Below are 135,922 nucleotides of genomic sequence, written 5' to 3'. Positions count from 1 at the left end.
GACCCTGCATAGTTATCTCCGAGAGATGACCGTATGGGAACACCGTCCCCTCCTTGTACGCGAGTTCATTGCAGACAAACGTTGGCGTTTGATCGCTCGTATCTGCGAAGAATATTACGCCTTTACCATCCGGATGATCTGGCCTTCGCTTATGGAGAAGAAAAGTATACATACTTGTAGCTGTTGGATCATACGCAAGATCGTGGCACTTGCGGTTCATGCCCGAAAAGATAGGACTCTTATCAGTAAGATGAGCGATGTTGGATGGTGGCGGAACATACTATTAAGAACAACGGCGCTCGCGCATGTAGACCCAAAAATAGTCATACAAGGAGACTGGAAGTGGTCTGGAAGTATCAGAATGTTCCCTTCACACGAGCCATTTCCGGAGCATCGGTTCAGGCTGTGCTTGGGCCTTCACCCGTTACAAGAGCAGGAGTTGGAAAAGTGTATCGCAACGATGAAGAGAGTCTTTGAAGATGGGATATAGATACAAAGACGATACCATGCCGAATACATGGAGAACTGAAATGGCGGAAAGGGAAGAAGACAACACATGTATACGACATGTGGTCAGGATTCGCGAGCGAACAGCGCAAACATGGACAGAATACAGGATCGAGTAGAGGCAACTATGGCTATGCACACAATGTCCAGCTTCGCCTGTTAGTCTCAGTATCATACACACTGATTCTCTCAACTTCCGTTGGAATGATCTGCCAACACATCGTATACGTCTACAAACCACTCGCATACGAGAACTGCACACATCCAACCACCTCGCAGCGCCACTTTCCTCTCTCAATTCCCTATCATCACCAAAACCCTCCTAAGAAAGACACCCCCAACAAACAAAATGTGCACATCATTCCACACCTACTACCTTATCCGTAGACGAGAAGCCTACGGCCCTGGCCCCAACAAAGACATACCCTGCGTAGACGAAGACTTCCATCAATGCCAAAAAGCCAAAGATAGCGGTCAGAACTGCACCGAGCCTGTCGTGATACCTGTGGTACGCGGGATACCGAGGCATATAGTGATGAAGAAGGGGGATAGGCCTACTGTGTGGAGCAGTGCGGGTTGTAATGTTATGTGAGAGGTGCGATGTCATGCATTCAGGGGGTCGTTCGTATGAAATATTTGATATGAGGCCACCTTCTAAAATACCAACAACACATAGGTCTACTCATTGCTTGCCTTCATAGTCCCTCTTCCACACCTCCCTAAAGCTCTCCTTATTCACAGCGAACTCCTCGAGGAAGTCCCTCTCGAGATCGTGCGTCCGACGACCCAGCAGCACCAGACTGTGCAGCGGCTTCCCCAGATCCGCCTCACACAGCTGTGCCAATGTGCCAGCAACAATCCTCTCATCCTCAGCACCAACCCGCGCAACACCCACAGCCAGACTCTCCTTGGTGTAAGCACCCTCCTGCTTGACATCCTCCTCAATCTCCAGCATCTGCTGCGCGCACTGCGCAACAGTCATGTACCGCGGCGGCTCGTAGATCTTGCGTCCGCGCGCCATGTTCTCCAGACTCTGCTCCTTGACCTTGATGTCGAGGAGGACGAGCGTGTGTAGGCCGATGGAGACGTTCTCCTTGATGCGGTCGTAGAAGGAGGCGGGCTTCCAGTTGTCAAGGAAGAAGACCATAGAGACTGTTTGCCCAAAGTTGTAGAGTTGCAGACCGGTCGTACCAATCGAGGTCAGGATGCTGGCGTTGGGGATGGAGCGGGTGGGGATAGAGAGTTCGCGAGCGCGGAGGACGAGGTCGGTATGTGTGGTCGCTCTGTTCGGTATTAGATGGTTGAAATATATACTTATAGCGGAGCATACCCGAATGGATCGCCTACGACGAGGAATGCGACGTCGACTTTATCAGCATCTTTGAGGATATCGTCGCTGGACGACTCGACCATTTCGCGGTCGGCTACGATGACTTCGCGGCCATAGAAAGCTTCCTACTGCCGTGATAATTAGTTTCCCAGTGCCTCTCCCATCAATCGCATCTTCGACTCACAAGCACATCCTTCTCCACCAGCAGCACCGCCGTGTACGCCTCGAGGTAGACGCGCTCCGCCTTCTTCACGATATCCAAGCCCTTGACAGTGATGTCCTTTTCGTCCGCCAAGCCGAGACCCACGAGATACAGCATGATGGGCAGTTGTGACGCGTGGGGTGAGAGTCGTGGTGGGGTTGTTCGCCAAATTGACAAAAAGTTAGGCGGGGCTGATGATTTGCATGTGGTAGGGCTGAGCGTGCCCGGGCCAACCCGTGCTGTCGCATCAGGCATCGCCTGAAATCGCGCTAGTAGACCGCAAACCGCGTCCCATCCCCGGACTCCATTCACATTCCTCGCCGCGCCCCACGCCTCTTGTGTTCGACTTTCTGTTTTGTATAGCTGTAAGAAGTTGGCGACGCGCTTTGTATGATTATAGGAGCCTTTGGGCGACCGAGTAAGACACCATGTCGGACAAGGATAAGATGGCCAAGTATCGGACGGAGATCCAACAGGTTAGTCAATTGCATCTTCTTCTTGCGCTCTTTTCACGATATCTCTTTGACACTCCAAATAAGAAAGAGATGGACTTCTGAAAGTTAGGGTTGAACTACGCTGCTTCAACATCGTCGGCCGTAACATCCTTCCCGGTACATGAAGGACGCTGTCATGCGCGCCTACCCAAGCATCAACACAATTTCACCTTTCGATCAAGTCATTTGAAACCCTTGGAAATTCCTTCCTACATCACGCCAACGTTTACACATCGTATATGGGTTGTGGTTCTTTTTCATTCGCAGTCACATCACAGACGGACAGCCAACATGGCCCCAACTCTACTTCACCTACAATCATCTCATCTCCCACCCCATCCCGTCTTGCAAAGATCCAAGCGAGCCTCCAAAAAAGCTCACCCACAAGATGCCCCCAGCACTTGTACCACCCACACATTTCCTTGACTCACATCCCTCCCCCCAACTGTACCGCAGGAGGCCACCACCATGGCCTCCTCCATATCTTCCCCTGCACTTTCTTCGCCCCCAATGTCTCTGCCCGCATCTCCAGAAGCTCTGGTCTCATTCGACGTTAACTTCGACATCGGCCTGAATCTAACGATCCCACAGATGATGTTCGTCTCCGGCGAAACCGGCGAACCATCACCCGAAACAACCACGTTGATCGAATCAATCGTCCAAGACCAAGTCCAGCACATGCTACGAGAATGCACAGCCCTAGCCACACGCCGCGGCAGCAAATCCATATCCACAGACGACCTCTTCATGCTAATCCGGCACGACCGGGCCAAAATCTCTCGCCTTCGGCACTTCCTGCAATGGAAAGACGTGCGCCGCTCCGTCAAAGACTCAGACGACAAAGGCGGCGACGGCGGCGCAGACGTCGGAGCCGGAGATGCAGACATAGCTGCCGGCGTGGTAGGAGCAGGAGGCCCCGGCGCCGCCCCCGTCGACGCCTCGAAGAAAGCCAAGCGCGCGAAAGTTGATTTAGTCTGGGATGTGCATTCCTTCTTCACTGAATTCCCACCGCAAAAAGACGATGTCGAAGACGAGGAAGAAGAGGAAATGAACTACGCTACCCTCCAACGCCTCAAGAACGCAGACGAACGTACCAAGGACATGACGAGGGAGGAATATGTCCATTGGTCTGACTGCCGCCAAGCATCCTTCACCTACCGCAAAGGCAAGCGTTTCAAAGAATGGGCTGGGTTCGGCCTCATTACTGATTCCAAGCCTTCTGACGATATCATCGATATCCTTGGTTTCTTGACTTTTGAGATTGTGCAGACGCTTACGGAAGAGGCGCTCAAGGTCAAGGATGCGGAAGATCTCTATAAGAAGAATCATGGCGGTGAGCAGAATAGGCTTAAGAGGAAGAGGGAGCGTGGTCTGTTTGATCCGCCGGAGGAGGCGAGAGAGCCTGTGCAGCCGAGTCATGTGCAGGAGGGTTATAGGAGGCTGCAGAGGGGGAACAACAAGGCGAAGGCTATGCTCAACTTTACGAGGAACGTGCATAGGGCTGCACTCAAGCTGGTGAGTAATAACATGCGATGGGTGAGAACATGTACTGATGACACCTAGATCTAAAGGCATGGTCATGCGACCAAGGTTGGCTCAGCACGAGGTGTTTGGATAAGGCGCTTTGGTTGTTTGATACCCTAAGCAGGTAACAGGGTGTATGGCGTCCGTGTCATGGGAATTGGGTAAACCGGGGTACTTTCAGGAATGCGAATAAGAACCATTCGAGCAAGCATCACGCAATCATATCCACAGACAATGCATGAAAGCAGACCAACTCCAAGTTTGACTACTGGTTTCTAATTCCGATGCGCATATCCTTTTTGGTACACTCATAGCATCGGTGATCAGAGTGAGGGCAGCCTTGTCGGTCGAGTATGCATGGAGAGAAGAGTCCTTCACAGACGTAACATGAAACATGACCGCATATGCCCAGATAAAAAGGAGATTGACGCCCTCCTTTAACCTTGAAAAGACCCACGCCAGGTGTTCATCATGATATCCCGTGTTTACTCCGCATCGTCGCCAAACTGAGCTTGACGCTTCTGCTGGACACGCTCCTGCCTCCTCTCCCTCGCCGCCTTGGTCTTCGCGCGCTTGGCGTCCATCTCTTCCTGGATAGCCCTCTCGCGGGCCTTCTCAGCCTTGGCCTTGTGGATCTACGATGCATGTCAGTAGCCGAGCATGGAGCGGGGGTTGACATAGTCATGATGTCATGGCGGACGTACGTGTTCAACGAGAGCACGCTTGTGCTTGAAGGTGTTACCCTTGGACAGGTGGTAGAGCTCGTGGTAGAGGTGCTTGTCGATCTTTCCGGCGGCACGGTACTTGACGAGGAGACGGCGGAGGACACGGAGACGGCGCATCCAGACGATTTGGCTATAGACATCCGCATCAGCAAACAGTCTCCTTCATCCTTCACTCCCTGCAATGAAGCTCCCTCGAGTCCATTGCTGGGAGCGGCATCGTGATTGCGTACCTTGGCATACGAGCGTCCTTGGTACCCTTCCTCTTACCGAAACCACGGTGTCGGCCAATTCGTCGAGCGGCGGTCAGCTCCCGGGCGCGGGCACGCGAGTGCATGGTGACGGGCTTGCGGATGATGAGGCCATCCTGGACGAGCTTGCGGACGGTCTGGCGGGAGTTGGCGTTGGCGATTTCGCTGGTCTCGTTGGGGTCGAGCCAGATCTTGCGCTTTCCGCAACCGACCACGGAGGCCGCGAGGCGCTTCTGAGTGCGGAGGTTGACCCTGCGAAACACACTCCGTCAGTATTTTGATCAATTGTACGGTCGTGGACGATGGAAAGTGCTATCGTGAAAAGAGGGGTTCGCCACGTCTCGGGCGCCTGCTGAGCAGCACTGCGAGTCGGCGACGTGGTTGCGGGTGCGGAAGTGCTCTTCGAAGCAATGCTGAGGGTATGCAATCGGTATTCCTTACATTTTGACGGGTTGGTTGTCCTGGAGGTTAGTATCGAGAGTCGCGGCAAGACGTTCGCAGAATATTGAGGATCCGACCTGGGCAGGTGCGCGTGATCGCTTAGAACGCCAAGCTCGTCACGTGCCTGCCACTAGTCGTTTTACGATCCCAACCCCAGACACCAACAACACCATCAATGCACCCGCCAAAACAAACACTACCGCTAATGCGTTACGATAGTCCTAAAGTATCGCGTATGAGCTTTCTGTCTGATCACAGAGTGCGACCGTGGCCTTCGTATCGCGAACTTCACCGCCAAAGTTCGAAGTCCCATGATCAGCTGTGTGGCAACGTTTCGCGACCACTAGATGCGTAAATTAGGCACAATTACTGCGTGAGTCAACGCCAGATGGCCCCAAAGCTTATTCGTATGAGTAAATCGACGGTGTCGCAGCTCATTGCTGGACACTTCTTGCCGATGTGGTAACCTTGAGAAGCCCATCACGCGACAACACGCATACAACGACATTGGCATCGACGATGGATGACGCATCGAGATCATCGACGCCTAGGCCATCGTGCAACGAGGTGTGCCGCATCTATCATGGTGACTCATTTAGGATCATCACAAGCGACCTACTGCACCTACGTTATTACCGCGGAGACTAAGGGTGGCAATCACCACACCCATCACACACGTCAAGGAGCGTATGCTGTTTCAAACAGAGAACATAAACAGATCGCGAGGAGCAGCGTTTATGTGCATTGCATATCTACTGTAACTTCAAGTCCTCCTCACTCAACACACCATACAGCTTCTCAATCTCCTGTCCAATGATGTTGAGATCATGCGCGAGCTGCCCAGTCACCAACGCGTACGCGTACAGCAACTCGTAATCTTCATCATTGGCAATGACCTTTCCCAGTCCACTCTGTCGGAACTCAAAGACCTTTGCTAGTAGACGATCTCGCGTGTGTTCGATATTAGGCAAGACGTCGTTGAGCGGGTATGCCAACTTCATTGAGGAGGCCATGACTGTGTACTGTTAGCCGGTGCTCTTAAGAAAGCTTGTTAGGTGTGACTCACCAGAGAAGAGATGACTGATGCGCCAACTCAGGTCCGTCCACTCTTTCTTGGTATACCTCAAGACCTCCTTCTCGCCTTCTGAGGCCTTCACATCTTTGAGTATGACGACGTTCATAGCATGGAAACTATCCAAGATACGGCTGGTCGCGCCTAGAATGACTTTGAAGCTCTTGTCTGGGAACGGGCCCTTGAGCTCGAACTCTGCGGCAGCTGATGCTCGCAGCGTGTCCAGATGAGACAGATATCGACGAAGTTCTAGTTCTTCGCGTTCGGACATGTACGTGTACGTCCGGCTTGTGCGTTCGTTGGCTTCGAGTAGGGTCTTCAGAGGCCCACGTTTCCAGATCAACCCCATCTTGAGCCATAATAGAGACGTGCCCTTCTTGACTTTGCGGCGCGCAGAGATAGGCCAGATGACTCTCGTCACTATGATACCCCATATGCATCCAACCATCACCGCAACCACACGGTGGAGTACAATCTCCCAGATCTCGGGTGAGATACCACCCTCATCGTCATCGTCGTCATCGTCTTTGACGGAGAGCGAGTATGCGTAAAGTGCAGAGAGATTGTAGGTCAGCAGGATGAAGCGACCCATAGGCCCCTTGCCCTTTCCAACGATGATGTAGAAGCAGAACAGGGAGATGATCCAGCCGAAGAAACCCAAGACGAAGGCATGCTCGTCAGCGGCTATCCATGCGGCGATTGCCAGTATTGCTCCGAGACATGTACCAGCAAAACGTTGGAAACCAGTAGTATTGGAGGCACCGATGGTCATCGAGCACACCAACATGTATGACAACAAGCCCCACTCGCCACGCCAGTGACCGTAGAACCCTCGAGTCGACTGGATGAAGGACCACATGGCGTAGAGGACTGCGCCAATGCCAACCTTGACAGCGTATTTGAGGTCGTCTCTTCTAAATACGGCCAATGATGTCCAGATACGGTATGAAAGTGGCTGCTCATTTTCTGGCTTGTAAGGGTCTCCACGGGTCGACTTCCGGTAGATGGGGTTGTGGATCTCACGCGAGCCTCCTGGTGTGTGGGCCTCTGTCTCATCAATAAGATAGGCATCCTCAGGACTGTCTCCCGCCTTATCCTTCTTGCGCCCACGTTGCCAGAATTTCAGCCAGCTGTAGGTTCTTTGCCGCGGGTAGCGATTGACATTAGCTTTCAGCTCTTCGAGGATGTCAAGGAACGACACCATGTCTTCAGCGAAGTCTAGAAGCGACGAACTAAAGTATCCACAGCTTGCGGCCACCTCCTCAAAGTCTGCTGCAATCGCTGCAGAGCTGGTCCTCGTTGGTATCTTGTTCTTGTAGACAGCCGAGAGGGCTTCCCGACGTGCATCTGAGAAGAGGGCCTTGGCATCGACTAGACTGTGGCGAAAATGCTCGTTGATAGCCATGTTGTACTCGGGCCCAGGTCCAAAAGGCAGTTCAGAAAGAACCTCGCGTAGTGTGTATGCTAAAGATTTCTACTGGTGTTAGCACAGTTCGCAGACCGCGACTCTTAGACGTACCATTGGTGGTCCCAAGCTAGCAATGAACACCGAGAACATGTCAGCAGGCGTAAGATCTGACTTCAGAAGGGTCGCAACTTGGTCAGACTTCTTCTTGGCCGGAGTGGACTCATCATCGGATCCAGCTGCTGAGGGATATGCAGATGCTTGAGAACTTTCTGGCAACTCGTCGATAGACGCAAGAATGCTGGTTCGCCTCTCCGTATGGCTGAGACTGGGAGACATTTGCGGAGGACTGAAGGACATTGTATGGTCGGAAAATATCGACGAGTTCACCGTTCCATTAGCGGGTATAGATTGCTGGGACGTTCCGCTGGCGCTGGGCTCGGTCTCCGATTGTGCCAACAGTGTAAATTGGGTTTCAGCAGCGCTTCGCAGCCCACCACAGCTCTGCATGAGCTTTTCTAGACATTTGACCAATTTTGCGTGAATCCTGTACTCTTCCTCGGTACCCAACGCGTAATGCTCAAACTTGGCTTCTCCCAGGTTCTTTACAAGTGTTTTGTATGTTGACTGGCTCTTTTTGGATGCTTCAACATATGATTCGCTCTTGAGGTCTGATTCGGCACCGGAAAGGAAGCTAAGGGTGATGTTGTTGAGCATCTCTGCCATGGCATCGGTAGACTGGATGAAAGTATCGCGGAATTCGTTGCGCGCCGACTTTGGTTGTACGAGGAGCGATACGAGTGCTGAGGCGGAACAGCCCATGATGATCATCTTCAGAACCTGCCAGACTTTGACGTAGGAAAACTTGGCTGCCTGAACAGCTCCCTCCTTGGTCAAGATTGTGATGAGAGCGAGCGATGTCAGTGAGCAAGCCACGTTGACTAGTGGATTTCCAAGCTTCTGTTTTGTCCATCCAACAAGCCCTAAACCTCCTCCACAGAATACAATGAGCACTATCACATGCCCAAGGACTAGTAGATCGTGGTTTCCAAAGTAAGCGGACACGGCCATGCTGGAGAAGGATACGAAAGCGGCGTATAGAAAGGCGGCGAAAGCCAAGATGACAGCCTCCAGCATGCTACCGGCCGAGCGAGCTGGGTGGAAGTACACAGTGATAGTCGCGACTATGTGTTTTCCATCGTTCTTGCCCAGTAATCCTGCGATTGCTGGTACGAACGTCGCCAACGATCCGAGGACATAGGCTAATGAGCACTTCATAATGCCAATCCCAATAGGACTCGTCGCGTAGGCGTAGCCTTGTCGACATTTGTTCGTAAGCACAACCTTCGCAAACTCGACTCTTCCCATCTCCCGGTGTCTCTCAGCATCGTATTGGCCGGGCGCAAGGAGGAATTCGGAGGATTCGGTCGGTCGGTGTTGGGATCTTCGTAGGGTGAAGGATCTCTTGATGCGCTCGCCGGTTTTGGGCTGCACCATAGTCGCGCTGCGTAGCTATAGGGCATGGTCAGCGCATTGTCTACATGGTCTCTGGAGACGCGACTTACGCTGGGCCGCAGGAAGCGGCGCTCAGCCGGTGTTTGCGGAGCATCGTTAGCCATCGGGGAGGTCGTAGACCGTATACTCTAATCGGGTTCTAGGACATGGCGACTGAAGTAGCTGTGAGAGGTGCGCCGTCCAAGCGCGTCTTGGTGATTGTTGGTCGTGAACCCTGCAGATGCCCAGATCGATGGCACTGGCGCTAACGCCACAGCCACCCACGTAGCACCATCGGTGCTTACATGTTGTACTACCTGCGCACCATGAGGAATGAGGCTGGTAGCTTCAGTGCTCGCAATCACCGCGTCGAGATGACATAGAAGCGTGACGGAGAATGCGCGTGACGATGTTGAGGTGCAGTTGCCGAGGTGAAGACTAGCGGCATGCTCCACGCGATTTGGTTATCAAGAGCGATACGATGAACTCGACACAACACTCGAAGCCCTTCTTCAAACGACCTACACGCCAACAATTTGACTCATTACATATCCACATCCTCATGTTAACCTAGGAAGGACTGAACAAGTCTGCAGCCTACATCAACATGGTCATATGCTAAGTAGGCGACCCGACGTTGATGTACGATGCGCACTCGACAGAAGACACTTTAAACAACAAAATTTGTCAACACGATATTGTATGCTGAGAACAGAAACACGTGGTAGTGTTACGCTCGCGAAAAGGTCAGATTTGCGAAGATGGTTGTTATACATCGTACCATCTAACTGCTACCCTCTTGCCTCTTCAACCTCTCAAATAACTGGACAAAAGCCTCCGGTTCCTGCGCACCTCCGATCTCAAACTGACCGTTAATGGTAAAGTTGGGAACGCCTGTAATCTGTTGTCGGCGCGCCTGCTGGACTTCCTTGTCAACTTCAGGTCCTCCTTTGCCTGACTCCAGCCAATCCTTGATCTCTTTCTCATCAAGTCCAGCCTTGATTCCTGCCTCGGTAAGGATCTCTTGAGTGGTAATGTCCTTCTCGTTTTCAAAGTAAGCAGCGAAGAGCTCCTCGATCACGCGAGTCTGCATCTGTGGGCCCTTGGTTTTTCCAAGTTGCACAAGTCGGTGCGAATCGCGTGTGTTTCCAGTCTTGCCGCCGTACTTAAAGTTGATTCCCTCGTCTTTGCCGATCTGTGAGAGTCGCTCTTGCATCATTGCTGTGCGTTCTTTGCCGAATTTGGATTCGTACAATTGTTGCTTGTCGGCACTCTTTGGCGCATCCGGGTTCAAATAGAATGGGTACCAGCTGGTTTGAAAGGTATCACTGGAGTCCGGGTGTTTCTGCTGATAGGCAGCGATACCCTTTTCCAAGCGCTTCTTTCCCACATAGCACCATGCTGTGACTTGGTCAGCGCCGGATACATAGAATGAGATGCGTTATTCATGAACACTTACGGCATACGGTGTCGCTGACAATGTCAACCTTGAAGTTGGTCATTTTGCGTAGACTTGCTCTGAACGCCACGATGAAGTCTTGCGAGATCGTTTTGCTGTTGAAGTGATGTCATCGCTGCGAGACTGCTTGCTCTTATACCTACATGGATGGCGAGTGCTGCTGACAAATTGGTGGTGGATGTCGCAGTCGCGATGATCGGCCAAACTCGCCCTTCCAGCCGCTTCCGAGGTTATTCTAGAACATCGATCTCCTCCATCGCATCTACATTCGCCTTCTTACAACGCACGCGTTGTCACTGCCTCTTGCCTCGATATGGATTCAATTGCGCAACCCACATTTCCATGCTAATATACAGCGTAAAATGTTCACTAACGCCGCGCTATGCTTGACGAGAAGTAGTCGCTCATAGCTGTCAATTCAGGCAGCATGAGCCTGTATCCGGTTCACGCGAGATCTGCCACCCAGCCACTTATTTCTTGGGCTGCTGCTGCCCACGTTCCAACTCCTGTCGAAACTTTGGACCACGGAAAATGATCAGGATGATTCCTGGTATGCAGAGGAGGTCTATAATCCCCAGACCGGTGAACGCCCAACCCCAACCCATTGCATCCAAAATGCTGGCCATGATCAGTGAGGAGATCGCGGCAGCCATGTTGCGCATGAATCCTGCCAAAGCCACTAGACTAGCCGCCTGGCCAGGGTCGCACTCAGTCTGGAAGGATGTGCTGGTGACGAAGATGATAGACATGCCGATTGCAGCCAGAGCCGTACAGAAGAGGACCGCTGCGGGGTGAAAGTGAGCGAGTGCAAACCAGCCGAACATGATCTTTCCAGCCGCGGCGATGACGAAGCCGAAAATCTGGATGGTAATTCTTCGCTCAGGTGCAACCTTGCCAGTGGAGCTCTTCGCAAGAGCCCTCTTTCGCATCCAATCGGAAAGTCGACCGACTACCATCGAAGCGACGAACATCGCAATACCGGGACATATATAGGCATACCCAGTCTCTGCTGCCGTCCAACCGTAGCCCTCCTGCCAAATGGTGGCAAAAGAGATGAAAATGGCATACAGTCCAGCAAACTGGAATGCTCCGTTGAAGGAAACGATCAAATGTGGAGGGTATTTAAGAAGATGCAGGAACTTTCGAGGCGTTGGACGGGGAGCTTTCGGAGCTCTCGAGTCCGTACAAGGCTGTGTCCGGAAGTTGGGTATCGAAAACCAAGGCTGATTTGCGACAGGTGCGCCGTTGCCTACCAGCGATCGCAGTGTCTCTGGCGTACAGAAGACGATGAGGATATATACCGGAAAACTTGCGATCGAGAGGAAGCCGAATATCCATCGCCATCTACTCTCGTCCGCGAGTGCACCACCAATAAGCGGACCAAGTACAGGGCCAAGCTGAGGTCCCATCAAGAACCATGCTAAAGCGGTTCCACGTTTAGCAGGCTCGGTGATATCAGCAACAGTACCGGCTCCGACGGAGAAGACGATACATGATCCGAATGCCTGGAAGACACGGAGAATGTACAGCTCCGCGATATGTGGTGGCAGCACAGCAAGTAGGGTGTTCGCGACGAGAAAACTGCCGAGTCCGACCATGTACACTGTTTTCCTTCCGCCTAGATCTGAGGCAGCAGCACCGAAGAGAGGCTACGCAATCTTAGTTTTGCAATTCGAGCTACCGGTACGGATGACTTACGGCAATGGCGAATACCATCATATACATTGAGACTGTACCGTTTACCGCAGTCTCTGATGCACTGAAGATCTTCTCGAATATTTTCAGGGAAGGCAAGTAAACCGCTCCGCATAGTGGTCCAAAGAAGCCCGCCGCTGTAACGACACCCAATATGAATCTTCTGCGATTCACCGAGAAAGCCGAGTATGGTTCTGGCAGCGATGGAAGAGCAGTAGGTCCATTCGTTGATGGTTGCTCGGTTTCATTCCGGGGTTGCGCTAAAGGGTAGTCATCGCTGTCGATGCTCTCACGGTACCGGCCATTATGGCGATCCTTCACGAAGTCGATTGGGGAACGCATGGCGAAAGAAGGAGAGAAGTATACAATACGATGCGGATAAACGCTCGACGAGGAGCGTTCTTGGAACCCAAGAATACAGACAAGACGGATATGTACGGCGACGTCAAACCTAGATTGCCTAATCTTCGGAGCGTTCTATGTGCCGATGACGAGCAGCGCTGAACTGCAAGATATGAGACCTAATCCCAGGCGCCATTGTGTTGCGTTTGACAGGTCGCAGCATAGCCCTGGTTTCTGCACTGCCTGTAGGAAGGCGCCCTGGCTTAAGAGCAGTATTTTCGTCTCCGCTGCGGTCAGGTTCCCACCAGAGGGGTACTGAGCCGCATCCTACGCCACATCCGCATAGTCATGCGCCCCGCTGCTCTAGCCTCAGGGCTTGCCAGTCGCGGAATGAACTAGGTGCGCGTCATTGTTGGTATCGGAAAACGTCCGACACAATGACCCGAACAAATCAACCCGACACCACGACTGGTGGCAATAACCCGACATAAAATCCAGCGATACACACGTTATTACTTATACGTGTGATCATGTATGCAACGGCTAAGGCTTGCTAGAAGTTTTATGTGAAGCCATCTTCATTACGTCTGCATCCAGCTCACGCGTTCCGTGGTGTGCGAAGATGTGGCGGCTACCCTATTCTACACATGAAGGCGCTTGATATTGCCGGCGATGGCAAAGGGTGGGATGAAACAGTCACAGCCTCCACCAACGATTTGAATCTTCTCGGGCGCCAGGGCACGTATACAGGTCAGTAGGCTCAGAACAACAGGTTGCGAAAGCTGTTGCCATTTGTCTCCCCGTCTCGCTCGATTTGGTCGTAACTTTAGGGCGCATGTGTTCATAAATCGACAGGTCCGGCTCTTACTTCCTATTCATGCATATCCTCAGCAAATTCATGTGGTCTATGAGGCACAGTGAGGGCGAGCGAATCCGCTTGGACGACGACCGTGGCAGCGAATACGGACACGATATGGATGCCATGAGTGTGGGCTGACGGCTACTCAAGGTTACTACGGATCTGGACCACATCGGGAGTCACTGCTGGCTTTGATATGACATTGCATCGGGTTGAGCATATATGTCGTGCGGAAAACGCAACAAACATGCGATACGTCTGAGACCACCTGGGTGGTATCAACAAATAGCAGCAAGAGTATACCTGTAAACGTCATCGGCTGATATACTGTTGTACCAACACCGTCAGCGCATGTTTACCCAGCCAACACTTCAACGCCGCGCGATGCACATAAGCCCATTGGCCCAAATTCATGGTCGCCCTCCAACCGATGTCCCAAAGACAAGCATCTCGCAATGTTGGGAAGCTCAAAACATTGTTACAACGACACGTATACCCACGCTCTGTTCAACGATCGATCTGTCGTTGCATCCAACATGCAGCATCGCATGTTCATCCAGCCTACCTAGACCCTGATCTCATTCGCCTTTCGAGTCCCGTAACCAAAACCCCGGGACACAACTGCACGGCTTCCCACTGCGCTTGCAATAACAATTCATCTATCGCACGTTGGCTAAAGAGCGCTCTGCCTGTAAGCTGCACTCCCAACACATGCAACATAAGCGGCCCGTTCCCCTCGCATCACCAACAAACAACCACGACCTGCATGCCATCCAACACTATTCCGCGCCTCAACACCTGCCGCGCAGTATCGTCTTGTCATGATTGCGCAGGATGCGGATGAAGGCGCGAAATCTGCTCAAAACCTTGGAAACCTTCTCACCTCGCTTACCTGTCTATACCTATCCCGGCATAGCGCTCTGCGGGCCGCCCTCTCCTGGAGTCTCGTCGATTATCACAACATGGGCCAGCAGGTCTATCCAATGTTACCGATCTGCCTGGTGGCATGGTAGGCTGAGATAACAATCGGCTGTCTTTGACCAATACTCGCATGCCGTGGCGCCGTCTGCAGAACTTCGGGTACCGCGTGGGAACGGGTGCGAAAAGGGTGCCGGGCCTGGTATTCCCTGGGTGGGAGCTTGCACCACAAGAAGAACGATATAAACGTCGTGATTCCACGTTCACTCTCCCGAAAATATCTTTAGTGGCAGACTTCACTCCAGTTTCAAACTTCTTTGTTCGTCAAAGTCTCCGCGTTTGAAGTGTGAATCATTTGGGTGGCTGCCGCTTTCCATTCAAGGTCACGCAGGGGAAAATCTGCTCATAACTTGCTCAACCCTACTTCTCACACCACTCATATTCATTCACTTGCGCTGTTTCGTTTCCAACAAATTTCTGGTAGGCCGTGCTTTGATTGCAGTCGCTGCGATATAACTTTGGACTTGTTTCTCACTACGTTTCTATGCAGGTACAAGCAATCATGTCTATGGATATGGAAATGTCGATGGCTCCGACGAGCACCGGTATGGCTATGTCGGGCATGTCTATGGCATCGACTGCTACCGGTATGGCGCCAATGGCTACTTCGTCAGGCGGAATGGGTGGCATGGATGACATGGCCGATATGATGGGTGGATGCAAGATTAGCGTAAGTTCTATCTCGTGTGCTCTCGAAGTGAGGAGACGAGAGCCTTTAGCTGACAACCCATCTCACAGATGCTGTGGAACTGGAATGTAATCGACACATGTTTCATCGCAGAGTCCTGGCACGTACGCACGAAAGCCATGTTCGCCGGCTCCTGCATCGGAGTCATCCTCCTCGTTATCCTCCTCGAGTTTCTGCGGCGCGCAGCTAAAGAATACGATCGCTATATCGTCCAGCAGCACTCCAAGACACTCGCATCCTCGGGGGTCGGCTCGTTTTCCTCCTCCTCATCGAACGCCAACGACAGCACGACTAAGCATCCTGCTGCTACAACATCGCCAGCTGCTTGCGGCGCCATAGCTGTGACGACGACCAAGTTCCGACCGAGCATTCTACAACAGGCGGTACGGGCGGCATTGCACATGGGCGCATTTGCTGTGGCTTATTTCGTTATGCTGCTGGCGATGTATTACAACGGGTACTTTATCATCTGCATCTTCATCGGTGCGTATCTGGGATACTTCATCTTTGGGTGGGAGAGCTTCAATGTGAGCAGCGGGGGCGATGATCGTATGCAGGAAAATGCCACGGTTTGCTGTGGATAGGAAGGAACGTCAATGTTTGACTGGATTAATTACATGACACGGAAATACTCGCGACATGAGCGACAATGACAAGATGTTCATCAAGAGTAGTATCATATGGTACACGTGCATTGTAGTGAAGTGATAGATTGTCACATGTGGTATCTCTTGAGCCGCCGAACTCCCCTCATCCCCTAATCATCGCACGTCTCTCAAAATCCACCCGTGACGCATATCTTCGTTGGCTCCATATAGTACACAAGTTGTAAGATTATCTGCAGAGTATCAGCATGACGGTCGTAAGTGAAAATGATGCGATGGCACCCACTGTATCGTGTCCATCGCACGCCATCAATCTGAAGATTGAATGACTTATTTGCCCTGAAGAAAGGTCAGCATTGTGTTCACGACAAGGACATGGTATGACGTACGGGGCAGCCATCGCAAGTGCAGGTGGTGCCGCAGTTGCAGCTACCAGAAGCACAGCCGCAGTTACCCTTCATTGTTGATGGTTGAAGATGGGTTGTTGGTTTGTGGGAAAAGGGTTGGTATGGTTGAAGAGTGAGTTGGCTTGATGAGGTTGACTTGATTGTTGTGATGTAGGAGTAAGCAGCATAGTAGGACCAGCAACCAACTTCTTATATACCCTCAGCATGCGCGACTTGTGCGGTAAAGCGGCCAAACGCAGGGCTCTTGATGCCACCTCTTCCCTGCGGCAACGCCGTCAGCGGCGGCTCCCGTTCATGTGCTTCACGAGCTGTGCCCCGCATCCCACTGCGTTTGTGGCATTGTTGACTGTAAGCTTTGGTCTCAGTGGTCGATTAGCTCCGTTGGTAAGTTTAGCCGCGTGCACGCGTTTTGTGCTATTGGCTCCCACTTATCTTGCGTACATTGTGCGGTTGGTCGGCTGGTCGCGCGGGGGCATGAGAGACTTGTGCGGTTGGTCTAGCCTGGCTTCTAGAAAGTGCCAGGGCTTGCCTCGGGAGAAAAGTGGAGTTGCGTAGTTTGTGCGGATGGGTGCCAAGGCATCCGGACCGTGGGTACAGGTCGGATTCGGGCCTTATGTCTGTTTCCGTCCCGCGATAAGAGACATCAGCGTCTTCAACGTTTCCAGGTTACAGAACCATGAGATGCTTAGTTGGACTGTAATGTCATATTTGGCCCAATGATGGAAGCGAATAAAGGGCACTTGTGTAAAAGAAAGAGAGCCTGGCAGGCGATTCTTCTAGACTACGAACGTAGGTACAGGACACCTTTGAGTCGGATTATGAACTTTATCCTGTGTTGGTCAACCAATAAACTTGCCACCGCAGTATATGCAGGCATCGCAAGCAAGAAACAGTACCCGTGCCAGCGTGACAGGGATTTCCTTTCGTTCGTACACATCGCCTTCATCGTCGGAATCGTTGCTCTCTTGATCACCTCCTTCTTGGTCGGTAGAACCCTCTTCATTCATCTTGTTCAACGGATCGCTGCTCTCCTCTCTTTCCTCTGATACCATGCCGTTTCTGGTCACGCCAGTCATGACCGTGTTATCCTCAGCGTCGGAGCTGTTATGGCGTTCCACGTCTTCTTGGGCCATGATGAACTCGTCGCTTAGAAATGGTGTGCTACATATACCACAGTACTTCGTGATGCCGGGCGCCTGGATAGCCAGAAAAGTGAGGCCACATCTAGGGAACACATGTCCGTTGGTGCAAGTTGCTGACCGGGGGTCTGCGAACGGTATAAATGCGGAGCAGAAATCGCAAGTATCCGCTACTGGGACTGCTGGGCCTTGATTCGTCGAAATGCTGTTGCCATGCGTACCGGTGCCGACTGTTGATGTGCTTTCCTGCTCCGAACTTCTGTCTGCGGGCAACGATTTGGATGTATCGTCATAGCCCATGACCATGTTGATGAGTGTGACGAGTTGTTTGTGATGCGTGCGAATTTCTGCGCTGAAAGGCGTATACGATAGCGACGAAGGAAGTTGTTGCAAGGCCACAGCGAGACGATACGCAATCAGAGTCGCCGGTAGCTCCTTATTGATCTGCGTCTTGTAGGCTTCAGACACGAGGATGGTGTAGCGATCTTTCAGTGTAGGTGATTCAAGGAAAGCATTCGACTTGAATGCCTTGATCAACGAATCGAGATCGTTGACATTGGAGTACGCTACTGATGTGGTCGCGCTCATCTCACTGATAGGAAGAGGCGTGTACGTCTCGACTAGCTTTCCAACCATCTCATCCGCGAATGCAGGTATGTCGTCAGGGTCCTCGACAACTTCTTCTGCCAACTTCTTGAGACTGTACATTATTCCTTCTGCGGTTACGTTCTCTTTTGGAAAGATGTCCCGTGAGCGGCTGCCAGGTCGCAAAGAGCTGATAGCCACGGCGCCACTACGGTCAGCCGGAATACCGTATTCGATCATATCGGAAGGATGTACGCTGTTGCATGCCGCAATGAAGTCGCCCAGCGGAGATCTCGCGAGACCCCATACCTTGGCCCTGCTATTGCCTTTGAGTCCATTCTTCACACTAAACAGTGCCAGGTTATTCCCGATTCTCTCCCGCCATTCTGGGGCATCAAGACCTTTGAGTCCCTCAGGAGTCTGCTCGAGGATAGCAGTCGGACTGTGGAGGGTCGATAACAGAGAGCTTATATGGAGACGAGGAGTTGTGGCGCCAGTCGTATCCCAAACAAGGCCTGAGACCGGATCCCATCGCCCGTCCAGATCATGCGTACACCTTTCGATGATGGAAGCGTCAAGAGCGGATATCGTTAGATATACTAGTCCCGTATTTGTGAAGAGGGCAAGCTTCAGTCTGTCTCCATCTTCAACTCGGTGGAACCATTTCATCGGGCCGTCATACCTCATTTCGTAGCTTGCGTAGACAACTTCGTGCTCCAGGTTCATTTGCCCGTGGTTATACGTGATGATCCGCGCCCGTACGTCTTCATTCGTAGCGTATACCAGTACGGACCGATAAGTTCCGTTGCAGATGATCCAAGAACTCCAGGCGATATGCGAAATATACCTTTGTTGCTTGATCATGTCTTCGAAAACGTCAGGATGTGGGAAGACCGTCTCCGGGGACAGTGCGAAAGACTGATGTGTTAGTACCTCAGCCCTCCAGTCCGGCTCAGCTCCCAGTGAGGACGTCGGTGATTCGATCTTCAGAAAGACGAGGTGGTTGTCATCATCAGAGACGACTAGCATGTGCGGGCCGTATACCAAGTGAGTACCGATAACACCGGGCGGACCTGGGCAAGGCAGAGCGGGTGCCCAGGCGAATGCTCGAATGCGACCTCTCGACCGCAGTCGCTCCTTGGAATCGTGCACCACATGGCTAGGTTCGTCGTCCCAGTCCCCGAAGTGGTCAACGAGCGCATCGTTGATGATCAATCGCCGGGTCCAAATTGTCTCTTCTTCTGGCTTGCCTCCTGCTGCTGACCAGAGGGAAAGCGTCAGGTTTGCGGTAAGAGCAGCAAGCGCGCATTTTCGATGTTTAGCAATACCGGGCGGCGACCACGCGATGCTGATGGGAGCGCTGTTAGAGATCTCTTCGCCGACGGAGTAGTTAGATGTTGGCGCAGGTTCTTTGAGTGGGAGCTCATCGGTCGAGAACAAGGGTACCTTGAGAGGCACATGCTGCCATTGCGGCAAGACTTGGTCCCGTTCGAAGTCGACGGTGTTCGGAAACTACGCAATCATTAACAAAAAGGTCTCGTGTAAGTATCTGCACAGAAAGGTACTCACAAGCAGCTCTACGCGCTCATCCGACGCTAATGCAATGATGCCGTCGGAAGACCAATCAATTGCATCGACGCAGGCTGGCCAGCATCTCAGCACTGTCACGTCCGCCATGATCGCGCATCAAGTCTCAGAATAAGTGGTCCCAGTTGTTTAATGGTTCTGGTCATGGCTCACTGTGGTGAGGGAGAACATGAAAAGGTTCCGACTAGCGCGAAAACGCGAAAAGCCTTTACATAGGTAGGAACCGCAAAAGGTCTCGAATTAACGACTTTTGCATACAGTGACTAAAACCTTCACATAGCACTTCGTTGACGCGCAGGGACGTGAGAAGCATCGAACACGCGAGATTTGCTGGCGCAAGGTCGCGTTGAGCGCTTTGGGACTAGTTCCGGACTTATCGATAGTGCTGGTACCGACCGCCGACGAAAAAGTGATTTTTCCGCCATCCTTCTCAACTTCTCCACACGAAGCATTGCCAACCAACAAGATGGGGAAAAGACCGATCTCTGACGTCGTCGCTGAAGACGGCGCGACCACTACGCCCGAACTTTCAAGGAAGAAGAGCAAAAAGGACAAGAGCAAGAAGCTCAGCAAGACCGCTGAAGTGGATGCGACCGAGACGAATGGCGATGCGCAGGCTGTAGAGGATTCGGAAGACGAATCGAAACTGTCAAAGGCCGAGCGCAAGGCGGCGAAGAAAGCAAAGAAGGCGGCTAAGGAAGCGAAAAAAGCGCTGAAGGCTGCCGCGGGTGCCGATTCAGACGAGCCTGCGGAAGAGAACGAGGAAGCCATCAAGGCGGCAGAGAAGGCTGCGCGGAAAGCAGAGAAGAAGCGCGCGAAGGCATTGACCAAGGGCGAAGCTGCCGAACCCGTACCCTCCTCCAAGTCTGCACCGGTCGAAACCACAACGAGCGCAGCCACCGTCGAATCGGGCGACTATGTAGAGAGCAAAGAGCTGACCCAGCTCCCCCAGTCGGAGGTCGATGCCTTCCTCGCCAAGAACACGATGGCCATCCAAGACCCCAAACCTGCCGCTCGCAAGCTCCGTCCCATCCTGAACTTCAAGTACCTCCCGGTCGACGATGCGCAGCGCGCCTTCTTCGCCAAGTTCAGCGCCCCTACACCTATACAAGCAGCCGTCTGGCCATACTTGCTCTCAGGCAGAGACATGGTCGGTGTTGCGGAGACAGGTTCCGGCAAGACGCTGGCGTTTGGTGTACCATGTGTGCGCTATATCGCTGCGTTGCCCAAGAATGAACGGAAGGGTGTCAAGGCTGTCATTGTCTCACCTACGCGTGAGCTGGCTGTTCAGATCTACGACCAGCTGGTAGCTTTGGCGACACCGGCTGGACTGTCTGTAGTCTGCGTTTACGGCGGTGTGCCAAAGGACCCTCAGGTTGCTGCTTGCAAGAAGGCGCACATTGTGGTCGCTACACCCGGTCGCCTAAACGACCTTATTGGCGATGGCTCCGCAGATCTCAGCAAAGCCGAGTACGTAGTACTTGACGAAGCCGACCGCATGCTTGATAAGGGTTTCGAAGAAGCAATTCGGCAAATCATTTCGCAGACGCCCAAAAAGCGCCAGACCCTCATGTTTACTGCTACGTGGCCGCCCTCCGTCCGGGATCTTGCGTCCACCTTCATGAACTCGCCGGTCAGAATCACAATCGGTGACAACCAGTCTGGCGAGCTCCGCGCCAATGTGCGCATTAAGCAGCTTGTCGAGGTTGTCGATCCCCGCGGCAAAGAGCAGCGTCTGCTGCAGCTACTTAGACAGTATCAATCTGGCAAGAACAAGGACGATCGTATCCTCGTCTTCTGTTTGTACAAGAAGGAAGCAATGCGCATCGAGGATTTCATCCGCAGACAGGGCTTCCGCGTGGGTGGCATTCACGGCGACCTGAGCCAAGAAAGGCGCAGCGCCTCACTGGCGGCGTTCAAGGAAGGCCATGTGCCCCTTCTCGTGGCGACGGATGTTGCTGCACGAGGTCTCGACATTCCCGCGGTGAAACTCGTCATTAATGTCACGTTCCCTTTGACGGCGGAGGACTACGTTCACAGGATTGGTAGAACGGGTCGTGCCGGAAAGGAGGGTTTGGCGATCACGCTCTTCACGGAACACGACAAAGCACTCTCCGGATCGTGAGTACTCCTTGCATTTGCCCACATTGTTCCAGTCCACTAACTCTATTATTAGGTTGATCAACGTTCTCAAGGCAGCAAACCAGCCAGTACCTGAAGAGCTGATGAAGTTCGGTACAACTGTCAAGAAGAAGGAGCACGGTGCATACGGCGCCTTCTACAAAGACACTGGAGACTCCAAGGCAGCTACTAAGATTACTTTTGATTAAGTCCCAAGAGTCTAGCTGTGTGTTGTCAAAGGCGGACTTCGGCATCTCGTAACGAAGCTGGTCGGCGAAGTAGATGCCGCCGGCTACAGCTGCAGCGCGAAGATCGACTTGTAGACCTAGAAGCATTTGTCTAGCGGAGGCGTTTCGGATCATGCAAAGCAAAAGTTCCGGTAGTGTACACTGTTGTAGATCGCGATTTTGTTTAGTAATTACGAGTCTGCACAACATTTCAATTCTTCGTAACGAATATCCCATCTTATGCATGAGCTGAAGAGAATCCCCCTGTCCTATGGCGTCCGACTGTACCGTGCCTCTGGACAATCGTACGATTTCTCGAGCTCGCGTGTCTTCAGGTCCACACGAGAAGAAGGCTTCAGCCACCTCATCATACCGAATGCACTTGTTCCTAGCTACCATCGTGAATCTCAAATACGCATGTATCCACATGCGCCAACCGACCGCCGTACCATCAAGACACGACGCCTACCCAATGCACTACGCTTCCTACCACCAAAAGCCCACACTGACCCTCTACATGCCCACTCCACGGGGACACCTAATTCCGGCACACCGACCCCAAAAACTCCTCTCCGATCCTCACCATCTGCATGGCTCGGCAACGGACCCGTACTATAGGTTCTAACACACGCCGCTCCCGTGCACTAAACCCGCGTGCGCAGCGAAAAAAGGCGTCTGGCGTTAAAGTGGTACTTCGCCGAATGTGGTCGCCGACTATGGTTCGGACAAATCACTAAGCAGCCAATCACATCGCGGGAAGGTGAGGCAGAGACCCAGTCTGCTGGGGTGGGATTGGTGAGCTAGAGCCCGAGGGGATCTATCATGCCTCACCGCAGTGAGGTAGTGTGTTCGCCGTGTGTAGGGGGATTCGGCGAGGAGGGTATGCGGGATTGCGGAGGAAGGTAGGTGTATATAAGGGTCTCGGTGGGTTGCTGAGCGGACGGAGTGCATTCCAGATCTCTGTCAACCAAGATACGCATTTCGAGACTACTGTTATACCACGCTATACGCTACCGGACTCTACGAAAAGGCTTCGGCATACTTCCTCTTGTGTTCGGCATACCTTCATCGGCACATCGTCGGCATCGCCACATCCACTCGATATCCATAACAAACTACACATTCACAATGTGCAAGAAGGCTTCCTGCGACTCGTGCAGTAGGTCACCTACCACGATTCTGTTGTACGAGCACGGCTAACATCGCCTCAGACAAGACCACATGGTGGGGCTGTGGTAAACACGTCGCCGGCGTCATGGACAACACCCCCAAAGAGCAATGGTGCACATGCGCACCCCGAGTCGAACAACAAGGGACACAATATCCTCCCATGGGCTCACTATCTTCGGCATGACTACCGGCTTGGATGAGGGGCTCGACGGCCTAGCGACAGGACGGTACACGATGATACTGGACAGCACGAGATGATGGGTTGCTCTTTACGGAGTTTGGGAACATATGGAGTACTGGCGTGATGAATTACGATACGAACGACGCATGGATACGATTTCTGATAGCGTTAGCGATGTGCAATACATACCCAATTCTACGCTTTGAACACTGCTTTGTCGCTCGTGATCATCATGCTGTAGTGCTGTGTAGATCGCCTTGTCTAGGCCTTGTGCCTGTTGCACATGTCAGCACAAGCGTTTGAATGATCACCAGCACGTTTGTCAATGACGGGGATACAAGCTGCGCCTTGCACGACGAGGCCTCCATCACGGCCTGACGGGACCTGGCATCTTTGTCTGTCGCCCCTTCCAGAAGCGTGGTGTTGGGAGCTACGGCATGCCACCACCAGCTTTGTAGCACGGTGACCACAGTGACCACAACGGATAGCGGAAACATCTGGACCGTGATGATGACAGAAGCTGTCATTTTAGACCCTGAAGCGGGTAAGGTTAGGATTCAATCCTGTTAGTAAGGCTCGGCGGCCATTTGAAACAGCTTCTGGAAGTCTCAGATGCTTCGAAGTCAAACAGCTATGATGTCGACGGGTGCCGGGCCAGTGAGGCATCTCCCTTCCAATCGGACCCCAAGAAAATGCCGGCGCAGATGCGTGGCGCGTACAGCGCAATGATAAGACAGTCAAAAGTCTTGTGCTAGACCATTGGAAAGGTAAGAATAGGACGGTTGGTGGTGGTTGAGTTGGAGAGAACGCGCGCGAACCAATGGGTTCGGAGAGGGCACACCCGCCATGGTGAGGCTGGTCTCATAATGGGTCTGCTAAGTATAGCCGTTGCAGATGTGGAACTAGGCCCCTGCAACTAGCCAGTTTCAGCCATGGCCCTACAGGATCCGAGCCATGAGCTTCAGCGACGAGGTGAATGACAGGCAGCCACCCTGCAGCAAGAGGCGCATGTGGTGATGGAAAAGGCAGCGACCGAGAACTGGCATTGGGCAGATGCGGGGAAAGCAGAAAAAGCAACTCTCCAGGACCCCGTTGGGATGTCCTGCACGCGGTCATGAAGTAGTGGTAGATGCTGCTAGCGAAACGATTCTCGAATGTTTGAGATGGCTCTCGTGCATATCGCAGTAATCACAGGATGTGACTCGCGCAGCTCACACAATGGCTGGATCACGTCGGCGGTTAGCCCAAAGTATCCATGAATGGCGGCGGCCGTCGCGGACACCAAACGGAGACAGCCACCTGGGGGAGGTATATCTGCAGTCCATAAGCGGTGCATGCTGCTGTTATTGTTAAGTTGTGAATCTCACGCGCATTCGTCCTTGCTGCTTCGTATTGTCGTGTATTGTATTGTCGCAATAGAGCGTACCTGAGAGCATTTGGCGCTGAGCAGCTTGACCCCGCCATCCATCCCACTTGGAAAGCGCGCCCGCCGCAGCAACAAACACACGCCATCGCACCTTCCCTGTGCTCTCCGCAACATCTTCTTCTGTGAAGACACGTCCTTCACAACCTTGGAACGCCGACGGAAGAAGCCACGGGCTACGGTACGTCGCCACGTTCCCTCCCGCTTCCACGTTGAGATCGCGCATCTGGGACTGACTTGGCGGTACAACAGACCCTGCCCCCACCTTATCCGTCTCCTTTCTGTCACCGCCTCATTCCCTCTCCACCTTGCGCGGGCATCACCCCAGCATCCTCGAGAAGCTCCGAAGCGCAGCCGCTCCAGCTCCAATCGGTTGGTCGACGACATCTCTCGGTAGCCAGCGTCATTAAACGGCTAAAGACGAGCGCCTCCATCAGGCACGACCAAGTACACGCCTCGTTGAACCAGGCACTGCACAGGCCTCGACTCCAACAAACACACTTCTGTGGTAAGTCAAACGATACGGGCGGATGCATAGGTGGCGGCGAATAGCACATGTCGTTCTTTGTATCCTGACGTGCGCGTTGCCGCCATGAACACCTTTTGCGGCTCAAAGGGCACAGCACGTGGGGCTGGTTCAGTGTCTGACACAGTGCCGTTTCACCAACGCGCGCAAGACACGCCTGCTGTTCTGCGAACAATGCTTGCCATATAGCCTTCCAGGACCCAAAGCTGACCAGCGCATTTGTAGATTCTACTTGAACCACCGCAGACGCATCCTCATCGCGCCTCTTCAGCTCTTCACCTGCCGACTATCCAGCAATCGCGACCCCGCAATCACTGAGCCCAGCTCAATTGACCCAATTCACTGCGCATCAGCGCGTACCAACCACAACAACCGCCAACATGCCTCCAGCGGGGAGTGGCAGCTCTAGAAAGATCTCTTTCAATGTCTCAGAGCAGTACGATATCCAAGATGTCGTCGGAGAGGGCGCATACGGTGTTGTTTGGTAGGCTTCACCTGTCAGTACCAGCCAGACTGCTGCTAACCACGCGACAGCTCCGCATTACACAAACCGTCAGGCCAGAAGGTCGCCATCAAGAAGATCACGCCCTTTGACCACTCCATGTTCTGTCTGAGAACACTGCGAGAGATGAAGCTACTCCGATACTTCAACCACGAGAACATCATCTCCATTCTCGACATTCAGAAGCCTCGGAACTACGAGACCTTCACCGAAGTGTACCTGATCCAGGTGTGTAGCTCTAACATTCAGTGACATCCGTGGTTGCTAATCGTACCAGGAACTCATGGAGACCGACATGCACCGCGTCATTCGCACACAGGAGCTTTCGGACGACCATTGCCAGTACTTCATCTACCAGACCCTACGTGCGCTGAAGGCCATGCACTCCGCAAACGTGCTCCATCGCGATCTCAAACCCTCCAACTTGCTCCTCAACGCCAACTGCGATCTCAAGGTCTGCGATTTCGGTCTGGCTCGATCAGCCGCCTCGACCGAAGACAACTCGGGTTTCATGACGGAATACGTTGCAACGCGATGGTACCGTGCGCCCGAGATTATGCTTACCTTCAAGGAGTACACAAAGGCCATTGATGTATGGAGTGTAGGATGCATTCTGGCAGAGATGCTTAGCGGAAAACCTCTATTCCCCGGAAAGGACTGTAAGTGTTGCGCCAGTAGTCTACACCAGAGTTATTACTAACGATCACCAGACCACCACCAGCTTACGCTGATTCTCGATGTGCTCGGCACACCCACTATGGAAGACTACTACGGCATCAAGTCCCGCCGAGCTCGCGAGTACATCCGATCGCTGCCGTTCAAGAAGAAGATCCCGTGGAAGGCCATGTTCCCCAAGACCAACGACCTGGCGCTTGACCTGCTCGAGCGGTTACTCGCGTTCAACCCTGTCAAGCGTATCACAGTCGAGGATGCGCTCAAGCACCCATACCTTGAGCCGTACCATGACCCAGATGACGAGCCGACCGCCGACCCGATTCCAGAGGAGTTCTTCGACTTTGACAAGAACAAGGACAACCTGACCAAGGAGCAGCTGAAACGTGAGTCGAAGGTCCTGTATGTGCCCTGAATCTCTGCTAACACTCCACAGTCCTCATCTACCAGGAGATTATGCGATAAACTCCTCTACGTCCCCCCTCAAATGCGAGATATACACAAGATACCACGATCGAGTCGATTACCGCAATTTGTCCACAGCTAGCTGGTCTGAGCTCACTACCATATTCGAGGAAGGGTCTACAATCATCCTGTAATTTGGATTCGCAGCAGAAAGACATAATGTTAGCCAAATGATGGTAGGAAGGCATACGAGGAGATGTCGCATCGAATTCGCGCACTCTGAAGAAAGAAAGAATCTCCTATAACCAAAGTACGTTAAGATAGGAAAAGGCAGAAATGAATTGCTTCTTTGCAATCTTGATGTTGACTTTGCATGTGTCCATGGATGTTAGTGCTTTGCAGGGATTGATTATGCTACATCTTCAACGCCCAATCCATGCTTTGAATCTTCTCTTCCTCTTTACTACCTATCCTACTCTGCTGCCGTCCATCCCAAATCACACCTTTGAACTCCATGTCACTCCTCGCCAGTGATTCAGTATCCGCAGGCCTCGTCCAATCATAAATAACCGATTCGCATCTACTCCCCTTCCACGACGCATGCGCACTCCCCGTACTAATTCTACCAACCCTCCGAGACGCGTCTGCCCAGCCCATGTCCCCCGGTTCCGGCACAGCATCCAACACAGAAGATCGCCGCGTCGGACTCGTCGTTGAGCCCCTTCGAGCAACTTCGCTCCACCACCGCTTATCATATGCACCCTGTAAGAGCGAGGAACTGCGTCGACGTGCTGGAACCGGGTAGATGGGGTTATGCAGAGGAAGAGGATCAAACGACCCTCTTTTGAGAGATTCCCGTCGTGAGTGTACACGTGACGGACGCTCCGTCGACGTCAACGGAAGCATATTCTCGTGTATAGCAAAGGCATTGGGGCCTAATGTTGTAGACCGCGAGTCTTGCGCCCGCCACTGAGCTAGACCGGGCCATTTCCTCTTCTCAACATCTCCGTTGTTGTATGGAGAGGTTGGTGTCGGGGCACTCGTTGATGAAGATGAAGACCCAGCAACAGAATCCTTCCTCCCTACCACAGATTTCAGCTTCAATAAAATCGCCGCCCTGCTCCTCCTCGTATCCTGACTACCATGCCCGCAGGAACTACACTGCCGGTTCCACGCCACTCTTCCCGTTACTGGGTTGACCTCGAAGTTTCCACCACTCAATTGCGTTTGTGACTGCCGTTCCAGATCGGCTTGTCGCTTTTGTGCGAAGTGCAGGCGGAGGTACCATGTTATGGCTACTAGTATGAGGAAGAGGAGTATGGAGAGGGCGATTGCGGAGTTGCGGTCGATGTTTGTGGAGGGGTTGGTGGGAGAAGATGCGGAGTCGGATTTGTGTTTGCTTGCTATTGCACCACCGGCCATGGCGGCGACCGACATGTTGGGGTTGTTGACAGGGATTTGTGGGAGGGAGGGCTGGTGGAGGCATTGGTGGAGATGTGTATGGGGATTCGGCGGAAGTGGTGGTGTGTATAAGATGCAGATGGTCGCGTGTGTTGTGCTGTATTACACGTTGTGACTTCATAGTCTGACTTTGTACCAGAGTGGTGTTATCTAAGTACGCTTGGTGCGGTCGAGACCGAATGGACTGGTAGCGGACCAGTGTTGGAGATGAGGGGCAGTAAGTGTCGCGTTGGAAGCCGAGTATAGAGCAATGTCGTATCCATTCTTCTAATCTCTAGATCTTGCTTGTAGTGTGGAGCTGTTGTGCCCTTGAACGCCGCCCAATGCCGGTATCTATTTCGTATTCGTACAGAGTGGTGTCCTTCGCTATGCAACGAATCGCCCATCCAGTATCTTCATGTACACATAATCATACACCACATCCCCCAAATCCCTTATCTCCTGACCCTAGAAATCACACCTCCCATCCTTCCACCCCGTCCTCCACCTCTCCTCCCACTTCTTACAATCAAACTGCTCTTTCCCCAGCTTCTCATTCACAGCATTATGCGCCTCGCACATCCACTCTCCAAATTCACTCCTCGAACTGACTCTCGGTGTGTTCTTCTGCATCCACTTCTGGAAGTCTTCGGCGCACACCCAGCATGGGTATAGTTTGCCGAATGTGGTGAGGAAGGATTTGGTTTCTGATTGAAGTTGTGGAGACGGGTTCGTGGGGTATGCACCGGTTATGGAGTGGAGGAGGGTCCATGAGGAGCGGCCGAGGGCTTCGACGTCGGGTGGGCAGTCGGCGGGGAGGGAGGGTGCGGTTGTGGGAGGAGCGGCGGCTGGTGTGCGCTTTTTGGGCATTTTGCCTGACATGGCCATGAGGGAGGTTAGGTCGTTGCAGGCTCGGCATCTGTAGTTCGGACACATATGTTAGCAACCGTCTTCATCGTAAAGATGGTAGTTGTCCTGCGCGAATGTCGTCTGGCGCATTGGAGAGTCGACGGTACTCACGGCTTGCCATCAGGACCAAGTATAATGCCAGTCGCCAGCTTCTTGTACCCAGGCCTTCCTGCGATATCCTGACCTTCATCCTTCTCATTCGATTCCTGCGCCATCTTCTACTGTCTCGAAGACGTTGTGGTGGTTGCGATATGTCGCGGCGAGCAACTGGTGATTTCTAAGCTCTTCCATGATCGGACCTCGGCGGTATGCACGCGTTCCAGGGTCAACCATGTCGTGCGTCATCGCGCCTTCGCCGTTGACGGCGGTACATCTGCGGGTTATGCGTCGGCATCAGAGTTCGTAATTCTCGTGCTTCCGTGACTTCGTAGCGCCATTGGAAAGATGTTGCTGCTGTACAATTGCTCTTGGCGCGTAGATAAGATGGAGGTTGTGGACGCGCAGTGGAGCGTGCAGACGATTCACATCTGAACATCACAAAAGTATCATACACAGCGCGACTGCCGTCGTCTGATCATGGATGTACCGGTGGCCGCGAACGTGCTGGGAACGCTAGGAGCAGTATGTATTGTTCATGATCTCAAAAGTAACTGTGCTGACCAAAGCAGGTGTGTTGGTCCATTCAGGTACCCATGTCTCCCACAACTATCTTCAACGAGCTCAGCTAAGAGCGTGGTCTAGCTCATCCCACAAATCGTTATCAACTATCGAAGGCATAATGCTACTGGACTCCAGCCGACCATGATGATGCTGTGGGCGTGGGCTGGGGTTCCCCTTGGCGTTTACAACATCGCTGAGGACTACAACATTGCTCTGCGCATTCAGCCTCAGATTCTTACCGTACTGAGCCTGGTGACGTGGATCCAGTGTTACTACTATGAGAAGGTAAGTGGTCCGTCAACAGCTCGAGTATGAGTACGACACCTAACATCCCAAAGAGTTGGTCGGTTCTCCGTTCGCTCGCAGTTGTCGTCCCTGTGGCGTGCCTCATGGGCGGCATTCAAGCTGGTCTCATCTTCGCCATTCAGCATGCCAAGTCAGAGGGACTGCATTGGCCCAGTATCCTCATGGCTGTTGCTTCAGCCGCTCTGCTTGCTGCTGGTGTCCTGAGACATTACGTGGATGTCTACGTTCACCGGACGGTTCGTGGCATATCCTTCATCTTTGTCGGTATTGATGCTCTGGGAGATCTTTTCTCCTTGGTGTCAGTCGTCTTCCAGCCTAAGCTTGATGTCCTGGGTCTGGTCATCTATGGCACCGAGCTGGTGTTATGGATCGGCATCTTCGTGTGCGGAGCGTATTACAATCTCCCGTCGTGGTACGCTGCCAAGAATGAGACGAAGAGGAGCGACGAGGTCTTGGGTGAGCCGAACAGTGGGCCGGCGGACACGACTGGCATCGCACTTCACGATCTGCCCTCTAGCACTTCCGTGTTCAGGACACCATCGGGCGAAATTGAAGCGATCCGACAGCGCAGTATGGGCTCAATACGTGCTGCTGGTCTGGAACATCTACCGCGGAGGGTGTAGGTGAAGCGCAAGTGCAGGCAATTCTCAGCACATCACTTCGAATTGAGCATTTCACCCCACAAACCGTTTGTACCCCCAGCATCTCTTAACCTCCATACAACGGTCTAGGTCCTGCGGCTACCTCCGGTGCTGTGTTTGCCCGTGACGCGTTCGTTGCTTCCACGCTCTTGAACTTGGGCAGGCGCACGCACCTTCTCCACAATCACCATCCGCACTCCCCACACTCAGACCGGACAACTACCAGCGACTACATTCACGGTCGACCTCCTGCGTCACAGACTATCAACTGCGTCACTATAATAACCCGACGCCAGTCACTGATACAAGTAAGCTAACCTGCACTTCCGCCGACTCCATCACCGTCCGCAACCAGAAGTCTGCTTCACCTGGCTCGGCCTATCACAGCGCTGGAATATCTCAGCAACACTAACGAGTCCAAATAGTCAGGAATACTCGCAAGTCAGCCCTCAACTCCAACAGCATCATGACTTCCACCACTACGACCAAGGTCACTTCGCTGGACTCTCAGTCCGACGGCCCGTCGGTGCCGAACCCTACACCAGCCACTGAGTCTGTAGGCAGTCCCTACGAGCCCGTCGACCCTCCTCCGGAGATGGACTATACTGCCGTCGCCAGGATTCTAGGCCCTATCCAAGAGTCGCTCAACGAGGCTGCCCTGGAGGCCGCCTACCCATCGCCACCCATTAACACACCTATCTTCGGTTCTCCCGCTCCGTCCGTTTCATATCGCTTCCCTGTGACCCGCGGTCGCGGCTTCAGTGTGGTTGGCGATAGACTCGCGCAGCTGAAGATCAATGACCGCAAGCTCCGTCACCGCGATGGAGATGTGGGCTCCAGCAACTACTCACCAGAGGCATCCATCAACGAGGACGAAGAAGTCGATATTGCGAGCATATCCGAGGTGTTGAGCGACGGCGGCAGGGACAAGCAGGACCCGGGACAAGCTCGTAAGACCCTTGACCCCATCGATGTGACTGAGGGCTCAGTTCCTATCGCTTTAGGTTCCCCTGCCGTCAACCCTCGCATCGTAGAGTACCTGACCTTCACCTCCGACGACTTGCCTACGAACTCGGTTGCACCTTGCTTCCCCTCCACACTCATGAAGACGAGCACCGCGTCGATTAAGACTATCGTTGGCGGTAGCGACGGCGCTAGTTTGAAGAGCGATGGTGTCACTGAGAAGAGCAACTGGGCTGAGGAAATCGAAGACATGGTCGACCGTACATGCCTCCGCCTCGAGCAGCTGGCCAACGATGAGTGGAAGCGTGATGACAGCAAGAGCTTCGCCGACTACTACGTCGCCCGCCTTGAGCGTCTGCTCGGCAGCGCTAAGCGCTCCGTACCCGTCAGGATCCAGAAGAACAAGGAGACCCAGGAGTAAAAGAATAAGAATGGTGCGCCGAAGAAGCACTCGTTAGTATGGAAATGGCATAGGGAAAGGTGACGGCGTTCACGGTATGGGTAATGCTTTGATTGTCTTCACGGTTAATGGTTCAAAAGTTGGACAGGTGCTGTCATGGTGTTCTATACCCATAACGTCCCTTCTTAACGATGTCAGGTTCAAGTAGTGGGCCTGTATCAGCAGTAATAATAATGTGTCTTTCCTACACATCTTGATTCTGCTATGCACATGCCATTACATCTATGTCAAGCGCGAGTACGATGCATTCCTCACACCAAGTCCCTGCAGGATAGCAACAACACCCAGCGTGATAGCCGTAGGTCTATCATTGCTCTTCCAGTAAGCTGCACCTGCTACCGCGAGCAGAGTCGTCAGGACACCCGCGATGCTCTTGTCGTACACATCGTAGATACCCGTGACCGACCACTTGTAGTTGAGGATGCCTATCATAACGTCAATGGGAAACTACTTATGTTTTTTCAATTTGCTTGTAGACTTACTCATAATAACAAAGAACCCGCTTCCCTCGTACCAACCGATCTTACTCGCGCCGCGGAGCATGAGCGGCAGTGTGTTCATCGTTGGATGCTTGAACTGGTCCATACCCTTCAGCTGCAATATTTTGTCAGTACACCACCATACCTAAAGAACTCTATGATCTATTACCGTATGCCCAATCGCCAAAATAGCGTACGCAGCTGAAGAGGCCTGCAGCAAGGGGTGCGACTGCGAGGTTATCGACGTCATAGTGGTGAGTGCTGCTTTCTGAATCTTCTTAAAGCTGGTGCTGGGTATGAGAGAGGTTACGAATTGGGAAACAGAGGAGCATAGGAGGATTCTAGGGCGTTTGCAGAGACGCGCTTGTCACGATCGCGCCGTTGTGATGCTTTTGGCTGGGACCGAGGTTAGTATGGTTTGGGAACGGTTTCCCCACTTTTTGCGGGTCCGCCGGGGGGTTGGTGAACTCGGGTCGCGATGGACGCGATCTCTGCGAGGACGGTGGCTGCTACTGCCTATAAAGCGAGATTCGACGGGCAGGTGGCTGCCTATGAGTGAGGATCTGATCTGATACTAACAGACATCTGGTCTGGTAATGCGAAAGCGAACTGGACATGCAAGCTCTGTTGCCGTGCCTGCCCAGGTGTAATGCGGTATCACAGACACCAAGTATGCTTCGACTCCAAGTTGGACTGCGAGCCAGAACTCATCACTACAATGTGGCAATCATACTGACTGGATCTAGGCTTGCGACTGTGGTGTCTGTGCCAGCTTGCTCATCAAGCTGCCTTGCGCCTCGCCCGGGCTGTGCGATCATCTCGTTAATCAGCGCGAATCAGAACATTGCGTCGACTAGGCAGGATTATTTTGCTAACTTGCATTGCATTTGATACGCTGGAAATATCTGATCGGTATATGTGCACTGCCCTGCAACTCCCGCCACCATATCTAGCCTTGGAAGCCCACCCACATACATATCTTCGTCCAGCCGTGCCCCGCCAGCTACCTCTTACCCCATCGTTTCCTTCCTCCAGCCCACATTCAACTTTGAATTCCATCGCTCACCAAGATCGTTCGTGTGCTCTTGATCAGAGCCAATGATTGGCCCGCATTATCGCTGTAGCCCAATGAAGTACGTGGGCACTGATTTCCAAATACACGTGGGTGTTCTCGTGTTTCTATCCGATGGATCAGATACACTCGTCTCCAACCCCTCCAACCGTAAACACCCAGACCTCTGCGCTTTCGGAATTAGTGCCGGATGGCACACGAATCATATATCCACAATGGATTGAACCCCCTGGTGGCGACCAAGCTCAACCAAGCTGCTTTGGAATTGGTCAAATTCGGATACCAGAGCGTTCAGAGAGTGAAAGACTTTGTTCCTATTGTATAGGTCTCGGTCACCTGAACAGTACGCACTGGGAAGAAATCAACAGCTTCCATGAGGTCATTGTAAACCATCACCACACATTTGATGCGTTATTCAAGAGTGCACGTCAAGGTTGCCATCTTTGCTTGTTGCTCTTGATAGCGTGGGAAGAGAGTTGGCGCTTGTGTCAGCAGCCCGGGGGTGGATGGGTTGCTAAAAGACGTCTTGAGTCGGCTTCCTTGAGTGGAGGCATCAGACTCGGATTCTATAGAGAGAAATGGGCAGCTCATCTGACTGGCGATGATCATGGTGCGGTCACCGTTACCGTGATGTGTGGGGAATCACCGCCTATACCGAGCGCACGACTGAGCTGTAAACTCATGGATAGTGAGTGTTCTCCACCCTCAGAACACCCCCGGTACTTCACGATTAACCATTGGAATAGTCGATCATCTCGCTTTGCCGAAAGAATGTCTCCCATCAGGTAACGATACCAACACGGGCTCATCGGCAAGTTTGTCCAGGATCAAGGCCTGGCTGCACATGTGCATGAATTCGCATCCAGCCTGTTCCCAGGTTGATTCTCAGCCTCCGCCACTACCAACAAGGGTCCTAGCAGTAGGGAAGAAAGAATCTAGCAGATGCTATCTGGAGTCTGGAAGTGAAAGAAGTGGTTACTACGCTACTCTAAGCCATTGCTGGGGAGATCCCCAAAACCGACCTTTGTCGACGACTGATCGGACCCTTCCTTGTCGAAAGCGAGGCATCAAAGACGAGGAATTGCCAAAGACTTTTCGAGACGCCGTTCATGTCTGCAGGGAGATAGGTATAGAATACATTTGGATCGACTCTCTATGTATCATCCAAGAGCAAGAAACGCAAGAAGATTGGGCAAAAGAAGCACCAAAAATGGGACAGGTGTATGGCAATTCGATTATAACCATTTCGGCGGCAGCCGCAGCAGATTCCACACAAGGATGTTTCAGGGAGCGTCTGGGTCTAAACTCTTGGCCTTGTCCGGTGGTGCTATTCGGACAGGCGTGCTACCTATCCCGGCATCCAAACGAACGTGAAATATCGGGTGATCCAGGAGACCTTGCAGCGGGAGTTTGGAATGTCTTAGGCCAAAGAGCTTGGGTTCTGCAGGAGCAGATCTTGTCTCGCCGCTCCATCATATTCTCGAAACACCGTCTTATCTGGCGTTGCCCGACGCTATCGACCAACGAAAAGCACCCGTTAGGGATTCCGCGCTCTCGGGATATATCATTTGACAATCATCGTTCTCTCTACTGCATATTAAATGGTATACCATTATCCGTGAAAAGAAAGGTCGACAACTATCGCTATTGGTATAAGATAGTAGAAGAGTTTACGTCTCGAAATCTCACGTACGAGGAAGATAGGTTACCTGCAATAGCTGGCATAGCGAAGAGATTTGGAAAGGCTGTAGATGACAGTTACCACGCAGGTCTGTGGAGGCACGATATGATCTCCGGTCTTCTATGGGAGGCGAAACGTTCCAAGCACTCAATGTGCTCAACCAAAACAGATAGGGCACCTTCATGGTCATGGGCCTCAATCAATGGTGGTGTGAGATTCTGGGATGTTCTGCCGCCTGGCGCCAACGCGGGTCATATCGTCTTATCTCCACTGGTCGATATTCTCGATGTTTCGGACCCAACAACCTGCGAAGACCATCCATTTGGAGTAACGTCAAGAGCATCGTTGAGCTTGTCTGGCGTTCTGCTGAAATTGATGCAAGTGGAGCACGGATCATCCGGGCTGGTTCCGGTCATTAGCGGCACACTTTCTGAGCATGATATGAGCAGATCCTGGGACTTTTGGGAATTTGGCAGTCCAGATCAAGCACCCTTGGTCTGTCTACCAGTATGCGTACAGCATGATGCTTACGATGGGGATGCAATTGACGATGGCGAAATGGACAAAGCGGCGTGGGAAAGATCATTGGAGACAGGAATAGACGAACGCGAAGGTTTACACACATTATTCTGCTTGATCCTACAGGCTATCGAAGGAAGCCAAGACACGTATAGTCGAGTCGGGCTATGTGAATTGGGCGATCACAAGACAAGTGAGGTTGGCAGGATGGCCTTGTTTGGAGAACGTAGATCCATTACTATTATTTGAGTATCCTGTACTTCGCATATATACCTATGTAGTAGTTCGCCAAGAATGCCTATTCTCTTCCTTGTTTTATAAGTGTCAACCTTGGAAGAGAACGTTAGGGATCCTGACGCGCGACAGACAACTAGCGAAGCTATCGAAGGAGACGAGATCTATCGTCCCTAACTACCTTACTCCAACGGCGGAGTTGGCCATAACTGATTTGATACAAGCTAATTCACAGGTTGTGTGGTGGCTTCAGCTAATGCCATTTCTAGACGGTAGTACCCAAGACTGAGAGCTCTTTTGAGCTTACCCAGGTATCTAGGTACGCTCGCAAGGATTCAGTAGTCGACTCCATCAGCGCAATGTCCGCACCACCCACAATCTTTATCGCAAAGTATCCAGTCTTGGTCTTCATCCCACAGCGATTCGATCGAAGCGGAGGTCATTCCCAATGAGCGAGATTGCGCTTGGTAAGATGAAGCCTCGCATACACGTCAGAGTCCGACCAATACCTGCTACGACGCCAAAACATTGCGAACTTACATTCCCCGAGCCCGAAGATGCACCCGCTCCAGTCACGGAGTTTGTGCGAGCCAGCATTTGCTTATGCGACGACGACTTCTTATGCAATCCCACAGCCTGCTTGCTTCCGAAAGGCTTCTTACGCACGTCGCAGCTGAAAATGGCGCTATGAGGCGGTGCGTCGCGATGTTGCTCCATCGCCTTCTGGCTGCAGAACTCTCGCTCGCATTTGTGACCTGTGGGAGCGCAGCGGAGAGTGGCGTCGTTGGTGCCGGTGTGGCTCTCCAGCGCTTGTTCGGAAGTGAAATTCTTTGAGAAGATGGGACATTGGTACGCCATGGTGAGGAGGTATGAGTTAAGGGAAAGGAGATAGACTCGCAGAGACGTCAACAATCAAGCCAAACTGGGACTTGGAGATGGGTCGGGTAGCAAACGAGTGAAGGCCACGGCTAGGCCTATTTAGGTAGTTGCTAGGCTCAAAAGGGGAACCATCAAGCCGAATCTCACCAGTTTGACTCTTCGACATCACCTCAAGGACTGCTTCTGACGGTCGCGACCATCCTCATTTACTTTGATGATTGCTTCATGGCCGCATGTTATTCATCATCTTAGTTTGCTGTTGCGAGTACATCGCATTCTCTCTCATCATTCGAAGTTATGTTTGGGTATCATATGTCACTTCTTCATGCAGAATCCACCTTCTCATTCGCCGCCATTCAGGTCATCTGCAAAGCCTTGCAACCTGTGCTATTCCCCTTCACCCAACTTCTCTCACTTCCTTGCATCCTCTCCACCGCTAAACTTAGCCCTCTTCTCAGTACCAGCTGCTTCCTTCACTCCATCATCAACACCCCCATCATACTGTCTTGCAGCCGGCAAAGCAGGCAGAATGCCGCTCGCAATAGCATCGAGATCGGATGGCATGCAAGTGGCTGGCGAAGCATACGGACCCGTAGTATCTTGCTCGGCACTCAGCTTATCAACCTTTTGTCCAGCCCAGGCGATAGCGCTATCGACGGCGGTTTTGACGGTTCCAACGACGTCCGAGACGATGGTTGCGGCAGTCGGGCTGGCTTCGGTGGTGCCGTCTGTGCTGATCGTGCTGCTATCTGACGTTGATCTTGGGGATGCGGACGAGGACTTCGTGGTTTCTTGGTCTTGGTGAGAAGAGGTCTGACAGGCGTTAGTATGTGTTGGGTTTAAGGTGAACGTAAGAGAAGCATACTCCTTGCCCAGCTGGCGACCTCTCCTCCGCATCTTGAGCCGTGACAGCTTCAAGTGCTTTCGGCCTCATGGTTTGTGTGGTGAGAGCGTCGAGCGCTTCCGGCTTCATGCTTTGGGTGGTACAAAGAAGCTACCCTTGCAGATTGGCTTTCGTGTTACTTCGTCGATCGCGCGGTCCTCCGAGGTGTGCCAATGTAGGTTGCTTGTGCATGCGGTCGAATGTCAGCAGGCGGCGATCTCCGCAGGTCCTTCTCGAAGTGTCTTGTTTGTTTGTTTGCCGTTTTCGGACTGTACCGCTCTTTCCTATTCGACATGGTGATGCGTTTGTACCCGCGTAACAGGAAGCGACACCCCCACGAAAACGACTCGGATGACGACGACCGAAATCCTGCTCGCTGATGACGACGCCATCGAAGTCCTTCTGATTAGCTGTGAGTATTGCTTCCCGATCGTCTAGTGAGCCAGATAACATTCTCACTCAAAAGACTGCATCCTTTCCCCAAGGCTGCCGAGGCGAGGATTCGCAAAAGCTGAATGGCGGTCGTTTGTGGTGATTGTTCGATTATCGACGAGCTTATGAGGCAGAGGATCTCAATACTCAATACTGCCCGCTCTATCGACTTCATCGTCATATTCCAGGTTCAATCTGAAAGTAGTAGCCAGGGCTTCTGTTTAGGCCTAGCTCACGTGTCCGAATGTCTGCCCCAGAAAACCAAAATAGTCGGCTTCGTTCCCAGAATGCAGCACTTGATGCATCGGTAGCCTTGCAATACCGTGCTCAGATAGAGTACTCCGAGCGTACATGACGTTGCTGAGTTGGCTCGACATCTGCCGTTGCATCAAGGAGCCGATAAGCCTAACCCTGACGCAACACCGATCATGACCACTCCTGCGTCACGCATCGCATTTTCTGCCTTGTCAAAGACAGCGAACGCATTTCCCTGCCGACCGAACCACTCGCGACCGCCTGAACAGGCTCCACGATACCAAACGGTAGTCAGATCCAGGTACCCACCGGCTATTCACCCTGCGCTCAGAAGGCAGAAGGCATAGCCTGAGACATAGACACCAGGCTACGCCATTGAGCAGAAAGCATCCTGGTCATGTCGACTTACCGAGCGTCTACCCCATCATGTGGCGCACGACTGGGGTTGAACCGCTTGAAGCGCAGATCAATGTGTCCAAGGCAAGTCTTCTTCCTCGTCTTCTAGAAGCTTTGCCTCACTGGTTGCGCCATCGCAGGTCATTCGGCCCCTAGGCTAAGCTATACGAAGACAGACGACTCCATGTCTTGGAACTGCACTATGGCTGTCGTTATGCCGCTTCGACTCAGCGTTGAGTCAGTCGATAAGAGCGTTCTGTACACGGTGTTGGATCACCGGCGCACGCATAGTCGAAGTCAATGAATCCTAGGACGCAGTGCCGGAGTCAGCAGCGAACATCACTGGTCGATACCCCAGCCGTTGTGTGGAAGAGTCCACTTGTTCCACGGCTCCTACAGGTACCTAGGTAGACGCCAGGATGTACCTGGTAATTGCACTTGGGCAGCGTTTTAATATGAATTACTGCATGGAAGCATGCTCGCGCCTATCAGACGGGTTGCAAGTCTTCGAGTGGAGTTCGAGTGGCTTGGTAGCAATATGGGAATGCAGCGGACTTGTGAAGGCGTAGCGCGAGTGATCAGGAGATGCTGTTGATGCAGGTCCACTGCCGCCGTTCGCTGATCACAGTCATGCTGAACCCACCATGCCAAGGCAATAGCATGCGCAGTACGATCTTAGGTCGGCCGTTTTCCTGGTGTATTAGCCTATTGTACGCGGTTAGCATGCTGGAGAGTTGGAGGGCAGGCATCTCGCTTCGCGGGCCTCTCCAGACACACCGCATGCCTCGCAGGCTCCGTGCTCCCTGCAGACCCTTCTGTAAGCAGGCTGCCACCACTCGTTCGAGGCTGCCACCACCACTACGCTGATCGTGTGTCTGCCCTAACGTCCGGCATGTTGCAGGCAATTTATCGTCGACCGGGCGAAGCTGCGGCCGTGGGTGGGTAGCAACATGACGGTGCCGGCCACGGCTCGACGCGAGACCCTTGGAAGGATCACTGGCGCCATTTTTTGATTGTCAGAGCGCAAATGTGGAGTGCTTGATGCCCTTGTCACCCCCGCATTCGCCTCGCTCATCTCGCAAAGCCCGTTTGGTGACATGTGTAGGTGTAGGAGCTAAGGATGAGGCGAGATTTGGTGTGGTTATAATCGTCGTGCGTCCTGCCGTCTCATCTTCATACCGGATTGCCGTGCCCTACCTTCATCAGCTACGCCTCTCTGACACCCTGTGACGCCTTGGAACCCAGGACTTTGTCTCGATATCGTGGCTGCACGCCGCAGAAGTTGTGCAGCGTGCCCCGGCCGCTGTCTAACCGTCCACCAATCATGGCTGGAATTACTCCTTCTCCAGATGTTAGTCCCGTGTCAGCAGCGACCACTAATGGAGGCTTCCCACGCGACGCCTTCTGCCTCAATCTCTCCGCTCTGCCCGACGCAAATACCTTTATCCTCAAATCCGCCTTGACGTCTCCTCATCTGCTCGACCCCCCGAATGGACTGTTCACTGGAAACGGTGGTTTGAGTAATCCCTTCAAGAAGCGGCCCCGCAACATGTCTCAATCATCTGGTACAGACCGGGAGATGTCCAATGACAACACCCCGCCCGCGTCGAATGGAATCGCACCTACTAGCAATGGTACCAACGGCACGAGCACCGAACAGCGACCGAGCACAAAGAAGCGCCCAAGTACCGACACGATAGACTACCCGCGCCGGCGGGCGACGATCGCTGTACATCATCCTTATTTCGACTCCTCCATCTCAAAAAACTGACATCAAATAGTGCGAAATATGTCGGTCACGAAAGAGTCGATGCGACGGAAACAGGCCAAAGTGCAGGTTGTGTACAGAGCTGAATGCCGAGTGCATATACCGAGAGCCGGGCATCAAGCTGGACGCGGGCGACAAGCTGATCCTAGAGCATCTGAACCGCATCGAGGGTCTTTTACAATCTGGCCTCACTAGTAACTTCTCATTATCATCGCATTCGCCAGCCGCGAGCAATTCCACCAGCGAAGATTTCCTCGCCCGTAGCACCGGCAATATACCCCATCTCGGCATGGTACAGCCGATCAACGGCATAGGAACATGGACCAACCACCCGTCGAACATCTCGACCATGCCGAAAACCCACAATACTGCGGCACTCAATCTGCTGTCATCTCCCATGATCAGAGAGCTCGTGTCTCGCCAATATGACGCCAAGCTTCTTCTCCAACTTGAGATGACGCGGGAGTCCGTAAGCCTTGGAACGAGCCGTGGGCTGGATCTCTCAAATACTGGCGCATACGTTCAAGCGTACTTTGAGAGAGTGAATGTCTTCTACGCGGTCGTAAATCCGTATACATGGAGTAGCCACTACCAGACAGCCCTCAGCCACGGTTTCCGAGACGGACCTGAAAGCTGCATAGTTCTTCTGGTTCTTGCCCTAGGTCACGCTGCAAGCACCGGCAGTATTACACAGCAGAACCCGGACAAGGATCCTCCAGGTCTGGCATACTTCACCGCAGCGTGGAGTCTATTGCCGACCGTTATGACAAGAAACAACATGGTAGCTGCGCAATGTCAAATCCTTGCTGCTGCATACTTGGTGTATCTCGTACGCCCAGTTGAAGCCTGGAACGTGTTATCGGGCGCCAGTATGAAGTTGCAACTCCTTTTGAGCGCGCCTGGTCGCGTGTCTCCAGCGGAAGAGGAATTGGGCAGAAGAGTGTACTGGAATGCTGTGATGATCGAAAGCGACCTGCTAGCAGAGCTCGACCTTCCCCATTCCGGCCTCGCACAATTTGAAGAAGGCTTTGCATTGCCCACCGGGTTCGAGGATCTTGGAACAGAAGCCGTTGGCCGGGATGAGCTGTGGTATTTCCTCGCAGAGATCGCTCTCCGGCGACTACTCAACCGCGTGAGCTCCATGCTGTACATCAGAACGACACCCTATTCCAAAGGTCCAGCTGCGACATCCATCGCCCAACTGGATCCTTTGGTTGTGGAACTTGACTACCAACTGAACCAATGGTATGCTGGGCTACCGCCAGCCATGCAGTTCCCGCTCGACAGAGTGCCTTTGCAGAACCCGGTTCAGACTGTTCTTAGATTGCGCTACTTCGCGTGCCGTACCATCATATTCCGCCCATACGTGCTTTTGGTCTTGCAGGACGAGACTTTGGCCATGGATTCAAGTGTGCAGGATAATTGCCACAAGTGCTTGGAGGCATGCGTTCGTCAATTGGAGTACATCACTGCGCACCACGCTGGACATCTGCCTTATCTCTTCCAGGGCGCTCTCTCGTAAGTTCAACCAATCATTCGCATTGCGTTTGCTGACAGTTTTGTAGCATCATCTCCCAGACGTTGCTCATCATGGGCGCAACAATGACTCCTTCGCTATCTCAGCTACTTCCCCCACCAGCGACTATGGACGATATCATCAACAACGTTGTTCTAGAAATGGAGCGATACGCTCACCTCGCACCTAGCCTACAGCTTTCCGCTGAGATCATTCGCGAAGCCGAAGGCAAGCGACAGATGTGGCTACGGACAGCAGGACTCAAATTCGACGTATGACTCTGATCTCGCAGTACCAGGTTGCCACCCAGTACATGACTAAGACCGTGGGCTCTTCAAAGCAGGAAAGCTTCATCGCAGATCCACATGTTTGCAATACCTGAGTAGCTGAAGCTACCTTCCACTTCTGGTAGCCTCCGCGTACCATATGATGGATCAGCAAGTCGAGCGGCGATCGCACGCGACAGCGATTATCATCTACACGACACACGCGGCGCTTCTCGACGAACCCATTTCTGGGTCCAGCACAGACCTTCATCCCCAACATCCTGTATCGGACGTTGAGACAAATAAGTACTAGGTCTCCATCAACCAGGTCCTCACATCTGCCGCACCCCGAGTGTACATGCGAAGAGTGATTAGCGAGTCGCTGCTCAATATGGGGCAATTTGGCATGACACAGTGTCTACACCAACTTCCGACAAGAACTAGTTCTCCACTGAGATTCCGGTCATACCAGCTGGGACGATCTTGAGTCGACTCAGGCAACCAGCAAGCCGCTGCGTTGATCTCACCAGGTCCTTAGATCAGGTCCTCGTGGTGGCGAAGCACAGCCAGAAAACCACTGAGTGGGTCACCGCAATGAACTGAAGAGATGATCTGTGGGTACAACGATGTACCCCATAATGAATCCGGGCTCGGTACGGCACGGTGGCTTGCTCCGCAACGCATTGCCACTTCTACGGTGACCAAAGCGTTCCACCAAAGTCCACACGAGGCATCTCACATGCATCTCGCATGAGGCTACTCGACCAGAACGCACATATGCGACCCACACACATAGCAAAATACCATCCTCTCACCACTCTGAGTGCCATCAGTACACGTGAAACGCATCATCGTAACTCTGACCGTAGCCCGCGCGCCGCGCGCTCCTTCGTTATGAAGCTAACGCGCGCACCCCCTGGTAAAAATGCAATATAGATCCTGCAAGAGCAGACCAGGGGTGCGGTAGGTGGCCTGGTCTACCCCACATGTTGGGGTTCTCCTGTGACTTTACCCGTACACCCACTTACTTTTCGGGCCTTCTGGAAAGGTAGTGGAATGTTGTGAACGCCTTCGAGAAGCCGAGGTGCGGAGATGAATGTGTGTGTGTGTCGGGGATGAACAGGGGGAGGTGTGTGAGACCGACTGGACAGGGGTGTTGTTGGGGGACGAGATGCAGGTGGAGGACGGATGGGAGGGACCATGGGGTGATGACGCTGACTGCTATGTGAGTCGAAGCAGTACTGACATATTGTGCTGGATGCGGTTTGTTTGGCTTCTGTAGTCTTGGCTTGGGGGCACGCCGTGTCTCATAGCCACGTTGGATATGCCTCATTCACACCGATGTTTGCATGTACTACACCGACATGTCTTCTGTAAGCCTCGTCCTCGTTCCAAAGTCTGTTGCTATCGTATTCTGCAGCCACAACGCCGCGTCGCCGAACACTCATAACGGTGTGCTGACTAGTCGGCGAAGACAGTGGCTTGGGTTATCTGATGGTGAGAGTGGGAAATGCACCAGGTCAGGCAACGTTCCAGAAAACATGGGACTAGCGTCTGATGTTTATGCATGGCTCTGATCGCTGGTTGGATCGCATGTACCAGAGCGTTTGAGAGTGTTTGGGTCGCGAGGTTGTGATTGGTGCGTTATTCTCGACTGGGCGCCACAGGCGGAAAGACGGGAGCGCGCTCCGGTGGCATGACAACACCAGAGGTATCTCATTGCGTAAAGACGACATCGACAAGTGGAAACGGGACACAAGTACATGGTGATGACGTTGGGATCTGTTCGTTCGTATTGAACAAGGGCACGAACTGGTTCCTGAATGAAGTGCAGGAACAGAGACCTGGACATGCTGATCATCTCTTGAATCCAGCAGCGACTAGGCTGAGCCTTGCATCATCTCACACCAGTACAAACTCATCGGCCTCGTCCTCTTCCCAATCGACCTTTTCGCCATACATCCAGCTTTCGTAGTAACATTGTCCTACTACTGTCCACTCTTTCTCTTTCTCACACCGTCGCAATAGTAGAGGGACTGTAGACCCGTGTATGATGCATATGCAGTCGCCTGGTCGGACGGCTTTCGGCCCAAGCCCAAACAATTGCTTGCTCCCGAGGAAGAGTCTTTTGTGAATGAGTCTCAGGTTCATTTGAGGAAACTTCTCTTTGTGGACTGCTTCGCTAACAGGTTCGGGTGTCTTCGTGTCAATGAAGCGTTCGTACATTGAGATCAGATCGCCTGTAGTATATTGTAAAGGCTCTGCGAGGGCTTGCGGACCAAGATCATGGCCCAAGAGCGTAACGAATATACGTTCCTTAGCAGCATTCATCTCGTCAGACGTATCGATATCTACTGTAGGCATGGTCGTTCTGAGGTTAGCCATTTCTTCGGCCAGTCGTACATTCTCTACTCCAAAAGTTGCGATCTCTTCTCGGGTAACACTTGACACGAACTGGACCGTGTCAATGATCCGGCCGCGAACAACCAAGCGCACATCGCCTTCTTGACATATTCCGTTCGCTTGGCATAGGCGCCCTTTGGCGGCGGCGTACGGGTAATGTGGAGTGTCGCCAATCCTGTAACCCTGCCATCTGTCTCCTGCAGAAGAAACGTCCACTCGCCAGTCTATGGTCCAAGAAGGTATCTCCGCGTCTGCGCTGCCGCGGATAAGCCCCAGGAACGCAAGCGAGCCAGTCTTCCGCGCCATATCTGCACAAAGCTTTCGGTATGCTTGTCCAGTAGACATCCTATAATCTGCGACGAAGTCCAGAGCGGAGGTCCTTTCTTGGAAAGCTAAAAATGCATTAATGGCGTCCCTTGGGTCGCTGGCCTCACGCGATGATGAGAGCCAGAACAGTACATCCAAGAAGTCGCTATATGGGGTGCTCTGCGTAGGGTCGCCTCGTAACCATCTACGTGCCGTGTCCATGCTCAGCAAGCGATCGACTCCGAGGTGATCTGGGATTAGCGAGTAAACGACTTGCAGGGCCGCTTTTGAGGAATATCTGATGACGAAGATGATACGATAAAGTACGTATATTTCAGTTGGTGTCGTTCCAAGTATCATTGTGGGCCGAGTGGATAACACGATCTCTTGGACTATCCATGCACGTTTAAAGTACGGACGACCAATGGCCCAAGTCAATGCTTGAATGTACTGTGCTGTTGTATAGCCTGTATCGTTCTCTTGAGAAAAGAGAGCAATCAATCTGCTTTCCAGATCCTTGTGCATCTCGGCAGTCCAATGGACATCAAGCGGTGGGAGCTCGCCCAAGTTTCTTATCAGATCAAGTAGTACAGGCGTATGCTCAGGAGACATGCCAATCCACATTAGCGTCCGTTCCGCCTGTCCATAGATGTGCGACATCAGAGAGACCTGGTGGCCTCGCTCGTCCAGATCATGCTGGTTCACAGCAATCTGATCAATCCAAATCTTGCCGCTTGATTCAGGTTGTGTCAGGAGCTCGTGAACATGGTGCAAGATGCGCGCTAGATGCACCGTAATCCTCAGAGAGCCAGCACCGGTTATTGGAATAGACGAATAAGTATTGGTATCTCCAACTATGGGTTCCGGCTCTTCGTTATCGTAGTCGGTCCATGTATATGAGAGCGCCTCGAAACGCGGCTTTTGCCTGATATCCACCTCCTCTAATTTGTATGCAGGAGCATCTTGAGTGCCGGAGACGGAGAGAAGCCGTATCGAGGTTGGAGTCGAACACGGCGAGTATTGGTATGCTGACATTATGAGGTCACACGCAGGATTTGGGACAGGCAGCCCACCACCGACGCGATGACCGCAGTGGCCCGTGCGCTTGGCGCGTTCAAGCCCCACTAAAATTTCTTTGCAACTCCAACAGGTACAGCGCGCGGCAGGCACAACCACGACGTCCCTAAACATCATGGCTGTCGACAACTCGCTGGAGTCGCTTCTCGCGACTCTTACTACATCCATTCAATCCGCTACAGAAGCTCTTCCCAATGAGGATATCCTACCACCGAAGGAAGGCATTTCCCTTCTGGATGTCAAGAACGAGCTGCTTCTATCCTACCTACAAAATCTCGTCTTCCTCATTCTCCTAAAGCTCCGAGCACGAAAAGGCGACCAGCAAGAAACGAACCTCCACCCCCAAGATGAAGTCGTCCAGAAGCTAGTAGAACTGCGAATCTACCTAGAAAAGGGTGTACGACCGCTGGAAAGCCGCCTGAAATACCAAATCGACAAGATCCTCCGCACAGCCGACGATGCCACACGCCGCACCACTCAAGCTACCGCGAAACCCACTTCGAAATCAAAGAAGAGCAAGACGACGGACACAGGCTCCGACTCGGACGTCAGCGATGCCGAATCAGCAGGTACAGCGCAAACCTCGGAAGACGAAGACGAAATGGCCTACGGCCCGCGCCGCGCCCTCGTAACACGTCAAAAGACCGAAGCCGCCCAAGAGCGCGCGCGCGCCGAAACCGCGAAAGACGGCATCTACCGCCCACCCAAGATAACCCCCATGGCAATGCCCGTACCCGAAAACCGGGAAGAGCGCCGCGAGCGGCGCCCCGGAAAATCCGCCACCCTCGACGAATTCATCGCAACCGAGCTCTCCGGCGCGCCCATCGCCGAACCCAGCATCGGAAGCACCATCACGCACGGAGGCCGACACACAAAGTCCGAACGCGAACGTCGCGAGGAGAACGAGAGGCGCGAGTACGAAGAAGCGAACTTTACGCGGTTGGCGCCGGGGAGCAAGAAAGACGCTGCGAAGCAGAAGGCGAGGCAGCAGCGGGATGGCGGGTTTGGGGGTGAGGAGTGGCGCAGTTTGGGGGCGGGGATTGATCGGATTGAGAAGTTGACGCAGAAGAAGAGTGGGAAGCTGGGGAGCTTGGAGAAGAGCCGGAAGAGGCCTGTCGGAGATGGGCCGAGGGGGAGTGGGAGTATGGCTGGGGACGCGTTTGAGAAGAGGAGGAAGGTTGTTGGGAGGTATAAGTGAGGGAGTGGATGAATTCCATAGTAGAGCAAGATCTAGAGGAGATACAGACATTTTGCCATGTCTTGCAATCAGAAAATACATGCGTGCACATCAACGTTCTTCGTCCACGCATCCTGATAGTCTTCATTACCAAATTCACCTCTTTTGATTGTAAAAGGTATCTACAAAAATCTCCCACATGATTCCCTGACCGTGACTCCATCGACGCCAAGCTATGCATTCATTCATTCCGTAAGGGTAGTCCGCTCCCTTTAATTTAGCGACCGACCCCGAAAACGCCCGCAAACATGCTGCTGAAGTGCTGTGCAAATGTCCCTTTTCTGCTCTCTAAGCCAGATACCTATACGAATCGGTCTGCGCGCCGTCTACGCGCTCCAGGTATTCACGCTCAATGAGCGACTCAATGCGTTTCTTAACCATGGTGACCTCGGGTTTAAATTGGCCGACGAGTTGGCTGAGGGTCTCGGACATGAGTTGTTGATGTGAGAGCTCTTTGCGTTGCCTGGTACGTTGTTAGCATGTCTGACGTTGTAGGGTTTTAGAAATACGTACTTCATGATTCGCACCACGGCAGCCTCAATACAGAAGCCGCGCGAATCATCATTCTTCTTCTCAGTCTCGCGTCGTTCGCGATCACTCTCGACCTTGTTGCCGCCGCTGACGACACCAACCTTGATCTTGACGAACTTACCCTGGAAGGCTTCGTTGAACGAGAACTTATCGGTGGGTTTGACGTCCTTCGACATAGGCTCTTTGATCAGGATGCGCGTCTTGGGTGCTACGGCGAGCGACTGCAAGTTCCTGATTAGATCACTGGGGGGAATGTTCGTCTGGGCCTGGATCTCTTCGAATGTCAGGCGTTCGCCGGCATCAAGCTCATTGAAAAGAAGCAAGATGATCATGCCATACGTTGATACGTTGAGATCGTGGCGACGCTCCTTGACAGAACCATCCTTCTGAGGAACCTTGGGAAAGACGGCCTTGATGTCTGCTGATCCCATGTTGGGGAGCCAGGTAAGCTGTCGTCCAGAGTGCTTCTGGCTGTAGAACTTCTCGAAACAGCGCTTGAGCTTGTCTACAACGAGAGGGTAATTGCATCGTGGTCGCTTGTCCTCTTCGTCGGCAGCCGCACCACCCATGGTCTCGAGAGGCCATGTCATGCTGGTCAGCACGTTGATGGACAGCTCGATGCGCTTGGGATCCTTCTCTCCGAGGCCTTCCACGTGCTTCTTGAAGCCAGCAGTAAGCTCTTCGGAGATGGTCATGTCCTTGAACATGGCCTCCAGCTTCAGAGTGAAATTGTTGCCGAGCTCGATCTTCATCTTGGAGATCATTTGCTTCTCTACTTCGTTGCTGATGGACTTGTTCATCAGCAGACGGCGACACAGATGCTTCTTGTAGTAGCGCTCGAAAAGGTCCTTGTCCTGTACGTATCGTAGCAGGATGATGGCCTTCTCCAGAACCGCGTCAATCTCAGCCTCAGTCTTGCCCTTGATACCCTTCTTCATGTTTTCGTCGATAAAGAGGGAGATGTATTCGGATGATCGTGGGAATGTCACCGAGTTGATGAAATCGGAGAAACTTGCTGTTTGCGCCTGTTGCAGTAGCGGATCGCACTCGAATGACTCTCGCCAAATCTTGTCAAACCGATCTTTCAGGGCAAGGACATCCTCGACCCACTTGATCGCAGCGACAGTCTGCTGGTTCAGGCTCTTCTCTTGCGCAGCACCCTTGCCCTTGTCGGCTGAATCGGCGGCAGGTGCAACGGCTGGCGCCAGTGACGCCGCGATCGCGTCCTTGTTGATGTCTGAGCCCATCTCGACAATGCGCTGCTGAATGGCTCGGGTTGTCTGGATCTTCTTGTCATCTACCCGCCTGTTTAGGTCGTAGATAAGGTTCAGCTCTTCAAGTCTATGGTTGTCGATCATGAAGCGTACACCGCTCTCCATCTCTACAAGCTCGTGTATCCGGAACTTGATCATCTCTTCCTCCACAACCTTCTGAATCTTGGGTCCCGTAGTGTCCAGCAGTGTTTGCTTGCAGCGCTCGTCCTCTTCGTAAATTCTGCGTCGCGCATGTTTGCAGTATGCGCCGGCATGCGCGTCGCGTAGTAAAAGCTCCGATTCTTCGCGGTAAAAGGCTCTGCTGGTGTCCAGATACTCCACCTCAAAAGACGTGTTGTACAGTCGCTGGTCCTCCGCCTCTATCTCGCCCTCGTGTAGGCCCTCGAGCATATACACGCAAGACTTGATAAGCTGCTTGTCGATGACGTCGCCGTCACGCTCCATCTGTATCTGGTCGAGGATGATGTTGTTCAAGAGGTTGAGGATCGCTCGAGCGTCGGTCGGGGATATCTTGGAATTGAGGATTTCGTCGCGGAACAGAACCATGGCGGCGTTGTAAATTGATGGGCGGCGATGGTCAGCACAGTAGACACGGTCCTAAGCAGGCCGTGTTAGCTAACATCCTCAGCTCAGTCCGTCCAGATATCATCTTACCATGTACATGAGCACGTCTGCCAGCATGCTGGTGCAGATCTGGTGATCGCTCCATGCCTGCTTCAGCCCTTTCAGAAACCTCTCGCCCGCTACACGTCGCTCATTTGGTGTAGTTCCGCCGATACTCTGCGCGTCTACGAGTAGGTTCGTTGAGAGCAATTGCGAGATTGAGGCTCGGACCTCGGTGCTCAGCCAATTTCGCTCGAATTCGTGAACCTTTTCGTAGAGAGCCTCGCCTTTCTTCTTCAGAACGATTCGGTATGCGTGGCGGTAAAGTTCCTCGTACGACAGCTTGGACGCATTCTTTGTGTGGATCTCCCTAAAGGCCGCCTCGATGGTGGCCCACGTATTCTCGAAATCTACTTCGTCGCCGTGCAGACCCTGCGAACGCGCCATTGTTAGTGTTGAGTCTACAGCATGGAGTCTTTTTCTATGACAGCGATTTTGAGCGGCGTAGGCTAGCACGCGAGGAAAGTGAAAGTGAAGGTGAAAGTGAGCGCGCAGTACGTACCCTCCTTGGCGGCCGTATCCGCTGTCTTCCTCGTCCTGCGATCATCTTCGCTCCTGCCTTCTTCTGATCGTGTGGTATCTAGAGCTTCGGAGCTCGGTGCGGTCGAAGGCGGAGGTAGGCTGGCGGTGCAAATGCCCGGTGTGGCGTGGGTGTGAGGAAGAGGCCAGTGGTTCAAAGGAACATTTGGGGGCTAGCACGCAGCACTCCGAGTGTGGCAGTGAAGGAACGGCACGCGTGGCGGCAGACGCGAGTGATGGTGAAGTTCAAGTGCCGGGCGTGTTGCGGGCGAGGGTCCCCGCTGCACGAGAGCTCGCCGTCGTCATGGCTTGGCGCTCGGTCGATTATTCTTTGCCCGCTGCACTTCCGTTCGTCATACCTCACACGCCGTTTCACAGTCGCCAGCTCATTCTTTCACCATCTTTGAGTCGTGTCAATTTGTGCCATATCGTCATGCGCTCCTCCACCTCTTTGTTGCGCGGCATCGCCCGAAGCATTGCGCCCCGAACTGCACGAATCCCCCATGCCGAGCGCATTCCAGCGCCCGCAAAGCGCCTCTTCCACACACCGCGAGCGTCAGCTGCCATACGACCTTCACTCATACCATCACGTGCGCGATTACCTTCTACTGTCCGCTTTGAGTCAAGCGCGGCTCCTCCCACGTCAACAGATGCGCCAGACTCACGACTAGAGCGCGAACAAGTCCCGTCATACGAACTCACATTTACCTGCAACGTCTGCAAGACACGCTCTTCACATCGACTGTCGAAGCAAGGCTACCATCATGGAACTGTCTTGATCCAATGTCCGGGCTGCAAGAATCGGCATCTCATTGCAGACCACCTCAAGGTATGACCCATGGATAGTTGGCATGGCTGGAGGCTAATAGTTCCCAGGTATTCTCAGACAAGTCCGTCACGATCGAGGACCTCATGCGGGAGAAAGGCAGCCTAGTCAAGAGGGGTTCCTTAAGCGCAGAAGGCGATGTTGAATTCTGGGATGACGGCAGCACCACACCCAGATCCGCACAATTCCACGCCGAATCTAAGCCCAAGGGCGACAACCGCCTGGCCGCGCAGCCGGAACCATCGAAACCCTCGCAAGACTAAACGTTACGCATTCGAGATAAACACGTCCACTTGTCGACACGGTCGATTTCTCGGACAACCGCCGACAGCCTGTATAACATTGTTTGAATACCACTCAGGAGTTTTCGTTGCGATACAGCGTTTCCGGGTGGCTGAATGCACCTCGAATACACACGGCCCTGGAACTTCTCCACACGCGCAAAGAAGTGCTTACAGTGATGTTAGACTTACTTTTGTTCGTTCAAGATCGTGCTGCCCGTACCGCGGTATACACCCTTCGATCGCATCGTTTTGTCCAACTTGATGTCAATCCTGAACGATGGATGTGCAGTTTGATTTGCACAGAAAAGCGCCCGACGCGAACATGACGTCCATTGCCAAACAAATTATGACCTCCATCGGACTGGATAAAAAGCATCGGAGGATGTGGTATGTCGCGAAACTGCCGAGGCCTAAATTTGTGGGGATGGTGTTTCGTGCCAGTCTGAGGTGAAATCACGACCCTCAGATCGAGAGGAACACGCCCGATTAGCTGGTAACACTCAGGACGGTCTACCGCAAATGACATGGTCGGCCTAACTGTGGTTCGTTCGGAGTCATCGTCAGCTGACCTGGTAGAGAGCACCCCGATCATGCTAGCCATCTCACGATTGTCAACAACAACTAGGTGGATCATCGCGGCGATTTGCAATCTGAACCACCTTTTCTAAAGCCTGCGTTGCGATAGAATCTGTCTAGCTTGTCAAATCCGGTATTTCTTACCACTTCCAAGGCTTTTGTTGTATGGTAATAAGAGTTTTGGACGCTGCGCACTGCCATGTCCACTCTCCCTAGAAGATGACCGACTGGGAAGAATCCCATACGTCGTTTCCCATCCCAATACTTATGGGTCTGTCCTTTCGAACCGAGGAACGTTACCGGCGCATCGCGATGTGATAGGATGCGATCCACTTCCCTACGTGCGCCGAGATCGTTGTAACGGACGCGAAATGAGTTGTGGCTTGTCGGTTGTTTATTCCGAACCGCCAAGTCCTCGAGTGTTTCTTTTACCTCTCCCCATCACGAATCCATCAAGCACATCCCAGAGAATCGCCAAAAAGTTCACGTATCGCATCTCTTCGTCGACTTTGCGAGCCGAGGCACCCCAAATGGCGTGGTGCAACGTCCTTTAGATGTTGGGGCCGAGGACTGGCGATGCCATTGACGAGTTTCACGCCTGACAACGATGTGTAGCTGTCACTCAAGCAGGTCGATATATAATCTGAATGCTCAAAGAGTTTATAGGCACCGGCAGAGATCACTTCAAGCGAATCACTCATTGACAGTTAAAACTTCACATCCTTTCGTTAACATCGATTTTTGAAATATCCCACCTCATCACTCTTTCCATTCTCTCATTTAGAACCACCATGAAGGTCTCATCAACTATCAGTTTCCTCGCCATCTTTGCGTCAGCCTCGGCTTTCCCGAGCTATGTCGCTCGCCAGGCCTGGGTACCCAGGAACTGGACGGCTCCAGGTCCCACTGATGGTTAGTAGAGAGATCCGGTCGTGACAAGGCCATCCAACTGACCAGTGACCCAACAGCACGCGGCCCATGCCCCGGCATGAACACCCTCGCCAACCACGGCTACTTGCCGCACGACGGACGGCGAATCACCCGCGACATTCTCGCCGATGCCATGCTGGAAGGCTTCAACATCGCCAAGAGCGACGCCATCATCCTCTTCTCGCAAGCCGTACGCACCAACCCGGAGCCGTTCGCCCGTACATTCGACCTCGACACGTTGGGCCGCGAGGGCGTACTGGAGCATGACTTCAGTCTGAGTCGCTCTGACCGCTTCTTCGCCAACCCCCTCCCCTTCAACGAAACTGTCTGGGCTGAAACAGCATCTTTCTTCACAACACCAGAGATCACCGTTCAGCAGCTCGCTGACGCCCGCATGGCACGCCTCGATACATCTAAGAAGACTAACCCGGAGCACAAGGCTTCGCTGTTAGCTGATGGGTTTAGTTGGGGTGAATGCGCTTCGTTCTTTGAGATTATGGCGGATGGGACTACGAGTACTGTTAGGAAGGACTTTATTGAGTACTGGTTGCGTAAGTTTCAACCTTTATCTTTTGAGAGGATGAATGGACAGTAGTGGCTAACGCATTCGATGCAGGAAACGAGCGCATGCCTACTGAGATCGGCTGGACTCGCCGTCCGACTGTTATGCAGACTAGCGAGCGTACCAAGTTCACGCGTGCGCTGATGAAGGCTGCGGGTCAGGGTACGGGCTTTTCTCTGTTGCAGTAACCAGGCCTTGCGGGGGTGTAGCTGGGTCTCACTTACTGGAAGCTGGAAGCAAAGGAAGAAGAAGTATACTGTTCGAGTTTGAGCCAGGTGCTTGAAGCATTTCGTTATGTACATATCATAGGTTACAGGCGTACAGGTTCTGCCTTTCTCCAATGCAACTACTTGTAGTGCTATATAACTTGGAAAATGTTTTTGGTCTCAAATATCTCTGATGATAGAGTCCAACGGTCCTTCATGTGCTTTGCGCTTACTTGGCAAGCGCTAGCCGTCAGGACGTAGACTGCGGGGTTTTGAAGGCCTATAGAATCGACTATCATATGCAAACAAGTGAGCATTTGAGAGCTACCGAGTAGTGCTTTGCCGTCAAGGGAGCCGCTCTTGTGGAATACAATGTCTAGTTCGAGGTGTGTGGCTAGACTTAGTCATCAGCCTCGTGTGGCTGCCTAAACCTACCCAATCCCTCCTTCCCCGCTTCCTCGAATCTCACTTCTCTTACCAAACATTCAATCGTACCTACTTCCTTCTAACTATTGTCAATACATGCGTTACCTGCATCGAAACTATATCAAAATATCGTTGATCGATCGCGACACAGAATCTTCGAACGCTTGAAGCTACCGCGTTGCACCATTGGCGGGGCTCGATGGAAGCCCTCCAAGCACCACTTCCCACCGGTTCAGAAAGATCGCCATATCAGCCCATCGATTCAGATGCCGGAGAGATTCGCTTGGTCGAATTGCTGCCAGGTGGATACGATGATCCGATTCGCCTGTCGCTACATACCGTCAAGCTAGAACAGCGGGTAACAGACGAGGAACCATACGAGGAACCATTTGAGGAACCATTTGAGGAACCATACGAGGAACCATACGAAGAACCAGACGAGAACGAGTTCGACCTGGTATATTCAGATCAGGAGAAATCAGACGATGAGCATCGGTACGAGCCTGCCTTCTACTGCCAATTCGAATATGAAGCTCTCTCATATGCTTGGGGTACAGCAATCAGCCCTTGTAAAGCACTGGTCGGTGGGTTCGAGCTGCCCATCACGGAAAGTCTCGATCAGGGGCTGCGGCGTCTTCGGGTTTGCGACAAACGGCGTATGCTCTGGATCGACGCGCTGTGCATTAATCAGCGAGACATACAGGAGAGGTCTTGTCAAGTTCAGCATATGGCTAAGATCTATAGATCTGCGAAGAGCGTCGTGATATGGCTTGGCGAGTGGCCGAATAATGCGACTTGTTCGAACGTATCCGACTGCCAAGCGCACTGGTTGAACACGCTACGCAAAGGGGGGTGGGTAATTTCACCCCAGCTTTTGCCCCATGTATTGCAGCATTATGTGGAAATTATGAAGCTTCCATGGTTTCGTCGCCTTTGGGTCATTCAAGAGCTGGCATTAGCGAGAAGGGACCCGATCGTGCTGATCGGTAACTTGAGCACACGTTGGTCAAGCTTCTCGAGCTCAGTCTTATATATGTATGATTCCGGTGACAGATACATAAGACCGGATAATGTTCAGCTTCATATGGGATGGACGGAAGGTATCAAACGCGTCCGGCCATTGGCAGATATTAGATCACGCTCTGGCGGCCACAGAGGCTTGTACTGGTGCCTGATCGCATCACAAAACGCCATGTGTGCAAACCTGCTCGATAAGGTTTATGGAATTTTGGGACTATGCGACTTCCAGATTACCGAAGCAATAGCGGCTGATTACTCGAAATCCCTGCCACGTGTTTTGGCTGAGGCTACAGTTGTCTCGATCCTGGAAGAGAGTGCGTTTCCATACCTTGTTGAGATCAGAAAGCCTACCGGAATGTTTGATCCGACACATTTGACCAATTCGTCCTGGGTACTGGACTTTACTTCCATTCCTACGTTCAGCCATCTTTATTACGTGTCCAACTCGGAGTTGAACATGGAAGAGCGAAAGGAGCGACGAGGCTCGATACGCCTATCGATGGACTACCAGACGCTTTATGCACATGGTAGGTATGTTGGTACTGTTTGTGACACACAAAACGCTTCATGGTCCGGGGAATTCCAAGGCATAGGTTTTCGAGACCAGACAACGAACATTGAGATATACGACTTTTACCATGATATCTTAAGCCCTCGAGATATATCGCCACGTACTCTCCTACAAGTACTTCGAAGAGAAAGTATAAAAGACGGAGAGCTTGAGCAATTCGCCAGCCTGCTGCTCGGAAGTAGAGATGGGTTCCGCCTAAATTTCACACTTAATCTATCCGGTACACCTAATCACTCTTGGGACGACGATCTATACATAGGAGCCCGTGATATCTTCGTCACTGAAGAAGGACACCTCGGCGTCTCATGGCATCATAATTGTAGACTTGTACCCAAGGGCGCTATACTGGTCTGTTTATTTGGGACAGAGGTTCCTTTCATCTTGGCACCAATACCAGGAACGCAGTCCCACGAGATCATCAATGTCGCTTACGTGCCGGGATACGGTCCCCGAATTCTCGAATTCAATTTGGAACTCTCGACCAGCAAGCCGGGGGACCTGGATAAACTTCGCTGCAGAGGGTGGCAGGGAGTATGCGATCGTGTAGTCTCTTCTAGGGATCTGACGTCGGGTACCAGCAGCAGTCGGACCAAACACAGACCCTTTCGATCATCAAATTCAGTGACCAAGATCGCGCGTTTTCCTTGACACGGGATTGACAAATCGCCATTACCGGAATCCAAACCCCCAACGTGAACAATTAGAGTTCCTCGCTCCACCCCCACGACCACCCCGGGTACCGGTAGGCGTTCCTGGTTCCCCATTGGCGTCCCGCGTCGGCCCGTACCACATGCCACGCCGCGGAAACATGAGCAACACCTCCATTTTCTCGAAGAGTATAGCACTCCGTCGACGTGATACAACCCGCCCCCAAAATGGGCGAGCTTACTCGTTTTCACCTGCCTCATCCGTTGCGCTGAGCCAGATGGCTTGCCTTGAAACACTTGTGTAATGGTGGGGTAGACGCGCACGGTGCGCACTTTGCCGCGATGCCACTCAACGAAACGCGAGGCGTCATGAACGACAACGCGACGCCTTCCTTCCTTCGCGCCTTGTAGCTTCCATTCTGACTCGCTGCCAGCTTAGCCGATATGAAGGATGCAGATTTTGCTGCGCCGCAGCAATTGGCATGTAAGCGGCAATCGGAATGTTCCTTGGACCAAGGGTAGAAGAAGAACATATGGTGACGAACGCGCTCATATGTATTGAGCATATTGCCTTCCCCACTCGTTCGTTCTCATCTCATCATGGAGAAAGCCAACAGCAGGACCAATCTTGAATCTCATTCGATATACTACGATCCAAACGTCCACCAAGGCAATGATGCCAACTCACAATCGACGGACGACTCGCTGCCGGACCACGTCGACACAGTGCGTGCTGGACTGCTGTTCATGCAGAAGATCGTACCGGAGGACTACTGGGATGCGACCCTGCAAAAAGAGCCGTCCAAATATGGGAGTGCGGACATCGGCCCAGAGTGGTGTCTTCATCCTCCGGAGTCTGCCATGCATCATGGACGCTGGCGACAGCAATCCCTTTTGCGCGACAATATCAGATTCTGCGAAAGCATTACAGAAAGTGTAGAAGATATACTGGATGATTCTGAAGATGAATGGACTTTATTCTGGAGGACGAAGATTTTCAGACTGTTCAGCGATGAGAGGCGTGAGGATTCAGGTTTCGAGTAAGTTCTGCGATCCTTATGAGCTGTCGTAGCTTGTGCGCTCTCCTCATCGTTGCATACTGACATCCATAAAGCTCTACTGTAGATGCATGGTCGCTGTAAGTTACGGAATATGGGTATCTGTAATGGTGTAAGATTGACTTTTGGTCCTAGTTACGAGAATGTCCAATGGAACGAATTCGACAGTTTTGCAACACCCCGTTCTTGGTTAGCACCCCGCACGCATCCTAAGCCAGATTTGACGTACGCATTTCCGATCCAGACCTCAGCACCGGACAGCCTTCAAAGTTTCGCAAAAGATGAGCTCACCCAAACACTCTCTGTTCAATCACTCCGAAAACTCGTAGAGCAGAAAGTCGCTTGCGCACCAACAACTGCCCTGAGAAACAAAGTCAACCTTCCCGATGGATCTGGATGGAGTAGTTCTGACCGATCTTGCTTTCCTTGGGCCGTCGTTGAGATCAAGAAGGACGTCACATCGCCTCGCGACGTCGCCATAGAAAGATGTTATTGTCAAGCAGCCAATGCCGCTGCTGCCGCCCTTGAGATACAGGCACAACTGTTCGACAAACTCAACGATACTTTACCGTTGCAATCGCCTCCTGTCGTTGCTTTCACATGTGTTGAACCTGTAGTCAAGGTTTGGCTTGCATACGACGACAAAACAATACTTGGCCGTCCAGTACAGGTTAGGGTACCTCATCCACACTTGTTTATTGAAGCTAACCCCGAGAAGCGCATGATATGTATCTGGTCCACTTCAATCCGACTCACATGGGGAGTGGTTTCACTGCGTGCCATCATCAAGAACATGCACATGTGGTCTTCACGGCTTCTCAAGCCAAAGCTGCAAGTTGCCATCTTACAAGCCTCGAAATGTTTACCCAAAGACAATTCATCTGGCTCTCACGACCCTCCGAGTTGGTGCCTGCCTATACCTGCTATGGACTGCCCGAAAGCCGTCTCTACAAACAGCTCGTCTAGAGAGAACCCTGTCGTCGCCCAGATGTTCGGCAAAGCGATAACACCCGAGAAGCACAATTCGCCTATACTGCATCCACGGATCGATACTCCAACGCCCTCGAAGAATACCGATCACACATCTTCACTCCGCAACCGCCGACCCGAGGCAGCCTTGGCAACCCGAAAAGATTCTTTCTTTGGCAACAACAAGAGTGCCACCGCTGGTCCTAGTACAGCGAGACCCAACGGACTATTTGGACAGAACGCTCCTGATGTCTTCGGTCCAGGTTTCGGATGTAGCCTCAGTACTGCGGGAAGCGTTGGTCTTCGAAGCCAGAACGCGACTAAGAGTGGTAGTAATCTCTTCGGCGGTACAAGCACAAGTGTTGCTCGAGAATCTGGAAAGAACACGTCCGAAACGGATGCAGGCTGTGATTACGTCAAAGGCGGCCTTTTTGGATCATCCAAGCCAGCTATAGGCCACTCCGCGACCAAAGGAACCCACGAGGAAAGGGGGCCTTCCACCTCGTTAGCACAACCAGATAGTGATGGCAGGCCCGTCTCAAGCACCAATGAAGTTTCGACTTGGGATTCGTCACGAAAGCCAGTCGCCATATCAACATCCAAGTCAGGACCTAAATCACCATCTAAGCCAGGATTTGGTTCATCGTCTACGCCAGGATCTGGTTCATCGTCTACGCCAGGATCTGGTTCGCCGTCCAAGCCAGCACTCATTCCATCGTCTAAATCAGATTCCGCCAGAGTCGGGACCAGCAAGAAAAGCGATCGAGGCGGGTCCTCTAGCGATTCCAGCTCGCCAAACATCAGTGCATCCATGGATACCCACAGAACGTCCTCTGTACCAGCAGTCAAGCAGACAGATGTATGCGACATAACGACCGCCTTAGCATCAACCAGTCTCGGCTTCACATCTACGCACCACCCAACCTTGAATGCCGCTACTGATCCGGGCCACCTTCATCTGGATAAAGCTCCTACCAACCCAGGAAAAGACTCGAATCGTGATGAAACCCCAGATACCTGGCAAAGGTCCAGCTTCTTCCGCGAGTTTGTACGCGCACGGACCAATAAACATGGCTTGCGCCAATGTGTCCCGAAAGGGGACAAGCAGGAGGGCAAGGCACAGCGGTATATCAGTATCTCGTTGATGATGAGGATGATCAGGGACCTTGGGGAGGAGCATCAGCTTGACTTACTGAAGCGAGTCGACGCGTCCCGCGTGATCGACGACGGTACGCTCTTCGTGCCACTTTATCTTGTAGTGCGTTGGTACAACCTTAGGGCGAAACCGGCAGAGCAGATTCCTTCGCGAGTATGCGCTCGTTGTATATATGCCTAAGTTACTGAGAATGCAGAATGCATCTTTGCAAAAAGTTCCATTAGCAAGCAATGTGAAGACCAGGGCTTGCTTGTTCAAGTGCGCAGCACGTACAAAAAGAGTGCTATGACTTCAATCCATAGGTGCACTTCTTGTCATTTTACCGGCTCCCTAACCGTACTCTCCACACCTCATGCCATGCAAAGCTGAACTTTTCTTTCCCACACCCCTTCAAATGCCAAACGCCATGAAAATGCACACAAAAACACCCACACCCATCCCATCACAACACACCACACAGCATCTACCACCCCTGCCTCCTCCCCTTCTCCCCCGCACTCCTCGCCTTCTTATTAACCCTCTTAACATCATGCCTCCTCCTCTTCTCCTTCATCACCCTCTCAGGATCCAACACAGCATCCACCTTCCTCTTGCGCCTCCTCTCTTCTCTCCGCTCCCGAACACCACGCTGAACCTCAGCCATAACATTGAGGTACTCCTGTGTACCCAACCGCTTCTGCAGCGTATTCATGACTTCGCGCGCCTTGTCTGATAGCGCTTTGTATGGGTCTGTAGGCGGGTTGTTTTTGGAAGTGGGAGCGAGCGCGGCACTTGCCTTGGGGAATGTGGCGTCCGTGGAGGTTAGGGTGGAGAGTGTGGTGAGGAGATGGGGGAGGGATGGTGAAAGCGGTTCTAGAGGGAATTTGGCGGCGATGGTGTCGAAGAGGGACATTATGGTTGTTTTTGCGTTCATGGTGGATTTGTCTTTGCGGACGATGCCTGAGAGGCGGATCATGAGGCGGTGGATTGCTGTTGGTGGGGTGTCTTCTGTTTTCTCGGGCTTCTTTGTTTCGGGTGGAGGGGAGAAACCGGAGAAGTCTTCTTCGTCGTCTAGGGCTGATGCGGCGCCGTTTGTTGGGGCCGCGATCTCTCCTGCTTCTTCCTCGTCGTCGGTTCTCTGCCAGTGCCACTGTGCGCCGTTGACAGCGAGGCAGCGCGCGAGGAAAGCGATGTTCTTTACACTCTGCATGCAGAGCTGTTCTGAGACCTCGGGATTGAGCAGATTCCTCAGGAAGGCATTGCAGAGCTGCGTCATGCTCTGCTCTGTTAGTTGCAGACCACCTGACCCCTCCAAAGGTAGAGCACCAAGACCAGTGTCCTTGTTCGAGACACCTAGATGGGCAAAGTATGTACCCAAAAGCTCCGCAGCCTTGAGCTTGACCCACAAGTGCGGGTAAGTTGCGCTGGCTTGCACGGCGGTCCATAGGCTATCTTTGTTCGATGCAAACATGGTGTCGGTGTACTTCTTGCAGATCTTGGAGAGTAGAGTGAGAGAGTAGTACAACAACTCCCAGTCGTCTTCATCGCGTCGTGTCAAACACTCATCGATCGTTGCGTCGAGCCGGTCAAGGACGTATGCTACCTCCTTTGGCTCTTCATCCTCCTCCATTGCTTCGAAGTAGAACCCAAAGCACTGAATGCCCAGACGCTTCAGACCAACGTTGTCGTCTTGCTCCAGCCAACTCTTGAGGTCAGACGCAAAACTTTGCAACCGCTTGTCGCTCGCGTGTTGGAACAGCCTCTTGATGAGCAAGCTGGCCATTTCTCGGCATTTGGGTGAGTCGTCGTTTGCCACAGTGTTGATTAGTGGGAGGAACATGATGCCGTGGTACTCGTACTGTGTCTTCTCCGGGAAGCGAGGCAGCGCCTTTCCGATGATAAGATCAAGCGCCTCCATAACTGACTGCCTTCCTTCCACATGCTCGTAGCGGAGGTTCTTGAGGAGGAACTCGATCTGCTTTTTGAAGCGCTTCTCGCTCTGCGTGTAGGAGGTCAAGAATTGGAAATAGTGCGAACGGGCGATGTCGCGCGCGGATTTCGTCTGATTGGTGATCATCATTTCGGCTACCTTGTCCATGGCTTCGTACATCTCAGGAACATCAATGTGACGGTTCATGACAGCCTTGAGGAAACCGAAAGTGACACCTGATCGATCTGGCTCGTCCAGGTCAGGGATCATGCGCTTAAGGAGGTGGCCGACGTCTCTTTCCTTGATCGGTACGTTTGGTCGCTCGCGTAGCACCGCTGAGACTAGCTTCAATGAGGCTTGCGCAAGCTCCGTGTTGGACGACAGTGCGCCCTTGATGGCGCGCATCGCTTCGTCGATGTACACGGGGCAGTTGGTGTCCAGCTCCGTCATTGGTACCTTGATGATGGTGGAGAGAAGGCGCACAGCCGAGACCTGAACTTCTTCTTGTCCTTGTACCATAGCATCGCCAATGATCGGAAGGAAGCCAGCCAAGTTCTGGGGAGTTTGAAGGTCTTCGTGTTTGCGGAGCACAGTCCGAAGAATATCCATACCGAAGCGGATCATCTTGAATAGATAAGAGTTGGTGCTAAGTCTCGCGCCAGACTTGGCTGCTCCGCGGTTGTTGATCAGATACCGCTTGTTCTTGGGGTCGATCTTGGCCTTCTTTTCGGTGGTCGTGGTTGCAGCGTATGCCTCCTGGATGAGCTCATAACAGAATACCAAGATATCCCTGTTGTTCACCGTGGGGTTCTGAAGAACACCGAGTCCGATGCGTCGCAAAAGCTCGTCGATCTTTTGAACCATCCTTGCATTGAGCTTCTCGATCAGAAGAGACCTGATCGGAAGCACGAGCTTGATGATATGCGCGGGGGTGGCACACCGTGCTACGATGTCCATGGAATCGAAAGATTTGCTGCTCTTCACCTCCTTCATCTTAGAGATGTATTCTTCGGCATCCTTCTCCTGGCCTGCAGCGCCGAAAGTATCGTCCATGATCTAGATACTACGTTAGTTTGTTCTCAAAGTGGATACATTCCTTTGGGATACTTACAACATCGACTAGCTCCACCAAACAGTAATCAAGATCACCTGGGTTGGTTTGGTCGGCGAGCTTGACCAGAATGGTATGCAAAGTGAACGACAGAACGTGAAGCTGGTAACCGCGTTGAAGCGCAGTCCGCAAAGCCTTCAGGATGAAGCCCACGTAGCCAGGGCCCAGTATCGTAGCAATATCACTGAGGGTGTTTCTTGACATGTCGCGTGCTTCTTGCGCGCGGCTCTTCAAGATGTAGCAGATGTCCAGAAGAACGCCCGGCAAGCGTGTCTCGATCTCGAGCGGCGGCAGAATCAAAAGAATCTTCGCAATTGCGGTTGCAATCGGCACTCGTAGACTGACGGTAGCCTCATCCTTCTTGTGTAGGAAGTTGGTCAAGTCGGGCAGGAAGTTATTGATCAAATCGGTGCTGAGTTTGTCCTGTTGTGGGAGCGTCTTGGCCAAAGTCGATAAGGGCTGATCAACCTCCATAGCATCCTCAGCTTCCTCGACCTCGGACGCAACTTGGGAGGAGGGCTTAGCGATGTAACCCTTTGCACGTCCTGCTTGGTTCAAACCATCCATGAGACCTGCGATCAATCGGATGATAGGCTTTTGCAGGTCTTCCTTGCTTGTCAGGTAGCCAATATACCTTTTGAGGAGAGAACGGAACTGTGGCCACTCTAGGCCTTTGGTCAAGGATGTAAGTGTTTTGATCGTTTCTCCTAGGAGGCTGTCCGCAGCCTCATCGTCGCCCTTATTGAACACGAAGTGCTCGAGGAGTGGTATCAGAACGTGGTAGATGTTGGTACCTCGCAGATGGGACGCTTGAGTGGCCAGACGGCGCAAGGCTCGCAGTCTTCGATGACCCTGGATGTGCAGAATGTTGCCAAAGAACGATGCTTCATCATCTTCCGAGAGCAGAACATACAGATCGGCTACCGGAGTCCAGTCCGAATGTGTCTTGACCAGATGTTCCAGGACGGCGAGGTATTCGACCCGCACAAGCTCAGAATTCTCCCGCATACCATTCTGAATTCCAGGTAGGACTGCAGCTGATACGAATTCCTTGAACTGTTCGCTCGACGCGACCTCGCTGAAACGACGTAGAGATAATGAGGCATTGACTCGAATGCTGAGCTCGTCGTTGTCCTTGATGAGATACAGCATGTTGTAGACTAGAGGCTTCCACTGTGTGAGTGTGTATGATCGATAACTTTCTTCGTTTATGGCATTGAAAGCTTGCGAGCGGCGTTCAAAGTCTGGTTCATCGAGACGTCCAGTAGCGAATGAATTTAGATCATGGCACAGCTTTGCGATTACTGTGAGATCGCCGTTGGTGTCGGAGAGATCCTGGAGAACATCGCAAAGCAAGCTTCGGGCTGTTCGATCCTGAACGAAACTGAACATAGGAGAGATGGCATCGTAGGTTGTGCCAAAGAGCTCAACCAAACTCTGGCTATCACATCGCTGGATAAATTCATGAAGGATCTTGAGTAAGCCAAGCTTAGTACGTGGGTTGACGCGCTTTGAAGGCTGGCGAAGCAAGAAAGTTGCGATTTCGATCATGCTTCGGGATTCCGTGGCACCGACTACATGAGGCGCTAGGTCTGCCACCGTTTGTACACCGGCTTCGAGCACTTCTTTACCGGGGCTTTGGCGAAGTAGTTGACCAACTCGGTGGAGTATCGCAGTTGAGTATGGCTGGATGATATCGGTATGGATACGATTCCTGAGAAGTTTCGACTCTGTCGTCGGTGTCTCATCTTCTTCGGTGACAAGAGAAACGATGCTTCGAACGATGTCGTTCAAGACAAAGCACTTGACCTCGTCCTTAGCCGATGGTACCTCCAGGCAGTCGATGATCTTGTGCAGAATGGCAGGGTTGAGTTCTACCAAGAACGGAGCTGTCCGGCTTGATTTAGACCATGCCGCGAACAATCGGAGTAGACCTGAGACGGACTGGGCTGTCTCAATGGGCAGCTGCTCGAGCCTGGGCTCGACCATCTCCTTGACTAGAACACCTGCGTACGGTTTCCAGTCAAAGTCCGGACAGTTTTCAAACAGCCTACCCAGAATCTGCAGCGCCCGCTGCCGGATAGTCTTCAGTAAGGAGGTCTTTGTCGCTCGACCTTCGTCATCTTCGCTTTCGCTTGGTCTTGACAGTTCTCGCGATGCCTTGATGGCTGAGTATAGAATGGGATCCACGACGATTCCGGCAAAGGGCGCGAATGTAGTTGCAAACGTACTCAGCAAGTCATCAAGTAGGTTCAACATTCCCACCTGCTTTCGCGGGTCTACCAGCTCTTTCTGCAGCAGCTCTTCATCGACCGCGGAGTCTTTGAGAATTGAGATGCGACCTAAAGGCCCGAACGCGATCTGCAAGAATTGGCGTATAGCGTCATCTCCGAATCTGGTCTTCAGGCCGACGAAAACGGCCTTCCTCTTCGACTCCAGACCTCGCTTGCCAGCTATGACTTTTCCGTATAAGAGTCGCAGAACAATCGGAAGTACTTGATCGACGTCGGTATCCTGCAGCTTTCCTTCGCTGAGGAAGATTGGTAGCTCGTCACGGAATCGCTCATCATCAAGCAAATTGAACAGTTGTTCTTGGTGTTTGACAATGACTGGATCTTTCCACGTGAGAAGTGCCTTCAGAGCGGCTTTCTGGATGTCGATGTCTCCGTTTCCTAGTAAAGCAAGCAGAGCTTGGCGAACCTCGTCCGTACGGTACAGGACCTTGGGGTTGTTGAACTTGGCGAAGATTGAGAGCATTGCTTTCTGGTCTTTCCTTGACCAGCGATCCTGCAGAATGGCATCCGTATCTTGTTCGGGATTGGGCGCATCTTCAGGCTCCGGTGTGGCCTGGTTCAGTGCCCAGTTTAGCAGCACGGGGACAAGAAGGCGAGAACGCTTCTCCGCGATGTGTGGCAGGGAATCCAATACTCGGAGAGCTTGTGTCCTGCTGAGAGGATTGTGGAAAGGTACTTCGGCATGGTTGTCCTTGAATAAAGTCTCCAGCTGTTCCTCAGTACTGTCAGCCTGTGACTGTACATTGGCCACACGCTCTTGCAGCTTCATGAGGTTGGTGCACTCGAAGTCTGTGGCGTAGGGTCGCTGTGTGGATTCCGGTTGAGATGCGTTCGTGAAACTTTCGCTGGCATCGGAAGCACTCAGCCATTCAAAAACATGTTGGGTGACGAAACCCTCGCCCTCTTTTGTCTGGCAAATGGCCTTCAAAGCTGCGCAACTGTCGTTCCAGACCGAAGCTAGTTTGACGTGTAGCAATCCTAGACAGAAAGCGGGTATGGCCTCCCCTATCCATTCATTAGAACATACACCTGGGTACAGTTTCGCGATTTGCCCTATGCGCATCGCAATGGATCTCTGAGTCTCTAGATTCAGTGGTGTCTGCTCGATCAGCATCGCGGTATGCAGTATGTCCTGATGTTCCTGGCTCTGCCCTGCAATGATCTGCAATACTTGTATGGCTGTGAATCTTAGGTCATGTGATGGAGACCCCAAGCAGCGCATTAGTGTTCGCTTGAGAGGTTCCATGTGAGAGCCGGTAATGTCGACTTTGGTCTTTTCCCGCTCCAATAAGCGCAGGAACGCGCGCCAGAAAGCTAGAGAATGGCCATACACAGGAGATGCTTGACACAACGCAGGCCATAAACTTGTCGTCAAGTCATCACTGTCGCCTTTACTGATGAGGGCCTGAAACCCGTTGCCGGTGGCAAATATGTCTACAGTTTGTCGGGGCTTTGCGCTGTCGGTGTCTAAGGCGTTCTTGAGTAGCTCTGCAAGGTCGGTCATTATTCCGTGGGTCTTATCGTTCCCTAGACGCAGCGTATCTACAGCGAATAGCAAAGCATTGCAGTAAAATGTTTCGTATTCTGAATCGACATCGCCGCGTACAGACTCAAGAAGCTTGTCGAACGGTTCGTGTACGGTCGCTTGCCATCGTTCAGAAGCCTGTAGAGTCGCATTCGCCAGCGCGCTGTTGTCGCTGTTGTCGCGCTTGTAGTAAAGTCGAGGGAGAATAGCGCAAAATTGGGATCCGTGCTCGTGTGCCTTCTGCGCGATGAACCTCTTGAAATAAGGAAGTAACAACGTCCTGAATCTCTCCACCCCTAGGTCAGCAAAGAGGTTGCAGAAGGGTAAGAAGTATGGCTCCCAGGGGCCACGGGTAAGCCCTTCGAGCAATTTTGGGTATGGTGTCGCTGCGCCAAGAGGACAGTATTGGAACACAACAGAGATGACCGACAAGAGCTCCCACGCATCAACGGAATCGAGTGTAGATGATTCCTTGGTTGAGTCCAGTAAATGACTGACCAAGCTCAGCACGGGTTGCCAGTCATCGACACGATCACCTTGTCGCACACCATAAGCGACTAGCAGCAGACGAGACGAAAGGCCCATGTAACGCGTATCGGAAGATGTCTTATCGATCTGTGCGAGAATCACTTCGAGGAGTGGCGCGAAGTTCTCCGCGTCCGTATGGTGGATAGCAGCTGTAATGACGCCTGTCACCACGGGCTCCAGAGGCGGGATCCGGAGTTGGACGTGCTCTTCGTTGTATGTCTCTGCTAGAAGCTCCTGTAATATAGCCGTCGCGCTCGAGTGGAATCCGCGTTGTACACCTTTGAGCGAGTCGGTCAAGAGGTACATGAGACCCTGCTGGAACGCGTAGTCCTTGCCCGACTCTTGCTGGTCCTTCAGCTGGTCCGATATGTGCTTGATGATTGTCCGGAGAGGCATCTTGTCGCGATGGTAGCCGGCGCCGGCTTTGCGGACGAGGAAGCTGAGCGATTCGGCGGCGAAACGGGAGACGAAGGCTTTCTGGCGCTCTTTGCCCAGCAGAGGCGACATGAGATCGAAGACCGGGCGCAAGTTGGGAACTAAGAGGCGCGAGAGGTACTTGAACAGCCATGCCAGACAGCCAAAAGCCCACTCTATGACCTCAACATCAGCATGTGTGGCTGCGAGATGCGACACCGTCTTGACTGCCTTTTCAAAGTACTTCTCGAACCGCTCGCCCATGTCGTGTGCCAGATGCGCCGTAAGACTTAGCAACGGTTCTTGGCTGAATTTCTCTCCCTTCTCGATGTATTCTACGAGCAGCTCGAATATGCGGTCGCTGTGGTGGAGGACCTGCGGGAGGCTGTCGCATAGTGGCGCGACCTTGCGGGCGAAGGTGGTGAAGCCCTCGGACATGTTGAGCTCCCGCCACTCATTGAACGAGTCGCGGAAGTAGGAGAAGGTGGATTCGAGTTCGGCATCGTCGAGGAAGGTGCTGCGACCGCGGCGGATGGGCTCGATCTTGAGCTGGGCAATACGCTGGGTGAAGCCTTTGAAGACATGGTTGCGCGTCGATTCGGTGCCGCCCTTGACTCGTTTCTGAGGGCGCGCTGATTTGGCGACCTTGGATTTGGGCTTTGCAGCCGGCTTCGCGGTTTGGCCTCTGGACATGGCGGCCATGGTGTGGAGTTGTGGTAGTGAGAGCTGGCGTGGTTGCACCTTCTTCACTCGATGATGCTCCACTAGAATTTCCTGGCGCTAACAAAAAAGCTGGACCCTGGCACCACCGAGGCCTCCGACGCGCCAATCACCCATACTCAACACCACGCGTCGCCAACGTCGACCTATCGAAACAATCGCCACAGGCTACAGTAGCTGTAGGAAATAACGCGACTATACTAAGCTTGTCAAGTAGCGAAAGTGCGCCATTGATCGTCGCTACTTCTTTCACCACATCGACAACCAGCTGCTTTCGTAGCTGCGTCATCAGCAATGGCCTCTAAAATGTAAGTGAAATGCGCTATCACAATATTTGGCTGTTCTAACATGTGCAGCGTTGTCGTTGGCGCCGTGAACGGCCAATTTAAGATTGTCTTTCAGAAGCTGGGCGCTTTACACGCGAAGAACAACTTCGCGTTCGCCATTGTCGCAGGCGATCTCTTCGCAGGGTCAGTCGAAGGTGAAGGCACAGATGCAGGCGATGTGCAAGCGCTCATCGACGGCAACATCGACGTGCCATTGCCGACGTACTTTGCTCTTGGCAACCATCTTCTCCCACCAGCAGTCGTTCAGAAATTGGAATCATCAAGTGACGAGCTATGCCACAATCTCTTCTTCCTTGGCAAGCGGACGACTATGAAGACATCGGAAGGCATTCGCATCGTCTCCCTAGGTGGACAGCTTGACCCCAATATTGTCGCCGGCCAATCTAAAGACAAGTACCCACCCTTCTACAGCGAGACGGATGCAAAGGTATTACGAGGTGCAACTACAGCAGATATCCTCATCACCAACGAGTGGCCAGAGGGCATTCAGAAGCGATCTAAGGTCGAGTTCAATCCTGAAGTAAAACCGACAGCGCAACAGTGTATCGCCGACCTGGACGTCATACTCAAGCCCAAATACCACTTCTCCACATCGGGCGGCAACTTCTACGAGCGAGAACCATTCTTCCATGCGCCTAGTGATGAGACTGATAACCTCTACCCGGTGACTCGATTCATCAGTCTGGCTTCCTTTGGTAACCCAAACAAGCAGAAATGGATCTACGCCTTTTCTCTCGAGCCATCGGCCAGCCATCCAGTCTCACCACCAGCTGGCTCTACTGCTTGCCCTGTGACACTCTCAGAAAAGAAGCGAGTTGCGCCGGAGCACCGGGAACAGCATCTCGTCTACGACGATGGGAGTCGCGGCCGAAGAGGCAACAAGAGGCGTAAGGGTGAATCCCGAGGACCCATTACAGCATCAGAGTGTTTCTTCTGTCTGGCAAACGAGAACATTGCGACACATCTAGTGACTTCCATCGGCGAGAACTCTTACCTAACCACGGCCAAAGGGCCCTTGCCAACGTCGCAAACCTACCCAAAACTTGGCTTCCCCAGCCATATGCTCATCATCCCCTTCACGCATCAGCCAACGCTCGGCTCTATGGAAGAGGAGGAACGACACGCAACCTACGCAGAGATGCAACGCTATCGACGCGCCATGAACAGCATGCTTAAATCTGTCGCGGATACCGAATATGGCTCCGTCACGTGGGAAGCCAGCAAATCGAGCTTACCACACACTCATTGGCAGTATCTCCCAGTCAGCGCAGATCTCATCAGCAAAGGACTCGTCGAAGCTGCATTCAAGGCGCTAGCAGAGAACCTACACTGGCCAAAGTTCGAGAAAGAAGATGTTGGCGATGGGTTCGAAGAAACCAGCGACTTCTTCAGAGTACTGGTGTGGAACCCGAAAGATGACCCTGAAAAGCAGACAAGCTACGTCATGCGATTTGATGAGAAGATCCGCTTCCACAACCAGTTCGGACGCGAGGTTTTGGCAAAACTGTTGAGGCTCGACAACCGCGTTGACTGGAAGAACTGCGGGCAAACACAGGCCCAGGAAGAGCAAGATGTTGAGAAGTTCAAAGAAGCGTTCAAGGATTTCGATTTCGCTGCTTGATACCCGTAGTTACTGACCTGCACATACGAATTTCGAATAATATGACGATAGTCGACATAGACACCGGAGAATATCTGAGCGTCTTACAGCCTTTGTGATAGCAATGTAGTTCTCACGTAACCTCCACTTCGGGATCGACTCATGAGCCAAGTCTCCAAGGCCCGACGTCGCTGCGAACATACTCGAAACGGCAGTTCTGGCAGGAAGGTGTCCAACACAGCACTAAAGATTGGCATACCAAGCTCCGGTCTCGCCAGGCTTATTCCCGAGCCGCCGAGATGTCTCATGTTCGTCGACACTCTTTGCGCAACTTTCATTGTATCGAACAGCTTTCACTTCGCAGCATCAGCTCGAGAATCAAAACTCGTGTATTCCAAGTTTTACGCCATTCAGACAGCACTTCACCATTCTGGGCTTGGCACTTCCTCTTGAGGCTAACGGCTTTCTTCTTCCAGCCAAGACCGTCGCTTGGCCTCACGTGTCAGCTGAGATGGGCTAGCGTCTGGCTCTTCTCGGCGTCTCGGGTACGGAGGGCAGCTGCACCCGGTGTCGAAGAACAGCCGTGCCCACTCTCGCTGGAAAATCTGCCGAGCCCCGCTGAAACTCATTTTCCATCTTCGCGACTGCGCGAGAGGCCCGGGACCGGAGGACGCTCGCTCCGTGGCGCAGTCGAAAAAACGTTGCAGCGTAAAAGCAGACCGTGCCCGGGCCGTGGCAGCAACATCTAATGTCGAATTGTAGGGAAGCCTGGTACGGACATAGGAGCTTTACTACAAAAATGAGATCAATAACCACCTGTGGCATCAATTCGCACATCTAACCTTCCCTTACCACACTTTCCTTCATGTCTGCACGACCGTACCATTTGCGCACCAACAGGCTATCCAGTCCGCTTGGGATCGATGCCTTTCCCGTGGAATTCAGTTGGCAGCTAACAGCTAAGGAAGGCATTCATAATGTCACACAATCGTCCTATGAACTTCAAGTCTCTACATCTCCAGCCTTCGAATCCGAGAACATTGTTTGGGACAGCGGGAAGACAGCCACAAGTAAGATCACATCACTTACAGCCATCTACGGGGACGACAGTGTGAAAAGTCGCACTCAGTATCATTGGCGCCTCCGCGTATGGGATCAAACCGACCAGCCCAGCGACAAGATCTGGGACACAGCCGAGCAAGCATGGTTCGAAACAGGGCTTCTGGAGCCATCCGACTGGAAAGCGTCCTGGATCAGCGCTCCTGTAATGACATCAACCGGCAATTCGATAAAAGATGGCAGAGTCATATACCTCTCTAGCACCCTGCAGCTCGCGCAAACACCAGTCCGAGGACGAGCTTACGCCACGGCTTGCGGATGGTACAAGCTTTTCGTCAATGGAAACAACGTCACCGGTACGGCGTTGGTACCACGCTGGACGCCTTTTGATCAGTTCACCGAGTACCAGACTTACGATATCGCGAAGTATCTGAAGGCTGGCGAGAATGTGGTCAGCGTCGTTGTTGCGGATGGTCGATTCAGAGGTCAGATCGGCGTCACCGAAGGGCGCTGTCGCTACGGAGACCGGCTTTCTGCGCTTGTACAGGTTGAGGTGGATACAGACGACGGAGAAACTGTTATATTCTGTACCGACGAGACATGGCAGTGTCCAAAGGGCTCCATCGTTCGATCAGACCCTGTGTGGGGTGAACATACCGACTTCCGGATCGCTGACGAGTGGCTGGAGAAATGCGATATTAGATCTTCGGATCAAGCCGAAAAGGTCTCGGTTTTGACGAAGAAGCTGATTGCAGAGGAGGTCGAACGCGTGGAAGAAGTCATGCGCTTGCCACCCAAGACCGTACTTCGTGCCCCGTCGGGCGCACAAATAGTCGACTTTGGACAAAACTTTGCCGGCATTATGGCGATCAAGCTCCGCGGGCGGGCGGGCTCCAAAATCACCATGACCTACAGTGAAGTTTTGTCCGGCGACGGAGAGCTTGACATCAACTACCTGAAGCTTCCCATAGTGCCGCATATCGTACAGCAAGACGTTGTAACCCTTGGAGACAACGAAGCCACATTCCAGCCATGGTTCGCCATACATGGATTCCGCTACGCTGAAGTCCGAGGCTTAGATTACGATCTTAGTCCCTCTGACATCGGAGCAATTGTCCTAGCTTGCAACATACCAACCACAGGGTCATTCACATGCTCAGACGCCCGCCTGAACAAGCTTTACCAGAACATCGTTTGGACTACCCGTGGCAATTTCACGGACACACCAACTGACTGTCCGACTCGAGAGCGAATGGGTTGGACGGGAGATATCCAAGTATTCACTCCTACTGCAACCATGCTATTTAACTGTCAGACCTTCTTGCGTCGGTATATGCGTTGTCTAGCTGCGGAACAACTTGCCGACGGCAGCATCCCATCATACATCCCCAGCGCTGGTTCACAGTTCAGCAGCCAGCTTTCACTCACCACGAAGTTGATGTCAGGATCAACTGGATGGGGCGATGCTTCTACAATGGTGCCTTGGGCTCTGTACCAGCACTACAACGACAACGTAATCCTCTCGCGCCAGTACGACAGCATGAAGAGCTGGGTGGATAGCTTGGCCCAACGAGCACGAGAAAAGATGAGCTGGAGAAGATGGTTCTGGTCCAAACTCGGTGCTGGATGCGGCGACCTCGAGCAGTACATCTTAGACACCGGCTTCAGCTATGGTGAATGGCTCCGAGTCGGAAGCGGAGTTCCCACAATTATCAAAGACGTCTTGTTTCCCAGCGCCGCTATTTCCACCGCTTACCTGGCTCACTCATCTCGTCTGCTCTCCAACATCGCCAATATCCTCTGCAAACAGGACGACTCTGAACGTTATCTCGACATCTCGGAAAAGACATGTGGCGCATGGCGCGCTGCTTTCGTCCGACAAAACGGTGCGCGCATCTCATCCGACTACCAGGACGACTACCTCCGCGCCCTAGCCTTCAACCTCATCTCACCAGAGCAAAAGCCCGCCGCTCTCGAACGCCTCGTAGAACTAATAGCACAAGCCGGCTACCACCTGAAAACCGGCTTCATGAGCACAGGGTTGCTCCTCCCCGTCCTTGCCCAACACGGCAGAGCAGACATCGCATACCGCGTCCTACTCCAAGACACCGTACCATCCTGGCTCTACCCCATCACAAAAGACGCAACAACGCTCTGGGAAACATGGGAAGGCTACGACGGCAAAGGCAACGCGAAGATGTCTCATAATCACTATGCGTTTGGCACTGTGGCGTCGTGGTTGCAGGAGAGTGTGGCGGGGTTGAAGGCTGTTGAGCCTGGGTATAGGAAGATTAGGGTTGAGCCGTTGGTTGGGGGTGGGTTAGAGCATGCTGAGGCGACGCTGGAGACGCCGTTGGGGTTTGCGAAGAGTGCTTGGAGGGTGGATGGGGAGAAGGGGGTGGTGAGGCTGGAGGTTGTGGTTCCGCCTTGTGCGACGGCTGAGGTGGTGTTGGAGGGGGCGAAGGTTGAGACTGTGGGATCTGGGACGTATTTGCTTGAGTATAAGGTAAATTCATAGCGGTCTGGCTTAAGGATAGGTAGGTACTCATTCGGGATCACGTGTATCCGAGGGGTTCCGGCCGCCAAGACATGGGTCGCTGAACACCGAAACTCAGAAATCACTCCCCTAAACCATCTCAACTATCCTGCACCTCCATCCTCACGTTTACTATTCCTTATCACCCATTCGCTCTCCCTCACAACTCAAAAGGGATAACGCGCCGAACCGCAGGAAGCGCCGGTACGTTGTCGGAGGTTTCATATCGAGCCCCAATCAAGATGACGATCAGCGCCCATGCCAATGCGCCCCGCCACCTATCACACCCCGCGATAAGAGCACCTGCGATCATCCGCGACTTTGCTTGCTACACAAGTCATCTTACCTCCTTCCAGTCAGGTCTACGCTACTATGCAGGTAGGGCGGCGCCGCGCTCCTTAGTAGGAAGGCAAACCACTCGTTGTGTGTAGCGGGCTTGTAAGCACGGCTGATCAGGTACACATCCCCAATGGGGTGGGTGATGGGCGATGTGTCGGTGACTTGGCCGTTACCTCCACCTGCCTCTTTCGGGGTCGTGAGAAGAGTAGCGCATTGGTATAGTATGCTGTGTGATGCGAAGACAGGGTGAGCGGTGCAAAAGCAAGGGCAAAGGGGTTTGGGAGGCGCGTGGTGCTTATCATTGGAAGAGACGATGTCCGAAGTATAACGCGCCGACTACGGCGAGGGAGAGGTAGAGTATATAACCGCCTAGGAACCTGTGTTGTAACGAAGGGACAAGTCAGAGATCATCAAGCAGCTCTACTTCGCAGCATAGCCTACTCCCTCACAAAAGCAAAGTCGCCACTCTTCCATCCCATCACCATGAAGACTTCCATCTTCGTTGCCGTGGCCTCGGCCGCCTTCGTCTCCGCTGCGCCAACACCAGCCATCCTCGACGCTCGCGCTCCTCCCAACATCCCCAGCAAATCCGCTGCTACCACTCAGCTCGCTGGTCTCACCGTCGCAGCTCAAGGCCCGCAAACTGGTTACTCCCGTGATCTTTTCCCTCACTGGATTACCCAGTCTGGAGCCTGCAACACACGCGAGGAGGTCCTCAAGCGCGACGGCACGAATGTCGTTACTAGCAGTGCATGTGCCGCGACCTCTGGATCATGGTTCAGCCCCTACGACGGCGCTACATGGACCGCAGCCAGCGACGTCGACATCGACCACATGGTGCCGTTGAGCAATGCGTGGAAGGTGCGTCTCCCTCTCCCTCTCCCACCCACCCATCCTCCCCTCTCCAAACTCCAAATACTGACTCCCACACAGTCCGGCGCAGCATCATGGACCACAGCCCGCCGTCAAGCCTTCGCCAACGACCTCACAAACCCCCAGCTCCTCGCCGTAACAGACAACGTCAACCAAGCGAAGGGTGACAAGGGCCCTGAGGAGTGGAAGCCTCCGCTAACCAGCTACTACTGCACGTACAGCAAGATGTGGATCAAGGTTAAGAGCGTGTATGCGCTTACTATTACGAGTGCGGAGAAGAGTGCGTTGACTAGTATGTTGGCTACTTGCTCTTCGTAGGGTGATGGTAGATTGGGAGAATAGGGTTGTGTAGATAGGAATTCATGTTTATATTTTGAGACTGCTTAATTTATGTGCTGCTGCTTGCGTGCTAGATATGCTGAGAATGGGTTGAGGTGCCTCGTGTAATGCTTGGAGTGTGCTAATGATGTAGCCTTATCACGTTGTGGTGACGGGTCGAGGCTGGAGTCAGATGGGTCGGAAATCCCGTGGTAATTCTCCAGGCACCCGCAATCGATGGTTTCCATAAAGTTGCCTAATTCGGACTGGCCAGCGACGCGATGCTAGCCATATGAGCTCTAGTGGCTTGGCATCCGCCTGTCGTGAACTTGGGGTTTGACGCACGTCGAACGGCACGATTTCATTTGCAACAAAACGCGATTTCTACATTGATTTTGTTTTCTCTAATTTAGAGCATATCAGGTTCATTTATATGTGATTACACAGATCGGTCACGCAATGTCCAAAGCTTGTGTTGAGATGATTCATTCGTCGTCTCTGCTCGTCACCCTAGGGGTATAGAGGGCACGCATTACTCCATCGACTACATCTCTCCTGAACAACAGAAGACAGCAAGCGCCAAATGACGCATTGCTTCCGCAGACTCAAGAACTTCGCCGTAGCAGGCGCGTCTCCATCTACGAGTCGTCGCCGATATCGACGACGGTCTTCTTCCACTTGCGGGCGGGAACCTTGCGCTTGAACAGAATGTCGATCTCGCGGTAAGAGCGGCCCTTCATCTCGGGGAGGAAGAAGTACGCAACGACGAAGCAGAAGAAACCGGTACCGGCCCAGACGTAACCGCACTTGCCGCCAAGGTTGGCCTCCTGGAATGTTTGTTAGCAAAAGTTCGTCACACGGTTTAGAAGGGGTAGGACTTACGTCGGGGTTAAGCATGTAACTGGCGAGGAAAATGCAAGGAATGTTGACAACGTAGTAAGCACCACGTCCGATACCGGTAGTGAGGGGCCTGAGACGAATGGACGAGGTCTCTCCGATAATAACCCATGAGGCGGGAGCCGGTCCGAGAGTGAACAGAACGGAGACAATCAGACCCAGGGAAGCCTGGGCAAGAGAAGCTGCGTTGGAGACACCGACGGAAGCGGCGATACCGAGAGCGACGAGGAAACCGACGTTGATGAGAGATCCCCAAACGTAGATAGTGCGGCGGCCGAGGTAGGTGGTGAGAATCCAGGAAAGCATGACGAAGATCATCTGGAGAGCGGAGGTAATAAGACCAAGGGCGAAAGCGGTGTTGACCGAGATACCAGCTTGACGGAAGAAGTAGACGGCCTGGTTGGCGATGAGGTTACCAGTCAAGTTCTGGGCAGCGTAAACACCACAGACGATGAGAGTACGGTAGCGGTCGGTGCCCTTGAACAGCTCCAAAAGACTGGGCTCCTTGATGGACTTCTCGAGATCGATGGTACGGCGCATCATAGCGACGGCCTCGCTGAGGTTGAGCTGGCCCTTGCGTCCGAGACGACCGACGGCCTTCTCAGCTTGCTCGAGCTTGCCCTTGCGTACCAACCACCAGGGAGACTCTGGCGCCAGATAGATGAGGATAGCGAGAGGGGTGGGGAACATCCATTGAAGCGCAATGGGGATTCTGTAGGCGCTTGCGTCGGGCTTGGGGTTGTAGTAGTATGCGACACCGTTGACGATGATAGCACCGATAGCCCAGAACATTTGCAACATCTGGGTAGCCGGGGCACGGAGCTGGATAGGCGTGATCTCAGAGCAGTACGCGGGGGCGTTGGCGATGAAGATACCCCACGGGACACCCTCGAGAAGCTGGGAGACGAACATGATTGGGAGCGAGTTGGCGAAGTAGAAAACGAAGATGAAGCAGTTGAGAAGCATCAGACCGGAAATGGTCGCCCATCGGTATCCGATGCGGCTGGTAAGAGGACCAGCCAGGCAGACACCGATAATGGCACCAACGGGTCCTCCCATCTGAAGCGCTGATTGCCAGCTAGCCGCGATAATTTTGCCGTGTGGTCGGTCGGGGTCCGGGTGTGTGAGCGGGATACCGAATTCCTTCTCGAATGCGGGCAGAGCGATGAAGTTGCCCATCAGGAAGACACAGTAAGCCTCCATGATCTAGAGACATTCGTTAGCAATCGCATCTTGATTATGAGGGAATTGAGCGAGGAGCTTACGATAGTGCAAGACATGATGAACGCCCAGAGAGCAGCCATGGGGTACGCCTTGACAGCCTGTAAGACACCCATGTCATGCTCAGCAGTCTCAGCATCCATAGCCTGCGTCTTGAACATAGCAGCCTGAGCCTTCTCGTCAAGCGCGACCGAGTCGTCGACATGCGAGATGGCCTTCTCGACGTGCACATCGCCGCCATATTCCTTGGGGACGTCACCCATCTTTGCAGTAGGGCTCTTGCCGGGGTATAACAAGAAAAAAAAAGGCGAGGGGTATCAGATCAGAGAAAGGAACTCTGGGCTGGCAAAGAAGACAAAAGGATAAACCGGGGAAACGTCTCCACCTTATAAACAGCACGGGGTGCGCACATTCAACGCGGGGCGGCTTAAATGTAACCTTGCAGAAACGGCATTTAGGCATGGTCAGCCATCGAGTGTACAGTAGTCCACCCCCGGAGGCGCTTGAACCATCCACCCACCCCTCCCCATCTCCGAGGCGCGCATTGTCTAATTCCCCAGAAAGATGGAAAATCCGTCGCTGGCGAGTGGTGGGTCCGCCGTCAGCGCTATGTGCACATGGAAGGAATGCACGAGACAGATTCCATCAATCACGGCTTCTGGCTATCAAGCTGGTTCCTTGCGCCGTCTGCGCAAGGGCCTCCAAGCCGTGCGAGGCGGCTGTCACGACAGAGTCGTGCTGTGTCGCTACGCTGGCCTAGCAGCGGACCGCTCACCAGATGTATCCATAGCGCTGCGTGTTGGTTTGCAGGTGGCTGTTTCTTGTCTGCTCTAGACTTCGTATTGCTGGTTGCTCGTCACCTATCAGAACTGACGATGCAAAGCTTTGTTCCGGTGCTAAAATACGCGCGCTAATATCCCCGCACTGCGACAGGCTTGTACGCTTGTTAACTGGAGTAGACCCGTTATTTATCCGTGGGCTCCCCAGATGGGCTGCCCTGCTGCTCCAGGAAATTTTGGGTCTCTCCACTCGTTTTCTCCACGCCGAGGGCTGGGGTGAGCACGAAGGGTCTGAGTTACACGGCATCTGTGAGTTCCACTGATATGAGCCGTCTGACCACCCCGTTAGATCTCGCTACCATGAATGTCGGATATGCCTATACTTTCTAGGACCTCCACTTCGTGTCCAATGGCGCTTTTCTTCCCGCCACTCTTCCTTCCCGCCCCATGGGGAGCTGTGGGAGCGGTATTGAAATACGTCGCGGTAGTGATAGCCCGAGAACACCGCACTCATTTAACCCCAGATACGGAACTCTGCCGGTGCAGGCGGGCGGAATGCAGAGTTGAGCCTGGTGTCTTCCTCTACGAGCTAGCCGTGGCGTGATACTAATAAGTCTTGAAAACGTCCGCTGACGCGGAGCCGCCGCATGTGCGCAGATGGCCGCTACTACCACCGCTAGTACTTGACACGTGAAGAACCGCACGAGGTAAATGGGATAGGTACCGTGGTTTATCTGATGGATGACTGATCTTGGGTCCTTGCGCGTGTTTAGATGCAGCGCTGGGGGATGTGGCCGAGGTAAGGGAAGGTGGGTGCGTTGCTTGGGACTGCGTGATGATGCTGCTGTTAGACCTGGAGCCAGGACCTTGGGAATTGACAGGCGCGCTCGACGTCTCCGACGCAGCGGCACAGTTTGGCGGGTATGCTGCGAGGCTCCCACGTTCCGACTTGGTAATTGACATCTGTCGGACTGGGTCGCTTGAAGACAACTTATTCTACATGATTTAAGCTATCGTCGTGCAGTGTAGCACTTGAAGTCGCTTCAGCACATAGTGCGCGTAACAACGCGATTGCTATGGGCGTGCCCCTCCGCGCCTGGGTATCTCGATGCCACGCAGTCAGTACTGCTGAACATGCCAGTACACGATCTTTTGAATAAGCCTGCGAAGAACAAGAGCTCAGTACAAAGATGGATCAGCGCATACGGCCCAATACATTGGGTCGTACCAGCCGTATTCCATAGCCGTTCTTCCAATGTTCATGATGCACATGACCCGTTCCGAGGTTGCTTTCGTACTGATTCGGCACTAATGCGACAAGCGCGTATCATGAATCAGTCCGTCGAAGAACAAATTCCAGCCCACTGTTATGAGCGCAGCTTTACCACGCATCACCACAATATTCATTTCCTATCTTTCGTTGCCTCCATGGAAAGCAGATAGCGGGCAACGGTGCGCAATCCGGCTCTCGGCACACCCAGGGTTCGCAGATCAGATGTCAATCCGGCCAACATTGCACACTCATACATGGCGTATGTACTCGAGCCAATCCAAGCCGGCGGGCGCCGTGCTTTTACGACCGGGAGTATGCAGGGCGCCTGAGATGTGACGGGTTTGCGCACGACGGAAGGTTGGTGGCGTTGACATCACGGCTCGAAGAGGTAGAGCATCCTGTCTGCAGCTGCTACAGATGGTGGAAATAACCTAAGCGACACGTCCATGGTCTCAATACTTGTTAGCGAATCTCACCTGATGATAGGATACGATTGGAATGAGATGCGCACGGAAACCCTTGAAGACGAAGAGAAGATGACAAGATGACGATCGAGTAAGCTTTCGCACATGCGGATGCGGCGCACACACATGACGGACCTGAGTGCTCGCGAGCGCCTTATGACGGACCTGCGTGGTTGCTTCTCACAACCTCGCTCAGCTACTTCGGAATCAAGTCTAGGATTTTGAGCCGCAACACAGAACAATTAATGCGTAATGGCTACACGCGCGAAAGGATGCCGGCACTATTGCTGCAGTCATTTTGATTGAGCACAACACAGCGACATCGCTAAAGTCAAGACCCAGGAAATGATACTCCTCGCCCAGAATACGCCTGTCGTTCCGGAAGCTATCTTTCCTTCACTAAAACTCCGATCACCCGTTCACAGCGTAAATCCTCAAAAATAAGCTCTCATGAGTTGGAGGACATGGACAGCAGTTATGAGGTTAAGCAGATTTCGCGCTCCCAACGTACATGTGTGCTAGTACTAAGCAGCATTCTGCGCGTCCAGCAGTTGCTTAGGCGTCTTCCCATCCTCGTCCTTCGAGTTTATGCGTGCGCTATGTTCCACCAGCAGTTTCATGGCATCGGCTTTGCCAGTCGAGGCAGCAAAGTGCATCGGTGTCCAGCCCTTCCAGCCCGGAACGACCTCCTCCAAGTCCGCGCCATGCTTTATCAGCAGACGCATAGTATCGAGCTGACCGAATCTCGCAGCGGTATGCAACGCAGCAGTACCCGCTATAGGGGTACCGCGTTCCAATAGCATCGCTGTCGTGCGCGGACCCTCGTTCATGGCAGCGAAAGACATCAGAGACGAGCGGAAGTTTCCGAGCTTCTTGTAGCCCGGCGCAACGGGATTCAATGGATCTGCTCCGAGCTCGAGTAGTGCAGCAACTACATCAGGTTTCCTTCTTCTTACGGCCTCGTAAAGCGGCCTCTCATGGCCGTGGCCGATGCGGATCTCAGTGACCTTCGGGTAGGCGGCGCCTAGTGCCTCGATGGCAGCAGCGTGGCCACCATCGATGGCCTTGTTGACGACCTCTCTCGTTACGATATCGGAAAGGGGTATGCTATGCTCTGTGGCGAAGGCAAGTAGTGCGGTCACAACAGCAGCGTGGCCAGTTTGAGCCGCTACCATCAAGGTCCGCTCAAGATTCGGGATTGGTCTTGCCATGACCTTCCCACGGGGGGGGTCTTTATAATATATGGTGTGTGGCTTACTGAGCAGCGTCGCGATATGCTGTGGCTGCGATAGCAGACTCCATAAAGCTGTGTCGTCGCCAGACGAGCATGTTTCAATGAGACGGCGAGCGTCGTCCTGCCCTACGAGTACATCGCCTACATCTCTGGATGAGGTGTAGCCGGCGGGCAAGTCCTTTAGATCTGCCATGGTCGGTTCCGCCATAGCTGCGTCGTAATGGAGGTAATGGTAATGGTGATGGTGATGAAGATAGTAGTGGTTGTGCCGATGGAGACCGAGGAGATGAGAAGAGGTGGTGAGTGCGATTGTAGTAGCTGCAAACGGGACAGAAAGCGTGAATGTAGCGAGTGTAAGTTAAGTAGCTAGGACGCAGTAGAAGTTCTAAACAATTTAAGTTATATATTAGATTGTGGTAGCTAAAGGGCTGAGGGGAAAAGGGCTGAGAGAGGAGTGTGGTTGCGAGAGTGTGGTGCCGAGGAGATGAAGTGTCCGCAGGCAGGCGAGGGCTTGCGTAAATTTATTTCATGTCAACGCCATCAAAAACTTCGAGTAACGTGTCTTTCAGTGATGAAGACAAAGGTGCAGGTGCGACACAGGTGAACGTGAAGTTCTAACCTGTGTTAGGCAGCCGCACTTAGAAGGCGGGGTCTAGCGCCCGGGCGTAAACAAAGGTACCTAAGTAGCCCCCATCTGGGATTTAATGTACAGCCATGCAACTTGGCTGGCTATAACACTATACTGTAGAAAGAACAGATCGTGGGCTGCTTGTTGCCGATGGTCTTGAAATAGTCGGGCGTTGAGCGCAAGGCTGAGTTGGGGGCCTACTCCAACGATCCTTCCCTCCAACTTTAGTAGGACAGCGGCCATGGAGGATCCTTCCGCCCCAAGATGACGTCTACGCCTGCTGGGTACGAAGGGCACCATACAATATCTTCTCTTCGAAGTTTGTTGCAGATGATCAAAATTTGAACGACTTCGTGAGTATAGACGCCGATGTGGAAGTGGTCCAGCTCCTTCCCAGTCAGACATGAAAATATTGAAGTGCACCCTAATGCTGATGATGTTTGACCGTGGAGCTGAGGTATGCAGACGATTTTTGCAAGTTCCATTCCTTCTTCCAACAAAGTAGGATCTCCACACCCCCAGCCAGAAACTGTTGTAAGGAGCGATCACATGATAGGTAGGTGCTTCTGGGCTAGTGCTAGTCTATACAGTCACGTACCATCACATGCTTCAATACATCACTCTTACACTCGAACAGAAACCACTTCGTTATCATTCTCTACTACATCGCATCCAATTCTCTCTTGTCCAAAGCCACTATCATGCTATTCTCTATTCTGCATGATAGGCTTAAGAACGGGAATATCAAGAGCATTGTTCATATGCAGAAAGATGCGACGAAACCATCGCAGGTCATGGCCACGGAAGACGCAGATGGGAAGCTGACTTGGAAGAATGGCTTCAAAGAGGGTGACTCGAACGCTTCTGGCACCTACGACGTGTGCGCATCCGATGGCACGGAATGCGACGTACCTGAACCCAACGAAAACACCCAGCAAGACAGATGCTGTCACGTGATCCACGGAAGGAAGGAGTACTTAGGTTCACCTTCCACCTAGATAGCTCGGTAGCTAATACACACTTTACTTGAATATACCCATACACCCAACAGATGCCTCCGTCACAACCCATGTACTCCCAGCGATCTTCGCGCGCCCAAAACGCTGCGGCGGCTCGGGCGGATTTTGCTTTTCCGCTGACTGGAGCTGGCGTGCGCAGCCGCTCGTCCCGAAAAAATACCCCAAGCCCGGATCAGAGCCACGCAACGATGCCAGTGTCGTATACGAAAGCATATGGCGTGAACAGCGCGTCGTGTAGCGGGGTATCATCGTGGTGTATGGTCAAAGGCGATGCCCTGATACGGAACGAAGAACTTCTCCAGCGACACTTCGACGCACCATTCGACATGGTACAGACGAAGAAGCGGTTGAAGATTCAGAAATACCTCCCTGCTATGACGCGGTTCTTGTTCAGTAGGCCCGGCCAGTACAAAGCCCAGCAAAGGCATGGCCCTCTCGATCGCAATGGTCACACACTACTCCGGCCACGGAACCTCCGTCAGCGTCAACCACGAGTGGAAGTTCTACACCACCAGCGTCGGCAAAGCCGTGGGCAGTTGCGGCGAGACTGACGGCAAGGAAATCGTTGCGGATACCGATGAGACGCCTCGTCCCGGTTCGGATAGCAAAGCGCCGTTCCCTGGCGGTGTCTTTAAGCTGGATATTGAGGGTGAGGCGTGCACGTACAAGTGCGATGGGAATAATCCGGGGAGGTTGTTCTGCCCGTAGAGGGAGATTGCTTGTCGCGAGGACTCGAAGAAGAATATGGAGGTTGGGGCGATGAAGTGTGGGAGGGATCAATTCTTTGCTCCGAGCGTGTTTTGCGATTTCTGAGGATGTTCATGCACGTCAACCTAGGATAAAACTAGATGTTTAGCAGCCTACATTGACATGGAAACATGCAAAGTAGGTAATCTAACGTTGATGTAGGCTCTAAGCCTGTTCGGTTCTTTTTATGAATAAGGTGGAGGTAGCATGGAGACGAGTCTTGTATCGCAGTATGTTGTTGTGACTATGTCGACGGAGGGTTGGGTTTGGGAGGCACAAAATTGTCCTGAAGGTGCTGCTCTAGGAACGCATTATCTACGACAGGACGTGCAATTCCAAGAGCCGTCAAGTTTGACAGTGAACTATGTAGAGTCATGCATGATAGCTACGAGGGCAGTGCCATCAGTAAGCCAATTATCAATGAGTCGCAAATGGCATGTAGCTGCAGGACTTTTAAGCTTCACGTGACAATCTTGAAGTGGAACTCGCATTCGTCCAAATCCGATGCGTTACCCAGCAATTACCAAGCCCTGAGCCAAGCCGTAGGATGCAACGCCACGCATCCTTAGGCTGCGATCCTTCATGCCGTCGCGGATAACTCGGGACTATCAAACGAGGTCCACGGATGATCTCTTCCACAACTCTTTGTCCGGCCAAACACGTTCTGTTTCAGAACGCATGTTCGAGCGGGGAACTCAATGGAGAGGCACGAACCGGTGCGTGTATGCAGCAAGCACCTGCAAAGTATGTTTGAGGTTCGGTATGCCTGGGCATCAGTAATCGGGGCAGTGGTCTGGGATGAGAGGTGGTCGTGGAGTGTAGCGTCTGAGGTGAGATGATGCGTTGGTACCAGGATGGCGGGCGACGTATGGATCTCACACACCAAGGCTTGTCGTAAGCAAGTCCGCTATTCCAACACATCGCTTAGGTACGTGAGGCGGAGTATGTACGTTGCTTATAGTGCGGAGTTGTGGACTGCACGAGCGATGCGGCTGCTGCCACAGGCTCTGTATCACGTCCAACAAACTCGAAGTGACGGTCATATTGCTCATGCGTCATCTGGATGCGGAAATAGATGGAGATGGCTTCCAGAAGAGCAGGCCCGCGGTTCCATGTCGCGGGCAAATATCGATACACTATAGGCTCCTTGGCGCGGTTGAGTGCTTGGTATGGCGCTGTGGCACAGACGGAGCAAATGAGCAGGCAACAATAGATTGAGCAACTTGCATAATGGCACCGCGAAACCGGGTTCCCGGACTCGCAACGAATTCCCTCCATCAAGAGCGGCTCGACGCGCGGTGGTGAGGTGCTGTAAGGCATGCCGGCCCTGCACGGATAAACACACGCCGTCAGAGCGCCGGTCGTCGAGGAAAGGTTTGGGGACCTGGGGGAATCATCGGGCGCTATCGGACCAACGATTGCTTGGCCTACCTTAATTTTCCACCGGTTCCGGACGACCCCTCAAATCGTGGGCTAGGGGCTGCCACTATACGGTACGACGCTCCGATGGCGCAGTTCTGGACTTGCGGCTCAGAGCACGTGGGCTTGCAGTCGCTCCAGTGCTTCGCATTCGGCAGGTGCAGCAGCATGTGAAGATAGCTAGTGGACACGTTGCGTGTGGAAGCTGATCTGAAAGGATTGAGAATACGAGCAAACGGCCGATGGGGCGCTGCGACTCATCGCTGTGAGGGGTGTCTTTGGCGAGGACCAACCCAACACCGGGGATAGCAGCGGCAAGGAAATTATGCTTAAGTCTGCGCCAACCTTATCTGCAACCTTGCAGCTGTAAGCGAAAGACAGATTACTGAGCGCACGCAGATCGCCGTTTATTCATGCTCACAGTAATCTCGAAGTGAAGATGTCGGCCCGTAGAGACATACGACGGCTTTCCCTGCGACTTGTGCTTGGGGATTGAAACGACGTAGCTGCCTGCAATCGCGAGCCCATGATGTAAATATCCGGTATGTGGAGAAGCCAACGCTGGGCAGGCTTGACAAGTCGGATGACGCGGCTTCGACGGTGTGAGCTGATAAGACAAGCAGCGGGCGTTGTATGAACGTGGAGAAGGGCGGCCTTGGCCATCCATCGAAATAACAATCCTGTTTGCTACTTGGCAGGCTTGAGTGCGACTGATCCAATGGTTCCACCCGGAGGTTTACCTCTCTCGGGCAGCTGAGACGCCATATTCCATGGCATCTTGCACAAGTGCTCGTCCGCAGTCTACGGTCTTGGAGGAGTCTTGACAAAGAAAGACGGTCTGGTGAACAAGGTGCTGCGCTGTCCACTTGGTAGGCAGCAGGGTTTTACGCAAAGTCGGGTCTCGTCATGGCGCAACACTGCCACGATGACAGTCAAGGGGCGGGAAGTCTCATGGCTCCGATGCTCAGCTCTTCTGTTCTGGAAGCGGAGAAGCGACGGCCCTGTGATACCGCCAGTGTGGGTAAGTCGGATCCTCGTGGCACGGTGGTAAGCTTAAACCGCAGGCACCAAGCTTAATCAAAGTGCTGGCCGAGCCTTTAAGCGAATGAGCTGAGAAGTTGCAAGCGCCGGATTACGTTGGTGTGGATCGGAGCGGATGTCTGATCCAGAGCGGAGTGTAGAATCGGCTTGGTTGGCGGGTACAGTTTCCACGTATGCCACAAGTTTGCGGGCGGCCGTTTACTTGCGTGAGCAGACGGCACAGAAACTCTGCACTTAGCCGGAGCGTGTAGGGCATCCTTCGGGACTAGGCAGGCTCCTTTGTCGCGCAGGTCTGTTGTTTGTCCGCTTCCAAGGGCGCCGAGAGCACGACAGGTGGAGATTTCTTAGGGGACCGAGGCCAAGCATGCCATGGCCTGCCACAATCTGAGGGCGACGCGAGCGTGGGTTGGTTTTGGGACGACACGGACTTTTGGAACGCCTTGGCTGTGCTTGGTGTATTGCTGCTAGCGGGGGCCAAGCAGGACAAGACGGATTGACGGACTGATGGACCACACCGCGAAGTCTTGGGAGGTGTCAGCGCCGGGGTCCGAGTGGGGCTGCCAAGGGATCGAAGGCTTGTCGAAAATAAAGATTCGTTTAGAGTTATCCGGCTCGCAAAGCTTGGCTGGGCGAGCCAACGCCGCCAGGCGCTGGGTGTTGCTGGGCATGCCGTGGCTCCGGCGTGTGCGAGCCGCGGTGAGGGCTCGTCGCTGCAAACAGTTTCTCACGTCGTCTGGGGACGCTGGCTGGTGGCACAGGGCGGCATGGCAGATATTGGGGGCTGTGTGTGGGTAGACGCTGCTGGGGCTCCGCTGGAACGGAGGGCCAGTGAGCTGCTAGCTGGGGTCCAAATAAAGCTTGTCGTGCGCCTTATTTCGCTATCAGACGCCACTCCACGTCTCGGCGGGCGATCAAGACGACGACCCCAGCGCCCAGAAAGGGCCAGAGACGCCAAAGGAGCGTTGCTGGGTCCCAAGCCCGCCTGCCTGCAAGTACATGAGGGCGGATGACTGCTGATGGCTTTCCAAAGATTTCGCCCTCTGACCCATCTTCCCCAACTTCCAGCTTTCGTCACCCAACGCCGCCTATACCAAGTGGACCACTGCCGCGCACACCTATCAGACGCTGACTCCGTTTCATTGCCGGCCCGTTTCACGTCACCGGACCTCGACACATTTGACCTCATCGCACTGCCCCATATAGACGTTGCGACGGCTCTGCAGACACGCCCCGTCACAGTTACACACCCTATTGTAAGTCTCTACCTATGTTTCGTGTCTCCGTGCCGCTTTGCCTGCCCCCTCTCTCTGGCATGCTGTTCCTCGGTTCGCCATGTTCCAACATTCATGCGCACCGCGATTTCCGAGTTTGCCGGAAACCCTGCATACCAAGATTACTGCAACTGTCGCATTGCCTTGAACCCGAAGCGCTCGTTCCATGGCTTGGACTAACGCGAGCCACACAGCATCTATGAGGTCTTGACACCTCCACACTATCTTCGACACATTTCCCCCACACACGTCTTCGCAATGGAGACCTACCACGGACACGTTCGCACACCAAACGATGCCATCATCCTGTTTGAGGCCTGCCGCATCGGCATACTACCACGGGTACAGCGCCGTCTGTCCGAGAAGGAGCGCCAGCAGATCAAGTCGGGCTCAGTATTTGTATGGGACGAGCGCGAGGCCGGCATGAGGCGGTGGACCGACGGAAAATCATGGAGTGCCAGTCGCGTGTCGGGCAGCTTCCTCACGTACCGAGAGATGGAGGGCAAGCGGGGAGGTAGCGCAGTTCCCACAGCCCCAGTAGCGAAGAGGGCGAGCGGAAAGTCGCCAGACGGCACAGGCTCAGGTGAATCGGACGGCGAGGGACCAGACGGCTACCGGTACAAGCCGGATGGTCTCATGAAGCAGTCCTTCAGCATCACCACCCAGAGCGGACAGCACCTCCACCTCATCAGCTACTACTCGCGATCGAATTCCAACAACCTCCCACAACCGACCAACGATGCGCAACTGCGGCACATCCGCCCGCCAAAGAACATGTACCCGGAGTCGGCGGTGAACGAGACCCAGACTGTGCCTGCCGTCACTCGCGGGCCCATGCCTGGCTCGCCATACAACGCACCCGGACACAGCATGGCACCTTCCTCGCCGTATACCCGTGGTGGCCCTGTCGCACCCATGTACGCGATACCAATGTATCCTCCCACACCACCCAACGGTACACCTCCCATGTACTACTCGCACCAGCCTTACTTCTACCCCGGCGTCGTCTACGCGCAGCCTCCATACCACCCACAACACGTCTTCGACCGCCCACCAATGGCCCACCCTCACGCTCCTCAAGGCCACCATCCCATGCTGATGCAACACCCCGCTTACGCAGCGCACGCCGCACACGCCGCTCAACAATACATGGCGACACCGCCTCTCCGCACTCCGTCGACAGCCGAGCAAGCTCAACAGCAGCACCTTCAGCGTGCCACTGAACTTGCGCGTCCGAAAGTATCAGCCCCCGAGCAAGGTCCGCAACTGCCTGCCATCAACGGTGCGGCCGCCTCAGCAGGTGCGAACAAGCCACCGACACCAGAGCCCTCCGACAAGTCCGAGTCCCGGGCACCCGAGTCAAATAGCACCGCCGCAGCCGCAGCATCAAGACCGCTTCCTACACTGGGGTCGCTACTCAACGGCGAGAACCAAGATAAGGACAACCAGAACAACAGCCGTTCTGGTAGCCGCAGTCCTAACACCGCAACGAGGTTCCCCCGAGACTTGGCACCGGAGAGACTCGCTAAGAACAGCACCGCTGCCGATAGCAGCGCGTTGAACAAGCTCAACAGCGTGTTTGTGCGATCATAGCGATATCGCAAGTAGTGTCTTATCCTTCTGCCGCTGCCAAGTGGCTTCTTTATCTTCTTCTTCCACTTTTACATCTGTACTCCACACTTTTATTTCCGAGTACGGGTGGTCGTCTTCAGCATTTACGAACGGCATATGGGCGGCGTTCGGGTATCACGGCTACATGGCCAAATCATGATAAGCCTGGGGGCTGGGAAGATGCGCGGTTCATAGCATCGGCCGATAATCGGGCCTGGAGTTCAACGGTGTAATTCTTCACAACTTGGTTGATACAACGAAGTGTTATGTGTGACACGCTAGCTATGAAGTTTGTCGCTGCTGCAATACAAAATTTCATACCTCCATCGCATGCAATTCTTCCTTTCGAATACGATCGCTCCGTGACTGCCCTGACGTCCACTTTAGAGTTTCAACGTTGCTTTATGCTTAACGTGTCTAATCGCGACTAGCGATAAGCTTTCAGCACTGACATCATCACCAACACGCACCTGTCTCCCTATCAACTCCCACACCGTCCAGCAGACAGGCCAAGCCCGCTATCAAACCAAGCCGACTTCTTGCGACTCTTGCGATACCTTGTCTGACGCCTCCGCTGAGCTTCCACTGCTTCTCTCCCGGTAATTACCCAATCACCCCCATTTTAACGGAACTAGCCACCCATCGCAGCTTCCTGTTGCGGAAGGTACGCTTGTCTATCACGTAGTGTCAGACCCTATCTCGAGTAGTTCCGCGGATCAACATGAGAGATACCCCGCAGTGGTACGGCAACTTGCGGGCGTGAGCGTATCGCGTGTAGGGAGATGCAGGGGTGGCTTATCAACTATGGATGGGCGGACGTCAATGGCGCGTTGGGGAGGTCGGTTATCGTTTACGGAGTTTTGTGCGTCGACGTTGACGTCGCGTCGGCTTTTGTGGTGGGTTTATATGATCGTTTGTGACTACGACTTTTGCGATTGAGTGTTTGGCATCTTTACTCTTTTGTTGATACGATCATTCGAAGCGATCGTGCGGCCTCGATATCACGTCATGGCGTCTGCGACTGATCACCCGCCTACATCGCCACATCCCGCGCCTGTGGATGTCGAAAAAGAACCGATTGTGGAAGACAACGGCAAGGGCCTCAAGAAAGTTCTCGACGAGAAACTCTTGAAGCACTCGCACGATGCCGATGCGGCGATGAAGGCGTTCGAGGGCATGGAGGGCCAGGTTGTGGAGTTGACCGAAGAGAAGAGTAAAGCGCTGCTGAGGAAGATTGATATGCATATGATGCCCGTACGTTCATTTTTCCCTGCTCTGAAAATTATCTGTACATTCGTTAGCATACGTGGATGCGAGCTAACGATGCTTACAGATCATGTGCATAGTTTACGGGCTTAACTATCTCGACAAGACCACGTTGAGTTACGCAAGTATCATGGGTCTAAAACTCCCTCCTTCAGACAACATACTAGAATCTGGTATCGGTCTCGTCGGAGACCAGTACTCGTGGCTGGGTAGTATGTTCTACTTTGGATATATCGCTTGGGAGTATCCTACTACGCGTCTACTGCAAGTCTTGCCATTGGGAAAATACTGTACGTCTCCTTTCACTTCATGCTTTGGCTGTCCAGCGTGTTGCGAAAGGGCTAACATAGCCCAGCGGCCTTCAACATCATAATGTGGGGCCTCGTCCTATCCTGCTTCGCAGCCGTAGAAAACTACGCCGGAGCAATAGCCATCCGCTTCTTCCTCGGCGTCTTCGAAGCAGCCGTAACCCCCGGTTTCGCCCTCTTCACCTCGCAATGGTACACCAAGAAAGAGCAAGGTTCCCGCACAGCCATCTGGTTTAGTTTCAACGGCTTTGCGCAAATCTTCGGCGGCTGCGTTGCTTACGGCATTGCTGTGGGATGTCGCAAGTATGGCACTATCATGGAGCCCTGGAAGATTGTTTTCTTGGTTACGGGACTACTTACTACGTGTCTGGGTATTGCATTCCTGTGGATCGTCCCGGATAATCAGTTGAACTGTAGATGGTTGAGTAAGGAAGATCGGGTTTTGGCGATTGAGCGTATTAGAATTAATGCGCAGGGTGTGGGTAACAAGCACTTCAAGTGGTATCAGTTGAAGGAGGCGTTGGTCGATCCGTTGAGCTGGGCATTCTTCTTCTACGCGCTCATCGCTGACATCCCCAACGGTAAGCCATTGTTCACAAACCTCACCGAAATGACTGCTAAAACCCCACCAAGGCGGCATCTCAAACTTCTTCTCCCAACTCATCGTCGGCTTCGGCTACACACCCGAAGAATCGCTCCTCTACGGCACCCCAGGCGGCGCCGTCGAAGTCGTCTTCCTCATTGCTTGCGGCTGGGCAGGCGACAAATACGGCTACCGCCTCCTCATATCCATGATCGGTCTTACCACTGCTATGATCGGCATGATCCTCATTGTCGCACTGCCTCTGACCAACAATTCCGGTCGCCTCGCTGGCTACTACCTCACCCAAGCCAGCCCTACCCCGTTCGTCGCTTTACTCAGTCTGATTTCGAGTAATGTAGCGGGGTACACGAAGAAGACGACTGTGGCGGCTATGTATTTGATTGGGTATTGTGCTGGAAATATTATCGGTATGTACTACCTCCGTGCTTCGGATGAGTCTGACTAACGCAATCCCCGCACGCAGGCCCCCAAACTTTCCGCCAGCAAGACGCGCCTCGTTACGTGTCCGCCGAGATCACGATTATCGTCTGTTATGGCGTTTGCTTGGGTATCATAGCGTTCATCCACTTCTACTGCGTCAGGCAAAATAAGAAGAAGGCGTTGATTCGTGCTGACCCTGGATATGTCAAGCTTGAAAACCAAGAGTAAGTCTGATCGCTCAGATGCATGATCAATGTGTACATGCGCTAATATTAAGTGTAGATGGCTCGATCTTACGGACAGAGAAAACCCAGAGTTCATATACACATTGTAGGAAGTGTCCTGGAACGCACGAGATGAATGCGAAGCGGAACCGTTATAGATGATAGAAGTATCTAACTCCATTATACCGCTGATGAAATCGAAATCGCATTCCCATTCGTGAAGATCAACACATGCCTCCGTTGTGGCAAGTCAGCTAACCCAAAAAAATGGACAGTGCCAACTCATCATGCTACAACACCACACCTCACGGCTGCTGTGCAGGCTTCACCTTGACCATCATAGGCCCTTTATCCCAAAGCGCAAAAACCTTCTGGTCCATCCAATCCGTTTCTTTATCCACAAGTTCCAGATCATAAGCGAAAAGCACCTTGGTGAGAATGAGGCGCGTTTCCGCATGTGCAAGACTAGAGACGGTGATATCAGCCCGACGTCCGTAGAAACAAGAAACAGGGAGGAGAGAGAGGGTGTAACATACGTCTTCCCAATACAATTCCTCGGCCCAAAGCTGAACGGCTGATGGCTCGCCCTCTTATCATCCCTGTACCGCTCATCCCCCAACCACCTCTCCGGCACGAAAGCATCCGGATCACGCCAGTTACGCTCAGAATGGCCCATGGCATGCATGGAAACGTATACCGAAGCCCCGCCAGGAACATAGTAGCCCGACACACGGTCACCGCCCGCCGGCACCACACGAGCAAGGCCCGTAGCAGCAGGCGGGTAGTACCTCAACGCTTCCTGGAATACAGCAATGAGGTAGTCCAGTTTATTGACTTCGTCAACGGTGATCTGATCCGCAGAGGAGAAGCGCGACCGGATTTCCGTGACGAGTTTCCTGTACGGCTGTGGGTTGCGGAGAAGGAGGTACGTCGCACCCGCCAGAGCCGTGGCGCTCGTCTCGCTGCCTGCAATAAGGAAAGACACAGCATTACTATCCATTTCCGCGCGGGTGAGCCGCGTGCTTTCTTTCTCTTGGTTCTTGATTATGTGGGTGAAGAAATCGGGGCGTGTGTCTTCGCCGCTTTGGATCTTTTCCAGTCGCTTGCTGACCATGTCGTGGGCGCGTTTTGCGAATTCGTAGCGGGCGCGCATGGGGCCGGTGTTGTCGGTGAAGAAACTGCGGACGAGGTCGAGGTAGCGGAATGTGAAGTGCTTGCCTCGCGAGACGTGGAGGGCGATGGCTTGCAGGCTGCGGAGGGTGATGGAGATCCAGAGGTGTTCTTTGGAGTCGCGGAGGCAGTAGAGGGGCTCGCCGAATGTGAGGTCGGATATGATGTCAAAGGTCGTGAAGTCTGTCGTATATAATAAGTCTGAGTTCTGAAGAAGAAGGCGCTATGGGGATCACGCACTGTACCATGTTCTGATATCGATGTCCGTGTCTTCGGCAGCGTGTTCACCCAGGCGTTGTACCAGAAGATCAACATAAGACTGTATGAGACTTTCTTGTCCTCGCAGAGCCTTGTCGCTGAAAGCGTGCGATAAGCTACGTCGCATCCGCGGATGTCCCTCCTCGTCTGCTATGAGAAGTGACAAGACGCCATTGACAGGCCGGGGGCTATCTTGCCATCAGCATTTTCTCGCTCATAGCTTTAAATGGAATTAACCTACAACCACTTCAGGTCCTTGACAAAGTTTCTGCTTCTATCCGTCTTGTGGCCGTAGATATCCTGCCACGCAGTCTCTCCCGAGATGAAACTGACTTCATTCGGTTCTAGACGCACTGCATCGCCGTATTTTTCGTGGCATTCTTTGATCCATTTGACCACACTACCATCGCGTATGTGTAGCGCGAAACATAGACCGGTGGCGCGTGCGAAGAGGGGACCAGGGATGTGCCTGAGAGGATGGAAAAAGATGTTGTATATTACTGTGCAGATACCGTAGATAATGGCCTATTCGGAGTCAGTGAAGATTTATAGGTGGGTCGCATCATTGTAGTCGTCAGGGGATTGGGTAGTCTTCTAATGTCACGATCGTGAGACAGATGTCAGATGCCAGGGCAAGGGTGACGGCAACCTCAGGAACGTGAGGTGTGTACTCACTGACGCCAAAACCACTTCGAACGCATTGAAAATTCCTTTCAAGCTAAACAGCGTAAATCCAGTCGTTGAGATACTCGTCAAAATCGTCATGGTTGGACTTGGGCGATACTGTCTTGAATCAAGATACTCCCCGCGTTATGTATCTGGTGGGCGGGGTTTGACTTGAAGATCTCATGGAGCAACGCATCATCTGCCGGGTTAATCATAAAGACCGTAGAACGACCGCCTAATACCCTTGGGCTAGTTATCAACAAAGTTCACGACATGGTTTTGTTCATCGAACGTCCGTGCGCGAGAGTCGTTGTTCCTCAGGCTGATGCTGGCATAAGCAGGCTAGCGCGAATCGATATCTGATCATCACCTTTAAACTCGATGCACCCCTCGAACAGCACGTAAGAATCGGCCAGACTGCAATTTACACCCCGCCTGCCCCACCTCTTCGGCCCATACGCCTTTTACCCCGAACGTCGTTCTTGTATCGTTCCCGTCGCGGTGCGTGGGATGCCCACCGTGCTAGTAACCCCGATGCAAGACGATTGTATTGGGGGTTCGATGTGGATGTTGTGACATGTGATGCTGACCGATGAGCGATATACATCAATCCGGGGGTCTAGATGAAACGTCCACGGCCAAGAATGCCGGCTTCGAATGTACCCCGCTCCCAACAGCGGTCTTATGGGGGTACATAGTCGAATAGGATAGATCCGCTGCCAATCGAAGCTGCTGTTGAGCTGGGTACGAGCAGCAATCAAGATTTGGCATGTCGGAGCACTGCTCGAAGCGCATGTTCGATTGCTCTTGTATGCTTATCGCCATGAGTGGACGCGTAATCGGATCTTACTCCAGTCTGCACAAGTCCTTCGAGGTGACGTCGGCAGGTACTACTCAGTGAGGAAACTTGGAAGCGATAGTATTCGGTACATGGTGCTACTTGGCAGCGAGAACCTATCGCACGAGCGGTTAGCAGTACGAAAGAAGCGTGCCATGTTCATAGGGCCTCGATAAGCATCGTCTCTTCATTATCCTGCCTAGAAGTACTGCATATGGATGCACCGAGTGTGCCGCCGCAAGCGTCGATCATCGTTGCCGTATCGATATGTAGGTCTCCAGACGCCTGTCCGTATAATCTTCCCATCATCCTCGCGACGGCCGATGCGAACAAGGCGATATCGACCGCGCATGCCCAAAGGAAAAAGGTATCGTAGAAAAGAAATGTCCGTTCGCACTCGAATCGCGTGTCGCCTTGTAACTACCTCGTAGGTCTTCGCGCAGCCGGGGATCCCCTATCACGTAGTCAGCAATAATGGCCCATGATGCTTCATGACGACCTACCCTTCATGCGCAGTATTCCATGTCTTGACGAAGGCACGTTGCGTCTTATCCGCATAGTCTTCTGCATTGACTTCCTTGACTCCGACTTTAGCGCCGTCTTTGGTGAAGACGACGTTCTTCTTCTCCATCTTCTTGACGCCGCGCTCGGCGAGCTCGTTGGAGTAGAGGAAGATCTGTGATGGCGCATGACTTAGCAATTCGTGCGCGCGCATTGTCAGAGAGATAAATTACCTGATAACCGACCCATCCCACACCTCCGACCACCGCGAAGAGAACAAAGAGCGGGATGAGGTTCAATGCGCCCATGGTTGTGGTGATGATGACGTAGCGAGGCTGGTGTTGCGCTGAGGGTCGTGTGGCGGGGTAAACCTTGCGAGAGGCGAGTGCGTCTGTGAATGAGGCTGGTGATGGAGGGACACAAATAGACTTCAGGGAAGGAAACTTTCAAGTTCCTGCAAATTGTTGAAGGGCTAGGGGCCCACAGTCGCTATAGATGCCGTGGCTGTGGCTGAGCAGATGAAACCCCGAACACGAATTGAAGGGTCAGCCTTGGCACGGAAACGGGCCGCCGCTGATCGCCGCGGATGATGCCTCGATCAAAAGTCCGGACAGGTGAGCGGCCAGGAAGAACTTTTTGATTCTGGCATGATGGGTGCTGGTGATGTTTTGTTATCACGAGGGTTTCGCTTAGGACGCCTGACGATTGACATGTTGCATGTCTCCACTGATCATCCGCGTCGAACGCGTGGGTCACATGAACACTTACTAGATACGGATGACGATCCATGGAACATAACATTCGGCTTATATTAGACCCTCCGCGAAGTCCCACTTACTATTATCTTAGAACCTAGGTATAATACAGGTGCGATGCTGCCGACCACGAACTGGAATGTTTTCTCTCCTCCACCTATTCTTACAGATCCCTTGCCCCATCCTCGCCTGCGTCAAGGGAACATGGGGCCACATGTCAGAACATGTCTTCTAGCTAATACCAGCACCTGAGCACTACTCAGCCCAAACTTTGTGCCAATAATGGACAGTCGACCTAGCAGCCAGTCGCGTTGCTCTTGTGGTACGGTCTCGGCGTTTGCTGCGACGTATAGTGGCCATACCAGTGAGTATCCGCCGAATGCCTCCGCAGCTGCAAAAGAGTTAGCGCCATGCTTCACATCGTGTTAGCAGGACTTCGACATACCATTTTGCTCTTGACCCATTTCCTTCGCCACGGGTTGCAACTCGTAGTTCATGTGAAATGGCACACATGCACTAATCTCGTCCACCATCATCTGGATGACAAACACGCTCCTACTCCACGTCTCATCGCTATCTGCATAGTTGCCACCGATGCTGAGCCATGTCACACATGCCATGATGACTCTTCGACAGAAAATCCGACAAACGCGGTAGTCATTCATTATACTCGCCAACGACACGTCATGATATACATGTTGCTCGCCGGGCCATCTTTCAGCCAGCGCGATCTCCTCGGGTGCGATTGGATCGCTGCAGACGCCGATGATCCGATGTTTCCACTCTGGAGGCAGGGTGCGGTACCATTCTTCGAGGTTCCCGTCGACCATTTGCGCAAGGTCGAGGATTTGCTTCGCTTCTGATTCGTAGGCGGAGTCGTATGGTGTGGTAGTGAGGAGATTTGCACGGGCGCGGAGGTTTGGGAGGTCGATACAGATGAGTGTCAGCCGATTGGCAGCGTTTTCTTCTGAGATGTCGCCGTTGCCGACCCAACCTCCGGTACCAGGAAAAGAGTCGATGGGTTTCGAGCGTTGAACGCAGCTTGTAATCTATTCTTCGTTAAATTATGGTATGCAAAAGATGTGTTATTGGTATTTACCATCATTGTTCGCACGGCGCGGAACATTGCATGTGACATTGGATCGTTGAACTGTTCGATTCCTCTTAGTTTCGTTAATGCCACAGCGCCGTCCACATGATTTCCCCATGCCGTGATAGTGTCGTCTGTACTCATTATGGTCTGATGTTCGTTAGCTCAAAATATGCATCTGGGGGTAGACAGCCAGGTTATTGGAGGCCTGCAAGAGATGGCTCGTTCACTTACTTCATATAATGAAAACATGAGAACAGCCAGTACCGTCTCATCGCTCTTTGCCATCGCAGGATCTTTCAGGTCATCGTTCAGTTTCTTGATAGCCTTGCCGTAGGTGGTTACCGCTTCACGGAGGAGCTGTTGTCGGCCAGGATACTGACCGCATGTTGCCATCGCAACAGCAGTAGTAGCCAAATGGAGGACCGAAGATGGGCGGGCACGATTGTAGAGTGGCACCAGATATTCTAGGTATCCTCGTGTGCTTTCGGCCTGTTGTGGCAGGGTGATGAAGTTCTTGAAGAAGAACGGTACGGCTTCGCATTCTGGCGCGAGTGTTATGGTTGGCGGTACTGCGTTTTCCAGATTCCACACGAACGCTTCGAAGTCGAAAGACTGGTCTAGAGACAGTGGTGGTGTTGTATAGTTGGACAGAGCAAGTATTTGTTGTGATGGGCTTAAGTCTGAGGGTATTCTTGATCGTGAGGTGATTATTTGAAAGGCTTTCTCCCCAGGTACTGCATTCTCCCCTGGTGGTACATCGAACGTCGAAGAAGGTGACCTATTTGTGTTAGCGCGTACAAATTGCAATGTGGGTCTTCGGCTTGCGACAATCACATGCGAACACTTTCAGAACGCATACCGCCTACGAGGGTACCCATTTGCTCGGCAAAGCTTATCGGTATCCCCTGTGCACGAAGCGGATCGACATGGGCAGAATGATGTAGTACATACAGATGCGGCGAAGTGCTGGAGCTTGACGCACCGTTGCTATTGCTCGACGCGGTCGTTCCGGAAGACTTCCTCGCCTTCTTGGCCATAGCTTTGTTCTCATCTCGAAAGACCAGGTCGAAATCATCAGGATAGCCGGGACATACTCGGGCGGACTTTTTGCAGTTGCCACATGTTGGTCGTTTCTCGTCGCACTATGCACAGTCAGTCGGCGAGCCAAAACGCGGCCTCAGGCAAGCGCATCCGAATACGCTCGGAGGCGATATCGCTAGTCAAGAGAATAGAGTAATTGTCGCGAGGTAATACATACCTTTATTCGGCGGCTTTTACACATCCCACACCCCCGGCTCGGCTTTCCGGTGTAGACCATCGTGATACGGTATTCTAAGGAATGGAAGAATAGAAGAAGGCGGCAGGGACAAGACTTAGGCACCAAAGACAACACCTGCCTTCCAGATTCGGGCCTTCGTTTCTGACTATAAAGATGCCGTAGGTAAACAACGATATTCCTAATCGGATTTCAAGCAACTCCGCCTCTGGAGCCTACGACTACGATCAAGCCTATATTACCAAATGATCCAAGCGACAAGCTTCAGCTCGCCTATATCTGACAAGCTCTGTAGATGAGCGCAAGGCCGACTCCCATGCACCGAGGTACGCGACGATAAGCTCAGAAAATTGACGTCGACGTAGGTTGGACAAGGCGTTCGGCCGGCAGTGCGAAGACTCGCTAGGGAAAGAATTCGCGATCGGACCACCAAGCGTGTAAGCAGCGTATTTGCATGGACCTATCAGAAGAGCAAGAAGGCGATGACAGGGCTGCAAACTTCATTCTGAAACCGGAGGAGGGATGGCATGGCAGTCCGAGTCGATTGGCCTGCCGCACCGAGATGCCCACCGCAGGAAGCAGCCGTTGTGGTGGTTGATTTTTCTCGCAAGCACCACCAGATTGGGCTTAGCGCTGCGCCCAAAACAGTGGCGCAGCATGCTGTCGTCCCCTTTCTGATATCACCAGGAACGCGACAAGACGTGACAAACACGACTTGAGGCGTTTCCAAACGTTGCTGCCTGGTGTCTTCTCTGCAGGTACCTCAGGCACTGACGCAACCGCTTACGTATGTCGCGTTTTGCGCTTCTTTGGGGTCGTATACGCACTATGGGAATCGCCGGCTCGTCCGAATTCGCCGTATGAGCCGGATGTCGGCGATTGCGCCATTTGCGCAACGTGTCCTCTTCTTCAGACCGCGATAAGAGATGGATTTCGATGACGGTGGTATGCAAAAAGACCGATGAGCGATGAAGAACGAGGAAGTACGCCTCCAAACCTTGGGTAGTAGAGGGGTTTCGATGCGATTATCTCGAACACCCGTCGCAAACGCGCACAGGGAAGCAGAACTCATCTTGGCTGGCAGGCGCTGGTAGGATGGTAGTCTGCGAAAGTGCATACAAAACCTGCAAGAAGGTTGTTCATTCGACGTGCGCCAAGCCAATAAACTCTGGTCAATAACGTGGCCTCGTTGTTCTGTCAAAGTCCAACCACCAACACGAACTTCGGCTCAGTAACAGTCACCATTATCATAGAGCATGCTTCAGGAAAGAAGTTTAATAAAATGCAACAAATCAAGAGTGGCTGGAAGCCTAAGAAAAAGAGATGGAGAACGGAATGTCCGGACATAAAGGTTTTGATGATCCTCGCCCCGTTCCGGAGTCCATCGAACTATCAGCAAGAATGCGCTACTACCAGTATTGCGGCACTCTAGCAGACTTGGGTCAAGAAGAAGTATCACCGGTAAAGCGTAACCGCAGTGAACGCGTTGGGCCACCACAATGCGCGCTTGCGAACTTCTCGAGGCCCGCGTCCTCCTGCTTCGTGGGCCAGCCACGCCCTGACCCGGAATCTGGTATATTTGACAGAAGGCATGAAATTACGACCGCTTTCCCAAAATGCCTACTATCGACCAGGGTATCCCATCTCAACCGGAGATTTAGGCTCTTGAGATGGTAGTTCGTGAGGTTGATAATGACCCTGGAGCTCAGAGATGTGGTATTCGTATTCTTGAGGGGGTTGATATGTTTCCATCGGTTTGGGTTCGCTTCCGGCCACTAGAACGGGGGCGTCAGGCGCGTTTGCTCGCTTTCCATTTCTTCGGCGAAGCAACAGCATGGCAAAGATGAGCGCCGCAGTACCGATCACACCTAGTGTAACACCCAAGCCAATGCCGATCTTCTCGCCCGTTGATATGCCGCCGTCTCTGGCAGGGCCGTTTGAACCGGACGAAGTTGGTGACGGACCGCTTGTCGACATAGCTGGCGATGCGGATGTGAAGGGTGAGCTTGCGAAGCTTATAGAGCCACCGGAAGGGCTTGGTGTAGAGGTCGGAGGTGCACGAGCGACGTTGAAGCCCACTACTGCGATAGCTCCGACACTCGAATCTCGGGCTGCCGTCGTTGTCTCAATAGTCCAGTCATTGGGCGCGCCGTAAGGTGTAGATGCGTACGTAAAAACCATGCCTTTGGAGACAAGGGAGACGCAATCACCGTTGACGGGGCCGCTTGTATGGAACGGGTTGGTGTAGCCTCTATGAGCGGGTAAGTTCAAGGCCGAAAGGGTGAGCATGGCTAACTTACGAAGGACAGCACATTATCTGGGTTGTGGAGGTATCCGTAACGTAGGTCATGACGGTCGTCCACAGGTTCGGGCATATTAGGGGCTGAATGCTCAGCGCTGTATGCTCCTCACCGCCGACACCCAGTCGTGCCTGTTCCCACCAAGTTGTCACCGCTGAAGGTACGCAGTCGACATCCTCATCGATGTCGAGACCGTAGCCTGGATCGAACGCTACCAAGCTGGGTCCGTTGAGCCGGAAGATGGATTCGCAGCCAGACGATGGCGTGAAGGTACTTATGAGCGGAATCCATGAGGTTACTTCACCAGCGTGAGTCACCGGCGTAGCTGGCATCAAAGAGAGATCTGCCATCGTACAGTAACCTCCAGGGTTGGATTATCTGAGCTGTATGGGTCAAAAGGCTGGTCTCGTTTACGAGACGGTGGGTATCACTGACGGAGTCTTACTTCACTGTACCAGGGCAGGGGACCAGGCGCGTCCCCTAAGCGCGTTCACACGCCTGCGCCGCATGGAAAATGGATGTCACTTGTATTGGATGGCGAACGCTTTGATCATCGAATCGCCTTCTGATTAGCCTGCTGCAATGATCATTTGAGATATGCAGTACGCACGGTTTCAATTCCCGGCGCTAACGTGAGAGTGTGGCGTGGTTGTAATCCTTCTGTCGAACCGAGAGGGGATGCCAACGATGGCTACCTGTGGAAACTCGATTCTACTTCTTCACTACTCATCAAACCTCGACTTCTTAGTATGTCGCGTTCTTCTGTGCGCAATCGCAAACGCGAGGCGAGCCATGCTCGAAAGGCTAATGGCCATACGACATCCTCGCCAATTTCATCCCCCTGGTCGGTGTTCAAAACACCATACCTTACAGCGGCGATTCTTCTCGGAGCGTCTGTGTGCCTTTGGCTTTCAACACAAGCCATCCCTTCGACTCTTACTCGGAAGTGGCTGCCCACCCCGCCTAGCGAGTGGGAAAATCGACGGCAGCAAGTCAAAGATGCTTTTGTCAGCAGCTGGGACGCGTATTCCAAATACGCTTGGGGTTTGTGAGCCCTTTCCCGCCGTAAACCTCACGCTCATACATCATGCAGGCTATGATCAATTCCACCCCATCGCCAAGAAAGGCTCAATGATGAGTCCGAAAGGCTTGGGTTGGATTATCGTTGATAGTCTCGACACGATGATGATCATGAATCTTACATCGCAACTAGCTGATGCGAGGATTTGGTTGCATCGCAGCCTAGATTATGAGCAAGATCAAGATGTCAATACGTTCGAGACTACAATTCGCATGTTGGGTGGTCTTCTCTCTGCGCACTATCTCACGACAGTGCTGCCCGGTGTCTCTTCGCGAAGAGACAGCATCTATCTCACCAAGGCTGTGGATCTAGCCGACAGACTTCTCGGCGCATACGATTCGCCGTCCGGTATACCATACGCAAGCATCCACTTGGCAAGCCGAAGAGGGCTTGTATCACACGCTGATGGTGGAGCTTCATCGACGGCCGAAGCGACAACACTACAGATCGAGATGAAATACCTATCGAACGTCACTGGCAACGAGATATACTGGCGAAAAGCGGAAAAGGTCATGGAGGTTGTCGACAGTGTTAATGTGCACGATGGTCTGGTTCCGATCTTTATCACGCCTCACTCGGGTCAATTTACAACACGCGAGATACGTCTTGGAAGTCGAGGCGACTCATACTATGGTAAGCTATCTAATGCATCCAGTCGTCGATTCCATGCTAATTGTCGCAGAGTATCTCATCAAGCAGTACCTACAGACCTCCGAGACGATCTACCTGCAGATGTGGGAGGAGGCTTTGACAGGCATCCGTAAACATCTCATCATCCCTACCAAGCATGCAAAGCTCAGCATCGTCGCTGAATTACCCAGCGGAATTGGCGGCTCTCTGTCACCAAAGATGGATCATCTCGTTTGCTTCCTTCCCGGTACCATCGCACTCGGAGCAACGAACGGGCTCACCGAGGCTGAAGCCCGCCGCCTACCCAGCTGGAACACCGAGAAGTCACAACAAATGGAATTGGCAAGGGCGCTTACAAAGACCTGCTGGGGCATGTACAAAGTGACCGACACCGGTATAGCACCAGAAATCGTCTGGTTCCGCGCAAGCGACGAGTCGTTGCGGTCTAGAAAAGGGATGCCGCGCGCGCCCTTGGCGCGTAGCTCGAACTCCGAAGAGGTCTGGAAAAAAGACTTCAACATCAAACCCCTTGATGCGCATAACCTCCAGCGACCCGAGACGGTAGAAAGTCTGTTCATGATGTGGCGCATTACGAAAGATCCTATCTACCGAGAGTGGGGTTGGGAAATCTTCCAGGCCTTCCTGGACTACTCGACTGTTCCGCTAGGCGAGGGCTTTACTTCTCTGAATAATGTGAATGCTATTCCGCCTCCGCGACGAGACAATATGGAGAGCTTTTGGCTGGTACGTAACACGTTGGTGTATTGGGTCTTTGTACTGACATGTTCTACTAGGCAGAAACGCTCAAGTATCTATACCTGCTCTTCTCACCAGACGACATTCTTCCTCTCACTGATGTAGTGTTCAACACCGAGGCGCATGTGTTTCCTAGGATGGGCATGGGGAAGTTTAAGACAGGTTGGCAGCGCAAGCCTAGGAAGAGTGCGTGAGGCCCGTCAATACGAGATATTGTACTAGCGTTGAGATCATCGACGCTTGGAACAAGCATACTTTGGGGCGCTGGCGCACCAATTACGTATTAGTGCATGCGGGATTAAGCGCCACTCATTGAGGTATACAAAGTTGAGCTTTATTTGAGTCTTCTGCTAAATCTTCCTCTTATCAACCTCTGGCTTTCGCGCCATCACCCAAACAAACTCGGAATCGTAGTCTGGTTCATCCTCGTTCAAATTGCCATCGCTTGCCTTTACTTTCTCCACCTCCAACAGCTCGAAACCTACTTCTTCCAACATTTCGCAGTTCTCATGCACTCCATAACTGCTCCAAAACATTCCGTACCCCATCATCTCGCCATGTATCTCTTCTTCATCAATGCCCGCAAGGTTGAAAGCGAAGAGACCACCAGGCTTCAGCCAGCTGTAGATCTTGACGAGCATATCCTTTAGCTGGGAGCGAGGGAGGTGGAAGAGCGTGTAGAAGCTGAGCACACCGTGAAAGCTCTCGGCTTCGAACGTGAGTGTGGTCATATTACCAGCGATGAACTTTGCACGCGGGCAACGAGCTTCAGCCATCTTGACCTGCTTCGCAGAGATATCATTGGCTGTCACTTGAGCTCCGTGGTCAACCAACATGCTCAGTACTGGTACGCCTGGGCCACAGCCGAGTTCTAGAATGTTTGGGGAAGGTGGCAGACTGTCAAGTAGTTTCCTTGTGTATCTTTCGCGTGGTGACCTATCGCCTTCGACCCATTCTAGATACCATTGTGCAATATGGTCGTAGGCGTGTTCGACGATAAGTTCGGGTGTTTCAGCCATGTCAGTGAGATATTCGATGAGCAGCTGCTCAGAACGGTGGCGGGAAATGCGTGTGCTTATTCCGGTTCGACGATACTGCGGGCGAAGTCAATTAATCGATGCGTTGATGCCCGGCACGATGGGGCGACACTAACTTCGGGCGTACTTTGGAATCGGATGATAGTAAGCGACACGACTGACTGTCGGGTCAACGAGCTGCAAAGACGCTCGTGATGGTCAGAGCAGATCCTGTTAAAGGATACGATCTGGGTATTGGGAAACTTATCCTGTACTTTATTGACTTGGTGATCGTAGGAACTCCGCACTTGCAGCGGAACACCGCAATTACATGGTAACTCCGCACTCATGTGCGGAAAACACCGTCGAAAGATGTCCAACATGTTGTACACTGTTTACAAATGCTGCAGAGTAGTCAGTGTGAGGTGGAAGCCTACCGCCCACAGTGCTCCTCTCCAAAATCAGCATGGTACCGTGACCTTCATGACGTGCATGTCGAACTACATCGTACCAAGCAGTTATTGGAAACGCAACTAGCGATAGTACTTGTGTTTCCAGGGCGTCAAGCCGCTGACTATCAAGGAACAAAGTGGTTACGCCTCACCCCGAAGTTCCCCGATTTCAGCCGCACATGCGAAGCATATGGATTCGCGCTTCTTTGTCTGACGCGGATCTGGGGTAGCACATATCATGAGTAGCTCAGCCACGACCCATTGTGTTCCTGTCGTACAAAACAAAGTGCTTGGAAGCCTTTGGTCGATTCGAATGTGCGGAGGCGGCTTACGACACATGTCACTTTTAAGACCGACCTGGTGCAACTTAGGTTGCAAAGCAGCAACACACACTTTCTTATTCTGAGTAGGTATTGCGAAGCTATGTAAGCCTTTAGTCGCACTGAGATATGATCTTCTCACGTGCAAGCAGCCAGCAATCTGACAGAATACACGTGATCCTGTACGGAAGGGAGTTATATAAAAGAAAGCTAGATCTTCTTTGCCTGGAGAAAACCAGCATTAGACGTCAATCATACAGCTACCGAGTTTCTTCTCACTTCTTTTCTTCAGATACCAACATGAGACTCTCTATCACAGTACGTTAGGTGAAAATACCACCCCTTCGACTCGAAGAGATCACACAGCACAGACATTGACCCATGAATTTCCCAGCAGGCCTTGCTGTTGATCGGCCTCGCAAGCCCACTCACAGCTGCCCCTACCCTCGACGTCCGCCAAACCGACGCAACCCACAAAATTAGCGTCTTCGTGATGAATGACTGTCTGAAAACATTTCCGCCTGATCCTAATAAGCCTACGGTGTTCAAAGAACAGGACGTTAGATACGGACAATGCTACGACGCGGTCGATTCCAACTGGTTCTTCAGCGGGTTCCTCAGCGCGGAAAGCGTCGCCTTGGCAGGGAGCTTTCAGCCACCAGCATCAGACAACGTGATCTGCGAGACGAGGGTATATTTCCAACCTAATTGCGGGGGAGACCCATCTTTGACAGACAATTATTCGGGGAAGTGTGTCAATGCGCGTTTGAACGTGCCCGATCAATTGGCTGATATGGCCGGGCTGAGTATCAGGGTGGATTGTTGCAAAGGTGCGGCCGATGGGAAGAGTTGTTTGTATGTTCCAAAGTGAATGGAAGGCTAAGGATGGAGTCGGCAGCGGATGAACTGGAGTTGTGGTGTGAATATACCGTTGATGAAACGCGGAGAACGGCGTTTTGAGATGGCTCTTTCTTTGTACTCGGAACACTCATTTGGTTATTTGTTTCTTTCTTGTCTTCCTCAAGCATACTTCAAGAAGGTTACACCTTCTCGCAACACCTTGTGAAAGTCAAACCTAGCCTATACACAATGTCAACAGTTGGCGGGCAACCCGTATCGCGCTACATTTACCCGGATAGCCAATAATTGCCCATGTACGAATATCGAGAAGTGGGAGTCAGGTTGCGATATTAAGTTCCGCATGCCCTAGGTACTTCCGCCGCCAACGAGCAGCACAACATCGCTTCGGCGCGGCCGCGACTAACCAATACGGGAGGTCGAAAAAGAAAAGTACCTTCAGACGACAGCCACAACAACCACAAAAACTGATGTTGACGACAGACAAGTCTGGACTTCGTCATCCGTTCACGATGTGGTTCAGGTCGGCTACTGCACGTACTCTTACGGCACATATGCAGGTCGCACCTCCGCTCCGGTCGCGTCGCATGACCGATTCCACGCTATCGGTCCTACCTCGTATAGAAATTCATTGGAAAATTCCTTCGGTTGCCGGTGCGAATGATCCCGCATACGCGCAGCGGAGTGATCGATTTGCGGATCTGCCCAGCGAGGTCGAGACTGCAAAACAGCACCGCGCACACATTTCAAGTCGAAGACATCTCCATGGCGACGTCCCCTTATCATATGCGCTGTGCGTCTCGCGTGCAGATGTAAGCTGCTTTGTTCCTGCGTCGATCCCCGAAAAACTCTATTATTAGCTAGCCCTGCTTACACCTTGGCATGGTGGTGGGGTAAACTGTAGTCTGGTACCGTAGCGGAACAACGCACGCGACGTGCTGTCTGATTGAGAACAAACGACGGCTCGGGAATGAATCAATGATAATTGCCAGTCCGTCTCCCCTAGTGTGAAGCAGCTCAGTACAGCGATAAAGAATCGTGCGATGAAGCGAGGAAAACACGAAAGTAAATCTCGGTAAGCAACCTAATCGAGTGCCGAATAACCGCGAGCATTGCACACCAGGGCTCTTAATGCGCGAATTGTTCGGTTGTAATTTCTTCCGTCTGATGTTCTCATTGGGTCAGCGCAAAGCTAAAGCCGTGGACTAAAAGAATGCGACGACAAAGCTATTCTTATCGTCTCTTTGTTGACCGGCTACCTATCTTAGCATGAGGATACAGAGTCTTGGTGGTGTACGCTGTACCTGGGCGGGCCAAAATAAGGTAAGGCTCGAGCGAACGCCGAGCTGTCCGCAAAGTCTTGACATGAGCGCTATCGCCGCTCAGGGGAATGATCACCGTCGCACAAAAACCATCGTGTGTTAGCGCTGCAGAGAAATTTGGGTCGGCAGCGTGCGCGTGGCCGCGAGTTTTGTGGGTGTGCTGTCAGGGACCAACCAGGGCCAAACACTGCATGCTTGCCCTGGATGGGACTCGGGGCTGCCGCTTATGACGCTGGAGCCCGCTATTATTTTTATTTGTTGACGGATAGGCGTTGTGGGCTTGGCCAAACCTGGAGTAAGACGGAAGGATGTCGGCACTGCAAATTCTCGTGATCTCGAATGAAAGGCCGGTTCGTGGCTTGAGGGATGAGGAAAAAGTCCGTTCGCAGCGCGCTTCGGTTGGAGGCTGCCGATTTATCTCCCGGCGAATCAGGCGACCATGAGCTCGTTTAATGGCTAGCGGTGCGTTATTGACGCATGACATTCCAGTCGGTCGCATGAGCAGCGCATGAGCAAAGTTCTGGCATCGCGGCTGACTTTCCTGGAACTGCCAAATGCGATGGTGTTCTCATTGGAGGGGCCAAAAACTTGGGCTGTGTGTGTATGGCAGCCAATCCTGTGGGAATCCAATACGAGGGCCGCCCCTGGGCAAGGTCTTGGGGGATGAACACATGATCGCCCAACGGATAACAGATCCCAGGCAGTTGGTAAACGTCCTATCGCATTGTGGCGCGCCGTCAGTTGTAAAGCGCATGGTGCCTGTTGGCTAGTTCGGCTGTAAGATCGAGCCTGATTAAACCCTGTTAGCACCAGCGATATGGGCACAGTCAGTATATAGACTCGGGGCGCCCCTCTGACCCTTGGCAGGTATACTGTCGTATCCTTCCGTCACTCGCTTTTACATTCGCGCGCCTGCGTTTGCCATTCGTTACTCTTGTTGAAGGTCGCCGGTCATTCAGTACTACACCGTGTAACAATCGTGTAATACCTATAACCATCGCTCGGTACCAGAAGATCTACTACTCCCACGACACACCACATCTCAACAAAATGTCTCTGAAGTTTTTCTCCCTCGCTCTTGCGGCCGTCGCAACTGCGTCGCCATTCGACTCCATGGCGAAAGCCACGAACGACGACCCTTACGAGGCATGCCAGCCGCAAGGAGCGACAGGCACAACTCCACCAGCAGTCGGCACAGAGCTCAGCTCGCTTTATACCGACATCCTCTCGTCGATTCAGGGCATCTCTTTCGACAAGCGATCTGTACACGGACGTGCGGACGGTTTCGGGTGCCGTCAGAGCCTAGACTGTGTCAACGTAAAGAACATCAACATTCCCATGTGCTACGACAAGTTCACCACCAACTTCCAGTTCCCAGACGGATCTTACGGAAATGTCGCTGCCGGAACCTACAGCTCCGGCGGCACCGATGTCAACCTCGTCAGCGGAGATTACACAAAGGACGGCCAGAGCGCCAACATCTACGCGAACAACGAGGCTGAGAAGCCAAACACTTCGACCCTCTCGGTCCCTGCACAGTACACCGGTACTGGTGTTGGTGGAGCGGTCCCAGTCACAGAACTCGGAAAGGTCATCGTCTACACAACCACTGTCCCGGCCGTCACATACTCGGCGCCGACAACTGTCGCGGAGACTGTCGAGACGGCGACTATTAGTGGAGTAGAGGTCAAGACCACCGTACCCGCTACCACCGTTACGCAAGCCACAACAATCGCCGCTAAGACCAACGTTGTGACACAAACTCCCGAAGCTTCCGATGCCTCGCCGCAATCTACTGGAGCCGCCGGACAGGTGTCTATCGACACAACAAGATCCTTTGGAATGTCGGTGGTCGGTGCTTTGCTATACGCACTTTTGTAAGCAGTTTGCTTTCGGGAGTCATACACGTCGCAGTGAACTGTTTGAATGGAGGAGCCTCAGGAGTTGTATTTGAGGCAATTCCGAATGGATGATACCCGCTGGAGTCTTAGCACATGCATGTCGTATACATCCTGTGGCAGCCCAGTATTGATGCGCCACGCTTAATGAATAATATCGTACCCTTCATGTCCACGTCTCATTGCTTCCATTTGAGTTTTGACAGAATATCCTTCATCTTTCTCACTTCCTCAGCGTCAACATCTTCTCCAGGCGTTGTGATGGCTGCGGAGTGAAACCATTCTAATGTGGTCCTCCTCTTGAGATCCTCAACATTGGTGCTTCTGACCCCGCCTCCAACAATCAGCGAGACCGTATTGGGCCGAAAGAAGTGCAAGAGATGGAGAGCAGTAGCCCCTTCCGCTGCGGTCTTATATCCGCCACTTGTCAAGATGCTCTTGAAACCGCAGTTCTCAACGGCCTCCACGGCTTCCTCTAAATCGTCCGTTTCGTCAATGGCCCGATGGAACGTGCAAGGAAGCGGAGCAGCAATCTCGACCAGGTCGCGATTACGAGCGGGGTCTACATATCGATTGACCATCAAGATGCCAAAAACGAAACCGCTAGCAAAAGGCTTAAGCATCTCTATCTCTTTCTTCATGAGCTCAAACTCATCGTCGGAGTAGTTGAAGTCGCCTCCTCGTGGCCGGATCATAACGTTGATCGGGATCTTGACTTTTTTCCGTACATCCTGCAGCGTTGAGAGGGAAGGCGTTACCCCGCCAGCTGCGTAGTCGGCACACAGCTCGATTCGATCAGCTCCAGCTTGAGCTGCTGCGATGGCAGAGGTAGCATTGAAGCAAGCTATCTCAAGCATTGTCGTGTTGGTGGAACGGGAGAAGTGGCGATGAGGTGAAGAGGAGAATGGGAGGTGAGTTGCGGTGCTAAGCTTGACCCGGGCTAGTGCTGCAAGTAGATTGGCTGACGACATGATGCGCTCTAGGCAAGTAGAACATCACATTTCCTAATTCACCTCATACAAGGAAAAAATTGAACAGGTCCGGAGCCTACATCAACGTTGGAGCACCTGCTTTGGTTTTTCCCTAAACTGACGTGGATTGTTGGAATTGACAAGGAAGATACGGCATAAATCTGAGACAACTTCAAGGATGGCATGAGAAGGGTGGACGGTGATTCGCAGTGTGGAACTGAGATTGATTACCGCTACCTACCTAGATAGATACACTTTCTTTGGACCGTTTAGAGACTGGCGATTCGAAGGGCTTCTACAGATACAATGCTGTCAAAATGCAGAAGAAAATGATAGACTCAAGCAGCAAGAACCAGCACGGTCTCTCATAGCGCACATAGAAAGCCCAGTTCACCATGACTAACTTCTATGTTCAGAGATGCACGCCGTCACCTCACCTCACCGTTCACTTTCCGACCAAGGACGAACAGGCTCACTTCATCGCAAATGCGACGTGAAGGTGAGTCCAAAGCTGCCGCTTTCCCATTCCTCCGTGCCCATATCTACCTCTCCTCCTCCTCCTGCTCTTAACAAACTCTTCCACACCACATCCACTTCTGCGCCAAAGACGTAGAGCATCTTCACACAAACTCGCACAACACCCAGAAGATATTCCCAAAATGTCCGACACCGACCCCAAAACCCCCAACAAAACCGGCGCAAGCGGTGCAGCCTGGTCAGAAGGCGAGAAGGTACGTCCCCTCCACACCCTATCCGTTCCGCACTCTTCCGCACGAATCTACAAACTGACCAACAATAAAGATCGCATACCTCATCGTCCTGTGTGAGAACGAAGGAAAAATCGATGCAAAGATCGGCGTGAGTCCTCCCTATCCATGCCAAAACCACTTGTCTCTACCCACCAACCTGAAACTAATATCTCGTCAGAACGCGCCCATCCCCGCCGGCCGCTCCATCATCTCCTGCAAGAAACTCCTCGTGCGCCTCAAGGAGAAGCACAAGGACGACATTGCCAAGATCAAGAACGGCCAAGCCTTTGGTCCACTTCCTACTACTACCGACGCCACACCCGAGAAACCCAAGGCCAAAGCTACCCCTAAGAAGCGAAAGAGCAAGGTGGACCTCGATGCCAATGCTGATGTCAACGGTGGGGATGGTGGCGAGGCAGAGGGTTCCCCGAAGAAGAAGGCTGCGCCCCGGGGACGCAAGAAGAAGGTTGAGGTTAAGGAGGAGGTCAAGGAAGAGGAGGGTCTTGAGGAGGAGGAGGTGCTGGAGGAGGAGGTTTGAGGGATACTCACTCTGCGCTATGCAAGTATGCGTTGGGGACGTCTATCAGAAGATATGAGACTGAGTGATCCATACCGCAGGCTCCACTAGGGGCGTAGTTAGTCTGAGAGGGACTGTTTCTTTTCATGCTTTGGGTAAGGGACTGGATTGGGACTGGGGTCATCTGTCACCCAAAGAGGGTCTCAAAGAGCACGTCTGGAGATGATATCAGATGAATCAATGCATGATACTCTATTCCTTCTTTCGTTCATACGCTACATCTTACACAGCTCACACCCATCCCTCTTCTCCAACAAAACCATCTACTCCTCCCCCGCCTCAGCCTCCAACTCATCGGGCCCCATCTCCTCCCTCGCACCCCCATCCCCACACTCATGAATAATCTTCTTCCACCCCAACGGCTGACTCGCATCCTTAACATGCTCAATAGTAGGAAAGTAGTGTTCATTCTTCTTCATCGTCGCAACCCACGGCACATTATCAAACGTCATGACCTTCATGCGGAAGTACTCGTTATCTTTAATCTTCTTGATCTCAGTGAGGAACTCGGAGAGGTTGGGCGTGGGCACGTTGTTAACGTGGGTGACAAAGTTGGTGGGCGCGAGGCCGTACATGTAGGCTGGGGAGCCGCGGGCGCGCGACGAGATGTAGACGTCGGAGTGGATTTTGCTGATTTGTTGGCGCACGGCTTGGTGGGGGCGGTGGAAGGTGGCGCCGCAGAAGCTGACGAGGCGGTCGGTTTCGAGATCTTCGGTTGCGACGGTGGAGACTTTGATGGTCTTTTCCTCGCGCTTGCGCACGACGACGGCGTCGAGGAACTCGTTGTTGTACATGACGTCCAGATCGGGGGAGCGGGTGACGAGCTTGCCGTTGAGGGTGAGGAGGACATCGCCTTCGTTGAGACCGTCGCCATGACCTGAGTCGACCTTGCGGACCATGAAAAGCTGGTGGCGCTCTGGGTCGGCTGTCTCGGTCTTCTCGATCCATTCCTCTGAGACGCCCATGACACGGGCTTGGCTCATTTGCACGGTCTGGAACTCGACGTTCAGGATGCGTAGCTTGGGCGTGTTGCCGCCGCGGATCTCGTTGAGCACTGGCAGAAGGTTGGGTGTCGCAAGACCGAGGTGGTACTCAACATCCTTGCCGCTGTGTGATGTCCGCTCGCCCAGGTATGAAAGCCAAAGAGCCTGGACGGTGCCATCCTCCGCGACGAGCACACCCGAGCCACTATGCGAGGCTTGGTTGGTGTCTACGGTGATGGCGTCGAAGTTGGTCGCGCGGTATCTCGGTGTTATCGCGCTGGCTGGGATCGCGACTGTGGTGATATCAGTGACAACAGTCTTTGCTACGACAGGTCGGAAGTTCTGGTTGATGCCGAAGAAGATGGTTTCGGCTCCCTTCTTGATGAAGTCGGTGGCAAACTTGGGTGTCTTTACAGGGGCGTTGACAAGAGAAGCATCGTACTTGACGATGGCATAGTTCTGCAATGGGTGCATGAAGACAACCTTGGCATCGACGAAGATGCTGTCAGCGATGATCAATGAGATGTCGCAAAGGTCATATGGCAGAATTGCTCTCGAGACGAGGACAAGACCCTGTTCGGCGTCGACAACAAGACCGTAACCTTGTTTGTTCATCTTAGGAAAGCCGTCTAGCTTAATGGGCATAGAGACATGAACGCGAACGAAGCTGCGGACGATGTCCACGGCCTCGGGATAGCTTGAGCTCATCTTGACGAAGTTCGCACGGCGAGGAACTGGGGGCACAGATGGAATGGCATCGGCGAGGGGCTTGAAGTCCCACAGGCCAGTTTCGTCATTACGTGTTGCTACCCGAATCTTTGCATGCCAATGCCTGTCGACAGAAGTAATACTAGTGTTCGCAGTGTGCAGATCGCGCAGATGCTTGTACATCATAACCACTCGCTTGCGATCGGGGATCTTCTTCATGACTTGGATGAAAGTGTCAAGGTCGGGTGTTGGCTGGTTGTCAACTTCCTGAATCAACCACCCTGATGTGTAGCCGTCAGCGAACCTAAAGGAGCCCGCTGCCTCACAGACGTATACACCTGCGTTCTTGAGCGAGATAGCGTAAAGACGCGCTTGCTGGTATGAGAGGTCGTGGAACGAAGCGCCTGCGACGGAAACGAACTTGTCGGGGGTGATGGCATGTAGGTCGCCAACGTCTAGCTCGACATCCATGTTCTCCCCAGCACGCTGTATGGTTACCGAGATGGTCTTGCCAACGTTGTCGTCAAGGATTGCATCGAGTCGGACGAACTGTGTAAGCAACTCTCCGTTGACGCGTAGGAGAAGATCACCTTCTTCGACCTTGGTAGATGCAGGCCCTTGAGGAAGGACAACCTCAGCTACGAGCATGCCTGTCTCCTTAGGAAACTGAGTGCGGATCTCCTTCTCCAGCTCAGGCGAGAGACCTAGCCTCCGGCACTCGTCGAATGGCTTGAGTATCCACTGAGTCTGAATGGTGCCTCTGGTGACATGTTGGCTTTGGCGGATGAGCTCGAGAGCCCGTAGCGGTCGGTCTAGCGGCAGGAAGTAGTCAGTCGCAGCACCGTCAGCACGTCCACCGGCTTGCAGCGCAACAGCAAATCCGTCGCGGTCCACGACAGGACTGCCAGAAGAACCTCCACTCGCTGCCGCTGCCGCCTGGATGTAGTTGGTGTTGAAGTCGGAGTAGCCTTCGCCGTATTCGGGCGCATTGCGATCCAGCCGACTGATGACACCCGACAAGATACTGAGCTTCTCTCCGGCATCATTACCAACGACGCGAATCTCGACACCGACCTTGGCATTATCGGGGCGCAGTTTGAGGGCGGTGACGGGCATGTACTTGATCTTCTTGGGGTCGAAGCGCAGGATGCCGAAGTCATGGACGGGGTCGCGGTAGACGGGGTGGACGTCGCACTCCTCGTGGTTGTCGAATATGCAGTAGCCGATGAAAGGGCCAGCGCCGACAACGTGCCTGTTGGTGAGGATGTAGCCCTTCTCGGCGTCGACGACAAAGCCCGTCGCCTCTGAGCTGATGGCCGGGTCCGTGTCGAACGAACACGTCTGGCAGAAGTGTATCGACACGACGCTCTTGACCACGTTCTCTATCGTCCGCTGCCATTCTGCCGTGTCCTGCCCGGTGACGGCCGTGATGTGTGCCGACGATGGGAGGGCGTCGGGGGAGCTGTGGGCGCTGTACTCGCTGCGCGCATCGTCCATGGGCTCCTCCAGGTCGGGCGAGTGCGACATGACGCCGTTTGAGGTGTGCGAGTCTACTTCGGGCTTGATCTGCTTGTTTGGGCGGTCGGCTGCGGGCGAGGTTGGCGGTTGCTTGCGCTTGCTTGTGCCATTTTGTTCCATTGGCAGCGAGGTATTTATAGGCGGCGACGTGTGGAGGGAGCGTTTGCCGAGGGGGTGTGCGCTAGAGCTAGACAGCCTCGTGAAGTGCTGCGTGTGAAAGAGGGAGCGCGGGCGTGATGCGGACAACGGTAGGGTGCGTGAAGGTGTCGCAAGGAAGCTTCGTTTGCAGGCGGCGAGTGAGACTCGGCCAAGCAGCATGCCAATCGGGAGGACACGCGTAAACAAAGGAAGCAGGCGCGATGCGGCTGCTGTGAATTAAATGTAGTAGGCGCAAACAAGAAAGGCAAAAGGCAATTGATGAGTACGGAATGGCTTTCGATCGGCCAAGGATGAAAGTGCACGAAGAGCCCTGCAGCTGCATGCGCCACGGTCCCCGGTCCCTAGTGCCATCGCGAACGTCAGACTCCGCCCTGAAGGTGTTGAACCACCAACAAAGGTCGTCAGGTACAGGACAAATCAATTGTGAACATTGAGATAAACAACAAGGACCATGAGCTGATTCATCGGGTCAAAGACGGTGAGGTATAGCTTCGTGAGGCTTGAAACCGCTGGCTGCAATCTAGAGGTGACATCATTCACCCGTCAATCGCGCATTGTTTCAGGAACGCATCTGCATCCGCATCAAAGACGTATCACTTGATCATGGCTAGCTTTGCAATACCTGTTCAGTTGCTCAACATAAGAATGGAACCTTTCGCCGCATGTCACCTGTCAGGGTCTCGGTGTCACCCACCCACCTGTAGACGCATTGAACGGCCAACTCTCGGATGAAAGCCTTCCAACAGCACGGCGCAAATAAACCAACTAATACAGCCATCTCAACGTCCTCGTGTAATAATCGGTCGGCATCTAAAATCTTTCGATATGTTAAAGGCCTTCATACTTCGGGTTCGCAGAGTCACAAATGGTTGTGATATCCTCGTTCGGGAGTGCCTCGTCGTATGACCATGATAGGCGTTGCAGAGTTTGAAAGTCGCTGGGCTCTCTGCGAACCGAATTCCCGATTGAGTTGAGCCTGTGACTGCCTCTAGAGTATTGCTAATCGAAGTTGTTGTTCTGACGACGCGCCCAAGCTGCCCTTATTTGGTATCGTCTAAAGTGCTTGCGATATCTCTTGCTTGGGGGTGGTTTTGCGCACGCATTGCGGAAGATGTCAATGGCTCGGAGCTCTAGGCCGACAGGACCCAAACAAAATGGAGGATCTGAGTACGCTCAAGTGACTATTGGTTGCACTTCTCCCTCCGATGATATGCCGAACACCTCTAGGGTCTAGTCTGGTACTTGTAAGCCGGAAATGCTCGAGTATACTTGGGATATCTCTGGCTGGAATGCTCCCGCTCGAACCACGACCAGGTTCCAATCTGAGCCAAAAGCGAAGTCTCTTCCTCGAGGCTGATTGATATGCAGACTCTGGTATCATGGATGACCTAAGGCCTTTCAGTTCCGGTACAATCGTTTGAAAGGAAGTGACTATCTTTAGAGCATGAGTAATCAAGAATATACCTCAGTCCAGGAAAGGGCTGGACATCCACCTATAGCAGGTGATGGAAGTCAATGACCCAGGAGTCCACATTGTGTCAGCAGTTTGCAGACTTTCGTCTCAGGACCGATGTAGGCTATAGGGTGTCCAGGTTCAGTCCAATCAATTAAACGGTTGTGAAGAAAGTCGATGACCCAGGAGTCTACCTTCCGTCAAGAGTTTGCAGACTTTCGTCTCAGGACCAATGTAGACTGCAGGATGTCCAGGTTCGGTCCAACCACTCGGAGGGCTGTAGCTATCTTTAGAACATTAGTAACCTGGAATCCAGCTCATTCCAGGAAGAAGCTGGACGCCGCCTATAGCAGATGGGAGTACTCAAAGACCCAGGAGCCTACGTTGCATCGAGATGTCACAAGACTTTCGTTCTGAGACCTACGTAGGCTGCAGGATGCTCCGGTTTTCCTGCGCATGGAGTGAACCCAAGTTTGAGTACTTTCTATAGACTCCACATAGCGAGGCCTTGATGCGCCGTATCCAACGCAAAATCTGAACACCATGGGGCCTACATCGACCTTGGACCATCCAAGTTGCTAGTTTTCAACTTGATGTAGGCTGCAGGCCTGTTCTCTGACTCAACCGTATGGCGGGCTGTGACGAACTTCAGTGTATTATTAATCGAGATTTGAAACGTGTTGATACGCTGTAGTCTGCAAAGCGGAAATCTGGTAGGAGTATACGGAAATACATCATTGGTAGATTGGTGGTTCGGAGGGGTCAGGGGTGTGGCGGTGTGGCGGTGTAGCGCCGGCAAATCGAACCATGGATGCGTTCAGGGGCCTGTGCGCGGGAGTGGCCCGTGCGCGCGGAGCAATAACTCGCGTTCTGAACTCCGCTCTCCTCCATCAACTCTACACTCTTCTCTCACCAGACCCCACACTTGAAGCCACACCACAAATCACAACAATGACTTCATCAATCTTCTACAAGTTCAAGAATTCAAGGGAAAGCGAGCGCATCATCTTCAACGGCACCGATTTGAGCGTTTTCGAGCTCAAGAAGGAGATCATCAGCGCAAGCGGCCTGGGCGATGGCTCCGATTTCAACCTGCACATTTTCCCGCAAGATGAGCCCAATTCTGAGCTCAAGGACGACACCACTTTAATTCCGCGCTCATCCACAATCATCGCAATTCGGCGACCAGCTCCAAGAGGACAAGGTCGAGCAGCCCGCTACGTCACCGGCAAAGCGCCTTCGCGCGCAATTTCTTCACAATCCAAGCCAGTTCCCTCTCTACGTAGTGGACATCTCGAAAATGCCGAAGATCCTGAAGCCGCATTCTTGGCCGAATCAGCAATTGCCTGGGATGCACAGAAAGAGGCACTTTCGAACGCAAAACCAGTTTATCGAAAAAACAACTCCAAGAATGTTGTTGTCCCTTCACATCCCCCGCCTCCCGGCTATGTTTGCCGCCGCTGCAATATCAAGGGCCACTGGATCCAAGCCTGCCCAACAAACGACGATCCCGATTTCAAGCCTGTTTTCCAAGCCAAACGTACTACTGGAATTCCTCAATCCTTCTTGAAGAAAGTTGAAAAGCCAGTCGACGAAGAGGCTGCAAAGGGCATCATGTTGAACGCCGACGGAGAGTATGTTCAGGTCATGGCAGATACAAAGACTTGGAACAAATTCCAAGAAAAGACCAGCCTATCTCGCCAACAAGCCGCCAACGCTGATGCAGCAAGCAAAGAGCTTGCTGAACGCGGTCTGCAATGTCCGCTCGACAATCAAAGATTTGTCGACCCAGTCAAAACCCCTTGCTGCGGCAAGACATACTGTCGAGAATGCATCGACAACGCGCTAGCAGATGGGGACTTAATTTGTCCAAACTGTTCAAAGGAGGATGTTCTGATGGATGATCTCGTTGCTGACGACGACATGGTCAAGTCTCTCAAGGCATACGACGCAGAGAAGGCAGAGAAGGACAAGGCAGCAAAGGCAGTCGCTTCAACAAATGAATCAGTTAATCAATCCAATGCTACTGACACCGCATCTCCCTCTGTCGCAAATGACGATACAACTGCTTCCGCCACTGCTACTACTACCGCAGTGGCTGACGAAGTCTCCGATACTGACTCAACCTCTTCAAAGAAGCGCAAAGAGCCTCCGACAGACATCAAACCTCCCACCGCGCCGAAAGCCATGCGTCAAGCTGCCGACCCCGCCTCGAAGATGGAACAAGACTTTATACAACAGATGGAGATGCTCAAGAACACACCGATGGGCGCCATGGGAATGCCGATGGGTATGCCTATGCCAATGGGTATGCCTCAGCAGATGGGCTTCCCGAACAACTTCCAAAACGGCTACCAGATGGGCTTCCAGCCGCAGCAACAACAGCAGATGCCGCAACAGCAATGGTATCCCCAGCAGAACTTCGGCTACGGCGGCCAGCAACAGTACGGTCAACAGTACGGCCAGCAACAACCTCAGCAGCAACAGTACGGATGGGGCGGACAAGCGCAGACACAAGGACAAGGACAAGGACAATGGGGCAGCGCGCAGGGTCAGGCACAAGGGCAGCAAGACCCCAACGATGCGTACGACAGGCAGCCCGTCAACCCTCGCGGTCGCAACCGCAGGTCTCGCGCACCAGACTACCGCTATCTTTGAGCAGCAGGAACGTCTCTAGATCGCTCTCATCGTATCACGACACTACCATACTCGAAACCACACCACATATCACAACAACGGCTTCATGAACTTCTACGGCGAGCATCGGCACTGGGCGGGCATTCACACGGCGTTACTCTCACCTTTACGACAAGCGACCATGGGGCATGCATCAAGGGCGGACAGGGAAATACCGGTCTAGCATGAGCGAGGGCGTTTTTGACTTTCACTTGTCCACGGCGTTTCTGGGATTACATTCGACTTTTTTCTGCGTGCTTTACGGACTTCAGATTAGTTAGTTACCATGAAATGCAAAACCACAAAACACACAATATTACACTTCTTCTGCTTTGTCCTCGGTGAAGACAGCTCGAAAAGCGATGCGGCGGGCAGACTACGTGGGTTCACGATCTCTTCGGTTGCGAAGTGCTAGTGCGATGTAGAACTTACGCTTCATACGCATCACCTGTCCAAGAGGGACACTACTACATATCTGATAACCCCATACCCACTACATGGGCCCACGAGCTCATCAGTTGCGACGTGTCAGTGTGATGTAGTCCTTACGCTTCACCCACATCGCCAGTCCAAGAGGATCACTACTACATTTCTGATAACCCCATACCCACTACATGGGCCCACGAGCTCATCAGTTGTGACCAGCCCGTGTGATGTAGCCCTTACGTTTCACTACCATTATCCGTCTAAGAGAGTTAGTGTTACATATCTAATTATCTTATATTAACTACATGGGTCTACGATCTGTCATTCGTGATGTGTGAATGTCACGTAGCCACCAGCCTTCCCCGTCATTATCCGTATAAGAAAGTCATTCTCATCTACCAGATACCCTGCACAGGCTACGTAGTCCTGTCACACATCATATGCATTGCGGGAGCGTTATGTAGCCGCCAGGAAACACGCCTTATCGTGCCCTGTCCGAGAGGTCTTCTGCCTACTTGCTTGCCCTGCAAAGGCTACATAAGTGGACGATGTACCGTTTATGACGAGAGAGTATTGTGTAGTCGCCGGACATCACGATCATCATGTCCCATTCGAGCGGTCTCGTGTCTGCTTATCAATCCCACACATGCTACATGGGTTTACACTATGTTAAATGCAATGGTGTGAATGTGATGTAGCCGTCAGGCCTCCTTGCCATCATGCCGCATCCGAGGGGCCGCCTGCCTACCCGGATACCCCACAGAGGCTACATGAGTCCCTATTCTATCATTCACAACTTGACGATGTCATGTAGCTATCAACCTCCACTGTTGTCATGTACCGTTCGAAGGGTCTCCTGTCTTCCCTGACACCCCATGCCCTGCCCTTCATCCATCCGACGACCTCATCCTGATACTGACATGCACTACCTGCTTAGATAAGGTTCACTCTTGGTGCGGTCAGACTGAGGTGTTAATGTCGTTGCAAGTACGCGGTTCAGTGGACAGAGTAGGAATACAGTGTCGATTGAGCGCCTTCGGGTGTCACTGAGTGATTAGATATCGTGAAGAGGTCAGGTCGACACGAAAGGGGTAGGAGATTGCAGAAACTGTATTTCTCTGTTCCTTGTTCATGCTGTAAACTTCTGCGCTTTGTCATGTGGATGTCATGGTGTTCGGGAAGGCTGTGAGGACAGCCCATGTCTGATCCTTTCTTGCCTCGTTCTTGTTCTAGCTGAACTCGGAACTATACTTATCTGATCTAATGCACACATCACTACTACTTTCTCGGGCCCGGCCGGTATATAGCATCCAGTCTGATATGATGTTAGAAGGCCTAGGTAGTATGCACGCCGACAAGACTGGGCTTGCGAAGATGAAGATGCACTTCGAGCAGGTAGACGGAATGGTATAACGATGAGTTCTTTGGGCCTTCTCACATGGCAGCGAAGGGACAGGCTTCTGAAGTAATGCGAGTGGAAGATTGTCGATCTTCGGGAGCATGTTGGGGTTGTAATGAAGAGAAGAGCTCAAGATGGTTTGAACATGCGTGTTATCGCGATGTAATGTGGATGCGCAGGGTTGCATACGAATATCGCTACTGCATGTTCAAGTATGCCAAATGGTATGCGCCACGCCAAGTTTCATCTCATATAAGTTACGCTATCTGGTACAAGCGTGGCGGACAATTGCAAAGGATGGACAGCATGAACAACCTCAAGTATCGTATGCAAGTCTCGTAAGCGGTCATGATTCTCCAGCTTTGGCGATGCTGATGTCAAGCACGGCATCCAAGTTCCCCACTAAGCATGGCTAATAGATGAGAGAGATGCGTACCGTAGCAAAGACCAATGTAGTGTCGCAATCTTATCGTTCAGTGACGTCGGGAGGACGTCGCAAAAGCTGGCTAGGTATGTATAATGTGCAGCGCAGACCATCTGCAGAGTACTCGGAGACCTAATGCTCGTTATTCGCGATACCTAGGTATCTCCGCAAGATGTCGGATATGCTAGACAAGAAGTGGTCGAGCGGCCTCGTGCCCAGGTGATGTTGACGATTGGAAGAGGCAGCGACTACTCCCAATGAAGCTAAGCTAGCAATATTTTACCATTCATGGGTCGCTTCTCCATGCTCCACTCCACTCATCATCTTTCTCATTACGATGGAAAGTCTATATCGCGGTCGTCAATTTCTGTCGCCACGGTTTTCTGTGCCAGACGCACAGTATATTCGCGAACAACGCAACTTCTCGATATGGCGTGTATAAAGATGCTTGTTTTCCTACCACCTGAGGACATGAGCCTACTATCACGCCCTCTGAAGGCCCTGACCTGCCGAGCATGACTGTACAGAGAATTACAAATCCTCTCTACGCGAACCTTGGTAAGGCGACACTGACAAGGCTCCCGCAGTGACTTTCGCACTCGCGGCGGCGAATCAGGAAGCTGCTGTCACCAATCCAGCCTGCATGCACGGAGGAAACCATCCTCTGATCCACGTGTGCGGTTTTAGTATTCTGGTTCGGACGTATCCTCTAAAGGACTGGCCACTGAGATGGCACTCATTGCAGTTTCCGTTATATCCTCTCTACCTACCTCGCTGATATTGGATCAAGCTTTCCTTCGCTACCGCGCGCAGTTGAACAGAGCAGTAAAGCACGATGGCGCAGAATAATATTGCAATATGCATTCCCCATTCAGCGAAATACTTCACGACCCATCAACATCTTCGAACTATCGTTTCCGTCTCAAGCATATCAAACACGTTCTTAACCCAGCCATACACGGTATTACACTACTCACACACCCACCATGGTGGCCTCCGGATCGCCATTTCTTGTCCTCGAGACACGCCCAATCCCACCGACTATCCGCACGCATCCATATCTTTTCAGTCCACAAACAACCTACCCAGCGCCTCCGGCACCCACCCGCCAGGTACCAACCCACCTTCTGCGCCCCGGTTCATACATACCACAACTCACTTGTCCTACACCGACTCTACCCACGCAGCAGATTCAGTCTCGCCCTCTACCTCCAGTTCAGTATCCCCAGCCAACTCTCCAACCAAATCTCCAACAAAAACAACCGACCCAACCCCCCCTCCCTACAAACCACACATACATCGCGCCGACCCGACCTCCCGGTCTATCTTCACAACCAGGCCAATACCCGCACCAACTCTTCGACGCACTCTCCCACCAGCGCGCATGTCCAGGCTGCGTCCACGAACGCTTCTACGGCAAGGAATACAGCACGTTTCACTGGCCGGCGTGTCGATGGTTGGAAGCGAGGGAGAGGATGGGAAATGCGGATGCGAAGATGGGGAGTGAGGGGTGGAGGAATGTCTTTAAGGATGAGAATGGTGGGGATGGGAGTGGTGAGGGGGATAGAGAGGGGAGAGGAAATGGGAACGGATGCTGGGTTGCAGATGGAGGAGCGGCGAGGCGGGCATGGGAGAGGAGAGCAGGAGACGGGAGGGGGGTGAGGGCGTGTGATGGGGCGGAGACTTGGAGGAGGGAGCAGAGATGAGGAGGGGTTGGAGGAGGGGATAGAGAAGAGATGGGGTTGTTTCTCGATAGGGTTCAGTTTGCTTCGGCGTACTATGTCTGATTCTGTTTCGCAGACTTGTGAAATCCAGAGGTTTGGAGGACATGGTGTAGGAAAACCGCAGGTTTTGCAATGAGCAAGAAAGACTAAAGGTGTTGGGTAGAGATAAGAATGAACAAACCTGATCGTACAAATACCAAGACCACGTGCCCTGCAACGCCATAGCACAAGATATCCACTCCAATGCTCCTTGATGGATGCATGTACTCAACGCCAAAGTTCAAAGCCAAAGCCCCCCTAAATACTCTCCCCCGTCTCCGCCCTCGGCCTAAACCCATCCGGCGTGAACGTCCAACCCCTCCCCTCCGTAGGCGTCATAGCCCTCCTCCTCTCCACGGGGCTCCAATCCATCACCCCTGGCGCCGGCAATCCTGCAATCGCAGCATCATCCCTCGCGCGCTGTCTATCCATACTCTGTCTCTCTAGACTCTGTCTTTCCACCCCACCGCCTCCACCACCACCACCCGCCGCCGTCGCAGCACTCCCCTGCATAACCACGCCGCCCGGACTGCCCAACCCCTCAGTATCAGTAACCAGCCTGACACCCGCGGTACGCTGACGTTCCCTCTCTTTAACCGCGCGTTTCCCCTCTGCCTTCTTCTTCTCAAACTCGATGATGAGCGTTTTGAAATACGCTTCTGCGGCGGTGGTAGCGGAGTAGTGGACAGGCGTCCAACTGTAACTGTTACTCGCCAGCGGATTCGCGCCATACTGCAGTAACATCCTCAGAGCCTTTAATTCGCCCGCCGCAGACGCATGGTGTAGTGCCGTGTTGCCTTGTAAATCGCTCGCGGAGAGTAAATTCGGTCCATGGAGTATCAATGTCGGGATAAGATGCAGCGTCCCCGCGCCCGACTGACACGCCAGCATGAGGGCATCGAGCCCAGATTTATTCTTCCAATCCACAGCCTCGGGGAAGCGTTTAGCGAGGTAAACGCCGCATTCCTCCTTGCCCGCCGAAGCCGCAAGCATGAGGGGTGTTTCCCAATCGTTATTCCTGCTGATCATGCCGTCTTCATGGCCGGCGTCGACGAGGAACTCGGCAATGGTCGTGAAGCCATGTTTCGCCGCGAGGTGCAGCGACGTGTTGGAGCGGTCGTCAAAGTCCGGGTTGCGCAGGTACTTGTGGTTGTTGCGGATGATGCGTTGGACGAGGGCGAGGTCGTTGAGGAGGATGGCGCGCCGGAGTCGCCGGGGTACGTCAATCCTGAGGGACGACGGCATTAGGGACGCGTTCTCGGGCTGGGGGGTACGTGGAGGGGCGCGTTACTCTGTGGGATACGACTTACATGGCTGCGGCAGTGAAACATGGTGGGATGATCAAACGGCGAGGGAGACGCGCGGGCAGTCGCGTAGTGACGTTGCGTAGCTGAGCTGCTGTGGGGCGTGAGAGCGTTGGGCCTTGGATCAAGCTGCGGGGACCTTTCACGGAATCTTGCTGCAACTGGCCTAGTACTCGCGTGGATGCGCTGCATGGATCCGTCCGTCAGATTAGCGACTCTTGTAGCATCTGCACTGTCACATGTCACTGGTGGGTGGATAGTGTGTCATGACGTCTCGGATCTGGTCTATTCATGCATCATTAAGATGTTTGTCCCACATTGTCGGGAACTTCTATCAATGCCAGCCCACATGCGGCTATCTTACACGCTCACGGAATGATCGTCCAAGCTGTAATGCCTCTACAAGCCTTCAAAGTCTCCAGCCGCATCGTCCTCGTCAATGTCGCCATCTTGAATCTCCTTGGCCAACTCGCGTTCTCTCTCACGTGCCTCCTGAGCGTTCTTGAGCTCCAGACGATGTTGGTTCATGGGGTAGCGCATGGCCTTGACGCACTCGTCGTGCAGGGTCAAGCACGCCCGAATGCGCTCGTGGAATGCCTCACCAGGCTCGCGGGTTGCATAGATGTCGCCAGCGACCTTGGTCTGCATGAAACCCTTCTCGTGATCGATTGAAGCCTCTATGACTCCGTCGCGGATAGCCTTCGCAACAATGTACTCAGCAGACTCCTCGCTCTCAAGGCCCAGGCGGATGCAGATGTCACGGAGCGAGATGCGCGAGTATGAAAGCGACAGCATGCGGATGCCAGTCTTGATGACGTTCTGGCGCAGACGGAGGATCAGAGTGTAGGTGCCGTCACGGTGGAAGACGGATGAAGATGTCTGCACAACCTTCAGGAAGCCCTGTAGGTCGCCGACACGGACTGCCTGGACCAGGCGGAAGTAGGGCTCCATGGCACGCTCCAGACGGGGCTGGCTAAAGACATCGCGCTCGGGGATATCACCCATCAGCAACTCAACGACTACCAGGAGCTTCATTGAGGCCTGGTAGAAGCCAGTTGCGCAGTGGGCAGAAGGCGACTTGCGGGTGGCGCTGATCAAATGCTCATGTGCCTCGGTGTAAGACAGCTGGATAGCCCGTATGCGACCAAGGTAGTACAGGTACCTCGCGACCTGGTTGTTGGGGGCGTTTGGTGGGAATTGTGTCTGCGCAACGAGGAGATCGGCTTGTGTGATGTCGGCGGTAGAGAGGTAGTTTCGGAGCAGCAGGGTGGTGACGGACGCCTGCGTGTCTGGGTCTTTCCTGAGCACGGCGCTTCGAAGAGCGGCGAGCAGCTTTCCGCGGATGTTGATGACGGGCGACTGCTTGGACGGGGGCTTGGGGTCCATCTCCTCGTGGAAGAGGGAGAAGTAGAAGTAGGCCTTGGCTGCTAACGAGTCCAGCGTCCGCCTGTTGAGCTCTCGGATCTTGTCTACCAGCGTCTCGGCGAACTCGGCGCCCTCTTCAAACTCCTTCTGATCATAGAGATATACCTGCGCTTGTCAGAATTGGCATTGTTGCTACCGTCACCAAACATACCTGTATCAGAATGGCTATGTATACGTCCACCTCGGGCAGGGGCTCCTTGGTGTTGTTCTTGTTAAGTTGCACCTCCTCCTTGTACTGGGAGACGACGCTCTGTATCGCCTCGCCGTCCATGCCAATATACTCGATGAAGTTGCGCGCCGTGGCGTTGTTGGGCGAGTACGTCAGGATGATGACGGAGCATAGCACGCGGTCGGTGAGCCTCTTGCGGAGCGACGATATGGAGCGGAGGGCGCGTAGAGTGAAGCGGGTATCGAACTGGGCGACGGCTCGCTCGAGGAGCACAAAGTTGCTGCGGATGTCTGTCGTCGTCGGATCAGCACGCTGGTACAGATACTTGCACGCCGCGACCTCGGTGGCGATGATGTGACTGGGGCACATCTTGCGGACCGGCCACGAGGTGGTGCAGTTGGTGCAGGGGCACTTTGAGGTAAAAGGCATGTTGACTACTTACCAGCAATCGCCTTCTGCTCGACGTTCTCGGTTTTGGGCTGCTCGCCCTCGACGACGACGCCTTCCATGCTGTCCGCCATGATGGTCGCTCTTGACGTGTAGGTGGGGGGACGGAAGGTGCGGGTGTTTATGGGGGGAGTGGTAGGTGGTGAGGGTGGTGTTGATGCTTTGCGGAGGTTGAGCTCCCAGCTTCACTGACGCCAGCGCGGCGGAACATCGGGGAATAGTTATCGAGCACCGACGCGCCCTTGTTGACCCCCGCGTCACCCCAGCATACTCGACATACGCTCTATCTCGGCATGGCGCTTCTGGATGCACACCTAGAGCAGATCTCGCTCTGCGCAGCGTCAATTGCGGAGTTGCCGTGCGTCTCCCGTCCTTCACCCTCGAAAGCTTCCGACTGAACACCCCCAGGTTCGCCCCGCCCAAGATCTTCACCAACGCGTTACTGCAAAACCACGATATTACGAGCTTGATTCGAGACACTGAACTTCACGAACGCGCGCTATTCTCCGTCCCTCCGCCACCCGCAGCCCCGAAGCATGCCGAACCAGCTCCGTCTACCAACAGGCGCAACACCATCTTCAACCCTAATGGAGGCGGCAGCACCAGCACAGGCGGCGGCGGTGCAAACGCTGTAAGAGCACCAAGGCGCAACACAGCTGTAGCAGCAGTTCTCGGCAATGAGCTAGTAGAGAGGATACGTCGAGGCGGTGGAGGCGGAGCAGGCTCAGGTCTCGGCTACAGAATGTACAACGGCAGCAACAAGAACGAGATCGACGTGGAGTCTCTGTTAGAAGGCGCCGAGAAGCTTCTTGGAGTCTAGTACGTCTCAATCGACGTCAGACATGTAATCCCCAACTAATGAAAGACAGCCCCATACCAGGCGTCCACGACAAAATCGCAGCCATGCGCCAACGACACGCCCAAGTCTCCGCCTCGCTAGAATACTACGAAAACCGACTTGCCGAACAACAAGCTCAGCTCGGCAAGCTGAACCGCTCACGAGGTGACTACGCGGAGGAGGATGTGGATGAGCTCGAAGAGGAGCCCGAGCCAGTAGTTGTGTTGACAGAGGAAGACCTTCGGCGAGAGGAAGAGGAGACGCGTCAACTTGAGAGGAAGAAGAAGGAGCTTGAGGATCGTGTTACATCCATGTCGAGAGACATATCTGGTTTGAGATGAATTGGAAGTGGTTAAGAATGTGATTTGAAGTTAGGCTAGGAGTTGCAATATGATACCCCATGTTTTCGCCTCAGCAATTTGGACTATACAATGATACACTACATCCTTATTCACGAGCAGAGAGACGATGATACAATCATTGTTATTCGTTAATCGTTACTAGGGATATTTCATGTACAAAAGAGAAAACTCGTCAAAGTCTCCATGCTTTCCCTCACTAGAATAACGCACCACCCAGCATAGCACCACCAAGGAAACCAGCTGCGATAGGCAGACCAGCACCACCACCATAACCGTACCCATACGGCCTACCGTACGGTCCAGCAGGACGCATATACCTCACACCAGGGTTTCCAAAGTGGCGTGCACCATACGGATTATATCCATACGCTCCTCGTGGAGCATACGGTCCATGAGGCGGCTCGATATAAACATCCCTGCCCTGGCGGTCTTTGCCTAGCAACTGCGGCTGCCCCGTCTCCATAGCACGTATCAGAGCCTGCCTTGTACGCAGATGTTGAAGATACGCCTGCCGTTCCTGCTCCGCCCGTTGAGAGCGAGACTGTTCACGCTGCTCATGCGTCTGACCCGTGATCTTGTCCTTCAGCTTCCTCGAAAACTTATGTATTCCAGTCGGTTCACCAGGCGCCGCAGCGCCTTTACCCTTCGATGTGGGTCGGGGAGGGAGTTGGTCTTCGGCATCCGAGTCCTCAGCTGTGAGGTCCTCCAGTGTCATGGTTCGGTGCATGCGCGTGTGCTTCTTACGCTCTTCGGGAGTTAAGGTGTTGAGGTACTGCTCATCGTCGTAGGGGTGCGTCCATATGCTACGTGGAGGATCGGCTTTGGTGTCGACGAAGAATTGGTGGGAGGTCTCTGGGTCGAAACTACGGACCCAGCCATCGGGGAGCGCGCGCATCTCGTCTTCCATGGAGCGGCGGCGCTCGGGTGGGATGCCATTGCGTTCGGTGCGGGCTGCAGGGCCGTCGGTGGAGACGCGGTGGATGCCTTGGGAGGGTTCGGCGTCGAAGATGGCGGCTTCGTAGCTGGGTGGTGGCTCGTTGGGATGTGATGAAGCCATTGTGGAGGCTTGAGGTGGTACAGAGAGTAGAGGGAGTTTCTTCGTATTTCTTTGCAGACGATGTCTTCAATTTGAGGTAGTAGGGCTTATAGGTGGGTAGATTGAAGGCTGTTACAGTGTATGTAAACGTAGTAGCATCGTTTGATAGAGGAAGTGGCGTCAAGGTTCGTGACGTCAATGTGGCCGTGCACCCAACGGAGCTATGATGGAGCATCTCCGATGTGCTTCTTGCATGTGATCTTCGCCACCTTCCCATGCATCACCAATCTGCACCAACTTGATGGCTTTGCCACACATCATGCAAAAGCCTGAGAAACATGCGCGACCTCCGGGGGAGCCTTTCGAGATATCGATGAGCGCACACCAGCCTCGTCTCTCCACCATGTGCGCTTGTCACACTGCAGAATTCCCCACAGGGACGGATGGCGCGTGTCCCACCGTGGTCTCGAGACCGATAACCGAGACCCCGGCGCTGGCTTCGGTAGTCTAAGATCTCGTGTTTGACGCTTCTTGCGCCCGACAATTTCCCAGCCATGTCGGCAGCATCTGCATCTGTTGGATATGTCGTGCCGCACCGAGGATCGCATCACGAGCGTGCTGCGACGATGCCAAACCTCTTGGACGGACGGACTCCAGCTATGGAACGCATAGTAGCACTGCCACTTTACTTGACAAGAGGTCAGATCTCTATATCATCTTCTTCACACATCTCAATCAACATACCTTGCTCCGATGATCATGCGGCTGAAGTACCACACCAAGTTGGGAAATACTGTGTCAAACACGCAGGTCAAGTGCCGCCTTCCCATCCCTCTTCTCCTCTACCAAGAGTATATGGTCTTACGTCTACCGTCGGAGCAGTCAGCCTCGCGCGCACCGTGCTATCATTCGGAACCACCCACAAACGCTTTAGGAGACCTGCGCCGGGCTTTAGCTCTTCCTTACTAACCCTTGAATAGGTCTGAAATCGTTAGGGGCACGTTGTTTGGTCATGCGAAGAATCCACGATACCACATGTATGGAAGCCATACTGTATGCATCTACTGACAAACGTGTAGCTTCTCGATGTGTGTAATCTTACCGCTATTGCGCCGAACACCCTGCCGTATCATCATCGACTACCTGAAGTCCACATATCCGTTGTCTGAGGCAAGAACGTATATCAACATGCGTTAAGGGTTACTAGTAAAAGCATTATGGGAAGACCCGGGCGCCACGGTCGATTTGTGCGCTCGAGCACCCGATGAGCTGGTCGCGAGACCTTTGGTGGGGTGAGGCTTCAGGTACCCGAGAGCCCTGTGTGCTACCAGGCGAGTGCATGTACTTTCCGAGGAACTCACTTGGGTAATCTCCCCGCGTTTGGAGTATCCACCCTTCACGTCTTGGGTCGATGTCTTAGATGGGCAAACCGACCTTCCTATACTGAATATGGACGACCATGTCCCGGTAATTAACCCTACGGGTCCTGTGCCTCATGGCTTACTTTCCCAGGTTATATAGCTTGCCTTGCCCTGCAGCAAGGCAGTCTTTACCGGGTCACTGTCCATCGCTCGAAACATTCCTTCATCGAACCTACATATTGAGGACATTCGTGTACCTTACCTTGTTTGGAGTACCATCCCTGTCTTAACTTGGCATTCACCCATATACCTTCGGCTGTCAGCATGGCGAAGCTGACACCCTTCCTACTGGCATTGTTCTATCTCTCATCTTCCGTCCGCAGTCTGCCAGCGGGAGAAGCAGCAAGAAGAGGTCCAGCTAAGGTGGCAGCTCGCGAGATTACCTTGACAGATGTGTCGGTCACTACAAGTTATAGCACAGCTATCACATCGTTGCAGTCGGCTTCTCCCACTGTGGAACCATCCAATACTGGCGTACGTAACGAGTCCACAGATTCCGCGACATCCCTGAACATTTAGAATCTGACAATCACCAGAGCTTTTTGACGGGCCTTCCTTCAGGTGGTTTCACTAAAGATCCAGTTGATGGCCCGGGAACTACAACAGCCACCAAGCCACTGTGCCCCGATGAAACGCCCCTTGAGCCTGGTCCCACAGCACCTTTCAATCCAGCTTCGTCAAACATCTTCCAATCTATTGCGAGCGCAGTAATTCCATCGGCTATTCCTTCCAGAGCGGATCACCCCGTTCAGAGACAGAACATCGACGACAGAGACGTACCGGCTCAGACGAACAAGTTCTATGCCAACTTCTTCCTTGGCAGCCAATCTTTCCCGACCTGGACACACCCTTACTCTCTATCGTGGGCTCGCCGAAGCGATGGTGGCCCAAACGGTACGTAAAAACATACGCGGATGTCAGACGCATACTGACATGAACTTCTACCCATCTCAGGTATTGCCATTAGTCACACAACTCGGGACAGATTTGCTTTTGTTCCAAATGCTGATGACACTCGGTTCTTCATCTCACCGCTCGGTATCCAACACATCATACTGTCCGCAAAAGAGCTAAAGGCGGATACATATCTCTCCCTTTCACGTTTGGGGGCCTTCTCCACATATGTGAACTTGCGACCAAACAACCTCCAGGGTACCCGCATCATGATGTCTCTTCCTGTTGTTCAGGGCATGGGCATGATGACAGCCGTTTACGACAGAGCGACACCAGTTATCAAGACCACTGTTTTCTTCTTGTCCCTGGAATACGTTGCGCTGATCAATGGTATTACGCACAAGTATCGGATCGTGCTCAATGATGGGTCGCACTGGCTTCTCTATGCCACTTCGGACGGGTCTGTTGGTACACCTCCCTTCGTGTTGGAGAATAGCGAGACCATCACCGGCCCTTCCGATTTTGTCGGCAAGATCCAAGTCACCAAGAATCCATCAGGCACGGCAGTAGAGGGAATATTTGACAATAGCGCCGGTGTGTACCCAGTCAATGCCAGTATATCTGGGAACGTCAACGGGGCTTTCGGGAGTTACACAATAAATTGGGCCAAAGGCGGTGCAACAGAGCGACCGTTGCTGATGTACGCGCTACCTCATCATGTCGAGTCGTTCGATCAACAAACTGCGGCCGCCCTGAAAGACATCACACTAGTCACCACGACGAAAGGCTTTGCACGAGCTATTGTTGCCGACAAGATGACAATGGTGGAGAACGACCTGCCCGACAGTATTGGGTTTGCCCCTTGGGCCAAGAACCCCAGCGCAGCTGGGGGCTCGGAGAACATCAATCTGAACGCCCAGGCGCTCGCGCTCATCAACCAAGCTGGCATAGCTGAGCTAAGCCAGAACATGATTCCGCAGACCTCACTTAACAGCATGTACTACTCCGGCAAAGGTCTGGCCAAGTTTGCTGCCATCATCTATACAATGAACAGCATGACAGGCAACAGCCAATATGCTTCTGCTGGTCTAGGCCGCCTCAAGGACGCTTTCAACGTCTTCGTCAACAATACGCAGCCTGAGCCACTCGTCTACGACCAGGTTTGGAAGGGTGTCGTCTCACGCGCCAGTTACTCTGGAGACCTCGGTTTAGACTTTGGAAACACGTTATACAACGATCACCACTTCCACTACGGGTACTTCGTTTACACCGCTGCCGTAATCGGCCATCTCGACCCTACATGGCTCGGCGAAGGCAGCAACAAAGCCTGGGTCAACAATCTCGTCCGCGACTTTGCAAACCCCGTAAGCGACTCGGAATTCCCCTTCCAGCGCTCCTTCGACTGGTTCCACGGCCACTCCTGGGCAAAAGGCCTCTACGAATCCGGCGACGGCAAAGACCAAGAGTCGACCTCAGAAGATACCTTTGCCACCTACGCACTCAAGATGTGGGGCCGAATCATTCAAGACGCAAACATGGAGGCACGAGGAAACCTGCAACTCGCAGTTCAAGCCCGTAGTATCAAGAACTACTTCCTCATGGAAGCCGACAACAAGAACCAACCCGCCGGCTTCATTAAGAACAAAGCCACCGGCATCCTCTTCGAGAACAAAATCGACCACACCACCTACTTTGGCGGAAACATCGAATACATCGAGGGTATCCACATGATCCCGCTCAACCCCTCCTCTGCATACACCCGTCGCCGTCAATTCGTGCAAGAAGAATGGGACACATACTTCAGCAACGGCCGCGCCGAGCAAGTCCAAGGCGGATGGAAAAGCATCCTCAAAGCCAACCAAGCGCTCTTCGACCCACAAGCCTCGTACGATTTCTTCGCCAACCCCAATTTCAACGAGCAGCTCGATGGCGGTGCGAGTCGTACGTGGTATCTGGCGTACTCGGCGGCGCTGCTAGGTGCGGATGAAGCTGGTGCGCAGCGCGATTACCAGATGGATTACGTGGGGCCTGAGAAGGAGGGGCAGAAGGTTGAGGCGAGGGGAGCACGGGAGATGTCTGTCGATGTGGGTGAGATGTGGTATGGAACGAGCTCTAGTGCTTGGAGTTCTGGGTTCAATTGGCCGAAGCCTTCGAGCACTGCGCTGGCTTCCACCTCGTCTACGGCTACCACTTCGTCCAAGGCTTGGTCTTCCGGGTTCAATTGGCCTCCTCGTTCGAGCACGGCATCGGCTTCTACCTCCTCTACTCTTTCGAGTACTACATCGATGACTACTTCCACCAGAGCTTGGTCTTCAGGCTTCAACTGGCCTGCCCCGACGGTCGTCAAACCAACTCCGACTTCGACTTTAACGACTAAAGAGCCGGAGATGACTATGGTCTCTAGTGCTGGAAGTGGTAGCGGCAAAGGCGATGAGGAGAGCTTGTGGGAGCTGAGTCTTTAGGTAGGTGGCTGAACTGGCGGTGCATGGGGGGAAGTCCATTTGTGTTTGTTCTTCTTGTGGCTATTGCTATGTAGACTTATTCGTGTAGATACTATGTTTAGAAATGAGAGCAGACAATATTTCTTATACGCGGGCAGCATCTCATCTTCATAAACCATGGTGCAGTTCATCGGAGCTTGCGGAAGATGAGGAAGTACATATACTTCACCGCCTCGCCCTACCGCCTCTCGGTAAGTGATCTAGATGCACAACCCTAGCAATGAATAGAACGGCCTACGCCCCCGGTCTTCGGATCAACCTGGAAAGCTAGAAGCATACCGTTGACGGCCCACTTCAGTGTGTCTCTTGTATGTGGCGTAGTGGAAGTGGCGCGTGTATGTGGGTCGGGATACGGCACCCGGAACGTTGTCGGAGCCGTGAACCGACCACTATTAGTAGAGACTCACTGGAGTAATCAGTCGTTCTATCGGGCCGGCTGCTATAAGAAGTCGTATTTAAAGGACCAAACCTGGGCCTGATCACTAATCCAATGAGCAGATATGTTTCGCGCTTTGCCATATGTGTATGAGGGGAATAACGCTCCCTGCAGGTCCCCGCAGCACCCGTATCTTCCGCGAATGCTTAGCAGTGATGATGGCGTCGCTTGCTTTGTTGAAATGCTCCGATAATGCCAGTCATCAAGAGATCTGTTGCAGCTGTGCATCAGGCTCTGGGGTGTTCACCGAAGGCTTGATTAACATTGTCCATTGCTTCCAATGAACTAATCGACCAGACCGCCATCTTCCAGGTGCCAAGTATGAACGCGCACCCTCACCGTCTCTTGACAAAGGTACCCATGTACCCATCCCATCAAATCTTCGTATCGCCAGCCCGTTAGTCAACACAACGCACATACCACCGACCTCGACGTTGAGGTTACGAAGTAACGTGGATACTTCTGACGTCGGAATACGAGGTGTTGGAATATATAACCACAGCATCCTCACTACATTGCCATCCACCCACGCTGTCATCTCAAGTCCGAACCAACTCACCCAACCCCAACCAATAAACCGAAAAATTCATCTCCAACCGCCATCATGCACTGCACCCTCCCCGCCATCACACTCGCCCTTGCGGCCGCCGTCAGCGCCAGCAACCCCATCCAAGCCGCCTGGAACGTAACTCGCTCTTACAAGGACGTCAGCCAACAAGTCGTATCCTTCGCCATCACCGCCGTCTACGTCGACGAGGAATACCCCGATGGTCTCGAGTCAAAGTGCACCTGGGTCGAGAAGGGCATTGTCTACAACGTCCAGTGCACACCCGACACTTTCACGCTGGAGCCCCAGCGCGATGGTCTGAGTAAGTTGTTGTCGCATGAAAATGGATGAAACGATTTGAGGCTAATGTGCGATGTGATTGTAGCTATGAAGGTTCATCAGACTATCGAGAAGCCGAACCAGCAGGTTGTGTATGGTGAGGGCGAAGTTCCGAGGAGTGGGCATGCTGTTATTCCTGTTAATGCTCGCGTCGCTTAGATTGGCGATGGCTATTCCGACTCTGCGTTGGAAGGCGGAGAAGATGGGGGATGTAAGAAGTCATATTGAGTAGAAATGCGTTGGCGAAAGTTGAGAAATAATAGATTGCATGTCAAACTGAAAAAAAACAGAACACCTTACATCAACGTTAGGTCGCCTACTTTGCATGTCTGTACGTTACTGTAGTCCGCGACCTGTTCGGATTTGCCCTTGTGTCAGATAATTGCGCTTTTGACTTTGACTGCGGACTGGTCCTAGTTCGGGCTGATTATTGAGGTAGTCCTTACGGTATGATCGCGATTAGCGACTTTCCCCAAGGCTGAGGTGAACAATGCAATTTGTCCCCTGAACTAATTAGGCATGGTTCGGGTGATGGTCGATGATGCGCAAAACCTTGAAGGCGGGCCGACAAAGTGTCTGATTCGGTTCGTTCAACTTGCAAGTGGGCCGAAGAGGTAGTTCTAGCTTTAGAAGTGGACGGCGTCTTAGCACTGCCGACTAAGGCAACTCTGTAGAAAGATCGACGAAAATCGATCATCAAGGACCTCGGGACGCACACGTGCCAGAGCCTAGGGGTCGATCTTGCCACCCAGATTCGCGAGCAGAATGCGCGCTTGGCGATAACAGACGGCATCGTCGAGAGTCGTTTGACACATTCGCTGCAAATCTGTCCAATGTTCCCATGAACAAATCTCCTTCATAGGCGTGTATTTCTCCATGCGATAGACATGGAGCCGGCCTCTGGTTGTATGGCGCTTGCTAGAATAAAGCACGCGCTAGGGACGGCCCTGATTCGCACATGGGTCCAGGGGGAAATCAGCGTGACTCGCTGCCCACAGCGCCGAGGGTGACCGTACAACACCTCGCTTTGCCTAGTCGACAGTGAAAATTAAGTTTCATGCACGGCCGAACGACTAGAGAACGCAGATGGCGCACGTCAAATGTGGGTAAAATGTTAATAACTGGTTCCCCCATAGACCATTGTGTCCGCGGAGGGGTTCTTTCATTCCACTACCATGGCGCCGCTTTCCCGACT

General features: G+C 53.0%; 40 protein-coding genes across 40 annotated transcripts; 21 read left to right on the top strand and 19 right to left on the bottom strand.

Moving 5' to 3' along the window:
- Positions 1–1,189: 1,189 nt before the first annotated feature.
- On the bottom strand, positions 1,190–2,156 carry DPH5 (diphthine synthase; the record flags this gene model as incomplete). Its single annotated transcript, XM_051434249.1, has 3 exons — positions 1,190–1,790; positions 1,838–1,962; positions 2,022–2,156. The coding sequence occupies 3 exons, from the start codon at positions 2,154–2,156 to the stop codon at positions 1,190–1,192; spliced, it is 861 nt and encodes a 286-aa protein (XP_051291505.1).
- An 887-nt stretch (positions 2,157–3,043) lies between these two features.
- J4E90_004684 (uncharacterized protein) lies at positions 3,044–4,102 on the top strand (the record flags this gene model as incomplete). Its single annotated transcript, XM_051434248.1, has 2 exons — positions 3,044–4,048; positions 4,097–4,102. The coding sequence occupies 2 exons, from the start codon at positions 3,044–3,046 to the stop codon at positions 4,100–4,102; spliced, it is 1,011 nt and encodes a 336-aa protein (XP_051291504.1).
- A 440-nt stretch (positions 4,103–4,542) lies between these two features.
- Positions 4,543–9,567, bottom strand: J4E90_004683 (uncharacterized protein; the record flags this gene model as incomplete). The annotated part of the gene is made up of 7 exons (XM_051434247.1): positions 4,543–4,692; positions 4,762–4,912; positions 5,013–5,282; positions 6,228–6,486; positions 6,538–8,017; positions 8,063–9,460; positions 9,514–9,567. 7 exons carry the CDS (start codon positions 9,565–9,567, stop codon positions 4,543–4,545), a joined length of 3,762 nt encoding a protein of 1,253 aa, XP_051291503.1.
- Positions 9,568–10,226: 659 nt separating this feature from the next.
- J4E90_004682 (uncharacterized protein) lies at positions 10,227–10,944 on the bottom strand (the record flags this gene model as incomplete). Its single annotated transcript, XM_051434246.1, has 2 exons — positions 10,227–10,843; positions 10,902–10,944. 2 exons carry the CDS (start codon positions 10,942–10,944, stop codon positions 10,227–10,229), a joined length of 660 nt encoding a protein of 219 aa, XP_051291502.1.
- Positions 10,945–11,371: 427 nt separating this feature from the next.
- Positions 11,372–12,938, bottom strand: J4E90_004681 (uncharacterized protein; the record flags this gene model as incomplete). The annotated part of the gene is made up of 2 exons (XM_051434245.1): positions 11,372–12,550; positions 12,600–12,938. 2 exons carry the CDS (start codon positions 12,936–12,938, stop codon positions 11,372–11,374), a joined length of 1,518 nt encoding a protein of 505 aa, XP_051291501.1.
- Positions 12,939–15,373: 2,435 nt separating this feature from the next.
- J4E90_004680 (uncharacterized protein) lies at positions 15,374–16,047 on the top strand (the record flags this gene model as incomplete). Its single annotated transcript, XM_051434244.1, has 2 exons — positions 15,374–15,445; positions 15,514–16,047. The coding sequence occupies 2 exons, from the start codon at positions 15,374–15,376 to the stop codon at positions 16,045–16,047; spliced, it is 606 nt and encodes a 201-aa protein (XP_051291500.1).
- Positions 16,048–20,252: 4,205 nt separating this feature from the next.
- Positions 20,253–22,116, top strand: DBP3 (RNA-dependent ATPase; the record flags this gene model as incomplete). Its single annotated transcript, XM_051434243.1, has 2 exons — positions 20,253–21,907; positions 21,963–22,116. The coding sequence occupies 2 exons, from the start codon at positions 20,253–20,255 to the stop codon at positions 22,114–22,116; spliced, it is 1,809 nt and encodes a 602-aa protein (XP_051291499.1).
- Positions 22,117–25,814: 3,698 nt separating this feature from the next.
- On the top strand, positions 25,815–27,073 carry J4E90_004678 (uncharacterized protein; the record flags this gene model as incomplete). Its single annotated transcript, XM_051434242.1, has 5 exons — positions 25,815–25,918; positions 25,969–26,164; positions 26,214–26,595; positions 26,647–26,994; positions 27,045–27,073. 5 exons carry the CDS (start codon positions 25,815–25,817, stop codon positions 27,071–27,073), a joined length of 1,059 nt encoding a protein of 352 aa, XP_051291498.1.
- A 1,848-nt stretch (positions 27,074–28,921) lies between these two features.
- J4E90_004677 (uncharacterized protein) lies at positions 28,922–29,577 on the bottom strand (the record flags this gene model as incomplete). Its single annotated transcript, XM_051434241.1, has 2 exons — positions 28,922–29,372; positions 29,474–29,577. 2 exons carry the CDS (start codon positions 29,575–29,577, stop codon positions 28,922–28,924), a joined length of 555 nt encoding a protein of 184 aa, XP_051291497.1.
- Positions 29,578–29,938: 361 nt separating this feature from the next.
- On the top strand, positions 29,939–30,951 carry J4E90_004676 (uncharacterized protein; the record flags this gene model as incomplete). The annotated part of the gene is made up of 4 exons (XM_051434240.1): positions 29,939–29,983; positions 30,031–30,048; positions 30,104–30,307; positions 30,361–30,951. The coding sequence occupies 4 exons, from the start codon at positions 29,939–29,941 to the stop codon at positions 30,949–30,951; spliced, it is 858 nt and encodes a 285-aa protein (XP_051291496.1).
- Positions 30,952–31,435: 484 nt separating this feature from the next.
- Positions 31,436–32,353, top strand: J4E90_004675 (uncharacterized protein; the record flags this gene model as incomplete). Its single annotated transcript, XM_051434239.1, has 1 exon — positions 31,436–32,353. The coding sequence occupies one exon, from the start codon at positions 31,436–31,438 to the stop codon at positions 32,351–32,353; it is 918 nt and encodes a 305-aa protein (XP_051291495.1).
- A 261-nt stretch (positions 32,354–32,614) lies between these two features.
- On the bottom strand, positions 32,615–32,953 carry J4E90_004674 (uncharacterized protein; the record flags this gene model as incomplete). Its single annotated transcript, XM_051434238.1, has 2 exons — positions 32,615–32,817; positions 32,875–32,953. The coding sequence occupies 2 exons, from the start codon at positions 32,951–32,953 to the stop codon at positions 32,615–32,617; spliced, it is 282 nt and encodes a 93-aa protein (XP_051291494.1).
- Positions 32,954–37,667: 4,714 nt separating this feature from the next.
- J4E90_004673 (uncharacterized protein) lies at positions 37,668–38,190 on the bottom strand (the record flags this gene model as incomplete). The annotated part of the gene is made up of 2 exons (XM_051434237.1): positions 37,668–38,069; positions 38,122–38,190. 2 exons carry the CDS (start codon positions 38,188–38,190, stop codon positions 37,668–37,670), a joined length of 471 nt encoding a protein of 156 aa, XP_051291493.1.
- Positions 38,191–40,546: 2,356 nt separating this feature from the next.
- J4E90_004672 (uncharacterized protein) lies at positions 40,547–42,784 on the top strand (the record flags this gene model as incomplete). Its single annotated transcript, XM_051434236.1, has 3 exons — positions 40,547–40,951; positions 41,004–42,508; positions 42,556–42,784. The coding sequence occupies 3 exons, from the start codon at positions 40,547–40,549 to the stop codon at positions 42,782–42,784; spliced, it is 2,139 nt and encodes a 712-aa protein (XP_051291492.1).
- A 3,889-nt stretch (positions 42,785–46,673) lies between these two features.
- J4E90_004671 (uncharacterized protein) lies at positions 46,674–47,756 on the top strand (the record flags this gene model as incomplete). The annotated part of the gene is made up of 1 exon (XM_051434235.1): positions 46,674–47,756. The coding sequence occupies one exon, from the start codon at positions 46,674–46,676 to the stop codon at positions 47,754–47,756; it is 1,083 nt and encodes a 360-aa protein (XP_051291491.1).
- Positions 47,757–48,083: 327 nt separating this feature from the next.
- Positions 48,084–50,650, bottom strand: J4E90_004670 (uncharacterized protein; the record flags this gene model as incomplete). Its single annotated transcript, XM_051434234.1, has 3 exons — positions 48,084–48,258; positions 48,309–50,197; positions 50,255–50,650. The coding sequence occupies 3 exons, from the start codon at positions 50,648–50,650 to the stop codon at positions 48,084–48,086; spliced, it is 2,460 nt and encodes an 819-aa protein (XP_051291490.1).
- Positions 50,651–51,215: 565 nt separating this feature from the next.
- On the top strand, positions 51,216–51,871 carry J4E90_004669 (uncharacterized protein; the record flags this gene model as incomplete). The annotated part of the gene is made up of 2 exons (XM_051434233.1): positions 51,216–51,611; positions 51,659–51,871. The coding sequence occupies 2 exons, from the start codon at positions 51,216–51,218 to the stop codon at positions 51,869–51,871; spliced, it is 609 nt and encodes a 202-aa protein (XP_051291489.1).
- Positions 51,872–53,259: 1,388 nt separating this feature from the next.
- J4E90_004668 (uncharacterized protein) lies at positions 53,260–54,148 on the top strand (the record flags this gene model as incomplete). Its single annotated transcript, XM_051434232.1, has 3 exons — positions 53,260–53,380; positions 53,437–53,949; positions 54,015–54,148. The coding sequence occupies 3 exons, from the start codon at positions 53,260–53,262 to the stop codon at positions 54,146–54,148; spliced, it is 768 nt and encodes a 255-aa protein (XP_051291488.1).
- A 6,328-nt stretch (positions 54,149–60,476) lies between these two features.
- On the bottom strand, positions 60,477–68,496 carry J4E90_004667 (uncharacterized protein; the record flags this gene model as incomplete). The annotated part of the gene is made up of 2 exons (XM_051434231.1): positions 60,477–62,978; positions 63,034–68,496. The coding sequence occupies 2 exons, from the start codon at positions 68,494–68,496 to the stop codon at positions 60,477–60,479; spliced, it is 7,965 nt and encodes a 2,654-aa protein (XP_051291487.1).
- Positions 68,497–68,808: 312 nt separating this feature from the next.
- Positions 68,809–70,482, top strand: J4E90_004666 (uncharacterized protein; the record flags this gene model as incomplete). Its single annotated transcript, XM_051434230.1, has 2 exons — positions 68,809–68,822; positions 68,871–70,482. The coding sequence occupies 2 exons, from the start codon at positions 68,809–68,811 to the stop codon at positions 70,480–70,482; spliced, it is 1,626 nt and encodes a 541-aa protein (XP_051291486.1).
- An 844-nt stretch (positions 70,483–71,326) lies between these two features.
- Positions 71,327–75,586, top strand: J4E90_004665 (uncharacterized protein; the record flags this gene model as incomplete). The annotated part of the gene is made up of 3 exons (XM_051434229.1): positions 71,327–74,026; positions 74,789–75,256; positions 75,329–75,586. 3 exons carry the CDS (start codon positions 71,327–71,329, stop codon positions 75,584–75,586), a joined length of 3,426 nt encoding a protein of 1,141 aa, XP_051291485.1.
- A 638-nt stretch (positions 75,587–76,224) lies between these two features.
- Positions 76,225–77,967, bottom strand: J4E90_004664 (uncharacterized protein; the record flags this gene model as incomplete). Its single annotated transcript, XM_051434228.1, has 3 exons — positions 76,225–76,413; positions 76,469–77,689; positions 77,749–77,967. The coding sequence occupies 3 exons, from the start codon at positions 77,965–77,967 to the stop codon at positions 76,225–76,227; spliced, it is 1,629 nt and encodes a 542-aa protein (XP_051291484.1).
- Positions 77,968–80,744: 2,777 nt separating this feature from the next.
- On the bottom strand, positions 80,745–81,662 carry J4E90_004663 (uncharacterized protein; the record flags this gene model as incomplete). Its single annotated transcript, XM_051434227.1, has 1 exon — positions 80,745–81,662. The coding sequence occupies one exon, from the start codon at positions 81,660–81,662 to the stop codon at positions 80,745–80,747; it is 918 nt and encodes a 305-aa protein (XP_051291483.1).
- A 1,813-nt stretch (positions 81,663–83,475) lies between these two features.
- On the top strand, positions 83,476–83,809 carry J4E90_004662 (uncharacterized protein; the record flags this gene model as incomplete). The annotated part of the gene is made up of 2 exons (XM_051434226.1): positions 83,476–83,483; positions 83,521–83,809. The coding sequence occupies 2 exons, from the start codon at positions 83,476–83,478 to the stop codon at positions 83,807–83,809; spliced, it is 297 nt and encodes a 98-aa protein (XP_051291482.1).
- Positions 83,810–87,837: 4,028 nt separating this feature from the next.
- Positions 87,838–89,172, top strand: J4E90_004661 (uncharacterized protein; the record flags this gene model as incomplete). Its single annotated transcript, XM_051434225.1, has 1 exon — positions 87,838–89,172. The coding sequence occupies one exon, from the start codon at positions 87,838–87,840 to the stop codon at positions 89,170–89,172; it is 1,335 nt and encodes a 444-aa protein (XP_051291481.1).
- Positions 89,173–90,198: 1,026 nt separating this feature from the next.
- J4E90_004660 (uncharacterized protein) lies at positions 90,199–92,122 on the top strand (the record flags this gene model as incomplete). Its single annotated transcript, XM_051434224.1, has 6 exons — positions 90,199–90,444; positions 90,524–90,746; positions 90,812–91,345; positions 91,398–91,775; positions 91,832–92,012; positions 92,071–92,122. The coding sequence occupies 6 exons, from the start codon at positions 90,199–90,201 to the stop codon at positions 92,120–92,122; spliced, it is 1,614 nt and encodes a 537-aa protein (XP_051291480.1).
- A 195-nt stretch (positions 92,123–92,317) lies between these two features.
- J4E90_004659 (uncharacterized protein) lies at positions 92,318–98,611 on the bottom strand (the record flags this gene model as incomplete). The annotated part of the gene is made up of 13 exons (XM_051434223.1): positions 92,318–92,477; positions 92,585–93,365; positions 93,423–93,628; positions 93,682–93,909; positions 95,448–95,620; positions 95,679–95,836; positions 96,214–96,250; positions 96,443–96,591; positions 96,646–97,249; positions 97,300–97,440; positions 97,525–98,071; positions 98,245–98,435; positions 98,552–98,611. 13 exons carry the CDS (start codon positions 98,609–98,611, stop codon positions 92,318–92,320), a joined length of 3,435 nt encoding a protein of 1,144 aa, XP_051291479.1.
- Positions 98,612–100,192: 1,581 nt separating this feature from the next.
- On the bottom strand, positions 100,193–101,201 carry J4E90_004658 (uncharacterized protein; the record flags this gene model as incomplete). The annotated part of the gene is made up of 2 exons (XM_051434222.1): positions 100,193–100,820; positions 100,870–101,201. 2 exons carry the CDS (start codon positions 101,199–101,201, stop codon positions 100,193–100,195), a joined length of 960 nt encoding a protein of 319 aa, XP_051291478.1.
- Positions 101,202–102,162: 961 nt separating this feature from the next.
- J4E90_004657 (uncharacterized protein) lies at positions 102,163–103,530 on the top strand (the record flags this gene model as incomplete). The annotated part of the gene is made up of 3 exons (XM_051434221.1): positions 102,163–102,583; positions 102,633–103,324; positions 103,375–103,530. The coding sequence occupies 3 exons, from the start codon at positions 102,163–102,165 to the stop codon at positions 103,528–103,530; spliced, it is 1,269 nt and encodes a 422-aa protein (XP_051291477.1).
- Positions 103,531–103,686: 156 nt separating this feature from the next.
- Positions 103,687–104,355, bottom strand: J4E90_004656 (uncharacterized protein; the record flags this gene model as incomplete). The annotated part of the gene is made up of 1 exon (XM_051434220.1): positions 103,687–104,355. The coding sequence occupies one exon, from the start codon at positions 104,353–104,355 to the stop codon at positions 103,687–103,689; it is 669 nt and encodes a 222-aa protein (XP_051291476.1).
- A 3,999-nt stretch (positions 104,356–108,354) lies between these two features.
- J4E90_004655 (uncharacterized protein) lies at positions 108,355–109,185 on the top strand (the record flags this gene model as incomplete). Its single annotated transcript, XM_051434219.1, has 1 exon — positions 108,355–109,185. One exon carries the CDS (start codon positions 108,355–108,357, stop codon positions 109,183–109,185), a length of 831 nt encoding a protein of 276 aa, XP_051291475.1.
- A 196-nt stretch (positions 109,186–109,381) lies between these two features.
- J4E90_004654 (uncharacterized protein) lies at positions 109,382–110,059 on the bottom strand (the record flags this gene model as incomplete). The annotated part of the gene is made up of 1 exon (XM_051434218.1): positions 109,382–110,059. One exon carries the CDS (start codon positions 110,057–110,059, stop codon positions 109,382–109,384), a length of 678 nt encoding a protein of 225 aa, XP_051291474.1.
- A 773-nt stretch (positions 110,060–110,832) lies between these two features.
- On the top strand, positions 110,833–111,460 carry J4E90_004653 (uncharacterized protein; the record flags this gene model as incomplete). Its single annotated transcript, XM_051434217.1, has 3 exons — positions 110,833–110,904; positions 110,975–111,031; positions 111,101–111,460. 3 exons carry the CDS (start codon positions 110,833–110,835, stop codon positions 111,458–111,460), a joined length of 489 nt encoding a protein of 162 aa, XP_051291473.1.
- Positions 111,461–111,762: 302 nt separating this feature from the next.
- Positions 111,763–114,828, bottom strand: J4E90_004652 (uncharacterized protein; the record flags this gene model as incomplete). Its single annotated transcript, XM_051434216.1, has 1 exon — positions 111,763–114,828. The coding sequence occupies one exon, from the start codon at positions 114,826–114,828 to the stop codon at positions 111,763–111,765; it is 3,066 nt and encodes a 1,021-aa protein (XP_051291472.1).
- Positions 114,829–117,271: 2,443 nt separating this feature from the next.
- Positions 117,272–118,978, top strand: J4E90_004651 (uncharacterized protein; the record flags this gene model as incomplete). Its single annotated transcript, XM_051434215.1, has 1 exon — positions 117,272–118,978. One exon carries the CDS (start codon positions 117,272–117,274, stop codon positions 118,976–118,978), a length of 1,707 nt encoding a protein of 568 aa, XP_051291471.1.
- A 4,288-nt stretch (positions 118,979–123,266) lies between these two features.
- On the bottom strand, positions 123,267–124,253 carry J4E90_004650 (uncharacterized protein; the record flags this gene model as incomplete). The annotated part of the gene is made up of 1 exon (XM_051434214.1): positions 123,267–124,253. One exon carries the CDS (start codon positions 124,251–124,253, stop codon positions 123,267–123,269), a length of 987 nt encoding a protein of 328 aa, XP_051291470.1.
- Positions 124,254–124,711: 458 nt separating this feature from the next.
- Positions 124,712–126,427, bottom strand: J4E90_004649 (uncharacterized protein; the record flags this gene model as incomplete). Its single annotated transcript, XM_051434213.1, has 3 exons — positions 124,712–125,842; positions 125,889–126,196; positions 126,349–126,427. The coding sequence occupies 3 exons, from the start codon at positions 126,425–126,427 to the stop codon at positions 124,712–124,714; spliced, it is 1,518 nt and encodes a 505-aa protein (XP_051291469.1).
- A 219-nt stretch (positions 126,428–126,646) lies between these two features.
- On the top strand, positions 126,647–127,532 carry J4E90_004648 (uncharacterized protein; the record flags this gene model as incomplete). Its single annotated transcript, XM_051434212.1, has 3 exons — positions 126,647–126,711; positions 126,762–127,172; positions 127,223–127,532. The coding sequence occupies 3 exons, from the start codon at positions 126,647–126,649 to the stop codon at positions 127,530–127,532; spliced, it is 786 nt and encodes a 261-aa protein (XP_051291468.1).
- Positions 127,533–127,749: 217 nt separating this feature from the next.
- Positions 127,750–128,610, bottom strand: J4E90_004647 (uncharacterized protein; the record flags this gene model as incomplete). Its single annotated transcript, XM_051434211.1, has 1 exon — positions 127,750–128,610. The coding sequence occupies one exon, from the start codon at positions 128,608–128,610 to the stop codon at positions 127,750–127,752; it is 861 nt and encodes a 286-aa protein (XP_051291467.1).
- A 1,664-nt stretch (positions 128,611–130,274) lies between these two features.
- J4E90_004646 (uncharacterized protein) lies at positions 130,275–133,281 on the top strand (the record flags this gene model as incomplete). Its single annotated transcript, XM_051434210.1, has 4 exons — positions 130,275–130,484; positions 130,547–130,904; positions 130,965–132,988; positions 133,021–133,281. The coding sequence occupies 4 exons, from the start codon at positions 130,275–130,277 to the stop codon at positions 133,279–133,281; spliced, it is 2,853 nt and encodes a 950-aa protein (XP_051291466.1).
- Positions 133,282–135,922: the final 2,641 nt, after the last annotated feature.

Source organism: Alternaria incomplexa (genome assembly GCF_024043165.1).
Source record: "Alternaria incomplexa strain BMP 0042 chromosome Unknown scaffold_6, whole genome shotgun sequence".
NCBI classification, from domain to species: domain Eukaryota; kingdom Fungi; phylum Ascomycota; class Dothideomycetes; order Pleosporales; family Pleosporaceae; genus Alternaria; species Alternaria incomplexa.
Note: the sequence above shows the minus strand (reverse complement) of the source record. Positions and strands in the feature narration are given on the sequence as shown.